Raw genomic sequence first — 120,676 nt, 5'->3', positions numbered from 1 at the left:
TCCTGAGGACGAGGTCCCCCACTTTGAAGAGCTTGGGCTTAACTCTGGCGTTGTAGTATTGGGCCGTTCGCTGTTGGTATCTCGCCATGCGGACCCGGGCGACCTCTCGGAGGGGCGGAGGCATCTGAGAAGGGGAGAAGTAAATGATCGCCGATAAAGTCTATTCTCGTACAAGACATACCGGGGGGCCTGGCGCTTGATTCGGCGAGCCTCCGTCTCGTCGTGAGGTAGGGTTTCGTCCTGAAGGTAGCAGACGAGCCCATCGATCCAGCTTGGCTCGGAGTCGATGCACATGGTGGGCTCGGGTTCCTCCGTGCTGGGGATCTGGAGGTACTCGAGCGTTGTTCCCTTGGGAAGCTCGCTCATGCGGGAAGTTGCCAATTTGGATAGTTGGTCTGCCCTGAGGTTTTCCGCTCTGGGAATGTACTGAATATTGAAAGAATTCAGGGCAGACGTGAGTTCCCGCACCTTTTGGAGATACTTTTGCATGGATGGCTCTTTAGCTTCGAAGTCTCCTCGGATTTGGTTCACCACCAGCTGGGAGTCGCTGAAGGCCATCAGGTCTCCCACTTTTAGTTCTTTCGCCAGCTTGAGCCCGGCGATGAGAGCCTCATACTCGGCCTCATTGTTCGAGGCCGGAAATTCGAGGCGCAAAGCTTGCTCGGCCACCACTCCGTCTGGACTGGTGAGGATAAGTCCGGCCCCGCTGCCCCCCGAGGTCGAAGACCCGTCCGAGTGCAGGACCCATGGCTGCCTCGGGGCCTCCTCCACGGATTCGGGTGGCCGCTCGGGGTCGTCTGGAAGGGTGCACTCCGCGATGAAGTCGGCGAGTATCTGAGCTTTGATAGCCGGCCTGGGCCGATATTCGAGGTCGAATTCTCCGAGCTCGACCGCCCATTTGGCGATCCTCCCTGCACGATCCGACCTCTGCAATATTTGCTTCATAGGCTGGTCGGTCAATATAGCTATCGTGTGGGCTTGGAAGTAAGGCCTGAGTCTCCGAGCCGAGATGATGAGAGCGAAGATGGTCTTCTCAAATTTAGAATATCGGGTCTCAGCATCCCTGAGAATCCGGCTGGTGTAATAGACCGGCTTTTGGAGCTTGTCCTCTTCCCGGACGAGGACTGAGCTCACTGCAGCTGAGGAGACGGCCAGATATAAGTAAAGGATCTCGCCTTTCTGAGGCTTGGTGAGCAGCGGGGGAGAGGCCAGAAGGCTTCGAAGCTCTTCAAAGGCCTGCTGGCATTCTTCTGTCCACCGGAAGTCTTTCGGCCGTTTGAGGCTCTTGAAGAAGGGGAGGCAGCGCTCGGCTGACCGAGAGACAAACCTTCCCAGGGCGGCAACCCGCCCCGCGAGCCGTTGCACCTCCTTAACTGTCTTTGGAGGTGACATCTCTTGCAGTGCCCGAATTTTCTCCGGGTTGGCTTCAATTCCGCGCTGGGTCACTATGAAACCCAGGAACTTGCCCGAGGTGACCCCGAACGCGCACTTCGCCGGGTTAAGCTTCATTTGGTATCTCCTGAGCTTGGCGAATGTCTCGTTGAGATCGGCTATGTGGTGTTCCGCCGCTCGGCTCTTCACCAGCATGTCGTCCACATAGACTTCTATGTTCCGGCCGATCTGGTCTTTAAAAATTTGGCTGACCAGTCTCTGATAGGTGGCCCCAGCGTTTTTCAGGCCAAAGGGCATCACCTTGTAGCAGTAGGTGCCCTTGTCGGTGATGAAGGCCGTCTTTTCCTCGTCTTCTGGCGCCATTCGAATTTGATTGTACCCTGAAAAGGCGTCCATAAAAGTTAGCAGCTGGTGTCCTGAAGTGGAGTCGACGAGCTGGTCGATGCTCGGGAGGGGGAAGCTGTCTTTCGGGCAGGCCTTGTTTAGGTCGGTGTAGTCCACGCACATACGCCACTTCCCGTTGGCCTTCTTTACGAGGACTACGTTGGCGAGCCAATCCGGGTAGGAGACCTCCCGGATGAAGCTGGTCCCGAGGAGTTTGTCCACCTCCTCAGCCGCAGCTCGTTGTCGTTCCGGGGCGGAGCCTCTTTTCTTCTGCTTTACAGGCCTGCTGGTTGGCCTCACCTGGAGTCGGTGGACCATGACCTCAGGGTCAATTCCTGGCACGTCCGCGGGCGACCAGGCGAAGACGTCAGCGTTGTCCCGCAGGAAGCTGACGAGGCGATCCCTCTCGTGGGCACCGAGGCCGGAGCCGACCTGCACGGTTAGCTCGGGAAAATTTTCTTGTAGTGGGATTTGAATAAGGAGCTCACCGGGCTCTACTTGCCTCTTCCAGAGGGTGTCCCTCGCATCGAGGGTTTCTATGGGCAGCGAGGGGCCAGTAGGCTGAATCGTCGCCTCGGCTGGTTGCTTTGCTCCGTGGGCCGCCATGTAGCATTGTTTGGCGACCAGCTGGTCTCCGCGGACCTCGCCTACTCCTTGGCCGGTGGGGAACCGCACGAGCAAATGGCGAGTTGAAACCACGGCTCGAAGGGCGTTTAGCCCAGGGCGCCCAAGGATGGCGTTGTAGACCGAGGGCAGACGGACCACCAGGAAGTCCATCCTCACGGTGCTCTCCCGGGGGGCGAGGCCGACTGTGACAAGGAAGCTAGCCTCACCTTCAACCGGGACCGCATCTCCGGTAAACCCAACCAACGGGGCATTGACTCTCCGGAGATACCCTTCTGTCACTCCCATTTTTTGGTAGGCATGATAATACAAAATGTTGGCTGAGCTTCCATTGTCAACTAGGACACGCTTTACATCAAACCTGTTTACAATCATAGAGATGACCACAGCGTCATCATGGGGGGTTTCGACCCCTTCTAAGTCCTCGTCCGAGAACGAGATGACTTCATCAGTACGTGGGCGCTTCGGGGGTGCTCCCTGGGCGGCTGTTCCTGCCGAGGCCCGCCCAATCATGTTGATGGTACCGACGATGGGCCTGTTGTCGCCCGGATTTTCGGTTGATGCGACATTCTCCGCCGGCCTCCTTTCCTCATGTCGGTTCCTCACGAACCGGTTGAGTACTCTCCGCCGGACGAGCGCTTCTATCTCGTCCCGGAGTTGGAAGCAGTCCTCCGTGTCGTGCCCGCGATCTCGGTGGAAGCGGCAATACTTCCTAGGATTTCGGGGGAATCCCGTGTCTCGCATAGGAGGCGGGGGTCGGAAGAAGTCCCGACCCTCGATTTCCATCAGGATTTCGGCCCGGGGAGCGTTGACGGGTGTATAGCTCTCGTACTTCCCCGGGTACGTCCGAGGCCGTGGTGGGGACCTCGGTAGAGGAGAGGTCCTCTGCCGAGGTCGTCTCTGCTGTCGGGGCGGACTTCTCAGTCTGGGGAGACTCTTCTCTCGGCGGGGAGACCGGCTCCTTTGCCGGCCGCGCTCCTCGCGGCGCTTCTTCTGCTTCTTCGAGGCGGGCTCGATTGCTCCCCGCCTGGAGGCGACTGCCTCCTCGGCCTTGGTATACTTCCGGGCTCGGGCCAACATTTCGGTGAAGTCGGCCGGGAAGCTCTTCTCGATGGAGAAGAGGAATCGATAGGAGCGAACCCCAGTCTTCAGAGCCGACATGGCTATCGACTGGTCTAGCTCGCGAACCTCCCATGTAGCGGCGGTGAAGCGATCCAGGTACTCCTTGAGGGACTCCCCCTCTTTCTGTTTGATGTCGAGGAGGGAGTCTGACGTCCGTCGCTGGCGCCGGCTAGCAGCGAAGTTGGTAGCGAACTGCCTGCCGAGTTGCTCAAAAGAGGACACCGTATTCGGCTTCAGTCCCGAAAACCAAAGCCGAGCGGTCCCTCGGAGGGTTGCCGGGAAGGCCTTGCAGAGTATGGCCTCCGAGGACCCTTGTAGGGCCATGAGGGCCCGATAGCTCTCCAGGTGGTCGAGAGGGTCAGTCGTCCCGCTGTAGGGTTCCACTTGAGGCATTTTGAACCTCGCGGGAACCGGCTCATCCTCGATCTGGCGGGAAAAGGGGGACTTGGTAGTGAACTCAAAGTCTCCCTCTTGTCTTGCCTTCTTGCTGTGGAGCGCCGCAATCTGGCGCTCCAGATACTCAACTTTCCGGTCGAGCTCCCCCATCCGTGGGATTGTCGCTGTGGTTTGCGCCGGCTCACGGTGGTCTGGGGCTGACTCTGCCTCAGAAAGTTGGGGTCTCCGGTCGAAACCTTCTCCCGGTAACTCCCTCCAGGGAGAAGCTCGTTCTCCGTTGTTGGCTCTGGAGGAGCCATGCAAGTTTTGGCTTGGGAAAACCGGGCCGTTGGGGAGACACTCCGGCGGGGCCTGGGCCCGTGGGGGGAGCGTAGGTAAGGCTTCCTCGCGCCGCAGACCCTGAACGGCGGCGGCCAGGGCCTGGACTTGCTGTACCAGGGCGTCGAACTGTTCCGGCTGGACCTGAGGAGCTGGGTCAGCCGGAGTTGGAGAATTCCCGACGGAGTGTCCGGGACTTTGCGAGGGACGCCGGTTGATGTTAAAGGCTCCCTTACTTCTCAACTTCATGACTGCTACTCGGGCCCTTCCTCTAGCGCCAACTGTTGCTAGAAATTGGACCCGGGGGCAATCTTCGGTCGAGGAGAGGGAGCGGCGAGTTCTTCACGGCGGGGCGGCGGTCCGTCGGCGAGCGGCGTCCTCTGTCTGGTGTGATCGGGGAGAAGGAGCAGCTGGTCCTCGTGGCGAGGCGGCGATCCGTCAGCTGGCGGCGTCCTCCGTCTGGGTGCCTGCACACGAACCGGTGGCCGGGTTTTCCGGCGCCGGCCCTCCGACGCTCAAGTCAGGGAGGGGGCGAATAGTGTAAAAGGGGAGATAAATAGTGTCTGTAGAGTGCATCAATCTTCCAATCCCCTCCTGAGAGGCCAAGGCTCCCTTTTATAGGCGGGGGTCGGTTTACCTGCGATGTAACAGGGCGAGGCCGTAGTACGGCTAGGCATGTTGTTCAGGTCGGCGCACGGTCAGGCGAATCATTGCACCGATGTCGGCGGTGAGGGCGTCGTACAACCCGAGTTAGCACGCTACCAGGCGAATTATTGCATTGGTATCGGAGGTATGGCCGAGATCAGAGACTTATCATAGTCGACTAGACTCTGCTGGGCTAATTTGCCGTGGAGAGCTGAGAGTCCGTAGGTGACAGGAGCCATGCGCATTAATTGTGGAGTAAGCCGGAGATCCGCATTTATTGTGGAGTAAGCCGGAGATCCGCATTTATTGTGGAGTAAGCCGGAGATCCGCATTAATTGTTGAGTGAGCCGGAGATCCGCATTAATTGTTGAGTGAGCCGGAGGGTTACAGCGACCATGCGCAATAAATGCCAGAGGGGCGTCAGGGTATGGTCTTCGGCCGGACCTCAGAGGTGCACGGCCGTAGTAGGTGGCTGACAAGAGTAGACCTCGAACATCGGGGCTTTTCTCAAATCGGAGGTCTCGAGGTCGGTCGTCTTGAGGTCGGGCGTCCCGAGGTCGGACGCCGACTTCGGCCGTCCAGGGTCGGAGGTCGTGCGGCTCCTTAGGGACATTTGCGTCATTTGAGGAAAAATCTTGTTCTCCCCAACGGTTATAATTTGGTAGAGAACTTTTGAGTTACAAACCTGACTGCCAACAAAGCAAACCAACTAAACGTGTGATATAGGTTTAAATGTTTGCTGTAATGATTGTGCAATTTCTTTTGTTGTTAGTATGAAATGATGTGGATGTCTGACTTGCTATAAATGACTCCTTGAAACAACGAACTGTTTTCAATCATAATGTCGTTGATATAATGTCTAAAGATGAGGGGTGAAAAGTTGTCCTATCGATAGCTGGTGGTGGGTGGGGGTGGTTGGGTGCGTGCGTGAGCGAGAGAGACCTGGTGGTTAGCTTTGTTTCATCTCCAGTTCCTGCCATGGTGACAGGAGACCTACCAACTTATTAAAAGGCTCATCCAAAACCAGTGCTTGGTCGTGAAAATATAGAAAACAAAATTGTACTCGGAAGAATCGAGGAATGAAGCGGTTGCCGGAAGCTCCAAAGTAGGCTAAAACTTAGTTGGCGCTTGATGTTGAACACACCTGCAGGAACCCTACCAACTTATCAAAAGGCTCATCCAAATCCAGTGCTTGGTCAGGAAAATGTAGAAAGCAAAATTGCAGTTGGAAGAATTGAGGAATTAAACGGTTCTCGGGAAGCTCCAAAGTAGGCTAAAACTTAGTTGAACACGCCTGCTCTTTCCTCTCGGAAGTGTGGTAATAGAATAATTTGGTTGAAGGTTCGTGCTGTTTCTACGACCTTCTGTCGAACAAGTGGTGGGTGACCGGATGGCTAACCATAGGGGGCGTTTGGTAACCCCAACAGGATCACCACGGTGATCCGAATGCTGGGATGATTTGATCCCTAGTGATCTAAGATCAATGTGTTTGGTAGGCCATGGTTCAGTGATTAAAAATCTCCGGATATCCATGAGTAACTTGTTTGGTATGGTACGGAGATCCAAGATCACTGATCACATAATACCACAATTACTCTTGATATATCTTAGATGAATTTTTTATATATTTTTAATTCTCATGAATTAAAAATAGAAGTCAATATACTAATTCTTATAATAACTCCATAATTTTGTCACATATTCTACTTTTAGTAGCCCCTTATCATATATTTATTAATCATATAAAATATATTATAATAAAATATTAATATATTTATCAGTATATTAATTATTAATATATTCTATAACAATATATTTATTACTCCTATAAATTATTTATCTTATAAAAATATGTTATTTTCGTTATAGAATTAATATTTTTATTTATACTTATAATAGATTTTTTTAATACTAATAATTATTTTGATTAAAAAATAAGGTAAATAGAAGTAATATAGTAATATATTAAATATTTTCATTATATAAATATAAAAAATAATAATATATTTCTACTACAATTTAAAATTATCCTTCAATAATAATAGGATAATAATATGATTAGTAATATATGACAATATAATATATATCATTAATATAATATATAATATCAACATAATATATATAGATATACACACACACACACACATATATATATATACACATACACACATACATATATATACATACATACATACATACACATATATACATACATATATATACATACATATATATACATACATACATACATATACATATATACATATATTTATATATATATATATATATATAATATTGATATAATATATTGATGGTATATTGATATATCAATTTTTCTGCTAACTTGAGGGATATTTTTGTCTTTAACTTTCAACCCAGGATCACTGTCCTCGGGTGATCTTGGATTTCCGACCTCAAGGACGAGTATCTAATCACTGAGTTGGGGGGTGATTTGAGGAGTGGAGGTGATTTAAGATCACCACCACGTAGGATCATCGTGGTGCAACCAAACGCGGTGATCTCATCACCTCCACCCACATCACCCTTGATCCTAAGACGATCAGTCCATACCAAACGCCCCCATAGTGTTAGGCCAGCAACGACATTCTGCAGTAGCGAGGATTGGCCGAACCAGGAGCACAGAGGAGACAACCGGACGTGGTCTAGTATGGTGTAGGCATCCTCTGACAACCATTGTGGACAAATCACCAAATCTTCAAGGAGGAGATTGAAAACCTCCAATGGTATTTTGTGGAGGCTTTGAAACTACCAATGGAGTGGGTGGAGACGAAGAGGATGGCATGGAAGATGATGGAGATCGTCGCTCGGAGCCTCGGGCGGAGGGTTCCTGTGGAATGGATAACTAAGGATCTCAAGATCCGGGAGAAGCTAGAGTATGAGGTGGAAGCTTTTCTGATGGCGGAGGACAATTATGTCTTCCGTTCCGGTGTGAAGATGATCGGAATGCAGCCCTGTCGAACAGGCCATGGGTGATGGCCGGCCAATGCCTTGCTATGGAACGGTGGAAGCCAGGTTTCATCGCTAGCATGGCCAAAGTAAAGAAGATGGTGGTTTGGCTCCATCTTCCCTCTCTCCCATTGGAGTACTGGGAGAAGGACTCGATAATGGAGATTGTGGCGGTGGCGGGCCGGCCTTTGGCTCTTATCATGTTTAGTTGAACAAAAACACCAGAGCCTTTGAGGGAAGAGGGAAGAGCCTGAGGATTGTAGCAGACAAGATGCTTATCCATGCAGCAGAGCACACCCAAGTTATGACCGTCGATGGAATTGGGATTGTGAGGGATACCCGGGGCTCCCTTTCAGCTCTTATGGCGCCTCGGGTGATATTTATCACCTGGAAGCCTCCACCCCCGAGCGTTCTCAAGATAATTTCGATGACAATGTGGTGGATGACGGAAGAAGAGGTAGGGTTGGGTTTCTCATCAGAAGCTTCGACTCTAGCTTGATTGCGACAATAGGTTGTCGGCTTTATGACACTTTTGTTCCTGAGGCGGAGATGAGGGCAGCCTGGGAGGGTATTACTTATGCTTGCCTCTTTCTAGGAGTCGATCATATTCAGCTTGAAGGGAATTCGGCGACTATCATCATCTAATGGATTTAGGGCCATGCCAGAGCTGGTGTCGAGCACCCTCTTTTGTATGATATCCATGATTTTCTGTGAGATTGTCCGGATGCCCGTGTTACTCATGTACATCCAAGAGACGAATAGAGTGACTGATTGGGTGGCATCGTCTGTCACCCAGCACTCTGGTGGTTTGCTTTGGGACGGTATAGAGTTCTTATCTTGTTGATTTTTTTTTTCTAATTTTGTTGGATGTATTCCAACTAGAATGATATAAAAATTTTCGTGTTATAAAAAATAAAAAAAAATCCTCGAAGCGACGTTTTCGCTCTCTTTCGACTGATCTGCGTCACAGATAACGTCAGCCGTTTGGTGGCAGGTGGAGACGAGCGACAAGAAAGGGGAGAAAAAATTTGCAACAAAGAGCAGAAGATACAAAGAGTCCAGATTCATTGTATCCAATCAATGATAAAACGAGAAGAGAGAGAGCAACCACCCTCGAACCAACAATCGTTTCGCGCGTAAAGGGAAAGATATGGGCTCTCTAGTGGATCCAGCCTTCGTCCAAGCTCCCGAGCACCGGCCCAAACCCACCGCCCCGGAGGCGGCCGTTGGCATCCCACTCATCGACCTCTCCCCCATCCTCCACTCCCCCATCCCGGCCGCCGGTGGCGCCGCCCCGCCGGCCATCTCCCGTCTTCTGGCGGAGGTGGAGGCGGCGTGCTTGGAGTGGGGGTTCTTCCAGGTGATCAACCACGGGGTTCCTTCAGAGCTCCTCGACAACATCATGGCAGCGTCCAAGGGATTCTTCGCGCTGCCGGCGGAGGAAAAGCGGCAGGTGAGGAGGGATGATGTGAATCCGCTCGGCTACTACGATGTGGAGCACACCAAGAATGTAAGGGACTGGAAGGAGGTGTTCGACTTCGTCGTCGAGGAGCCGGCCGTGTTGCCGGCGTCGGCCGAGCCCGGAGCTGATGAGTTCCTCCCGCTTAGGAACCGGTGGCCAGAATATCCTCCAGGATTTAGGTAACTGCTTCTCCCCTCAATTCTCTCTGCATCGAAAGTTATCATCTTTCTTAATCACTAGTCTGCGCTATTCTAAAATTTCAAAGGATTTAAAGGATTATTTTCTTGTTTGACTGCTATTCTAATCTTCGATGATTCCACTTGAGGATCAACAATCTGGATCAGATCAGTAAAACTTTCGGTTAGATACTGCTGGCCGAGGGATCTAACTTCATATCTCAGCCTAGTTATTGAGTGGATTATTGATCCAACTATATCAAATTTACTCCTAAGAAATTAAGTACTTGACATATACATCATGCCAATTAACTTTCTATGTTTATTTTATTTAAAGTATTTCATAAAGTATATTTTTGTTTAGCTTTCTTGTCATCATTATTTTTGAACTGTCATAATTTTCCATATTATTTTACAAATTAATCATCATGGTATGAACTTGTGAGTAAATTCCAAATTTTCCATCGCAGCTGATATCTCCGCCAAGATCTTAGTTTGTACCAGAGTGAAGGACCCTTGATATAATACATAACATATATATATTGGATATATATATATCTTGATTGATATAAATCAAGAAATCCTAAAATATCAAAATTCAATTTTACTGGCTGATACTTTATAATCACATTTTATCTTCTTTTTTCCTAAAAAAACTTAATCAATATATTTTAAAATCAGTATCGATCCTATATAGTTGCCAGTTTTGGATTTATCATATAAGTCGAGATTTCTCCATTCTAAAATATCTACCAAGATCTCTGCTAAGATCCTCTTTGATATCAGAAAGTTTTTAGAACATCATGCCTATTCCATGTTTCTCCTCTGTGCAGGGAGGCCTGTGAGAAATATGCCAAAGCTGCGAATGAGCTAGCTTTCAAGCTGCTGGAGCTGATTGCACTGACCCTGGGCTTGCCTGCCAATCGATTGAATGGGTTCTTTAAAGATCAATCCAGCTTCATCCGCTTCAACCACTACCCTCCATGCCCCTCCCCTCACCTCGCCCTTGGCGTCGGCCGGCACAAGGATGGCGGAGCCCTCACCATCCTGGCTCAAGATGTTGGTGGCCTTGATGTCAAGAGGCAGTCCGACGGCGAGTGGATCCGTGTCAAGCCAATTCCCAACTCTTATATCATCAACGTTGGCGACATAATTCAGGTGACGACGCACCAAGATTTCAACTTTCTATCGTTTATATCATTCGACGTCGATATCTAATATAGTTTTTTTTCATGGAAAACTAATGTTTTTGACATTGTTTATGATAGGTCTGGAGCAATGATAAGTATCAGAGCGCAGAGCACAGGGTGTCGGTGAACTCGGTGGGGGAGAGGTTCTCCATTCCTTTCTTCTTCAATCCGGCTCTTTATGTGATGGTGCAGCCATTAGAGGAGCTCATAGATGAAGAGAAGAGGCCGGCCAAGTACAATGCGTACAACTGGGGGGAGTTCTTTAAGTCAAGGAAGAACAGCAACTTTAAGAAGCTGGAGATGGAAAACACCCAAATTTATCATTTCAAGAAGGCGGTATGATTGGCTCAGGAGTCTTGCTATGGAGAGGATTGTACAGTAGAGTGTTAAGTGAAATAAAACCTACAGCGTGTTCCATACTACTACTGTCTTGTTCTCACCGTACGTGTCAGACATAAGGCATGTAGAGTATTATGATGCTTTAAGACATGTATGGGTTTGCTCGTCTTCCCAGCATTTGCTTTAGACGCCATATTAATGCATCATTTAGTTTAGTTTATTGCATGCTTGGTTACTTGTAAGAGAGAGAAAGAGATCATTCAATCCAGCATGGGAAAAGAAATACCACCACCCTCTTTGTTGGTTGCTGGATGCGAGAGAAACTTGGCTCGCTAATTTAATAAGTTCCTGGTCATCCATTCATCTTTCTTCGGACTAGTGTCGAAACCAATTCCCTGACCAAACTATCCCTTAAAAGAGGCACGCTAGTTGCTAATGACTCTCTTCTTCTAGTTCTTTTTCTTCCCGGAAAACAAGTCCATCCGGTTTTTCTTCTCCAGCGTCTCCTTGTTTTTTTTTGAAAAAATTCCTAGCATGTTGTGAAAATAAAGGGTCTGAACTTAGTCCCACATCGACTAGATAGCGGAGAGGTTTATTTCTTAAATAGAAGGGCGCTACCCCTTTTCTTTAAAAGCACCCTCTTAGGAGGGACAAAGCCGTGAGGGAGAAATTGTTGTATACAAATCGTACATAGTGTTAAGCACGTGCGTGCTCCCCCAAAGTGGACAATATTAAAGCGGGGACAAGCTCTATCGACTGAGCTACGAAAGCCAGCATGTATCTCTAACTGCAGAGGTGCCTTTTGCGGGATAAAACTGTGTGTTAGGAAGAGACTATGAAACCTCCTTAAAAGTGGACAATATTTTTGAGGAGAAGCAGTCGCTTCCGCTGTCTGAGCCCGGTGGGGACTGAGCTCTAGAGTTCGGGGGATACCTTCCGATCTCATCAATGGTGCTTTCAAATATAATTCACAAGAATGATTTTTTATTATAATTACATAATGTTCCCCTGTCGTGGGATTGCATCACGAGCTTCAACCGCAAGGTAGCTTTATTTTGCTTCTCCTCAGGCAATAAGAACATGATATTAAGCTGCTTTGTTTTCATTCAACACCTCTATATGGCACCAATCTGCATCGAGATACACAAACTGAATAGTTTTCTGTCAGAAGTGACTTTGTATGTATTAAAGAAGTAAATCCACAAACTTGTGGTGGCTCCAGAAATCAGAGGCTGGCATTTTGCAGCTGGAGTCTTGTCCTCGGGCGCTTTACGGTTGTGCGATGTAGTACAAGATGTTCTTCGTGTTCTGTCCACTATGTCCTGCACTAATTATAATCAGATTATTCATGAATATTTTTCTATTTTTTTCTTAGCATCACGCTCAAGGTCTCAATGGAAACCAAGTTTCCTCTGCTGTTTTGTTGCAAGAAATATTGTATGGAAAGCTTACTTTTCTTGAAAATTTAGTTTTTCATTCGTTTGTTTTAACAGAAAATTAAAAAAAAATAAAGAACTTGTTGTTACTACTATAAAATTTTTCTTTTTATGAAAAGCTTTGTTTCTTCTTTTTTTCTCTTTTATAGATTTTCTAGCAATCAAACATGCAGTAAACTGCATTGCAGGCCAAATTATATATTAGGATGAGGATAAAAGACGAGAGAGAGAGAGAGAGAGAGAGAGAGAGAAGTAAATAACAGCTGGAATAAAAAGAACGTCCAAATGGATCAAATACCCAATCTACTATTGAAATAATGCAAGACGGGAAGAAAGAAAGCCCAACCACCACAGACCATCCGAATTTTACTACATAGCAGATATCCAGTAAAGTCTTGGGCATCACCTGCAAATAGCAAATAGCAAGTTTTGTCGAGATTGAGAGTGCCACCTGGTTCAGTTCTTAGTAAGTCATCTGGATTCCGGTCTCATCTTTACTACATTCATAATTTCAAATGAATTTAGCTGAACTTTTCCCGTGTTATTAAAAAAAAAAAACATTAGAATACGATGTTCAATGATCAATTTTACTCATTTAGATTCATAGCACTCCGTCCCTCCTGTTCTTCTCTCCCCACTAGACGAAAAGTTTGAGAATTCTAATAACAGAAAGAAAATCTCAAATAAATAACAAAGACCAATCTTTTTTTAAAAAAAAAAAATGGAACAGTCGTCTGGTCCCAAAACTTTCTCACCACTTCTGCAGGATAATGCTACCACAAGGTTAATTAATAATACAATAGAACATGTACATGGTACAAGCTGTATCCATAAGTTAACCAGGTAGAAGCACTGCAACCCTGTGTAGTCAAGAATGTGGGGTTGCGATGGAACAAATATGAAGCCGGGCGCGGCGAATGCGGAAGACGGGCGCGGAGGAGAAGGAAGCAAGGATAATAATATCATTTCATATTTTCATTTTATTTTTAATTAATAAAAATATGATTTTTTTAACACCGTTAGAACAACCGTTATATTAGGAATATTTGTACAATAATAAAATTTTACGAGGATATACATGCAAATACCAATTTTCAAAGGATATTCACGTAAAATCTGATATTTAGAATGGTATCGCAAAAAAACCCTTCATGTTATTCTGAAAAAAAATATATTTTCTGTTATCCAAAAAAGAAATGTTCGTCACTGATACATATTTACACCACCTCTCTTTCCCCTCCTCTACAAATGACCTTGTGAAGCCCTTATAACTCTGGGTACACACAACAGAAGGCATCTTTTGCGTGGATTCACATATAACAAATCCACACACTTCCAGAATAAGAAGAACAATATATACTTCCTACCACTTGACATCCAATGTTAAAGCCTCAGGGGGTACAACAACAGATGGAAACTGAGTGAATGAAAGATTCGACATCACATTGCTCCAGGCAGTAGAATCAGCTACGATAAAAGGTCTCTTCAGCTTCTTGGTTATCACAGGCTTCAGTCCCCTCTCCCCATCAACTCTAGCCACTATCTCAAACCAATGCCGTTCGACTGTAGGTTTTGTTTTCCACTCTGCAGTCTTTTTCCAGACCCTGTCATTCTTGGTTATGTCTCTTTCGAGCTCCAATCGAAATTTGACCAAAGTTGATGACATGATTTTTGCTTTCAGGAAACGTGTAGACCCGCTCTGGAACACCCCGTCGCCTAGCAAGCTTCCTACTGCTTTATCCAACAGGACCAACCTCTTGCTGATAGAGCAAAATAAACATGAAGAAGCTGGCTTGAAATGTCCATTGTAACACTTCTCAGGCAACAATTCAACCGTATTGGGGGACCTGAATGCAGCTTCAACACGAGCGAGCGAGCTATAGTTCCTAACTGCAATTACCGAAACTGATCCTCCAACAACCACTGAAAGTAATGGAGCACATGAAGAATAACCAAAGGCCCAAAACTGCTTATGCTCTTTCCTTCGAGTGGCTAAACTTCCATTCAGTGACAGACCAATGTCATAAGGGTGAATAAGGGAGACTTCTTGAGCGCCCTCTAGCTTTACTCTGATGCCATTGCCAACAAGTACCCGCCTCAAATGTCTATGTGTGACATTCAACTGTATTAAAATATTGTACGTTCTTCAGAATTCATTATATTATTATAATGAAGAAAAAAAATTACAGCAAACACATGCCTAAATCTGCACAGGTACATACAGGGAAAAGGAGAAACAATTGAAGCTGAACAAAAAAAGTTATAGATGTTGAAACCCAAAAAAGAAAATTCAAAATGTTTAGATTAGCATAGGCAATTCAAGCTAAAACATGCAAAGTTGAGGAGTCAAAAAACCATAAATTATCTGGGATTCTATTAATTTCACTGAGATCCGTATCTACACTCAATACTGTCTTGTACTGGATCATGATATATCTACTAGCATATCCAATCAAACAAAATTAGAAATAGATAGGCATGACAACATTTATCTTAACTACATGAAAGACTGCTGTAAAACACATGAAGAAAGGACAAATGGAAACATTTTCCTAATTGCAATGGGAACAATAATGACCTATAATAGCCAACAGTTTGATAATTTATCTAAAAAATAAAAAATTGGGCGAATAATCATGCCCTTAGAAGCTAGAGTCTTCTATCTACATAACATACCCAGTTGGGAATCTTCCTACCATCTCGCGCCCACACTTATTTTCAACCTAGTTCCTTACTAAATTTGTTTCTAAACTACCCACTTCCCTGCACGGACTCCCGAAGCTAGCAACTAAGATCATGTGCCACAACATAGTGAGTGTAACTAATAATTTGAGATGAACACATGAAGGTTCCAAATACTAGAGCTCCAATGGAGTGTTTCAAAGATCCAAGTCTGAAATGATTTAGAATCCTAACCTGAATCTCCACGGACATATCCATCTTGAGTTTTTACTTAAGAATCCACAAATCTAAATTCTTGAAGTGAATTTCATCAAACTGGTACTACAAAAAACCCAGAATGATTTCTTCTGTTTATCTCTAGAGATATGTGAACCCTCATCAAAATTTACTACAAAATAAGATGGAGATATTGTTCAATAATATGACCCTATTTTTTTTTTCTTTTAAATGTTGATTCAAAACAAAATTTGTGCTTCTAGAGGATGCCCACTGCCTGGAAGGTACACACAAAACTACATTTTTCTGAAGTACACTTGTCTGACTACATTGCTCATACCTTTACCTGTGTCCTGTTGCTCCTGAACTGAGAGCCTGTATCAGATGAAATCCCACATTAGGACAATGAGATTTCTCAACAATCAACAATGGTTTCTTGTTTCCTATTTTTCTGCTAATGAACATTAGTCCATGACAAATAATATTACCAATCAATGAAGGGATATCAACTGCAACTATCATTCGCCCATTTAGAAGTCAAATGTAATGACAAGAACCAGAGAAAGAATAAGAAGAAAGAATAATGAAGGGATATCAACTGCAACTATCGTTCGCCCATTTAGAAGTCGAATGCAATGACAAGAACTAGAGAAAGATTAAGAAGAAAACATAGTTATTACCTTTTTCCAAATGTTAATATTTAATAACAGTCCACTAAATGAAAGTGGGAGCAGATTAAACACATTTGGAATAGTTACCACATTACAGCAGTATAGATCTACCTAATTTCAATTATATCATTTCTTCGATGATTTTTCATGTCAATGAAAATGTTTTGTTGGATGTTTGTTTCACTACATGTTATATCAAGTAACAGATATGCTTAATTCTTGTACTACAGTCAAAGAAAACTGTGTTTATGCATCAAGGAAGATGTTGACGCTCATTAGTTTGCAATGAATAATGACCCAGACCCTCAAAATCAAGTTTTGTTTCACATATAAAGATATAAAGGTTTGTCCCATTACACTGTAGCGAACTATGTAACAACAAGTAAAAAAATCCAAAGAAACCAAGAGAACCAAGAGTATTACAGAGTATTACACACTCCATCATCTTCCCATCCACAAACAAAAGGTGCATCCCATATCAGCTTAAATTCATTTCTTGGGCAAGCTTTTATCAATTAATTAAACCATATAAACAGTAGGCAGTCAGCCTCCTCATTCCCCCAACACAATGCTCTCAGAACATAAACAGTAGGCTGCAGGGCAATCTGTAAATCCTCCTTTCCACGAACATAAACATACAGAGAAGGGAAGTCATCTTCAGGACATTCAACTCCCTTTTAGCTAAACCATGATGGTTTTGCTTTAAGATATATTATACTTTCAACGTCAGCTAGCAAAAGAAGATATCACAAATTAAGCAGTTTGCAGAGTAAAATTCTCCAACAACAAGGCTTGAAAGTGAAGACAAGGTATCTTTCTTTAATCACCATTGAACTTTAGCTAAGTGCAGGAGTACTATGAATCTCATTATGCAAAATAAAAAGGGTTATTCTTACATTTACTAATCAATTCAAATTAGAGAAACAGGTTAGTATATAAATACAAAATGTACTATGAATCTCATGATGAAAAATACGAAGTGTTCTCAAAATAAAGACCTTTCACTATTTCCTGGAGAAACACAGTTGAAAACAAGTGTATTGAGTTACCGTGGTAATTTACACATTTAACAAATGACACTTGGAAAGAAACTTTAGGTGACTTTAAGATATTAGAACTAAGGCATAAACTTCACATTTTTTCAGATAACATACACTTTCTATCTTTTCTGATAACAAGATACATTTTCAAATTAACCATAGAGATAAGTGGAGTTTCTGATTGGAGGATTTAAGAACTGCCAAGATTTGGCTCCATTGTACATTTGCCACAAAAACCTGAATTCATGATTTATGGGAAAAATTTGGACAAGTTAATGTGGTGACTTTTTATGTTAAAGCAGGTGATTTGCTTGGATCTACATGAGCAAGTAGTCCAATTCGTGATCTTGGCATAACCTCAATCTTTGATGCCACAACGGAGGTTGCAAGAGAACTCCAATGATATGGAAGGGATGGATGTGATAATTGTAGTTCCTATGTTCATATAGAAGTTTAAGGTGAAAAGTGATGATGAAGACACTTAACGTCTAGATGTGGACACACAATGAGTCATTCTTAGTTGGATCCTTCCATTGATTGTGAATGAATCCATTTCGATTAGGAAAAGAATATATCTATGTAATTGAACTGTGTCCAGTGGCACCTCTCAAGAATCAAGCTTTTAAATGATCATCCACTCCTCTAAAGTATTAACTACAAAAATTATATAAAAGGGGAATGAATGTGAATGAGAATAGTGTGTTCTTTGAGTTATAAAAGACAACACCTTCTAATGTCATTCTCTCACTTAGACCAATTAGAGATGGTGCCTGTCAAAAGTCCATGGACTGAAGTTGTTTGCAGGAGACATAAAAGGCAAAGATAACAAAGATATTGAGAAATTAAATGCACCTAAGATATGCTTAACAGCGAGGATTGAGAATGTTGGATTGAACAGCCTGTTTTTTTTTGTGACATAACTAACCTTAAGACATATTTCATTTTTTTGGTTTTCTATGATTTCTCCTTCCTAGTTATGCTATCACCTTGAACGGAGAACTTGGAAGCTGTCTCCATTTATGTCCCACTCTGTTCTATTCTCTAGTAAGTTTAATAACTTCAGAAGTGTAGACTTTTTAAGCAAGTGGGGTTTTCCACTGTACTACACTAAAACATGATATTGTCATGGAAGTAAGACACTAAAAACAGAAACAAGCAATTTTAAGAAATCGATTCCGACCTCGATTTACGAACAGCTTACTTAGTATGCCGACACAATAATCAAGTCGACAAGCAGAGCTAAAGAAAATAACAGATAGTGCACAAAACTAATGCCATATATAAAAATATATTAAACCCTGCAATTAGCCTTAAAACGCATAAAAAATGAAATTGATCAATGATCATCCAAAAGAGTGTTAGAACTATAGTAAATTAAAATTAGAAGTTTCAATCTTCTTCTTTTTTCCAAAAAAAAAAAATCACTTACAGCAGGCAAATGAAGCGAGAGCCAATCATCCCCACCACCAGAAACGCGCAAATCGAGCGGGCCTTCCAACTCCAAATCCCTGACGACAGGCATCAATCCCTCCACGGCGGTTCCGGCCGTCAAATCCGGCCCGAACTCCACCGCGCCCGCGCGGCGCGCCTTCCTCCAGGAGAGCACCTCGTCAGAAAGCTTCGACACCACAACCGTCCGACCCACACGAACGTGGAACTCGTACCTCTGGAATCCCCCGACCCTAGCGCCTCCGGCGTCCAGATCCGAAACCCTAACCTCCCCTTCCCACCGCTCCCTCGCCGCGATCGCCTTCACCACGCCCTGCACGACCCCGCGTTGCACTCAGTGTTGCAATTTTAGAGAGAGAGAGAGAGAGAGAAAGGCCGAAGGAGATATACCTGCAGGAACAGAGGGGTTTGCGGCGACGGAGAAGAGGCGAGGCGGGAGGCGTTGGAGGAGGGAAGGGAGAGCACGAGAGTGGCGGAGGAGAAGAGGATGGAAATAAATACGAGAGTCGCTGCCATCGCGTCTGGTCTCCCTACTTTGGCTCAAAGACAACGAGGAGGTAGCGATCGTCGGGGTCCGGTCATGGAAGACCAGGTCGGAATATCGCGTTCCGGCGGAAGGGATAAGCTACCCAGGGAATGGGACGGTCGTATCCGAGGACTGTGGTATAGGGGTTGGACGGCTGCGGATGCAAGCGATGCTTATGCCTTACGTGGACGATAACGCGGTGAGGATTAGAGTTAGATGCGAGGTCTGTGTCGGTTTTACAGTGCCTGGATATCCGAGCCTGCAGGGAGGAAGCGACCAGAATCTAATCTTCTAGTACGGTAAGCGATATTAGGTCGACCAGATCCACAATAGATTTAGACTAAATTTTCTTGTCTTTTCTTTTTATGTATAATCGCAACACGCATTAGAATGATTTCAACCTTCATCCAATAATTTCTCTGGTTAGTGTTCCAAAAAAGGAAGGCTTATTTATAGAGAAAGATCCATTTTTCACTCTCAAGTCTCTAAACATTCCTCCAGTGAAGGTTGCCATGTTTTTAGAGGATTGCCGGTATGATTTATACGTGCAGTGAGATAGCAACCATAAAATTTAATTTCTAGGCCTCTTCCAAATCCCTACTGAATAAGGGTTCAAACTAATTAAGCTAACACTAGTTGGCATCTATTTGCTTGTATATTTGTTTAGCATTTTTTTTTAAGATGGTAAACGAATTGCTAAATTGGGCATTGCATGTCAGATTTTTTTCTTAATTACTGAAGTATTTCTAGAATACAATGGTTTCAGGGATGCGAATGATGTCTACTGATCTGACAGGGCTCATTTCTCACCTAATGCCTATAACTAGGGGTCTACTGGTCTAGGAAAGAAAGTCAACAGTGACCACGTTATGCAGGGTTTGAGAGATTCTACATTGAAGTCCATGTAATCCTCCAGTGCATCCCGCCATCCACCATTTTTTATGGCGGGAGCTATCCGACTCGGATGGGAGTGAGGCGGAAACCTTTACCATAGGAAAAATAGGTTTTTTCGGCTGTGATGCGATCTGCCAATGCAAATAAAAAATAAAAAATATCGGTAATTTAATCACCATGCCAAAAATCATTATGGTGTGCACTTCAGGTATACTCGTATCCAGCTTCCAAATTTTTGAGTTCAACCGTGCGTATCTAGCTTCCAAACTTCTAACTTTGTACATTTTTAATATGAATATATTCAAAAAAAAAAAAAAATCAACATTTCGCAAAGTGCACTAGGTAATTCACCCACAGTCAGCTTCTTTAATTTTTCTGTAAATATATCTATAACTCAACGTTACCTTTCACCATGATTCAGATATTTCATAAGGGATGGTGCCCATCTGTACCATCAAATTGCCCTAAATCTAATTAATTACTGTAGCCGAATCGTCGGTCTAACAAAATTATTCTGGCCCGCAGTATATACTGTGCACATTCCAAACCAGCCGCACGCTGCTCTCAACTCCGTGCGTTCTTTACTCGCAGGCATCCGACACAATATATCGTGCCTCATGCCCATGTCCTGCATTGATGACTTCCCGTTTTCCGGTAAATATTTATCATTTAACTTCGCTACGGGCATCTAGTCATGCAGCCTCAGTTCAAATTCCTGTATTAATTTATAAGAGAAAGGACCCCAAGACCCAGAGAAGAAATAAGTTTCGGCGTGCATTCATTGCAGAGAGACAAAGCAAGAGGCATCTTCAGTCAACAACTGCGTGCTATAAACTTTGGCAATTCTTATAGGGGTAATTAATTCCCCACCCTCCAAAAGACCGCGTTATAACAAATCTGGCTCGTAAAACATGATAAACCAAGGACACAAAGAAGTGGTGGCTGCGCGTCATGAAATATTGAAGGCCTGGAAGTTCCTTCTACCAATTTAAGCAATTTTAGACCCCTCTTGTTTTAGTTTTTTCATTTTATATATATATATATATATATATATGTATATATAACTTCACTGTCAGGCTGTCAGCTTCTTGTAAAATTTTGCAGGTGGAGAATGCGAAGTCCAAGAAGATGACTATGGAACTTGAAGATGAAGTAAAAAGGCTCTCCAGTCAACAGAATCTCCAGCAGTACATTCATCACCATGCTAAAATTAAGGAAGGGTAGAACTTCGAATTATACATTTTCAGATTTTTTTTTTCTTGATGCAATATAATTCACCCAGTGCAACAGGAGGAGAACAGTCTCTTAACATTACAGATTGAAGACCTAAACGCATTTGCAGCGATCAGAGCCGGTCCTTTCACGTGTGAAAGAAGAGCTTGCTCGTTATCGAGCTTCTTGTGGAAAGAACCCACATGCTATAAACATAGACGAGCAGGATCAGCTGGTGAGGAAGAAACTGCAGGTATATTACTTAGCGGACTGAATGAGTTTTTTTTTATTTTTATTTTTTATAAGTCAAGTCACGGAATGCTGCATGGCCATGCAGCGTGATTCTACGAAAACAAGAGGGAGTCTTCACTTTCCAAGTTGCTGATACTTTCGCTTCTGAGGTCTCTTAAGGCTAACGCCAGCTGCTGGCTATAGTACTTACAGGAACAAGATCGATCTCCTGCAACAGCAACTTGGAAACACTCTTAGGTTCCTTTCTTAATTTCCACGTACACCATCAGATGATCGACACGGTGCAATTGCAAACTACTCTTTGCCCTTTTTTCCTAGTGATGTTTCCCCGCCCAACATCCACGTCTTTCACGAATATATGATATATTCACCGTTTCTTCTTCATTCCCCACATAATACGCACCCATGCGGGCTTTCCATTTCCCAACCAGATCCAGCAATCCGGCCCTACTGGAGTTGTGATCAAGGCGATCCCATCTGGTCATGAGCCAAACACACCCTGGAAGTGGATCTCGCCGCCTACCACCGCCTGCATCCAGGGCCTCTCTCGATGTGTCACTCGCACGGCGAGGATCCCCTCACCGAGGACCTAATTTTCGAGACTCAAATGGAAGTCCTTGCCCCTGTTTTTGGTCTTCAGTCGATCCCGTTGCTGCTTCGGTTTCACGTCGCTAGCCCCTGTTTCAGTCATCGCCAGCCCCTATTTCACAGCCTCACAGGGGATACGCGGAGAGAAAGAGGACCGAAGGAGTGCAGCTCCCTTCTCTATCACGTTGGGCCGATTCCCTTCCCTGTTGGAAAAGGATCAGACGGCCGAAGTCTCCAACTCCGACCACCGGGCTGGAGCTTCCATTCCCTGCTGTACATTGGAGGTACCAGGCGGAACCGCCTTGCCGCCATTGTAGGAGCAGGTCGGGCCCAGTCCGGTCCAGTCAGGTCCAGGTGAATCAGGACAATTCCGATCGGCTTGATTTTTCCGGGTCGGGTCGGGTCGGGTCGGATCGTTGGTGGTGGTTCTCAGCGGACCCGGGGCCCGGTTCGCGAGTCCCTATCGGACTCTTCCACGCTTGAGCGCGGCGAGGGGCCAAATGCTGGCCCTCTCTTCGCCTCTCCCTCTCTCCTGGTGCTCTCCTTCCATCTGGGTCTAGGGTTTCAGCCATCAACGTCCAAATCATTCCCAAAAGCATCTTATCTTCGAGAGAAGGTAATCTATTCGCCGCATTTGGAATCTTTTCCAAGATTTCCACCGTTTTGGAACCGTACTCTTTTCTCGACCTCCAATTACCATCTGAGAGTTGGTGTCTCTCTCTTTCTTGCACGGGGAATCCGATACTCCTGCTGCTATATAAGCAATCGGGGCTTGTAGAGGGAGAAACAGAAACAAGAGCTTACAATTTTCATTGTTCAGTCTTTGTTTCTGAGGAAATGAGCTCGGCGGCGCTGGGAGCAGTTTCTGTGGATGTCGGAAGCCTACAAAAGGTCGGTATTGCGAACTGTTTTTTATGGATAAGCAAGGGAAGTGGAAATATTGTTTCTTTAAGTAAAAAGGAATTGATTTTTATTAGCAGAACGAAGTGGGGAGACTGAAAGTAAGGAGACGGAGTGGATTAGTGCTTCGGGTGAGAGCATCCGTGGCTTCGTCGCAGCAAAGCTTGCAGCTTGCAAAGGGCAAGACACAGAAATCAGAGAAAACGGTCCAAATTGGGGTCTTGGGGGCCAGTGGTTATACTGGGGCCGAGGCATACTTCTTTTTTTTTTTAAATCCGTTTTTACTCCTTTTCTATTGGAATTTTTAGCTGGTAACCGATAGAATTTAAATTAGATAATGATTTTGGAAGATTTATTTCAATTGGTTTAAAAATTATGTAGGGAGGAAAGAAGTAGTTGAGTACTTGATTCTCTAAATGCAGCATATACAAATGTGAAGAATAATACCCTTTCTTCTGATTTTCACTTTTCTAAATCATTAATGTTCATGGCTGATCATTAGATTTCCGAATCTGGGTCTCCACTGGCAGTATTTTGCAATATCCTTCCTCTGAAGTTGTTTAGTATTTTTAAAGATCAGTCAGCAGTAGACTCTATTTTGAAGCTTGAGCTATATCTTTCTCTAAAAGATGTATAATTCTTTGGTAAGGACAAGTGGAATAGGCTACGGTAGATGGATGTCCAAGAATCTTGTGTGTTGAGATGTATGAGGTTGGATGATTCCTTTGATGCCTTGGGTGTGCCACGAGAAGATCTAGAATTTAAGGGAGTGCTGAAAACTATATATGTCTTATATAGAGGCTACTTATCTGTATACATAAAGATGACATGTGCAAGAAAAATCATAATTGACGATGCTTTGCTGACAATTTTTTGTAGATATTAGTTATAGAAAATTTTCTTTATTCCTTTATGCTTTTGTTTCATTCTGGATATACAGCTGTTTCTTCTTTTGCTTCATCTTTTGGGTTTCAATCTGCTGGGTTTGTGTCATTATCGCTTGTCGTGCTCCTAGTGTACAATTATTGATAAGCTGATTAATAATGATGCCTTTTACCTATTAAAAGAAGTTTCACAATTCTTTCATGCCAATGTGTTATGTGATTGATCTGTAAGTCCAAGTTATAGGTCCAAACCCAGCTTAACCATCTGATAAGGTAGAAGTAATCAAACTATGCAGGGCATGGCCTTGTAAGAAATTGGGCTCTACCTTATACAACTATACAAGATATAATTTTCTAGTCCTACTGTTATGCTTATCTATAATGCTAGGTGGTGGCTTGTTATAGGTTATTTTCTTTCATTGTTATTGTTTGAACTTTATCAGACTATAACTACTACGCTGTGATTTTCTTATCTGCATGGTTTTCAGTTTTGAGATTTGGGTCTCTCTCTCTCTCTCTCTCTCTCGGAGCATTTCCAGTGACATGCAAGTTCTTCAATTTTGTTTGACAGATTATTCGGCTCCTGGCAAACCATCCTCAGTTTGGCATTATGCTCATGACTGCTGATAGAAAAGCTGGTCAATCAATTGGATCGGTATTTCCTCACTTGATCACACAGGTACATTTCTTATCCTTCTTTTCCCTCCCCTCTTGCTTTGTCTTAAGGTTTCAGTTGCTGGTTTAACCATTAATATGTTCTCAAATGATCTAGTATTGGACCTCAGTAATTGAAAAGGCTATTTGTTCTTGGTATAGTTTACCTTTATATGATAGTATTGAATCCTTGAGCTTGAAAAAACAGCAGATGTACCCATGTTTGCTTTCAGGAATTGACATGGAGACATGAATCTTGGAAGTAAAATAACTTGGGTTGGTTTTTCAGTTTGCAGGATTGCTAAACCAGTTTGGTATTCTTTTTGGCAGTTGTCATATATGATTGATAACCAGTTGCATATTGGAGGAGTTTTGATATATTTTTTATCGTAGAATCTTTTCTTCCTCATGGCTTTATAACACAATGCTGAATGATTCTGGTGGAACAAGTGATAGGCTGATGTCAGATTATCTGTTGATTTGCAGGACTTGCCTGATATGATTGCTGTTAAAGATGCAGATTTTTCTGATGTGGATGCTGTATTTTGTTGTTTGCCACATGGAACAACACAGGTTCTTTTACATTGCTTTTTTAAATGTCTAGGTTGGGACCCTTTTAAGAAATTAGAAAATCTGATGTAGTTTTCTATGAATGTGATAGACAATCTGCTCGTTTCATTTTCTGACATATTATTCTTCTCACAGGAAATCATCAAAGGCCTCCCTAAGGGGCTGAAGATTGTTGATCTCTCTGCAGTATGCTTCGGGTGCACCTTTTAGCAATTTCATATGAATTTTATGAATGCATACTAGATTATCTCTAGATTCATTTCTTGTGAGAGGTCACTACAGTTAGTAAACACTTTTACAGGATTTTCGTCTGCGTGATATTGATGAATATGAAGAATGGTATGGTCTTCCTCATAAAGCACCAGAATTGCAGGTAACTTTGTTACTTTTTTTCGGATTGCATTTTGCTTTCCGTATTACAATTTCACCTTAGTTTTAGTTTGTATTCTTTTGCTTTTGCAATTATTAATGCTCAGTTGTGCTGTTAGTGCTTCCTCTTTGTTATCTATGATGATTTAGTCACTGAAAATGGCAATTAGGGAGAAAAATGTTCCGAGTAACTTGTTATTAATTTTTTGAAAAGTAATGTTGTTATGCATTAAGGTTGCTCTGTTGGATATTGGATTGTAAACTCATGATTGTATATACATGTTACTATTTATGTGACAACAATGAACTCCTGGGTTTATGACAGGAAAGGAAAAATCTGTCGAAAACAGGGTTTTGGAGTGTATTGTTTTCTCTATCAATTTTATCAGTTTGATATTGCGCTTGTGAATATCGCAGTTCATGGAGTTCGATTAGTATTTGATGTCTGGGAAGGATCTCAAGCAGTATTCTGACAACTGACTTGATATTGTTCATATGAGAGTTCCTGTCGTCTTATTAGCTGGCCACCTAAAATAATCATGGTCCATTTTCTATTATCTAAATTTGCAGATAGAGACTCAGGTTCATGTACATTTGCTGTGTTTTCTTACATTATACTTAACTGTATAAGACAAGTATATACATTGGAAGGCCTATGTTTTGCATAAAGTCGCCTTTGGCAAGAAACTCAGCATCGATCAAGATGATTTTTATCAAGTCAAGAGGTAGATCTCATTGGTCACCAGTTTGATCCATAATGACCAACTTCACAGCCAACGAAGCTTGCTGGTAATAGATTTTCCTGTCTTCTTCAACTTGTTCACTGGCTGTATCTGTGACCCAGTGCTTCAGGTGCTTGTACAAGTGACACCTCAGCTGGCTTCTTTTATTTTTCTAGCTTTGGGTCCAAATGACATATTTTGATGATAATACATGATTTGCTATCTTTGTCATGGAGGAATCGAAGCTTGAAAAGGAAAGTGCAGGAAAAGAAATGAGAATGCATGAACTTAGCTATAAAAAATGAACATAATCTGAAGTAGCGAAATTTTCATATATGCATTTCTGTGACTTTTAGGTACTCCTTTCCTTTTTTCTTTCTTCGCAATGTCAAACTTCCTGGTCCTTACTCAAGATCATAGTTGGATCCTCTAATTTATCATTTTGTTCACAGTAACTTTAGTGGAACACTGCAGTAATTGAGGTCCTCGTTTCATTAGTAAAGCAGACTAGTCTATGCTCTTATGAGAATCAATTTGTTTACAATACTGGGCTGTATGAGTATCAATTTCATTAGTGTATTTACATATTTGGAAGGGGATTTATGGTTCACCATTTCATTGCACCATGAGCTTGGCAATCAGGAGGTATATGTGGAAAAAATCCAAGACCTCTTGAAGATATAGTTGTTGGGCTGTTGCTGTTTTTAAATGACTTTTGATAAAACTATGACTGACAGTATTACCTAGTGAAATTATATGCCCTGTACCGAGCATTTGCATGAACAATGGGCAATATTTTTAAGAGTCTAGGTTAGATTTTATCTTAATCGATATTAAGTTCCTTCCCTTGGATGAAATTTAGTAATCTCTTCTGGCCAACCTATATGTGCTGCAGATTGTTGACTCCAATTCTAAATTCAATATGAAAATTGGAAAAAAAGGAGGTCAGCTGTACTGATTAGGTTCTTTCCTTTTGGTTTTTTCCCAAGGTTGCATTTGTATTGCTTTAAGGCAATGTTCAATTCTAAATGTATTTGGCCCGTTGATCTAGTATGAACCTCATCCGTTATTACGTTGTTGCACGATCTTGACCTCCTTGCATACAATGGGTTAACTTCTTTGCTGGTCTGACCTATATATTCTTGGTTCAATATTGTTCTTCACATCTATAGGCAAGTTTTTGTGATTTTCTTGTTTCTGCTTTTCCTTTGTGCAAGATGGATAGTGGTGCTATTTAAGCTTTATCACTGCATATCTTTTGAAATTCTTGCTAATGTTTTTCCTTGTTGATATAGAAAGAGGCCATATATGGGCTGACAGAAGTTTCAAGGGATGAAATCCGAAATGCACGTCTTATTGCAAACCCTGGATGTTATCCAACATCCATCCAACTTCCTCTCATTCCATTGATCAAGGTTTGAACTATATAACATATCATTGTAGTGAACATATATTGGTTTTAATCCAACAGGTAGCAGAATTAGACTCACAGATCTGCAAATAAGAACTGTTAGCTTTCCAACTGCCATTTTGCCCTAGCTTTCAAATAGATTTAAAAAGTAGCACAATAGTTTTCATTGGAACAGAAGATGGAAAGGTATGATAAAAAAAAATCTGTTCCTTAAAATTTGAACTAATACCTATTAGATCTATATAAAAATAAAGTTCTCATTATATCCTTGGACATTCCCCTCTTCCTTACTGCACTCGAGCCCCTTTTCTTACTGGAACCTCCTCAAACATTTTGCACTTGCCCATTTTATTAGGTTTTTGATTATATTTATCTATTAAATGTTACATTATATAAATTTTACTATTAAACATATCCAAAATCTAATTTAGATGAACTTTTATCCAGAACAATTCAAAGTGAATGATTAGATTAACATTAATAAATTTGTAACCGGAGTATCAATCATCGGTTAAGGTTTTTTAATTCTGCATTTGAAATGCTACATTTTTCAGAGGTCTAGGCATTTGATATATTTTTAAATTTTGCTTGATGTACAGGCTCACCTGATAGAACTGACAAATATCATTATTGATGCAAAGTCTGGTGTCAGTGGAGCAGGTTCAAATACATCATGGTTTCTCAAACTTATGTTCTTAAACCAATAAACGAAACTTGTCAGCTGCAAAATGTAGATGTTTCAGCATCATTTTAGCAGAATATAATATTGGATGTCATACAGGACGTGGAGCCAAGGAGGCAAACCTTTACACTGAAATTTCTGAAGGCATTCATTCTTATGGACTTACCAAGCATCGCCATGGTATTTTATTTGCTGTGTTTTTTTCGTATTTGGATTTTTCAGAGCCTTCACTTTGATCATTCTTGTCATGTGCATCATTTATCAATAAATATTTTGTACAAGCAATTTTTTTTTGCCATTTTCTTTGACAGTTTTCCAGTTTTGTCACATCATATGGTGAAAATGATAATTAATTTAACCTATCATCTAATAAATTCCATACATGAAAAAGATGCATATTTTGATGTAATAGATGCACATAGAGAATTATTGTTAATGGATGGAGAACTGAAGGCTTCATTACTAATGATGTAACTATAGAATGGGAAAGTTATGATTAAGGATCTTAGTTACTGAAATTTTGAAATTAGAAAAAGCAAAATGTTGGGAGAAGCTCTCAGATATGCATAAATAAGGACAATTATGAGGCTGCACTGGCTTTAAATTATATCTAAAGTCACTTTTAGAGGTTATTGGCCACGATAATGGAATTTAGCACAAGCGAGCAATTTCCAATAATTATCTTGACCTTATATCAAGGTGTAGCATTAAGTTTTATTTTACTTGTATAGGCAAATATTAAAAATATTTCAAAAGGAGAGTTTTGAAAAAAGATTAGTGTTATTTGCAAATCCAATTTGGATTTTTGAGAGCATAACGGAATGCTAAATTGGTATTGTGAAGGAGCGTTTTTGATTTGGTGCGTGTGCGCGTGCACATTTGGGTGATCGTATGTGCATGCCTGTGTTTGTGTATTGAATAGCTAAGCAAATGGTAATTATAGTTGTTCAAATTGAAATGAACTAATGTTAAATAGCTAGAAGAAGAAGGTTCCACACTTCTTGTATGCAATCTGGTTGCAGCCTATAATCTGTAAAAGCTGCTAGTGCAAAGTTTATAGGTACAATATACATGCTTATGGTAATGACTTAGTAGGTTCCCCCCCTTCTTTCCTTCTTTTATTTTAAAATTTTTTGGCAGCCCTCCTGATTATGAATGGAAAGATCTGAATTTTAATATTCTGGTGTATAAATTTTGCCTTTCTTCATTTGAATCATGGGATTTATGACTTTAAAAGCACCAATGCTGTTTTGCTTTTGCTTTTGGATTTAGATGGGGGTGCCATACTTCTCCTTTTATTATTGCAGTTCCGGAAATCGAACAAGGACTGTCTGATGCTTCACATTCTAAAGTCACAGTTAGCTTCACTCCTCATCTGATGCCTATGGTAAACGTTCAACTCGGTTATTACGTATATTGTTGAAGTCAATCTTAATTTTTATTGTTATACTCCTTTCAATGTCAATATTAGCAAGTTCAGTTGTTGACCTGGCATGTACATCTTCAACAGAGCCGTGGAATGCAGTCAACTATATACGTCCAAATGGCACCTGGGGTGACTATTGAGGACTTGTACCAACAACTGAAGACTACTTATGAGGTATGTCCATCATCATCTGATAGGAATGTGGCTTTTTTACTGTCACTATTTGAATATTCACTCTCAGCCAGTTATTCTTCATGTATGTTTAGAATCATAATCAACTGTATTTTTAATATGTTATATTGCTAGAAGGCCCTGATGTGTAAACATGAGATTTTTAGCTATGATAATATTTATTTTTTAATAGTTAATTTTTTTGAATGGGGATGCCCAACAAAAATCAGGGTGAGAGCATGATGGATCCCAGGTCGCTAGTATCCAATACTGAGTGACTTTACCAATCGACCAGTAGGCACCCTCTTTGGAATGGTCAATTTGATATGCAGTTACCGTATATGTCAACAAAGAATCATACACCATTGTCAAGTATATCACTCTTCATGGGGCATGAAGCCAAACCAACTAGCCTAAGTTTATGAGCAATTGGTTTTTAATAACCATCTTATGGAACATTATTGTAGCTTCTTTTTACCTGGAATAGGAATCATATTTCATCAATCATTGAATATTGACCATCTGATTAGTTATCTCCAAGTCTCTGTAGCAAGAAACTTCTATTGGGGGTGCTGCGCTGGCTTCAAAATATCTGGAAACTTGTATATGAACCCACTTCGTAAGCATTTTCTTAAATCTTTTTGAGAGATCCACTTCCCCATTCTTGCATCAGAATCAGCTCCTGCTGTCGCTTTAGATAACTAAGGTCCAAGTTGGTCAACAGGATGTTTGAATTGTGTTTATAGGGTTGGGTTGATTAGAGATGCATGGAAAGAGGGGTTAAGGTAATAGAGGAAGCAGAATATTGGTGTTATAGGAAGATGAATGGATGACTAGGTTGTTGAAGTTGAAGTCTAGGATGTGAGTGCTCTATAATTAATGACTCAAACATAATGGAGGTGGGTATGTGAGGGAGGATAGTGGCTGAAGTTTTGGCTGGAGATATTTTTTATGATAAGAGAGTAAGATGGTGTTCACACGGGTAGGATATCGAAATGGGAAGGGAGATATGATAAGACTGCTGAGGAATGGGTAACAGACAAACACACTATCATACCTTAGGTATTTGCTCATTCTTATCTAATGCTTCTTAAGGCCCTCTTCTTTATTCTTCCTGGTTTTACCATCTTATTCATGATCATCATATTTGATATTCTATCTTCTATGTGGAGACACTCCTCATTCCTCAACACTTAGATCCGTACATCTGCTGTACTCAAATCCTTATAAAATTTTCCTGTAAGTTTGTGGTTTTTCAATGATTGCAAAATGTTCTAGAGGTCTTTATGCTCTGGTTGTATTTGAGAAAAATTTCAGTGTTTTCTCTTTTTGAGAATACTAGTTGTCAGTCTTTCATAGTTACACAATGTGCAACTGTGGTCATGAAAATGATCTGTTCAAGGAAACTTTAAGCCTCAAACTTTGTGCATCCACCTTAAAAAATATTCATGGTCAACTTGAATATGAGAGAGTTTATTTTGGTCAGTCTAAAATAAAAATGTTTACATTGCAATACTTAATTTCTATATAACATTTATGCATTCGTAGTCTAATGAATGAACACTAGATCTTTGGACTTACAGGATATACTTTCTTTTGATGTATCTCGCATGTATGCAGGAAAGATTTAACTGTGGCGGTTGCGCCATTCTATAATCAAAAGAAAAAACAGATCTTCTATAAATAAACATACTTTTTAGCTTCTTCTTGGTTAACAAAGTAGAGTGAACGTATGACATGTGCAAAAGTAGTAGAAGCTTTTAAATTGACCTCTATAGAAACTTGTTGCTAGAGGAAACTTTCTAGTCTTTTGATAAATAATTAATTTGCTTGCAGTATGCCTAATTCAATTTTTTTCTCATTTGCTACAATATAATAACTCTTGGTAAATAATTATTTAAATTATACTTGAGAAAACTGTGTTTGAAAATTACTGAGTCTTTAAGTTGATATATGTAGGTTTATTCTTGACGAACATTGCATCATACAGTTGTACAAATGTACATATGATGTTTGATACACAGAAATACATCTGTGCATATATTTAAATGCAACAAGAAGATTCTTAGATGTTCTTTCATCTCTCTTTCTAGACAATGTTCTAGAGAGAGAAAAACAGAGGGAAGTGAATTATCCAAACAAGGGAATGAAATTATGATTTTCTTATCTATATGTTCTACCTGTTATAAAAGTGCTTTTCTGGTGGCTACTTAGTCTCAAGAATCTGTCAACTAGTTTAGTGATGGCTGATAAATTGCCTTGCTTATTAGAGAGACAGGTCAAGTGTCTGTGAGACATGATTGTACTTGTTTGCTTGTTCTGTTTTAGGAGCCTACAGAAAACCTATTATGTTTCATTTCAGTTTGATTTTTCTTAAATAGATGGTATATCTTCTTATAAAAAACTGGCTTGGCATGTGTGATGCCCATGCAAGGAAGCATGGACATCTGTGATATAGCATCTAATTAAAATTTTCTTTGTTCCATAATTTATGCTGCTTGATATGTGGACTACCACTTTTGGGAGGTACAGTTCTCTTGCTTCCATCCCCTTGGGTAAGAATTGTAGATAGTGGGGCATATTAGTAAACATGAGAGGCCAGATGACAAGTGCAAGCTTTGATGCTAATATTGGAGATATAGTAGGAATGGCTAGCATCGTTGCCAATAATAACAACTGATTGGTTTGTAATATCTCAACATCTCATGTTGACCACATGTATGATTTTTTTAGTATTCTTGAAAAGTAGTAGCTATATCTTTTTCTTTCCCTCTCATTGCTTGATGATTCTCTCTCTTCCAGGGCGAAGAATTCGTTAAATTGTTGGGGAAGGGTTCTGTCCCTCACACACGTCATGTCCGGGGGTCGAACTACTGTTTCATGAATGTCTTCCAAGATCGAATTCCAGGGAGAGCAATTATAATTTCTGCCGTATGTGCTGTCATCGATCTTCTTGCCTACTACATTTTTAAACAACAAATTGTTTATTAGCCATTTTTTGTAAAAGTTGTGATGCCACATGCACTAAATGCTGTTCTTCACTATGCAGATTGACAACTTAGTAAAAGGAGCATCTGGTCAAGCCATACAGAACCTTAATTTGATGATGGGATTTGCCGAGAACATGGGGCTCCAGTACCAGCCACTGTTTCCTTAATGTAAACAGAGGCAAATCATCGGGCTATTCTATATCTTCGTCCCATAGTTATTTTTGTATTTTAACTAAGTAGAGATTCTGGACCTCAATGCTCAGCTTCACCTATAAACTCATTTTTATTTGAATGACATTGCAGGAGATGGTCAAGGGCTATCAGCCTGGCTTCAAGTTAGGTGCTTGCAAGCCTGCTAACATTGCAGGCAGGTGATAAGCAATGGATTTTCTTGCTGGTGTTGCATCAATTTTGAAGTAATCTTCTTTGCCCGTAGCATGTGATGTAATTTTAAGTTACCAAATGTAACATGGTAAATTAATAACTAGTAAATATGTACCAGCTGAAAAATTGCCATTGGATGAAAGAATAAAATTTGGTTGACTAGTGCAACCAATTATGCTTGCTGTTTTTTCTAGGCTGATGCATTGCCTGTGAAAATTATTGATTGGAGATGCCAAGGTAGAGTGGAGAAGAGCTTCCTGCAATTGTATTTTCAAAATCAATATTTGCAGTTCATAAAAGAAACCGTCGATGCGGGTTGCTTCTCTTTGTTCCCATCCTCTCCAAGCTCCATGGCTTGCAAGGTATTGCGCATTAGTCTATAATTCTTGCACACGCTCGATATCTAATCTTCTATTTCTATTATACAGCAAAAAAAATTTTAAGCTGGCAATGTGAGGCTGGCATCCATTACATAAGCTGGTGGCTCGCATGGACACTTATTTCTGATGTCTTCATCCGATTGTCTGTGAATAAAAGGGCATTAGATTGAGTGTATAGAGTGCTTTTCCTGAGTTTTTTTTGTTCTTTTGGTAGAACATCGAGAATCAACTCAAATATAGTATGGAGCTAACTTTATAATCTAGAGGAAAGAAAAGACTACCTTTATAAGCTACAAGAAAAGTTGTATTCAAATGCAGTTAACTTGAGGACATGAGAAGCAAATGGCAATCCTGCAATCAAAGGACATGAAATGTTATAATCTAGAGTTAACTTTGCCACACGAGCATGACAACTTATCCTTGTCAATACTTCCCAGTGCCACCTCGGCTTAAAATCAATAAATAAACAAAAGTGAGTCGCCCAGTTATATTCACAAAATGGTTACAAGATTCGAAATTAAAACCGGCGATGCATAGTTTTATGAGTGAAATATACAAGTATAGTTGATTTAATTTTATTTCTAGATTATGAATTGCAGCGTTCTTAGAGATGTTACATTCGAATCTATATTTAGATTATGGTTTTACAGTTGGTATTATATTTGTCTGCCTATTTCACAAAATGGTTTCAAAATTCCAAATTAAAATAGGCTATGTATAACTTTTTTGAGTAAAACATACCTAGTATATTTTAATTTAGCTTTATTTCTAGATTGTGAAATGCAGGGTGCCTAGAGATGTTACATTTGAATCTAAATTTACTATGTGGTTTTACGGTTAGTGTTATGTTTGTCTGCCTATTTCTCATTGTCATCAGCTGGAGTCAAAAGAATGTTAGTATAATACTTTGGTCGAACTTAGCTTGAAAAGTACCATTATTATGTTCTTAATCTCTGACAAAGCTTTCTCAACTTAAAGTTATGCTTTTTAAATCCTGTCAAAATGATAACTTCTGATCGTTCTTCTCACTGTTCCATCTTCCCTATTGCTGCTTAGTATTAGAGCAAAAAAAAAAAAAAGGCCTTTCATAAAAAAAAAAGGAGTGCTTTAAGCCACAATTGAGTGTTCTTGCCTTGTGTATGGGTCCACCAAAATGTGGCGCTATTCAGTGGCTACCGTCACCCCTGCGTAACGCTGGGGCCTTCATGGAGACCAAGTGATTGTTGCCCACAAGTTTGAACCTAATCAAGTGATTCATCTTGCACTTGGTTTAGCACATGAGTTTCTCATCAATGTTAAGGACACATCACATTAGAGCCTTTCTTCCTAACCTTTGTGCTCTAAGAGAGTGCTCTCCATCTCTTGAACTCCCCCTCAACCCAATTGTATTAATCTCAACTTTGATAGCTCATCTAAAAGTAATGGCATTGGAGGTGCTAGACATATAATCTGGCACAACAATGAAGTAACAATGAAGTTGAAGCTTGGAATTTACAAGTAAATTGATGCTAATGGCAGAGTTGTTCACAGCATGGTTGGGTGTTAGGAGAGTTGCTACTTTCACTTGGGCTCATAGAATTTGGATGAAGGAGATTCACAAATGATGGAAACACCTCTGCATCTACGGGATCCAAAAGCTAATGTCTTGTTTCCCTTCACATTAGTTTTTTCACATTCTTCGTCAGGAGAATGGTCCAGCTGATTGGGTAGCCAACTTGGGATCAAGATTATTTCGACAGCAGTATTGGATACCAACTTTCTTGGTGAACTTTTGTATTTGATGCATGCCAGTGCAAGGGGATAGGGAGTAATCGTCATCTCCATTTTATTTTTGTTTAGGGGCTCTGCTCCTTATTTTCTTAAAAAAAGAGGAAAAAGTAGGCATAGAAGGTGTCTTTATACCATGGAATAGCTTATAAAAGTTTTTCTTTGGACTAGTTATGCCTGTCGTAAGGAAGTCTGAGTGGTCTATTTATTCTTTATTTATGTCTCCTTCCCAAATGTTGTTTGGCGGGCAGAATTATTCAAAGCTTTATTCCTACTTTATGCCTAAGATAAATATGGCCTAAGTTATTTGGTAAGCACAAGGCTTTACTTTATTATCCCATTAATGTTGCTTAGAGATTTTCTATGATCTTACTTTTACTAAGTTTACTTGATTTATCACCATAAATGCTTTGCTTTATTCTCCCATGGATGCTACTTACAGGTCTTCTATAGAATATCTTTTAGCAAATTACTTGCACTACCACCTTAGTATGAAATAGTTGGTCGCACAAAATGCTCTGATAAGCATAAGACTTAACTTATCTTCACCTATTAGTGCTACTTAGAGATTTTCTATATATTATCCTCCTTTTAGCGAATTTACTTGAATTATCATCTCCATCTAAAATGCTTCGTTGCACGAAATATTGTATGCCTAGTTAATTGACAAGCATTCTTGTGTCTGACCATTGCCAACTCATTGGGCAAGGAGTGAGCAAATTGGTTGCGATTCTATATGTGAGGTGAAGACAAGTGATAAGTACACTCCTTTTTAAGATGTAAGAATTCTTTTAATCTATCTCCCTTCACATTAACTCGAGGCTTGAGTTGTAATCAAAAAAAAAAAAGACCGATAAACTAGATACTTGAGCACATAAATTGAAAACAAAAGTGGACCTATGAATACTTGTTAGATTTGGAATGTAAAACGTGGAAAGTTTTTGCATCATTTTCATGAATAACCACCTAAATGATCAAACTTCTTTCTCCCATGACATCATAGATTTATATATATCGCCCATCTATTTCACTATTCGCCAACTTTCTTCTCTAAATATCATGTATCATTACAAATCAAGATACTGTCCCTGGATCATGGCATGCGGAATGCCAGCGCATCAATGTCATGAATCATGATAGATGTGATGTCACAACCTAGAAATCATCATTCCCATGATCGTTTGTTCCCCCACTTCCATCCATCCATCCATGATGTTATCATTCAACAAGGAATTGGGTAGGATTATTGAAGTGGGAATCCGGGGAATTATTGCAACGCTACAGGACAGCAAGCACTGTGGTGGGACCTCGGTCATCTCCCTCTGGCCCCACCACCCCCTTATATTCTCTCTTGGATCGTAGAGCCAACGACCGCTTTGGATTGCCTTGAAAATTCCCATGCAGGCTGTCGCCACCGGTACGTGTCATATCGCCGTCTCATCAATGTCGACATATCGCCACCTCGGAATCTCTTGTTCTAAGTGTGGACCGTCCTGGGGCTCAATAGCCGTAGGTCGAGCCCGGAACTCTTGAGTCGAACCCGGATCCGCTACGGTATCTCTTTTACGCATGCAGTTGTATGATGCCTGAATAGCTACCACATCATCTAGTTGAAAAGATAGACAGCAATCTTTATATATATCATCATATTGAGATTCTAAGACAGCAATTTATTGAGATAAGCAATAATTGTTCGTCTCATTAGATAAGTGATACGGCTAAGCACCTGCAACTGTGAAACAAATACCTCTTAATCTCATTAGCCCACCCAATATTACGGGCTCAAACACCAAAGGGGATTGGGATGGATGTAATAGAGTGATGGAAAATGAAAAATTAAAATTTTAAGTAAAAGACTCCTCGTGCGTGAGTGATGTTCTCAATTTCAATGATCGTCTTTAATTTGGTTGTTTTATGTTTGTATCTAATTGGAAGGAGTTTCTGTCTCCAACCATATTTCGATGATCTTACTCCCCGAGCAATTGGCACCTACCATCTTTAGTTTCATATTAAGTTGGTTATCCAATGCGCTGGATCTGACTTGTCCTAGTTAAGTGTGCCTTCTTTTGATTTTATATATTGAAAAATGCGGTTTATTCTTTTTTTGCTAAATATTTACTTTTTTTACTTTTTGAGGCTTGCTAAGTTGAACCATATGACACCCTTGACTATAATAAACTTAAGAGAATTTCGACGTTAGTTTACAATATCTGTATTGATTTGAACAAGTTCTTAATTATCTAATTATTCTATGCTTACGGCCACTAGGATCATTGGGTAATGAGACCACCTCGTGGATTATTGGAATTAAGAACATGTTATGCGCGCCATGATGTCACATTCCAGGGAAGATTCTTAATGCTTCTCATTTCTTTTATGGATATAGTTCAGAGAGCCCGAAACTGATTCACACAATCAGAGGAGATGGAAATTAACTGAAGTGGAGCGATTAAACAAATGCTGAACAAGATCTTCATATCGGAGTGGTGTCGTAGCGAGGTTTCTTTGTTCCCTTCTCCAGAAGGACGCCTTTATTAATCTAGCTAGCATCGGTCTCTGTGCTTGGTTTGAAGCACCAATCTCGGTCATGAGGTTCTCTCCGCCAAATCCATCATTGCTCCATCTTCTGCGAGCTGTTTCTTTTCTTGTCCCGGCCAATGGCAGCCCTTGCACATGCCGGCTGTGGCCTGGGGCATGATTTCGCGGCCATCCTGTCAGGAAAACCTCCATTGGAGTCGTCGCCAGTTATCTCTTCTGGCCATCTTGATTGAAGTGGACCCTCACTAGGAGGAGGAGCTCACTAGCCTCCACATTCTTCCTTTCAAGGGGAGCTACCGCCCTGCCAATTTTAGCACAAGGTGTGGGCCACACAGTAATCAACCAATATCATTGTTTTCATATGGAGAGAGAGGAGAGAGAGAGAGAGAGAGAGAGAGAGACTATAAAAGCCATTAGGTCAGGACCATCCAAAAGGAAGGTAACAGTAGGATTCCTCATCAATGGAATGCTATAGTAACTCTAGTTGGTTGGAAGATAAATAACGACGGCTTAGTGATCTGCCGAGCTTTATTAATTGGTAAGAAAATAGCCATAGTGCTGCAAACAATGCCGATCAAGCGAAGCTTTTGGATTGCTCTGGCTTACCTAGTTATAGCAACGTAGAATTCAAAAATAAAACTCGAGTAAACCTCGACAGAATGATCCTAATCGAGCTTGTTGTCGAGCCAAGCCGGAGCTCTTTTTATTTTACAAGACTCTAGTGTGGAGTCTTGGCTCGTTTATGAGAGCTTTGTTTTGTTCCTAATGGAACCAGCTTGTTTTCTTTTGCAGCTATATGAAAAGGCTTCTTCCACCACCCCCGAAGGATGCACCCATCTTAATTTCTCCTCCTTGGACAGGAAATCTTTGCATTGGCACCCTTCCTTTGAACCTTTTCTTTCCTCCTTGAACAAAGGGAAAGCTACGAAAGGATTAAATGATATAGAATATAAGGCCTAAAGAGCTACGGAAGGATTAAATGATGAAGAAGAAAAGGAACTGAAGAGGTACAGCACCAACCCCCAAGGCTCCTCCTCCGTCAACAGTCCACACAAACACCACACTCCCCACCATACATGTGCGTGCGCGGAATGGCTCACAAGCCTAGAAAAGGTGACGTTGCCGGCTGGTCAGGGGGCAAGCTCATGGTGGTCCTGCCCGCTAGAATATGACTTTTTGCGCTTATGCATGGAGATATACATGTTTTCCATGTCATGTCATGTCATCTACGGGCACTGACATGCATGCATTGCCACCATGTCTAGCTAGCCAGCTACGGACCCACATATCCAATCCAAACAACTCAAAATGCTGACGCCTTCACAGCCCTGGTTTAATATAACAAAAAGAGAAGAGAGAGTAGCAGGAGGGAAGGGGGAAGAGAATCTCTGCCTCTGCCTCTGCCTCTCTCCTGATAACAGTGGCATGGAATGGAGAAGGAAAGGAGCAGCTGAGAGAGTCCAAGGGAGCCCAGTTTCCAAGGAGAAGGCCTTTGGCCTTGGCCACCTTCTATCATCTGTTCTTCTATCTCTATCTCCTTCCTTTTCTCTTTTGACGGAGTTGGGGGAGGGGAAGGGGGTCGCCTGGCCTTGTGGGCGAAGACAAACACTGTTACACTGTGGCTGGGCAGAGATACATTAAGGGGTCGTTTTCGATCGGCCCGTGCCGCGCCGGGGCGGACGCTGGCGCGGTCATTGCCTCCGGACGGCACGCGCGCTCAGAGAGAGTGTGGCCGTACGGGTGGGCACAGGTGGGGGCCGGCGTTGGAAACGGACAAGATCTAGTGGGGTGTGGGCCTGCCACGTCTTTGGCTCTTCAGTGGTTGGGGCGTACAGGAGTTGGATTCTGGGTGGAGCCCCCATGAGTTTAATAGTTCAAATTCTGGGTTGACTAGTCAAGGTTTATAAGAATAATGGCTATTTAGAATACAATGGTTTCGGTGGCCCCTTATTGCGTTATGATATTGAAAATAATAGCCTGTTATAACAGCTATTGTTTTACTTCCAGATAATCCAAGTATACGGAGGAACATGAGAAATTTCAAGAAATGATTATTGTTTAGAGGGACGTTTCTTTGATGGTATAAGTTGTAAGCAATGATAAGTGTAATTCCTAACAAATAATCTATGACCATGTGGAGCTAACCCTGGTGGTAATGAGCTTCAACCGGACTGCATCTGTTTAGTTTACAATTTTTATCAAAATCTAAGTTTTGCTGATACAATGTAAACATCCATTCTATATTGCTGATATAAAACAATAGTTGTTATAATTGAAGAGAGGGGTGCGAACTGGCTGACCTTAATTCTGTTAGTGCAAGGACAGTTAGTAAAGCATGAAAATAGCTCTCATTACTCAGTCTTGCTTTAACTCACAAGAAACTATGGGCCACATTACTTCCAAAATCTAAAAGTTCTTGTAACAATCTAGTACCTCATTTGAAAAAGCTAGTTTAAATATATTATTTGAATTTTTTGGACTTGTATAAATACCCAAGATTGTTTAGTGCATAGTCTATGCGGGACTAAGTACATGCGCACATGAGTCCTCATACTTTTGAGAAACAAGGCTACCTCTATTATGTAGGTAACACCTAAAATTATATGGTGGATTTATTTCTCTTCATCAACTACCAAGTCTAATGTCTGCTTGGACTTTCTTTGGTATTTTTTCTTTAACAGCCTTACCATATATATCATCTCCAATTTTCCCGCTATATTAAGTTTGGGCTAGCTTGTGCCTATGTCCATGTTAAACCCACATGGTTCAAGTTCATAATTTGCAATTAATTTACATCATGAAATTGGTTTGATTGGAGTAGGATGAGAAAAAAAAATGATTTTAAAAAAATATCTAATTCACTATTAATTCATTTTGATTGATAGTAAGTATTAGATAAAATGGTTCAGATTTATCAAGTTATATGATGCAAACAATACAATGTCTAGAAGAGATCTAGAAGACAAAAGGACACATTGTAGAACAGCTAGAAATTATTAATCAATCCCTATGTAAAAACCTTGTGCTTGGCTTATCAAACAAAGGGATAGGTTCCACAAGCTTGGTGATTATGACATTTATAGTGACATTTAAATGGATGATTTTGCTACTCTAGACTAAGCTTGACGTACATTAAACTATCCCATATATGATAACTTGTTTCGACACATTATCTTATTTCATCAATTTCATCATTTCTTGTTGTGGTGCTTAATATTTCCAGGCAAAATAGTTGTTGGCTATTTGCTTTACCAACCCAAAGTCCATTTACGAAGCTACCAAACATAAACTACTATGGAAGATTCAAGCAGCCCCTTTCTTTGATTATCAATATCTGACAAAGGATCATAGATCATGAGACCCCAGTGGTAGATTAGACATTAAAAAAATGCACTAAAAGTAGTGTCCACCAGAGGTGGTTTTTAAGTTTCTGGATTTCAGTACTATGTTTGAGCCTTTCAGGAGCTTTCCTATTGACAGCAGAAGCCGACAGCAAGTGGAGGCTATATCTTTGCCGTAAGTTCCGTCAGTGGGATTATGTCCTCTTTAATTATGCACACATTATTATATGAATAGCATATTTAATGTGTTGGATAGACAGAGGAGTTGATAGACGCGTTGGGGACATTCCCCTTTACTCGAATTTCCAAGTGATAAGCCTCCCTTTCCCGGTAGCCATAATCATTGTCTTTGAAGTCTCAAGGACAATAGGGGGGAGAGAGAGAGAGAGAGAGACCTTTTAATTCTAACTCCAATATCCTCTCGTTCCATTCTCGTTATTCCTGCACCCAAGGCTGCTCTTTTATTATATGTTCCTTATCAATCACAATTAACCAGTATATAAGTTCTCTTGAGTTGTAGCTTAGTGATCATGCTGTCTTTACTATAGTAATAGTCTATTGCTAGACGAGTCACGGCGTTCATATCTGTCTCCACTCTCGAGGACTATGAAAAGATGCACATTCTCTCAATATCTTTTCTCCGAGATCCATCTCGTATATTTAGGAATTTCTTAATCTTTCTTTAGGCTTATCCAGCAAGCATAGTCCATGCCCTTTTTCCAATGAATTTATTTTGAGGAAATTTTCCTAGTGTGTTTTGACCACAATAAGATTCAGAACCGCAATTCTAGACTGGCAACCATCTTGGCTTCTCCTAATGGATACCTTCTTTCCCACTTAATCATTTATTCATCTTCATAATTTAGTTTTCCTTCCTAGCTTTTGAGAAGAGAAGATGACATGGTTCATACATCCAAATAGAATTTTTTTTTTCTGGGCATCGGAAATAGAACATAGTTGTTGACATATTGAAGAGATCAAGGTTCAGTGCCCACTTTCTTTTCTTTCTTTCTTTTTCTTTTTTCTTTTTTTTTGATAAAGCGGGAGGCAAAATCCCATCCAATTTATTGAGAAAATAAATTACACCAAGCAGTACTCAACACATAAACATAGAAACCAGCAACATTAACAAATTCATAGTTCCACTAATGTAGTCAAAAGTTGGTTCTCACTTTCTTTTCTTTCTTTCTTTCTTTCTTTCTTTGATAAAAAGGGAGGCAAAAACCCATCCAATTCATTGAGAGAAGGAATTACACCAAGCAGTACTCAACACATAAATACAGAAACCAGCAACATTAACAAATTTCTAGTTTCACTTACATAGCCAAAAGTTAGTGCTCACTTTCTTTTCTTTCTTTCTTTCTTTCTTTTTTTGATAAAAAGGGAGGCAAAAACCCATGCAATTATTGAGAGAATGAATTACACCAAGCAGTACTCAACACATAAACACAGAAATAATAAATTTATACTTTAACTAACATAGCCAAAAGTTAGTACTCACTTTCTTTTCTTTCTTTCTTTCTTTCTTTTTTTGATAAAAAGGGAGGCAAAAACCCATCCAATTTATTGAGAGAATGAATTACACCAAGCAGTACTCAACACATAAACACAGAAATCAGCAATATTAACAAATTTCTAGTTCCACTAATGTAGCCAAAAGTTTCAATGTTTCTATGATCTAACTGCAATAAACCCCAGACACTTAGCAATGAGTCTTTAATCGAAATTGTAGCTGTGATGTGAGAATTCAGAAGCATTCTAGTTCAACCATTTACAAGTGAGATGGGAAGTAGAATCATTTGTAGATGTGGATTCAGCACCCTGACAGATCGTTACGGCATTGGAAGACAAAACCCTAACTATTCCAAATGTTGAAGGTGATGATGACATAACTCATTTACAAAGCACCAAGATGATCCAAATTGCACCGACCATGTGAAATTCATGGCATCTAGCGTTGGTAATCCAAAGGCACCAGTCAATGCATCACCTCATAAATGAGTCAGAGGCCCAGATTTGCTGCAAGGAGTCGTTGTCGATCGCCCAATTGACGACAACTTCTCCGAATCTTTCGATGGCCCAAAACCAGGCAGTTTGACGAATGCTTCTATTACTTCTAGATCATGACAAGAGCATTTTGTCCATAGCCAACCCATGATGCAGTCCATTGACTGCATGATTGAATTCCTTGAAAGCTTGACAAACTTTGTGATCATTCTCCCTCAATTCTGATTGATCGGTGGATGTAATTACATTTCGGTCCTACATACCCTCAACCTGGAACCGCCATTCACTGATGGATTCCATCTAATATGGTTCATTATTTATTTTATGGAAGGCATTGGACCCCATTAAATGGCAGCCTTTAGATTATTGTCATTGCTAACAGAATTGGAGGTCCAACTGCCCATTCTCACTATTCCTTCTCACCCAATATATCTTCTCTTAGTTAGCTGCACTATGATGTGATGATAGTCTCTTATGGCTATGGTTTGAGGTCATTTTGTTGAGCAGATATGCATTAAGATAATTGGATAAGAAGTTAGCACAAATGAGGAGAAGAAGAGAAGGCCATTACTCTGGTGACCTAAGATGTAAAAACTTACCCAGAACTAACCTCCAAAATCACTTTCCAGTTCCCAGAACAGCTTTGGCTAATCAGAGAAAGTGGTTTATTTCTCTCTTTATCTCTCTCTTTTTCCCCTATAAAAAGCTAACCTAACTCCATTCCTCCACTCCTTTACTCCCTACCCAGCATCCCAACAAACACCCAATCAACAAGCCCCACCCCATCTGATAACTCCTCAAAGGCCAGTCCTATTTCCACCTATCCCCACACACCTTAACTACACCAAACGCCCACTTTCCTTGGCCTTTGTCCCCTCTCAGATCTCCCCATCTTTTCTTCTTTTCCTTTGCTGTGCCTCACACTCCCTTTTCTCTTGAGTAATTAGTCCAGATTTTAGGAGGCAAGATAAAAAAATGATTCAAGAGCTGTTGGGTGGAGCAGTGGAGGAGAGGAAGATCTCCATCCCAGGAAGCCTTCTGATTGATCCATCATCTTCCTCCTCTTCCTCAACGTCCATTTCCTCCGCCTCTCTATCTTCCAACTCGTCCTCGCCATCGACCACCTCAGAGCCACAACAGAACCTGAGGTGCCCCCGGTGTGACTCCTCCAACACCAAATTCTGCTACTACAACAACTATAACCTCACCCAGCCCCGCCACTTCTGCAAGACCTGCCGCCGCTACTGGACCAAGGGCGGCGCCCTCCGCAATGTCCCCATTGGCGGTGGATGCCGCAAGGTCAAGGCTGCCCCAGGCATCGCTGCCGCCGGGGGCAGCAAACTGGGTGCTACCAAGGCAAAATCTGCATCAACTGACCTCTTGGCAAGGTCAGGCATTGGTGGAGGGCTTGAACATGAGCTTCCATCGAGCCCGATCCTTTGGGCTTCACCGCACACCTCGCACTTGGTGTCCTTGCTCAGAGCCACCAGTTACCAAAACCCTAACCCTAGCACTCATTCAAGAACCACACTCAATTCTGTGAGAAACGAGGAGGATGGGGCTATGATCGGCACACGCATGGAGGCCGACAAAGTTGGCGTTTTACACTCACCAGGCCTGACCTTGGACCCTTTGGGTCAGCTCCCGATAACGCTGAGCGGCGCCTTGTGGAGGAACGGCAACCAGTATGCATATCAGCAACAGCCACAGCCACAGCAGACGCAACAACATGGCAACATGTTGTTGGGCGAAGCACCGAGCTCCGGGATCCAAGAGCTCTACCAAAGGATCAAATCATCGGCAAATTACTGTAATGATCAGCTGCAGGCAGTCATGAGCAATATGGGTTGTTTGGATTCTTCTACTTCTTCTGCTGGTACTAGTGCAGCCACTTCGATCTTGGAGCCGATTCCTCTCTCTGGAGGTGAATTCAATTACTGGAACCCAGCACTTAATTGGTCTGATCTGCCTACAACTAATGGTGCACTTCCTTAGGGATGGTTCTTCTCATACCTATGTTAGATTAGTTGCTTTTGTTCGTGGGGTTGTTTGGATATTTGGGTTATGAATTATAACACTGAGTGCATGCAGTAGTCCTTGGTCTATATATCTCTGAAGATCTTTTTGTTGTTGGCTGTGTTTTTCACTAGTTATTTGCGTGTTTTCTTTCGTGGAAATGTATTGATCATCAAGATCAATGAAGTTAAAATAGTGTTTTCTACATCGCTCTTTTGAGTGTTTTTGTTTGAGTTAAAAATAAGACATGTAGCATATATATTGCACCTATCTTGCATCAGATATATATTATAGAGAGCGAGAGAGGGAGTAGAGTTTTGTATGGTTTGAGTGAAGAAAAGGGGAGATGATGGGAGGTAGTGCTTGCAGATTCCCCATTGTTGTTGTGCAGTGGGAAAGTGAGGAGCCAAAGGCGGGCAAGCAGCCTTTTGAAGGGGTGTGGCCTAAAACCGCAGGTGGATTCGCTTCTCTTCCTAGCCACAAGCTTAGGCTTATGTGTGTGTGTGTGTGTGAGAGAGAGAGAGAGAGAGAGAGTTTTCTGTCTTCCTCCCATCACTCCATGACTACCTCCTCGAAACTTGCAGCTTATATTCCTTCCACCTCTTAATTCCCAAAGCCCATCTGGCAACATGGCATCAAGAAGTATGCATTGCCGTACGTCCAGGTTCTCAAGACAGGTTGGAATGAAGCTTTGGTGGTAGTGATCACGGATTTTCTCCTCTTTAGTCTCGCTCCTTTTTTTCCCCCCTAATATAAGCCATTTTAATCAGATTACATGTTTGTCATTTTTTTATCATTGGCTTATGCCATCTGAGGATGTATCCTTATAAACTTTTGCTATCTTTCGGAGATTACTATATGTCACAAACGGAGGAGTCTTCTCTGCCCTTTGGTCCACTAATTGAGCACCCAACTCATTGTTAGCCTTGTTTAGGTCTTTTAGCTGACGTTTGGTCCCATTTCTTTTCCTGATTTCTATCTAAAGAAAGTTCTTTTTCCTGATTCAAGGCCAATTTTATTCCATTATACCAATCCACTGCATAAAACCTTCTTATCCGAAAGCAACATAATGGCGATACAACATAAGCATTTGCATGGATGTCTGGAGTTCTAGCCGGACAGAAGTACATGGGAAAATCTTCTGTGCTAGTTTTATTATGCTGAAATAAAGGTCCACATAGAAGCTGATAGAGAAGAACGCAGTGGAACCAAGAAGATGAAACAAGAGATGTTGGGGCCTTTCCTCTACGATAAGTCTGTTAGAGCTGCCTTAGCAATAAGGATATTTTTCTATGGTACGAGCTCTGTAATCAGGTCAGAATGGTAGAACTGACCTGACGAACAGCCTTGTCGGACCAAGAACCTATTGGATGATGACAACCAAGTGTCTGTGCCTCATTTGCACATATAAACAGAAAGAGAGAACACTTCATTAGAGCACCAGCCACTTCAAAGATTTAGATAAACACAAAGGCTCTAACCCAATGCTGACAACCAGGTGTCCTTTGTGCTGGGTTTGAATTGGATTAAAGATCTAGCCTGATACTACTGAGCCATTTGCCATTGCCTGACCCTGGTGCTGCATACATATGCATGATTGTGATCACATGTGCATGTAACATATATTTCAAGCATGGATTTCGATATTTTTCAAAAAAACAAATTTTAGTATATTTTAGAACTTGATCTCCTTTCACATTACAATTAGTGACTACTACTATTACTATAAAAGCGACTAAATGGGGTTCAGCCCAGAAATTTGATGACTAATACTGGAGGTCTGAGGTTTGTCTTCTGATGTTTTGTCCAGAGTTAGATATTTTATATGGCTGCAAAAGCTCTGTAAGAATACTGAAATAACAGGACTTGAAACATGAGCCAAAGATTGGTTGAGTAATGGAGAAGTTTGTCGAGAACAGAAACGAAATTCCCTCTGTAAATATTCCTTTGCTGTATCTCTGTTCCTTGATGCTTACAGAAGTTGTCCGGCTGAAATCATGCACAGAAAGGCTTAGTGCTTGTTGTTTTTCAAACTTGTCCTCTCTGTGCTTGACTCCATTGAGAAGAGCTTTCATTCCTCTCTAAATATTCCTTTGTAATTATTTTCCTCAAATAAAACAGCGTGGCAGTCCTTGCTTCCCTTTTCTTTGAAAAACCAAAAAAAAAAGGAGTAATGGAGAAGTTGGATGTTCAGCTGAAAAAAAAAAAGCAAAAGAAAACGTAAAATTACGGCAACAAAAGTTACAAAACCTACCTAAAAATATATATATTATTGGGTAGTCTTTTTAACCAGTTCAGTTGGGCTCAAAGCTATGAGCCTATTTGGTCGCTTATATTTATATGGCTAAGCTAATTTCAACTCATGACAAAGGTAAGTTGGGGCAGCAAGTGACAGAACATTGAGTAGTGAAGTCCTAGCCCAAAATCAAGTCTGGCCAAGGTATATATCACGCCCCGAACCCAGTACCCGGGTCCGGCACGCGACCGGCCGCATGAGCTCTAGAGCAGTGCCCTAAAGATTATGCAAGGCCTAAGATAAATAAAAATTCCAATAAATTCATAATTAATGTATTTAAACCAAACCAACTAAAATGTACTGAATGATTATATAATTTCACATGTCCATAAGCAAAAGATAGATTAACTTCTATCTATCTAGCAGTCTGACTTCAGATCGATCTCATTTCTCTTTCCACCCGATGGATTCGACAAATCCAGTGCCTCTGAAAAAGAAGGTAAGTGTAGTATGAGCTTCTCCAGCCCAGTAAGAATCCCAACAGCCACACACAATAATAATAATAAAATAATCAAAGTATCAAAATAAATGTCATTTCATCTTTTCAAAGGCTCAACAAACAACAAGTGTATATAATCAGTACATATACACAAATCCTTTTTCACATTATGTGATCCATTTCCGTATTGCTCTGATTCCCAAGTTTTCAGACTTTTCACTTCTGGCTTTGGACTAACCAAGTTCATGACCCAGTCCAAGACTGCACAAATCCCACACATAAGCCCGTGGCAGCTATCCCACGCGTAAGCCCGTGGAGGCTATCCTACGCATAAACTCGTAGAGGCTATCCCACGCGTAAGCCCGTGGAGGCTATCCTACGCATAAGCTCGTAGAGGCTATCCCACGCATAAACTCGTGGCAGCTGTTCTATGCATAAGTTCGTAGAGGCTATCTCATGACAAGGTTAGTCCAACCCATTTTACATGTCTAGTTTTACATGTTTAATCACATTTCAATCACGTCACATATTTTCATAATTTTTCAAAAATATGTTATTCCTTCCCAATTTAATTATTCCAATACTTTCATAATAAACAAAATGCACACCTCATAGTGTCATACAAGCTCAAAAACAAATAGCAACATACCGATAAAATATATCCAACAATAAATCCAATATATGCATAAATAAAAGTGCTCAGATGTAGGGATTCTTACAGAGATTGTAGACTGACTCAAACACGGATCCGAATCACAACCTACACGCTGGGGTGCTGAGTCCCCTGATCAAAATCTCCTGGCACCGCCGACTCTTCCTCTACAACATCAATTATAAATTATAACTAAATTATTTAATATTTAAATATTCTAAACCATAATTCATATCTACTATAGGGTCCATCAACAGGTCCCCAAACATCTCAATCCCTACAAATCTAGGGCAGTCGGGGTGGCCCGACTCCCACCCTTGTACCACCGGCCTATGTCGTCGCCAGCCGTGGCCGCTGCCACGCCGGCGATGATGGCCGGTCCCGGTGAAGAGACCAAAAGAAAGGGATGATCCCTCTCTCTTCATGGTTGGGAATACATCTCCCTCCCTCAAATTCCTTTTTTTTTTGATCCAGGGGCAACAACCATGGTGGCTGTGCCCTCTCCTTCCTCAACCCGACAACACCACTGGCCGAACCATCGCCGGCCGTCTCTGTTGCAGTCGCCAGCGATGGTGGCCGACCAAGAGAGGGAGAGAAGAAGAAGTTTCTTCTCCTTCTTCTTCTTCTTCTTCCCCCAAAAAACGGATGGACTTCCTCCCCCCCCCCCCCCCCCTTCTCCAACATCAACGGAAGGCCACCGTGATGGTGGCTCGGCCTCCCCCCACCCGACGGCAACCAAAGTGGCCCACGACCGCCATCGCTGCCGGTGGCCAACCGACGAGAGGGAGGGAAGGAGAAGATGGGATCACGAGGAAGAAACCTCGGATCCACCACTCCCATCTTCAATTAATCATAGAAAATCCCTCTCCGACCCTCACACAAACCCGACCAACTCCCAATGCCATGGATCCCGACCAATCCCGGCGGCCGGCGACGGCAAGATCTGGAAGAGAAAAGCCGAAACAAGGGTACCCTGTTTCGGACTCTTCTCCGAGGTTCTTACCGGCCAAACCCCAACCAAAGCAGCCCTAAACCTAGCAAATGAATTGCAAGGGACGGAATCACGCTTATCTCGGTCCGATGGGGGTGTTCCGGCGATCTTTCCGGCGAGAAATCGGAGGAAGCGAGCTCGGATCAAACTCCTCTCTTCTCCCGATTTGTGGATGGTCTTCACCGAAGGAAAGGGGGCTTTGGGGCTTCCTCCGCGGCCGGCCGGATCTCGGAACCGTCGCCTCTCCGGCGCTCGGTCTCCTCCGGCGAGTCACCCCCTCTAACTCCGCCGCCCCCTCCCTCCCGTAACCCGTTCTCCCCCGATCGTGCCCTAGGCACGATCGTAATAAGTGGATGGGCCCGGTCTTTTCGGGCCGGCCCGTCCACCACATTTTTTTTTCTGGGTTCTCACAGTATATCCTCTAGATTTGTCTTATGATCTGATCCTGACTGTACTTTGTTTTTTTTTTTATTACTTTTACTTGGCTAATGACTATGCTGCTTGAAGATGAACAACTTACATGATTGCATGTGAATTAGCTCTTTTATTTTTGAAAAAAAAAGGTTTAAATCAGTCAATTTTGAGCAGTAACAGGTCATTTCAACCTTATATTGGTAAAAAGATGAAGATGAAAAACCTCTAATTCAAGCTGGAGCAGCAGAGAGTGAATAGGTATAATTGGAGGCAATCCATTTCGATTCTAAGTCTGGCTCTGAGTGCATCACTACATTGTTTAGTTCAAAACTCTATACGCTATCTGAATTAATTTACCGGTTCATAGACTTTCAATGTTAATATACCAGAATAGTACCAACTATGTTGCTACATTCATGGGCTTCATTTTTCTTTAATGCATTTTCTTGGTTGATAATGCGAAGACCCGTGCGGGCGTGTATTTATTTTCATATTGACTATGCATGAGGTGGATCTTGGATACTTATACAGAGCTAAGAAATGACCACGGGCCAATCGTAGTGCTTATAATTAGATAAATGAATTTGGACCCTTAATTTGATGAGACACCCAGGCTTAAATAGGGGGAACATATAAGGACTCGTGCAAGTATGTATTTAGTCCTACATCGGTTATGCATGAGATGGATCTTGAATACTTATACAAGGCCAAGGAACTCAAATAATACCTTATGATTAGCCTTTTTGAATGAAGTCATGAGTTGTGGCAAATTTGAAGATCCATGCGGACTTATGTTTAGTCCCACATTCATTATGCATAGGGTAGATTTTGAGTACTTATATAGGGCCAAGGAACCCAAATAATATCTTCTGATTAGCTTTTTGGATGAGATCCTGAATTATTAAATAATCCTTATGGACTGGGAGACACTCCAACACATGCCCAATTAAGTTGGCCACGGGCTAATTGTGGTATTTGTGATTGGATTTGTGGTACTTGACATTGGATCTACATTGAATTTCATTCTTAGCCTAGTGAGGATGCTAAAGCTTAAATGGAGAAAGTATGTGTGGATGTATGTTTAGTCACACATCAGCTATATATGGAGTAGATTTTGAATACTTATATAGGGCTAAGGAACCCAAATAATACCTTCTAATAAGCTCTTTTGGGTGAGATTCTGGGTTGTTGCAGATAATAACAATAAACCTTGTGGTATCATATTTAACAGACCACATTCTTTGTCTTATGGCAGGTAGGTTTGTTTCCCCTTCATATGTGGAACAAACATATATGTACTACTAGAAAATATTTTGGTGGATGCCCACTCAACACTGGAGGGGCAAATTGGTGCACTAAACTAAACTTATAACCAAAAAAAGAAAATCAAGAAAGGGTCCGACATTAAGACCTATGAATCAAGCAATTCAGAGTCCTTGGATGGCATCTCTTACAATTTTTGAACAGTGCATAGTTTGTATTTCAAATCCGGAGGATTACAGTATATAGGATATCTTAGAAATGTTTACAAGTTGTTATATGTTAACCTTGTGACTTCAGCAGGGCTCAAGTTCAAGCATAAAGATAATGAAAATATTAGCACCTTCTCTCTTTCTCCCCCATCTACTGCCATTTTCTTCTCCCCCTTAATGTCTTACCTAATCAAGTCATCTCCATATACTTTTAAGTTGTTCAAGGAGTGGTTTGTCATATCTCAAAAAATAAATTTCATTGACTGGTGCCATCATGAATTTGACTTGAAGAACGTATTCAGCAAACCATTGATGTAGTACTCGGTTTGACTACTCGTAAACCTCATGATTGCTACAAGCTATAAAATGTAGACAAAGTGGACTCACATGACAAACTATAATCTCAGTTTCTCTAGTTCTCAAAATAAATTGAATGAAACTTTTGCAAGAGCTCTCCTAATATGTCCTTATTTACATTACTAACAGTAATCTGTTCAAAAAGTAGGAAGAAATTTTCTCAACCGGTTTAACTCGATTCTTGTGAGAAAATTTAGAAAAAGTAAAAATATTACCGTCTAAATTCTTTTTTCTTCTATTGATGAATAAGAAACTGAAATACATAACTCTTATTTATACTAGCGAGATCTGTCGTTGCACAATGTTGATTGAATTTCACTTCTAGTTAAAAGAGAACATAGCTTTCTCCAAATAAATATAACTAGTAAAAATAATGATGAAAAAGCTAAAATTCTATAGGAGGTAGATTTTAACTTTTACATTTTTATAAAAAAGATGAAATTTGACTCCGATCACTTTTACAACTTTCTATATATATTTTTCTACCAGATGTTCAAGATGGCTGGGGCGTTTGGCAAAGAAGTTGACTTCAAAATCTGATTTCTTAAACCACCACCTTTATGATGCAAAAGTTTGCAGTGGGAAACTTGGGTTTTGAAGCATCCAAAGAAGTTTTGAAAGATTTGGAGCTAGCATTGCCTTTGGATGGGAATGGGGATCTCACAGAGCTGGTTGATCCACTCTGTGAGAATAGGATGGTTGGAAATTCAGCATTGTAGTGCTTCGTCGATAGTTCTTAGGTAAATCTTAGAGAAATAATCGGGATGCAAGTGAGATACTAGTTAATGGTATTCAGGAGAAGAGTTTGATCAGAGGTCATTAAGTTACCGGTTCCAGAGAGCAGGCTGGGCCAAGGCTATAACCGGACCCAAACAGAAATCAAACCTCGGATTTCAAGCCCAAGCCCAACCAAGTTCCTTTCAAGCCGGACCCAAAGCCCGACCCAAAGCTATAGTATGGTATTATTTTAATTATGATATTACTGTAATATATACTTGTTACGGGGGGTTCCCCGAATTTAGTCCCACATCGGCTAATCAGCGGAAAGGTCTGTGCCTTAAATGGGGGGCTCAATAACCTCTTCTCACCGAGGCGCCGTCAGAACGCGGACCCCCGGGAGCGGTCACGATCCCCGATCCCCAAAGCGGACAATACCTCGGTGAGGACGCGGTCGCTTTCCCTGCTCGGCTGGTGTGTGGGCTGTGCTGGTGACGGGGTGCAAATCCCGCATCAGATAGCGCTAGAAGGAGGGCCTGGCCCTCCGCCTATCCAGCAAGGAGCCGACCCGGGCACAGGACCTTCCCGCTGGGAGGGCTGTGTTACGAGGGGTTCCGCGAATTTAGTCCCACATCGGCTAATCAGCGGAAAGGTCTGTGCCTTAAATGGGGGGCTCAATAACCTCTTCTCACCGAGGCGCCTTTTGAAGGGCAAACCTGTGAGGGGTGGAATGGGTGGTTCCACCCGGGGCACCGTCAGAGCGCGGACCCCCGGGAGCGGTCACAATCCCCGATCCCCAAAGCGGACAATACCTCGGTGAGGACGCGGTCGCTTTCCCTGCTCGGCTGGTGTGTGGGGTGCTGGTGACGGGGTACAAATCCCGCATCAATACTATTTTATGTTTTTATCTTTTTTATTTAATTTATTTTTCACCACCATCTCTTGGCCCTTTTTGTCATCATCTCTCCTTATTGTCCCACCACCGGCCGTCGTACATTTTATTATATTATATGTTTTTAGCTTTAATTTATTGGCCTTTTGTTTTTTTACTTTAATTTATGTTTTTAGCTTCTTTATGTTTGTTATTTTATGTTTTTATTATGATATTATATATATTTTTTATCGTTTTTCTCAAAAGGCTTTGTCTCACTACTCTATTCCTAGCTCGGTGCACTTGCTGTAAGAATGGCCCTGATCGACGCAAGTATATCTTCTATGTTTCGCACCAATCTCCAACTGTTATAGAATGCTGTTACACTGAAATATTTTTGTTGTGTTTGGGCTTACTCTGTTCTCGCAAACTCTCTCTCTCTCTACTCTCGAGCTTGATCCTATTTGCACCCAATCAAAACTCCATTCATGGAGCAAACGAGTCTTAAAAAGTTAAAGCTATCCTAGACCCTGCATGATTCGTTGATGGATAGAGAGAATTCGGATCAAATGATAGGTTTGATCCCCCCTAATGGCCCAGGTTTGGATTGGACGGTACTCTAGCTTTCTTTATGAATAAACCAATGATTTGTTGATTTTTAAAAATGTTGCTTGTTTTGATGGGCCGCCCCACTTTTGTTCTCTCTTTTTGGACAGCCAGTAAGACAACCCAAAAGGATCCTCTATGGTGTGACTTTTGCAGAATACAGTGGTATTATGAATAACTGCTACATCATCTATCTCAAAGACAAACAACGATGCGAAATTTGCCCTGCAGAATGCAATACTGTTATTCATAGCTGTCATATCATCCAACTCAAAAACAAATGTCTCTCCTTCATCTCCATACATGCCATATATCGTACTGAAAAATATTTGAAAATGTTCTCGATGTAAATGAGAACTGTCCATCTAGAAGATAGATAAGATGATAGCTATCCACAACGGTACAGAATTCTGCATGACAAAATTGGCACTGCAGATGACGATTCCGAGAGAAAACACAAAAAAATATCATATAATTTTTCCATATAATAATTATGGATATGGAAATGGATCCCCATCTATAGTCTGAACGTGGCTACCTTTTTTATTAGCCAGCATCTGGAAATTTCTAAGTTGATGCGGTATCGAAGGTATTTCCTCCTGGCGCATAGCTCTTTTCTTTCTAGGTTTTGGTCAGCTGATGTAACTTCTTACCATCCATGAATATGCCTTGGAGATGAGAGGGAATATGTTTGGACCCGCCTCTTGAGAACTTTCCACCTTGGCTTCCATCAGATAAAGACCTTTGTATACCGGTCAAGGTTTCACATCATGTCGGAACCTCACATCAGATAAATTTTATATATTATAGTATTTATAATAAAACAATAATTATTATTTTTTATATTTTTTTAAATGATATTATGATGAAAAATAATAGAAAATAATGTTTTTGGATTTTAAAAAACATATTATTATTAGTATTATTATTTTGAGAAATATGGAGGGGGATGCAACTATTACGGTTTACCTAATTGTATATTAAAATTATCGCTGTCTCGAACTTTGGCATGACCAAACTGACCTTGAAGATATTGGACCAATGTGACTCTACCGCCTGTATGTTCGCCTCCATTATTTATTTCGTTTGCTCTTCACGGATCCTTTTATATATATATATAATTATTTCAAACAATTTGATTTCAAAAACTTGCCTTGCTAATGAACCTTGCGGATACTAAATAAAAAAAATAAAAAAAAAAAACACAAAGAAAGTGGATTGATCTCCGAAGGCCATTAATTAACCAATTTTGTCATACTGCTATGCCATAATGGGGGCCAACCTATGTTGTTTTGATCCCTAACATCCAAGAGCTATCTAGGATTATAAGGCTATCTTTGCTGCATAATATTGTATTATAAGGCTATCTTTGCTGCATAATATTGCTCACAGAGGGTTGGATAATTCTTTGTTGATAAAGTGTTAGCTAGTATTTTTTCGGTCATTTTTATAATGCCTCGGAACCTCCGCTTTGATTGTATTTCTTTTTACTGAAATAAATGATTTATCTAATTCTAGTACTGATACATCCAAAAAAAATCAAAAGACAATAAATTCCAAAGCGCACTAGGCAACTTTTTCTTTCCAATCCAAAGATATCTTCGGTTAGCCACGTACGAGACCACCCAGTCTGCAGCTCCGTTGGCCTCTCTGCACACGTGCTTAGCTTAGAAGGCCACACGCCACGGATCATAGCCTGAATGTCTCGAAGCAAGAGGTGATACCCACTCATATCGCCAACGCCTTTCTAAATCCAGCCAATAACCATAGCTGAATCATCCTCAAGCAATACAACTTTAACCTGCAACACACACCGAGCATGATCCAATCCAGCCTATGCCGTTCTCAGCTCAGCCTCTAAAACTGATACGTCGAAGATTTGGCAACTACCGATCATAAATATCTTGAAATTCAGGTCCTAGAGATGAACCATAGCTGCGATGAACCATGGCTGCAGTTGTTGCTCGGGTACAAGTATGGGATTCGAATCCACAGGAGAAGGGACCCCAAAGAGGGTTATCCGATCGGCGGGGAATCCTCTCAACTACTGCCCGTAATGGGACATAAACAGAGGCCTCATTCAAAGCCTTGGGGCCCTGAGACTCCCTCCCATGCCCAGCAAACCTACCCTCCATATATAATGTCGAATGCTGATGTCAATGTTGATGTTCTCACAAGTATTTGTGCAGGTGGCAGCAGATCAAATCATTCAAATCCCATTTGCAAGATGACACGCACAGGCTTCAAAGGAAGTTTATTGGCAATTAATGCAATTTCTGTAGCACATTGGGATGGCCCATAATAATTTATGACTGCAGCTGTTGATACTAATGAAAAAGATAAAGATAAATCATGCAATTCTTTTGCAATCTTCAGCTTGTTCATGCGCGTGCGTGCGTGTGCGTGTGCGTGTGCGTGTGTTTGAATATGAATGGGTTGGATGGCCGTTGAGAAGAGCAGGTATGTGATCCCAGAAACACTCGAGGATTGGTTGATAGATTCCTGAGACGTGACGGTGCCGACTTCTGTACCATTATTTTGCTGAGCATGGAGATCCATTGGACGTGTCGGTGCCGACTTCTGCACCCTTATTTAGAAATATCCATGCTTTTATTATACTTTACTTGCTAAGCTATTCATGCTTATTATATCATACTTACCACGTGATCTGGTGCGAAGATTCCGACCCTTCATGGTACTTGTGTCCCATTTAATATCAACTGCATTTCCACTGCTGCCCTTAGGGTATATTTGGTGAGAAAGCTGAACTTTGGAATAGAAATGAAAACAAGTTACTCCATTCCAACCATTAAATTTGAAGGAGTCCCATTTCGTTTCTATTTCAGAAAAAAAAAGAGAAATATAGCGATTTTTTTGAAACTAAATTCCGACTTTATTTTAGTATTCAAATTTGATTCCGATTCCAACCACGAATCAAATGCATTAGGAAATATGGCTATTCTAATTTTCATTCTAACACACGTTAATTTTGGTCGCGAACCAGATGCATCTTTAACTCTCTGTTTCAAAAAATTACTAAACTATTTTGTAGCGTATAACAGGACTTGCGATTGAGCCAACAAGGAAACATCTGGACTTGGATGCTCAAACACTAGTACTTCTACTTGTTTTCACATGAGATACTATAATTAATGTAGAAGGAGCAAGTTATATAAAGATTAGAAGGCAGTGATGATATCTTGAAGGTTTGGAAACCGCTAACCAACAAGCACTTTTGATTACTTCTTTCTTCTTCAAGGGAAAAAGTATATAATAAATATCAAATAAAGACTTGAGCTTCACTTGGGTTACGTATGAATCTTGTAAAGTTAGACCTATGCCCAAGAAACTAAAACGAAATCTCCTTACATTTATGAAAAGCCTAATGCTGCTTAATGCAGCATTAAGGGGACCTTCATGAGACATTTCGGGCCCCTTGACTCCAACATACTCATAGCAGTCTCTTCTCACTTTCCTATTTTATCTTTGTTCTTTTTTATAGTTTTACTTCTTTTAAAAGTAAAGGTGGCAGATCTCGATCCAATCAACATGATTCAGGGACGCATGAAACGATGTATGGAGGATAGCTTACATCTTCACATTGGTTTATATATATATTAGCACCTATAGATTGTAGCTTTGGGTTTGATTTATAGTTTCTTAAACAACACATCATGAAATATGATGCAGTACTCTGCGAAATCCTCTCATAATACTGTATATTATTGATATAGATTAGGATTATTTGTCTTTCTCAAATTGGAAAATGAATCAAGAGAAATATAAGCAAACTAATAAATTCATCTAAGCGAGAAAAGATAAGTGAGTGATGCTAGGTGTTTATTTTGTATACATGAAAAATTCATCTTGCATTATGTTCAAATAGTAAGGACCCATTTGGTTAGAGATAATTTAGTATAAAAAAATAAATTTCATATCAAATTATCATATTTGGAATAAAAAGTGGATGATTGAGATAGTAAAATAAATGGCATGCTTGATATCTATTTTTCTGAAATAAAAGGTAAAACAAATACCATCAGAAAATGATATTTACTTTTCCATACTGGATTATCGAGTGAAAGTAATCTAAAAATATCATATATCGACAAAAGTACCATCACATATTATATTAATTTTATTATATAAGTAATATTAATTATATTAAATGATTAAAAATACTTATACATAATAAGATATTATTGATAAATATTAAGTATCAAAAATCCAACATGGGGTTTATTAATAATTAATATTTTGATCTATATACTATAATTTATTTATAATAAGAAATATATATTCTAATATATAATTAACTTAAAAATATTTATTAACTCATGCAAATATTTGGAGATTTAAGAATATTATTACTTAAATTGTTTATTCAAAGATATTGTTGAAAATCTGACAATATTTTCATATAATATTATCTCTAATCAAATATAGTAATTTTTTTCTAACACCATTTTCAAAATAATTTTTTCACCAATCAAATATGATAAAATTTATTTTCCTCCATAATTATTTTTTAAATAAATAATTTTTAGAAATTATGAAATTACAACCTACTCAAATCAAATAAACCCTAACCGTTCATAAAGAGGCGTAAAATAAAAAGAACAATAGGAAACAGTGGTTCCCAGGAGGGAGGGAGGGAGGGAGAGAGAGAGAGGTGTTAGCGGATCCGGTTCCAGTGGTTTCGGCTCGGATGCAGGCCCAATATCCGGTACTAAGAAGCAGGGCATCCTTGTAAATACATGCATCAACACCACCCCAGGCTCGGGTGGTTCTATATACACCCCCCCTATTGCTCAGGACACCCCCCCAAAAATTAAAAAAAAATTAAATACTCTCTACACCCCCCATTTGCTAAGGACACCCCTAAAAAATTAAAAATTCCTAAATTACCCCCCACCCTTCCCACCCCCTCACCTAAATTGCTCTCTACACCCCCCAAACCCCCCCCCACCCCGCTCTTCCCCTCCAAAACACCCGCCGGCTTCTCCCTTCCGCCCAAAAAACCTCGCCTCAAGCACCTCCCCGGCCATCTTCCGAGCAACGAGCACCTCGCCGGCGGAGGAGGAGGGGGGAGGCGGAGGAGGAGGACGGGGAGGCGGGGGGAGGCGGAGGGGGAGGTGGGGGATGGGGAGGAGGAGGAAGGAGGACGGGGAGGTGGCGGAAGAGGAGTGAGAGGAGGTGGCGGAGGAGGAGGGGGGAGGCGGAGGAGGAGGACGGGGAGGTGGAGGGGAGGTGGAGGGGGAGGACGGGGAGGAGGGGGGGAGGTGGGGGATGGGGAGGAGGAGGAAGGAGGACAGGGAGGTGGGGGATGGGGAGGAGGAGGAAGCGGGCGCAGGGGGGAGGGGGGAGGAAGACGAGGCGGAGGGGTGATGGGGGAGGCGGAGGAGGAGGAGGAGGAGGAGGCGGCAGTGAGGAGGAGGGGGAGGGGAGGAGGCTGCAGTGAGGAGGAAGGGGGTGTACTGAGAAAATTTCAAGGGCAATATGGTAATTACACTAAAGGTTAGTTTGGGTATTTTTTTTTTGGTTTTTGGGGGTGTCCTTAGCAATAGGGGGGGTGTATATAGAACTACCCCACGCCCACCAATCTCGAGGATATACACCCTCTCTCTCCTCCCCTCGCCCCGGGGGATTCTCCCTCCTCTGCTTTGCCCGTACACTTTTCTTTTCGCGAAAAGCCTTGGAAAACCCCTCTCTAAGTTTTATCAAAATAATAAAAAAAATTTTAGTTTTTTGTTGCTGTTGTTGAAAAATCTAAAAGTTTTTATCTAAATAAGATATTAAAAAATCACGGTCTTTTCTTTTACTGAAAAATCTGCAAGTTTTTATCCACTGTTTTCTTTGAGATGAATCTCTCTGCCGCTGTTTTGTCCTCTTCTCACTTCTCTCTCCAAACTGCACTATCACTCCTAATAAAGAAAAAAGATAAAAGAAGCGGAAAAAGATTAGCGGAGTGGTAGAAGAAGCTTGGAGAAGATCATAGAAGAAGAAGAAAGATGGTGGAGACTAACCCCCCGACCCCCGGCCAGGTCCCGCCGCCCCCCCAAGCCCCGCCGCTGTTCCATCCACCGGTGGTGGGCAGCGGCGCCGTCCATCCGCCCAACGAGCAGCTTCCCCACCTCCAGTTCTGCGTCCATTCCAACCCCTCTTGGGGTGAGCTCTTTCGTCTCCTATTAGCTTCCTCTGTTTCTGTCTTTCCGCTCTGTTCTTTTGATGGATCTACCTTTCCACTCGGCTAGTTTCCTGGCCTTTAGATTTGGTTTCTGGCGTTGAGGTGGATCCGTTGAAGTGCTCAAAATTTGTTTTTCTTTTGGTAGTCGGTGGGTTGTTATTGTTCGAATTTTTTATTCTTTTTGCTCTTAAGATCAAAAAGTTTGGAGCTTTGGGTTTGATTTGGAGTTCTTTAAGTATGCTGGGCATCTTTAAGTTTTTGCGTTTTAAATATTGGCTTCGAGGTACTTTATCCAGTAACAGGTCGAATAGATTTTCTTTTTCACTCAGAAAAATTGTTGTGGCCTGTGTATAGTTATTTAACCATGTGAATTTATAATTGTTCATCCTTTCAATCATATAAGTAGTTCTGTACAACTCAAATCTGTGATAAGAATGTAACTTTTAGTCTCACATCTTCTTGCAAAACTTTTTTGATAATTTCCTTGCCAAATTTCATTATTTGTTCATTATAATCTCTTTTTCCTGCGGCCTAATTACCATAAAAATAAGAGTAGCCATCAAACTGTAACTCAATTATTAGGGACCACTCCTATCAAGGCTAGCATGCTATCAATGCAAGTTCTTTAGAGTTCTTCCATCCATATCGTATTACCTTTCCCCCTTCTCTTTCTGACACTTTGACCCAAAGCCAAGACATTCTCCTTATTGGAGAATCCTTAGATATCCGGTGCACATTTTTATTTTCTTACCATCTGAAGTTAATTCTTGGTTTCTTACTTTTAAATGGTGCTGTTGGTGTTATTCTTATGCTTTCTTGGATTTACTTACGTTTCATCCTGCTCGTCCTGATTTTACCCGCCTGAGCATTCTGGTAGCTTGATCAGATGGTTGGTGGTTTATGCTAAATTTCTCGCTTAACAAATGGTTGGCGATTCACAGGGGAAGCGCTAATACTTGCATTCCAACACTACATCGTGATGTTGGGAACAATTGTTATGCTGGCTACTCTTCTTGTTCCTCTAATGGGCGGAAACAATGTAAGCTACATTCACCTTATTATATTCCCATTGATACATTGGTGTTTGACTTTTTCTTACATAAAATTAAAATTGTCTTCTTCGGTTAATTTTCAAATAGGGGGATAAGGCACGGATTATTCAGACTTTTCTATTTATGAGTGGAATAAATACACTTCTCCAAACCTTGATCGGAACTCGGCTTCCAACAGTGATGAATGCTTCCTTTGCATTTGTCATCCCAGTAACGTCAATAATCAACGACTTTTCCTCACGGGAATATGATGATGAACATGAGGTAATAGGCACTGAATTTCTTCATTTCATACTTCATATGGTTCCTATTCTCATAGTTTTCTATCAGAAGTTTTATGCAGACTATGAATCAGGAAAAGGCAACTTTTGCCCTTGAGAAATCTTTGTTGTTCCTTTTTTTTTTTTTTTGCCTTGTTTTGCAGAAGGGGAGAAAAGGAAAAGGGGGTTGGGTATTGCTATTTGCTATAACCCTCCAAGTATTGTTGTCTAGGTTTTGGCTGTAGACAACTTTAGTTTAAAAAGTTGCAGATGTGGTAATTCTTGCTAGCTGGTGCCCTCTTGAGGTTTCCCTTTACCTCATTGTTGCATAAACACGGACATGAATAGGGCAATTCAAAAGTATCCAAGCATCCTCCTCAGCAAGAGGAAAAAAAAGGAGTGATGGGGAACATAGAAAAGAATAAGTACATTATACTTTTTCTTTAAATATTTTATATAAAAGAGAACATCGAAAATTATTTCCGTAGGTCTTCCAAGATACATGTTAGATATAGGTCCAAACGGGAAGACTTGCTTATGTGTAGCTAGATTTGAAGGGCTTGAAAAGTAGGGTTTAAATCAAAAATCACATTGATGTCCTGCTACGGGAAGCAGGATACAAAGCATGTTTTTTGGTGATTATAAAGCTAAAAGGGCAAAATATTGTGCTTTATATTTTTTAGATGAGGTATAGGTCCAAAGAACAAGCTCTACTTGAAGCTTGTCAGTTCACGGAGGTCCATCGTAGTCCAGCAACAGAATTTAGACTACTCATTTTATATTTATGTGGCAAGTAAGATAAGATGAGTTTTGGCGAAGCCAAACAGGGATGATAGCAGCAGAGCTCAAAGATAATAAAAAAGAGATGAAGAAGAGGGAGAACAGCCAAACCTGGTCAAAGAAACCCTATATTTCTTCTCAAAGTAAACCATGTAAATTTATTTTATCCAGCCTTAAATAGGCCTTTTTATAGACTCTTCATGATTCTCTTACAAGGAAACTAGGACTCTTAAAATTGGGAGTAAATATCCTAGAGAAATTAGCAACCGACCCATGAAATTGACTCTGACCAAGTTTCTCCTTAAAATTTGGACCTAAACCATATCTTAGCAATCACTTATTTACATAATTTCAGTTCCTGAAAGGAATAAAAGAGAAAACGCTTTGGGTGCTGGTCATTGTTAATGGCACTGTAGCACAATGTCATGAACAGTGATCTCATTAAATAGGATTTTTAACTTCAAAATAAAACTTCCTACAGTATGAGGAATTGGTTAGACCATGGAATGCCGTACCGGTCCGGTCCTAGACCGGTACCGGAACGGATAAAAAACCGGTATTTCCCGGTTTTTTATCCGAACCGGCCGGTTCGGGCCCGTACCGGCCGGTTCGGAGCCCGTACCGGTGCGAACCGGCCGGTTCGCACCGGTACGATTTTTTTTTTTAGAACCACAGCGCCGCGCGCTGTGGTTTTTGAAACCACCGGTACCGGCCGGTACGGACCGGACCGGTACCGTACCGGTCCGGCCGGCCACCGGTACGCCGACCGGTACCGGTACGGCGGACCTTGGGTTAGACATCAAAAGGACTCAAAATAGTGGGCAATAATTAATGGTGTAGCCTTGAGACTATATCCAATGAGAGTCCTATGCCGTGGAAACAAGCCCACAAAAGTTCCCATTTTAAAATTTCTTATTTAGACTTCCTAATTAGCCTAAGGACACCAGAAAAATTACATTTCATAGTCATTTTCGTACCTTTATCCTAGACTGAACCATAAAATAACAAATGTTCACTTTTAGCCTCATCATGCTTTGGCGAACGCTTTGCAAGAGTCTAACTCTACCAATCTTAAAGCTACATATCTGGCATGGATTCTTGCAGCCGAAGGCAAGTTTCTAGGTATTGCAGCCTTTTGCTTTGCTTGAAGTTGATGCTTCTTGAACGCCTTTTTCTAAGAAATTCACAGACTATATATTTTCTGATTTGTTAACAAAACTATACAGCTGCAAGCTTGTCGGAAAGAATAAATAGCTTTTATGGATTTTGCAGTTAAGTAAGTTCATTTTATCATCTTATCATTTTACTGATCCTTTCTCAGGGTGATTGCAGAGATTTGTCCACACTATAAGAGCCATTCAAGGGGCCTTGATTGTGTCTTCCTTTCTTAATATCATTATTGGATACAGCAAGGCATGGGGAAATTTCTCGAGGTAGAGACTCATTATCTTCGAAGCAAGTCCTAACATTTACCTAATTTTACCTGCTAAAATTTTGATTATCACAATTTTCCATATGATCAATCGCAATTTGAGTTTTCCAGGTTTTTCAGTCCTGTAGTTATTGTGCCTGTAGTGTGTGTTGTGGGTCTTGGGTTGTTTGAGCGAGGATTCCCTCAGGTGTGGCTCTATGAAGTTTTAACAATATCAGAAAATGACTCATATTACATCAAGAGTGTGAACATTTTTCATGTTGCCTTGATCTGCGTAGGTTGGAAAATGTGTGGAGATTGGACTGCCAATGCTAATTTTATTGGTTTTCCTCCAACAAGTAACGTGTTCATAAAGCAATGTCATATATCAGATAGATTTTGTATCACAAAAACAGTCGATCTGACTTCTTGAAATTCTTCCTACAGTACATGAAGCACATCCATCACAGGACATACTTCTGGTTTGAGAGGTTTGCATTGCTTTTATGCATCGTAGTCATCTGGGCTTTTGCTGCCATTCTTACAGCTGGTGGTGCATACAACCATGTTTCTGTGAAGACTAAGCAAAATTGCCGCACCGATAGGTCTCACCTTATGTCATCTGCACCATGGTAGATGCCAAAAACTAACAAGCCTTATTTGCATTAATGTAACTTCTGCCATCAGAGCTAACTTTCCATTCACTACCATTTTGCGTTATCTTATTTCAGGATTAGAATTCCATATCCATTTCAGTGGGGTGCTCCAATATTTACTGCAAGTCATGTGTTTGGAATGATGGGTGCAGTACTTGTTTCAGCTGTTGAGGTAAGAAATGATGACTGAAGTAGCTCTATCCTGCAGTGATTTTGTTTCACAAATTCTTCCACTGTTTATATACTTGCCAATTTACACCTAATGCAGTCTACTGGAGCACATTATGCGGCTGCACGCCTAGCAGGTGCTACACCACCTCCTGCACATGTGCTTAGTCGAAGCATTGGCCTTCAGGTTTGTTTAAATAATAAGCCTATGAAGGAATAAGATTTCTATGGAGCCGAAGTGGTTTTATGTGGCTCAGAAGTTTGGAATTTATGATACAATAGTAGGTTCCAGGACACAATTTTAGTGTAAGGTTAGATTTATGGAGTTCAAAAATTACAAGTACATATTACTCATGTTGAAGCTAGAAGGAAAAAAAGGGGCTTCACCTTATTAGTTGCACTTGTGAAGAGAATACATCATGCACTTCTCCTTTTAACCAATTCAGAAGATAAGGATAGGATTTTAATATTTAATGGAAAAACATTTTTCTGTGATGCACTACTTCATGCTGGAAACTGCTGAAAAGTTTTTCTTCGAGTTTCAGACTGGGATATTCACTATGTTAAGTTGCATTTAGCCTGTTGCCGAACTCTAAGAATAGTTTATAAAGTTCCTGATTGACTCCTTTATGGCTTTTCATTTCTAACGTAAATCTTTTTATGATTACAGGGTATAGGGATGCTGCTTGAAGGTATATTTGGGGCTGCAGCTGGTTCATCTGCATCAATGTAAGAAAATTTTCCGTGTGCTCTTTTTTTTCCGGGCCCTTCTTTTCCTGCTTTATCACTGTTCTCCTCTTACAAACAACAGATTCTACCTCCTTTAATTTTTTATTTCCCCATTGCTGATCTTGTAGCAACTAGAACATAATGGTCATGGCAAAGTTTCATTCGAATTCATGAATGTTTCAGTTACAATATTATGATCAGGATAAAAAGTTGCTTTTTCTTCTTTAAAATGTTGTGCAGATTTATCTGGGTTTCCAACATGATTGTCTTATCCTTTTTCCAATTTTTAGATATGGTTCGGGGGTTGGTTTGGGTGAGTTGGGTGGGTTTGACTAAGTTCAAGCCAGTTGTGGGGTTATGCAGGTCAGGTTGGGATTGTCGGGGCTTGAACAAGACCTTTTGGCAGGCTAGCAGGGGTGTTAGCCAAGCCTATTATCCCATTGTGTTGGATATTTACTCCCATTGCTACCATCAGTTTAGGGATCCAATAACAAGTCATGATACAATGACTATGGACACTGAATGATGGTACGACGACTGTTGAATCAGGTGGGAGCATTGTTTGAATGATTCCACGATAAGACCTACACAGATTGAAATCATAAGAAAATTAGTGGACGAAAAAAAAAGCCTAAACTAATTAGTAGGGACTTGAGAGAATAACTGACTTCCTGGTGATGGTGATTTGAAGCTTGACTCCTGTTTAAGAATATAATTAGGCTTTGGTGGTACTAGAGTTGTTTTTTAATAAAAATATTGAGGGACAATTAAATTTAGGGAACTAGACATTGTTTCCGAGGACATAGATTGTACTTGTAAATGAAGACTGGTCACAATAAAGATCCAGGTCATTCATAAAGAAAAGGCATTATTATTCTTCTAGAATCAATTGCCTGCTATGTAATCTTCGACCTCTTGTGCTCTTAGAACCTAAGGTCAAGAGATATCCTAGGAAGCCACTACTCGATGAAAGTGCAACCAAGAAGGTCATCATCATCTAATGTGCAAGAGAAGATGACCAAAGGTGCGATAACTATGAAAATGAACGATTGAGCATGTCAACAAATGGGTTTCATTGCCAACAACTGTATGATCAGAAGAAAGATTCAAGAACTCTAGTAAAGCTGATGCAACTATGAGAGTGTTATTATAGGCTTTTCTTTTATTCTATATTATTTTTGTTTTTTTTTCTTTAGTTTGTTTTGGTCATAACACTGGTTATATTCACAATAGTTATTTTATTTTCTTTCCTATCAAAAGAAGTTAGTTTCACCAGCTTGTTCGAGGTATAGTTTCCAAATGGAACTGATTAGCATTTGCAAGTAATTGAGCTACTTATGATTGAGGTCTTGAATCCTCCATCATTGTTATCCATTTTTCAATTGAATTTCTGTAACTCTCTCTTCTTTATTCTCATGGGTTGTTTTAAAGTTGTCATTGATTCTGGCAATTTTTCAAGAATGAGCCATTGCAGTTGCATGTGTTGGTCAACAACGTACTGCTTTTGGTTAAAAAAGCATTCTAATAAGGATAAGATGCATATATTAATTTAATTCAATAGCTTTCTGTAGTAATATCATTATTAGGTATGGAGAGCTGCACTGTGTGCATAAATAGTCTCTAAACAGAGTGACTGAAATGGTGATGCAGTGAAAATGTTGGACTCCTTGGATTGACACGAGTAGGAAGTCGGAGAGTTGTGGAGATATCAACTGGTTTTATGATTTTCTTCTCCATCTTTGGTATGTCCTGATGTCTAAATGCTGCTTAGAACAAGTTCTACATGATAACCTGAAATTTTGAATATATGTCTTGATTCGCAGGAAAGTTTGGGGCATTCTTTGCATCAATCCCGTTCCCAATATTTGCAGCCATGTACTGTGTTCTCTTTGGAATTGTTGGTGAGTTCATGAACATATATCTTCATCAGGTTATCCCTGATCATTATACCTACCAATGCTACTTATATTGTAATTTTCTACATGTTGTAGCTGCTGTTGGTATCTCATTCATTCAGTTCGCTAACAACAACTCCATGAGGAACCTCTACATACTGGGCCTTGCACTTTTCCTTGGTATATCCATTCCTCAGTATTTCAGTGAATTCAGAACTTCTGCAGGGCATGGACCTGCGAACACAAATGCTGGATGGGTAAGTGATAAGCTGTTATGTAACAAAAAAAGGCATCCTTTTCGTTGTTATAGATCACAAGATATGATTTACGAAAAGAATGTTCTCATGCAATTGACTTTGCCATTGAGAGCTTAGTCAATAGGAGACTAGGAATCCTGGAAAAAGACTTTCTGTCATTCATGTTCATAAGACCCTCCCAGAATGAGCTATTGTTCATTCAACGTGTTCCAATTTATGGTTTGGCCGAGAGCGGTTGATTATGAAATGTTCAGTCTCTTTCTCCACCCACCCTCCACTTGGGATTGTACCCAGGACCATTTCTTTGGATGATGGAATAAATATTTCTTATTTGATAGACAGTCATCTTTAGAAACGGAGATGAAAGCAATACCAAGAAACTGGTTAAACAAAGGCATGTCTGATTATCTTTATACTTCTGATCATCTTATATGTTGTGTGTTGCAGTTCAATGATATATTGAATTCATTCTTCTCGTCGGCTCCATTTGTGGCAATGGTAGTTGGGACATTGCTGGATAACACGCTGGAGGCCAGGAACACAGCTGAAAGAGGCCTCCCCTGGTGGGTTCCCTTCCAGAACAGAAAAGGTGATGTGAGGAATGACGAATTCTATGGTTTCCCGATCAGAGTACACGAAATGATCCCAACTCGATACCTCCGATAAACTGTGCCTAACTTCAGGTGCATGTAAATTCGCTTTCGTACAGTTCATCCAATGCACTACTTCAACAATGCATGTGAAATGTTGTGCTTGCTTGGCCCTTCCTCAGATTATGAAAGTTTCTGTATCGATCAGGTTTTGAATCTTACTATCAAGAAGAGCCGGTTAGTCTTTAGCTGCGTAGCTTTTTGGTCTGCTTGGTTCTGTATAATTTTGAATTGGCTTGTGTGAATTACTTTGCTGTATTGATTGTGTCATGCCTAGATTGGTTATGTTTTCTGCAATAATCTTATTTTCATGATAAACAATATGCCAATAGACTGCAAACACTCGTGGTTGGCGCTTTGGATGTCATGCAAGTCAGCAACATATTATTTCCTTTGTATCACTCGTAAGATTTTTAAAATCCCAGGAAGCTAGCTTTTGTTTGACATCTGCTCTTTGAGGCATGCTGCTGTCAGCTAATACACCGAGCACTCCAATGCAAGGTATTCTGTTCCTCAATGAAGTCATGCTGGACTACTAAGGATAGCTCTGATAAGCACAGTGTTTGTTGCCGCTATCATTGCTCATGTTTGTTTCTGGCTGTGTTGTTTTTATGGTATATAGTAATTATGGAGTCCTCATTTTGTTCTTCAGCAAGGTTTTCATCTCCATCTTTCGTGGGTAAAATGTGCTAGAATTTGAGTTCATAACATGCACACGTGGTAAAATGTTTATTGGGCGATCTAGAAAATAATCCTAGCTAGTATGGAAAAGCACCACGAAAAAACTCATTGTTAATTTGAGGAGTTTTTGTAGTAAAAAGTTGCTTTATGTTTGCATGAGGAAATGATCTGCTTTGTATTTTAACAGCGCCATTTTATCTCCCTCGTCTTAATTGAATGCAAACATTTATCTTAGTTTATGCTTGCATGCATGCATATGCACGTGCATGACATACACGTGCTTGCATTCGTGCACGAGCACACGCAAGTGCACTTGATGTATAATCCACACACAAGTGCACTTTTAGAGTAGGTGTATGATAATTCAATAAAGTTTAATAATAAATTCGATTGTTTATCCTAAAAATCCCTTGATCTGAAGGCAAAGCAAATGATTTTTTTTTCATGTTGTTTACAAATATGAAGGTAAGCGCAAAAATTAATGAGAAACAAGGGAAAATTATTAACTCAATTGCATGAAATTAAAGAAAAGTACTTTCTTTTAGATTGGTTAGTGTGTAACCTAACTTTTAGGAGATTAATGTTTTATTTAACCATTCGAAATCTATTTAATTTAGAAATTTAGGTGGCTTTTTCTTTGGAGAACTATGTAGAAGGGATTAAGGTGCAGCAATCTTGGTTGTATCAATCATCCTTAGAGCATCCCTCCGTTAAAAATTCTAGAGATCTTGTCCTGAATCTACATGCTCTTTCACATTTTTCTTTTCAGTTTGTATCTACAAATAATTTTAAAATTTGTCTTAGGCTATGATAATAATGTAACAAATATTCGACTATTGGATGATAGCCTTGTAGTCATAGTGTGGACATCGTTCACACACGTAGATGCTATGAGTGTGAACCCGCTGCCGAGTAGTCCGTAGCTGAACCATGACTTTGAGAATGAATGGGGTTGCAATTGTTGACTCAATAAAATGGAAGAAAACCATGCGTTGGCTTTTGTGGCAATCTTTGTTTTTTTTGTTGTTGTTTTTTGTTTTTGATATAACGTTTGTGACAAATCTGATGGCCACTTGGCAACCCCACTCCAAAAGGGCACTATCCAAAGAAGATTTGGTGCTCTCTTCTGCTGTGATTGTCTATAAATTATCCCTCCATGACAAGAGCTCGTAAACTAAGCGCAGGCTTTGTTCCAAATCCGGCCTCACTCGAGTCTGAGACCAAGTGAGACCTTCCAAGAGTCTAAAGTTGCAAACTAACACTTGAATATCTTTCTTTACTCTTTCTGCCCCATAAAATGGATTAAATCTCCTTCTTCGATGGATGCAAAACAATCAAAATAGGAAATAGGGAAGCCTCTTCGAACTATGTAAATTAGTTTAACAAAAAGATGTAGTTCTCTCAAAATATATTGTTGAAGTGGATGATTTATATAATTCTAATACGGATACATTCAAAAAGATCAAAAGACAACATATTCTAGAGCGCACTAGACAGCTTCTTCTCTCCAATCCAAAGAGTGTCTCCGGAGTGGTTGGCCACGTACGAGGCCACCCAGTATGCAATCTCGTTGGACTTTTTGTAGATGTGCTTAACCTGAAAATTTTTGACCTATTGGAAGAGAGTTCTTACTGTATTTCAAGAAATATTAAACATTCTTTGTTCCTTGGACATATGCTCTTCAAGTCCAAGGAAAAGTATTGTGGCCTAAGTTGGCCTGTCTCGTTTCGTGTGAAAAGGTCTGAGCTGATTCATTCAACTAGAACGTTGGTGAGTTTGAAACGCCACGATCCAATCACGCCATCTGGTAGCTCCAATCGCAACCAAGAGAAACCCAGAAGTAAAGGTTTATTAATTAATGATGGTTTTCTTGTTTCAGTGGGTAGGGTCTTCGGTCCTTTCTGAGTTAATAGACTAAAGTCGAAGTTGAAAGTTGAAAGTCTTTTGTGATAGACATAATACCTACATGAATATATGATAATGTTTAATTTTAATGGAACACGATAGATTATTTCCAAGCATAGAGAAGCTCCATGGAAACAATATTTGATGGTCCAAGTCACCTGCTCTCAAGACTCTTTTATACCACTCTTCCACCTTACATGTATAAGCTTTACTTGAGCCTTCAAAATTCATGTTCTTCATTTCTCTCATTCTCTCTTTCGCAACCTCTAGTTTTGCAATGACCCTGCGTTTGATGTGGCGGCGGAGGCAAAGAATATTATATATATATATATATATAGAGAGAGAGAGAGAGAGACTCGTACGGTTAAGCATTGGTAATGCACCTAGTTCCTTTATAATTCTGCAGTTAAGCATATTTGAACGAAAGTAAGTTCATACGATTTTGTCCGCATAAAGACCTTGGCTCAAGAGAGTACATATAATAAAACACAGTGGGATCTTTTTGCTAATCTTTGTCAAGTAAATTTTTTGAGTTTCCTTCTTGCTTTTCTGTTCAATCATAGAGCATGATCTTTAATAGATACCATTGTTGACCATTCACTTAATCACGAAGTTTTAAAATTTGAAGTATGTTTATCAATATTTCGATGCCTATAAGTAATGAACCATCTTTACCAGATAAGAGAGGTGTGTGTCTCTTTATACCAGATTGGCTTCTATACTCTGAAGACTGATAATGATCTGAACTATAGGTTGTTGCAGAGTGCAAAGGGCTTCCTCTGGCTCTTATTAAAGTGATTGGTGTTTCTTTACGAGGTCAGCCTCCGAAAAGAATTTGGGCAAGTGCCAAAAGTAGGCTATCTCGAGGAGAGACCATATCCAACGCCCATAAGAACAAATTGCTCGAACGGATGGCATCAAGCATTCTGTCAGGCAAAGTTAGGGAGTGTTTTGAAGACAAAAGGATCCCCTTAGATGTGCCTCATCAACATGTCGATGGAGATGCATGACCTTGATGAAGAAGATATTATAGTGGAGCTTTCAAATAAAAGTCTTCTAACTCTGGTGAAAGATGCACAGTATGATGTAATGTGAGATCCCTTCCATCAGCAGTATGAAATAAATTGTTATGGTCTTAGTTATTGCTCAGAACTTGTTATTATTTTGAGCTACTGATCATGCTTCAAGTAAAATAGCCTCACCTTCAATCATCATGACTTCTCTAGGAATAGAGCTGGAGATATTTATAGCAGTTATCAGTGAGCTTTCTGTTAGTCAACATAATGTGTTGAGGGAGCTGGCTCTCCACATGAGCAATCGTGAGTCCTTGATCAGTAGTAAGAGATTGATCATGCCTAGGAAAAAAGATAGATTCCAAGGGATTGGGAGACAAACAAGGATCAACCTTTTGAGGCATAGATTAATTGTTTCAATTCATACAGGTAACAACATAACCATTTACATGGCTGATTTCTCTCTTCCCAAACACCCATATATTTTTGCTAAACGCAATGTTTTCCCTCCAAATAAACTACGGTTTGCCTTTGTTCTTTGTATGAGACACCAGCACACAGGCCATGAACTTGATATTGAAACCTTATCATCTAATATTGAGTATAGTGCAAAGCACAACTATTACAGACCCTTACCATCCTGGCCCTTCATTAGGTCATCAGATTCTTGAATAAAGATTGATGTCTCATCGATAAGAGGAACTCATTGTACCTGACTGGCTTGTGGAGTAAATATCCTACCCAAGCCCTTGAGAATGGCTTCCTGTATGCTATGTACATATTGTTACCACAATAAATAGCTACGAATATATGAAAAAAGAGGTCAGAATTGAAGACACGCATTGCTGCCTTGACAAAAGAAAGAGGTGTGATCACAGGGGGGGGGAGGGAAAAAAATAGAATGGAGTCGTGATCACTGGGGAAAAAACATGACACTAGATTTGAGCAAATAAAATGGGGCGTATATTTTGCTTCAGCTTCCTAACAGTACAAGTGGTTGATTTAGAGAATTCTTAAGCTTCCTAATGTTGAGAATTCTTGCATAAAATCATACAATGAATTTACAAACAGCGAGAAAATTTTTACATAATGCAACTACCGTAAGTTTACAATTTTCTTTAAAAGTACGATTGCAGAGAGATGAGTTTTAAAGCAGCATAAAACCCAGCAATAGGTGATTACATACTTTGTTTACCACAAGAAACTGCAAGGCAAGCATGATAAGTACCAACTGTTAATTATAACAACAAGAAGCAGGGGAATAAATAAACAGAGCCAGCAGAGAGAGGACATTCTCCAAACCTGCAGACATGACACGCATACAGCATCAAGGTTGTGTACTCTAGTTAAATACATGCCCCCTTAAGTCTGAGGAAGGATAGAAGTGGAATTGACTCTCTAGTCTGCCAAACAGCCATATCAGGATTCATCTTATGCTGAAGATAGCAGCCCATCAACCAGGCCAACCACACACTCACATTGCATAGACTATCTCCCCGCTGCTGTCCACATCAAGCTCCGGATCAGAGTCAAGATCCTCCATGTCATCATCAAGGTCTAGGCTGCCAGTCAAATATTGGTTCAGCCCACGGGTGCCTGCTGCAGGGACGGTTGCCTCCATTATAATCTGCATTATCTCATCAATGCTCTGCATGGGTTGGTCAGGCTCCTCATATTGTTTGCTCATGGTGTTATCCATCAGATCAGCTGGAAGGTTCTTCAAGAACCACTCATGGTTTTGTATCTCAGGGATTGTTATCCTCTGCACATTTACATGTTAGCAAATTAACAAGATTACTTTCTATGAAAAAAAAGGAAGTAAAACATCAACTATGTCAAAATGATCACAATGCTACAGCATTGGCCTGCATGGTAGCAGTGAGTTTTGCAACGTATTTCATGCACTTTTAACAAGTAACAACAATGAGAAAAAATGAGTCCGAGGGTAGGAATGCCATTAGGAGCTAACTGGCATTACATGTCATTCTCTCTAATGGAACTGAAAACTGCTTCATAATTCAGTGAACTTCATGTCATTCAAAAGCATCAACTATAGATGCAAATATTTTTATAATGCAAAAGGAATGAGAATAAACCAAATCTGCAGATGATTATATGCCAAAAGGGTAGAGGTTGATATTTGACAGTGAAGTGATACAAAAAAAAAATGTAATTAGGCAGTGATAAGCAGAGTAGGAAACCCATTAATTGAATGACTGCACAATGACACAATTTGTCGCATGTCTTAATTCTTTTCACGATTTCTATGTTTTTCTTATGTCGCCCAACTCTTCCATGCCCTTCAACACAACCCAAGTTACCTCCCATGAGAAAGCAACAGCAGTTTTTACTTGCAGAAGCCCATATAATCCAAGTCAATCTCCATCACCCCCTAGGGGCAACTCCTAAGTTGTCTCTAATATTTTTCATTTTAAAGATCTCACCATGATCTTTGTAACTAAAAAATAAGCTACTTGCTTTTGAGTCAAAATGCCATCACTGCTAATAATTACCCACATTTAATATCATATGAGCATTTAAAATAAACATATGAGATAATTCAGTTCTGAGCCACTCCCTACACAATAGCGTATAAATAGTAGCTCAAATTTGAGCGCTTCCAGGGTCTGACAAACTCATCCCGATAAAAATAAGTATTTTCAAAAAGGATGGAGTACTTACCATAGCAGGATTGGCAACAAAAATCCTTGAGATCAGTTGTCGGCACTCAGGAGATATGTGGACATAGTCTGGAATTGAATACTGAACTCCTAAGATACGCTGCAATAGGAATTCATTAGGTCAGATGATATTATGAATAACCATATGATAAAGCGGTTAGGAACTACAACTATACCAGAAGGGTAATTTAAAAATCATATAGAAAAATTATACCTGTATTGTCTTTCGGAAGTTTTTAGGCTCTTCTGGATCCTCAAAAGGATATGCTCCCACTAACATCACATATAAAGTCACTCCACAAGACCACACATCAGCAATCTGCAATGGTGTTAAAAAGGCTCGAGATTATAAGGGGAAAATGCAATAATAGTGACATGAATTTTACAGTTTACCAATACAAGCAATTATCCACCAATACTTCATCAAAAAATTATATGCTACAGCAAGCACATGATCAATGTAAGTGACAATCTCTATTAGACCTGGGTAAAACATAAATAATAACATGGAAATATTTAGGACATTCAACTACGCATGCTCATATGGTCAACTAGATACCCTTGCACTGCCACCCAACCATCATCTATGCTTACCTTATTGAAGTCGACCACCATCTGCTCCCCATCTACTAACTCAACTAAGCCTTAATCCCCAAAACTAGTCAGGGTCAGTTCTATGGATCCTTTTCTTTCATTCCATTCTATTTAGGATCACACTTTCATAAAGATGTAGAGATACAACTCCTTTATTACTACTTGATCTCATGTGTTTTTGGTCTACCTCTACCCCTCATTCTTCTAATGTATCAAATTACATTTTCATACTGATGTATTTCTCGGCCTACATTTTGCATGTCCAAATCATCTAAGTTGTCCTTAATTTGTCCTCAATTGGTGCTACCCCTATCTTTTTACAAATGACTTCGTTTTTTTTTTCAATTTTTTATTATATTATCACGCATATACCTCAACATTCTCATTTCAGCCACACTCATCATGTGCATATGTTGTTTTCCAATTGCCTAGCATTCTATACCACAAAATATAGCTGGTTGCATGATTGTGCTATAAAATTTTCCTTTCAACTTGCCAGGTATTCTAACATCACATAATATTCCAGTTGCACTTTATTTTATCCAACCTACTTTAATAACATACTCTTCAATCTCTCCTTTCTTGTGAATAGTTGATCCTAAATACCAAAAATGATCACTCTTCGAAACTTTAAGATCCTTAATTTTCACGCCACCATCTTTATTTCTATTTTTACTAAAACTACATTCCATATATTTCGTCTTGGTTCTACTTAACCTAAAACCCTAAGATTCTAATGCCCTTCCCCATAATTCTAGCTCATGATCAACCCCGATCTTAGTTCCAATCACTAATACTATATCATCAGCAAATAGTATGCACCAAAGAATATTGATAAGAATCATTCTATCCTATAGCCATTAAATGAGGTATTAACTTCCTCCTAAGAAACATATTCCAACTCCATACTTGTAGCCACTTACAGAAGTTTTGGTGTCATCTTGTGCTTTATGCTGGCTCGTACTGGCATGCAGCAGTGGTTGGCACAGCACCAATTAAGTGTTTTTTTTACTAAGTTCTTTTTTATCTTAAAAAACAAAAATGGCAAGGCATAGCATGTGTCAGCACAACACTATATAGCATCTCCCACTAGCACAAGCACATAAATCCTTGCTACTTATTATGTTAAAAAACATTAAAAGGTTCCTCATTATTAGCGTGCTTGCTGTACACAGACATGCTATCATGATTCTATAATACTTTTAATAATCTTCCCCAATTCAACTAAATCGATGAGGGGAAGAAAGAAGACGGGGATAGATAGAATAGACAAGCAGAAGTATAGGAATCCACCAAAAAAGTTAATCAACTACTTAATTGTACACAAATCTTAGGGTGACTTAGCACGTACAGCACATACATATGTGATTGCAATATACTTTAACCAGTGAGAAATGTAAGTAAATCTGAAGCTCTAATTTAAGTCCATAGAAAGCTTTTTTACCAGAATTTACATAAGGTATTCTTATGCTATTTTGACATTATCATAACTTATCATAAGGCATCTAATCCTAACCAACAATAAAAGAAATTTCTTCTGCTTGCCTCAATAACTTTCCCAGTTGAAGAATATTCTAAGAGAGAAACTCCAAGGCATGCTGAAGTTGCATAAAAACAGTACTATCATATTCTTAACTCTTGTTGTATTCTTTACTCCTGCATCTTGATCCTGAGCTTATCCTACACTCAAGAGAAAATGGTCTAAAACCAAAAACCACTTTGATGAAACTAAAACTATTCTAGTTTAATTATTATGATTGCATTTTTAGGGTCAAACTGGTCTAATATGCTATATATACATCTTTACCCCACAAAGCATTTGCAAATAATGCACTCGAGACAATCTATTCTCCAATGCAAGATTTCTCTTTCATTGGAGCAGCACTGCTTTACAATGCAGCACATACTGTCGCATATGCACCTGTAAATGCACATGAAAAGTCCCTTGACCACACCGCCTTGCCTATATACAGTTACCATGCCCAGTAATACTGCAAATGGACCCAAAAAAGGGACCACTTAGCATTGTGGAGCCGCATATACAGCTTGCTTAGTATTATATGGCTAATATGTGAGCCTGCTTAGGATTCCGAATCACATGCACAACCCACACTTATGTAGGTCTGAGCAGGGGAAGTGGGTTCTAGCTGATGGTTAGGTTTGATATGGGTTTTAAGTGGGCCTAATATGGGTATTAGTAAATGTTAGAATGTTATTCATTTTATAGTTATTGCTATTAGGTATTAGTTGCTAAGAATTAAGCATAATTGTTAGTTACTATTCTTATTGATATTGTCATTATCCATCAAAAAATATTACTATCATTATTATTGTTATTGTTATACTTAATGTATTGTGTTTATTTTTAAATAGTTAAAAAGATAACCGTATATGCACCCACATATGCAGTTCCATACTGCAATATGCACAATGCAGTCCTTCAACTACCCCCTGCTACAACCACCTTTTAGAACACTGTGAGTAGCTAGAAGTTGTATTTCTAAACATAGGACATTTGAAAACCATCACAAAACCTATAAGAGTTGGCTTCAAACAAAGGTGTGCTTACATTGAAGGAGGAACAAATGAGGCTTTAATAAATAATTGCATTGATCTCAAGATGGGGATATATATTGTTGAATTGATCTTCTTCACTAGGTTCAACCTTGATCTATTCTTAAGAAAAGCTCTGGGGGAAAAGGAAGGAGAAGGGAGGGGGGGGGGGTGTTGGGGGGGTTGTTCAACATCTGACTATTGAAGGTTCTCACTTCCTGTGTTCATTTCGGAGGATTGTCCAGGATGCAAAATTGAGCCATAAAAGGAAGAACTTAATTCATGCATTGAACAATTTTCTTGACACTGTTTTTCATCACTGGTTTTGGCGAGAGCCGACAATCTTCCTTCTTGGATAGCCTAGAAGATCAAGATTATCGTAACAATTCACATTCACCATTTCAATAACTAATTTGCCAGGGAACCACAATAGCGTAAGCATTCACATGGCCATATAAACTTGGAAAAAGAGGAGGAAGAAGAACCAGGTAACATGAAACCCATAAAGGAGAACTTCTGGTCCAAACAGCAAAAAATTGTGTTTTAATACTTTTTGATGATGGACTGGTATGCGCACATAAAAGACCAGCTTACTTCCATCCTTAGAAACATAATTAGCATGGTCTAATATAATTGACAAAATCTTATTATTAAAAGCAATCTGAAAATATGCAGCAGTATAGCACAAAACTCAATTTACACATATAATATCCCAGGCTAAGGGTTTTCTTTTATTAGAAGGAAACACGGTCCAATGATACTCTTAACTTTTTTATATACCATAGGTGATGCTAGGGGCCAAGCAAAAAAGGAGAAAAAGATCAAGATAAAGAGAAAGTAAAAAGAAAAAAGAGATCACAAATGGAATCCACCACTAAATCCAAAGATATTTTAACACAAATTTCATTCCAAATTCTTTACTCTCTCTCCCTACCATAAACATAGACACAAGATGACCTTACAAATGTCATTGCATTAATGCTTCAACTTTCTAAACAATAAATAAATAAATACTTTTACAAACTCTAAAAGCACCATATACAAACCATAGATAATAAGCCTAGAAATGTTAAGAGACACATTCAATGTCAATAAGACATAATTAAAACATACTAACCACTTGGAATAGCATAATTAATATTTGACTTTGATTTCTTAACTAAATTATAGGAAAATCCAGAATGGGAAAAACCAACATGGGCTGACCAAACATAGTTGGTGCAGCACTCCTACATCAATAGAAAACTTTGTACAAAAGCTCTTGAATATAAGCATAAAGGCTGTCATCAGATTGCAGTTTTTTTAAGTATTGACCAGTCAGGAGCTGTCATTTTATTGGACAATTAGATAGCTGTGCTGAACTAATGGTCTTCCCAAAAACTGTGGATGTTAAACAAGGGCAGAGATACTTTCAATATATGAGATAGAAGAAAGGAGGTAGGGATAAACTATAGCATCTTAATCATAATAAATAAACCTAATCCTAGGTGCATCAGGTTAGCTCATAAATCCAACTCTGACAAGGCTGCCTCCTTCAAAACAATATATTAAACAAAGCAACCTATAAATAAAATGAAGTAAATGTCCTGGTCTACAAACCAATTAAAGAAGAAAGTCCTTTTTTCAAATTGCCAGTCTGAAGATGCATGCCATATAGAATGTATTTACACAAAGTGGTTCTGCAACCCTCATATAAATTGCTTGTCTTTTGCAAGTTGTAAAGAATTTAATGTAGAAAAAATAAAATAACAATAAGACAATAGTGATGGTGATGATGAAAATAAAATGCCAACAAAACAACAATGATGATGATAATGAAAATAAAATGACAGTAAAACAATAGTAGTGATGATGATCATGATAAGCCCCAAATCATGCAATATCAGAATTTCTCCTCAAGGCATCTTTGAATTTGGCCAAATATAGTAGGAGGCATAGTTGAAAAATGAAGTGAATTTGAAGGAAAGACTGGATTCTAGTTCAGCCAAAAGGGGATAAAATTGGAGGACAGGTGCATTAGATGATCTCAACAATGGTTCATTCTGATGTAGGCCCATCCGTAATTGGATTCAACACGTACTTATGAAGTGGTAAAATCTAAAGTCACACCAGTTGCACCAGTATCACCAGCATCACCAGCAAAAACAATAAGAGATTAGATGATCACACTATTTCACCTCCAAACTATCAGTTATTGGATTTGACTAAATTAAATTACTAGGTTCTAATGAAATTGTTGTAATTTGTGCATCAATAGGTCCAAAAATTGATTAACTCAAAGAGGTACTAAGTAGAATTACATAATTAAGGAACACATTATGAAACATTAATTTACCTTGCCATCATATTCCTTCTTGAGTAGCACTTCAGGGGCAATGTATGCAGGAGTTCCAACAGTTGATTTTGGTTGTGAATGCAGAACAGATGACTGAGAATTAATTAAGTCAAGGTTATGCAGAGCTAAAAATCCAGAGAGTGCAAACTCAAATAAAAGCATAAATATAATGATGTGAGCAGCAGTTCTATCAGAACCAATCTTCATGCTAAATTGACATGTAATTATGTACGTGCAAGTCATGAGCACACTATTTGTGAATCAATGCTAAGAATGGACAATGGACTTTAAAATACGATTAAAGGTACAATCTCAGTCAGTAATCCATGTATTTCCCGGTGGCCTAAGAACATGTACCTTGGAATACCCAAAATCACATATCTTCAGACGAGGAGCCACGCTTCCATCCAACAAGGTGTTCTCCAATTTTAAATCGCGGTGACATACTTGCTTGACAATAAGGAAACCCGGAAAGAAAATTTAATCATATGTGATAATCTGGAAGAGACCAACACAAAATGGAAATATTTCACATTAAATACCATAGAGTGGCAATAGCTAACTCCAGATATAAGCTGCTGGAAGAAAAAGCGAGCCTGCAAGGAAAAGAGAAATAGTAAAGCAACTTAAGAAACATGTAAGAGAAGGAAAGGAAAATCAAGTATCAGTTAAACTTAAACCTCATCCTCACTGAAGCGGCCAGCATTGCAAATGCGCTCAAAAAGCTCACCACCAGAAGCATATTCCATAACAATGGCCAAATGGGTTGGAGTTAGAATAACCTACAGGTTTTCAGCAGGGTAAGGCAAAATGAGTTTTTCCCCTCCTTGTCCTTTCCAGAAAAATGCAAATGAAACTTCAAACTTAAAAACACACCTCTTTGAACCTAATAATATTAGGGTGCCTCAAAGACCTGTGGTTAATTATCTCTCGCTGAACATTTTCATCTATCTGTACAAAAAAAAAAATACAGCACCATATTAGGACAGTATAAATGGTGCAGCTGTAGCAGATTTAAACATTCATATACTGAATCTAAGTTCATCAGAATATATCTGAAATCGACACCATTAGTAAATCAAATCATCAGCACAAGCAAACTCCAGAATGTTAGCAAATCAATGATGCCCTTGGCTCATGCAGCAGTGTGATGTCTCTTTCTGCTTACTGTATTAGTTGTGCCCTTGTGGGTGGGCCAAGAATGTGAAGGCTTTCTTAATTAGAAAATTAAAAAAATCAACACTAGTCAATGATTTTCAATAACCTCTATTCAATTTATTAAGAGAAAGTTAGTAGCGAAAAGCTCATGCCACAATTCATAGTTTTTGGTACTTGGAACAGCAGGACACGGATTTTTTACAAAATAATGGAGAACTTCCAAACAACAGCTGTCAGTTCACAGTCCCAAAAAATGCTTTCAACACAAAAAGAGGCAGATCCTAGTAAATTATGTGAACTTCAACAGTTTCAGAATCTCACGCCAGTGATACATGGTAGGATCCCATCAATCCATCTAATCACAGAGGAGGAAGAACAGAAGCAAAGCAGATAAACCCTCGGTAGGAATAAATTCTGAAATTTACTGACAAGGTATAATAAAATTAAATTTACACCACGGAAAAGTTTGTTACTTATTTTGCAAGATTAGCTAGTTTTCTCAGAACCAGGATACTACTTGGCTTTCCAGAGAATTTAAGGAAACAAAGCAAAGGGTACTAAGACAAAGTGACAAATAGTTTCAGCAACAGATAAGACTACCTAAATGGAAAAATCATTGCACATGATGCTCGATCTTACTGTTCATTTTGAATGTAAACTGATCAAGTCATATCTCCTTGTTATTATGACTAACCCAAAACTATCAGCACCTAGTTTCAGCTTTTTAAAGGAAGAATATAGCTCCTACTCGAGGCAGAATCACAATATAGAGGCTCAAAACAAAAGGAAAACTTCTATCCTCCACCAATTGGTCCACAGTTCCAAAGATGCTTTTTTGTAGATACGATACACCTGCCATGATGAATAATGTCAAACTTTAACGATATCAGCAGCTCACACTGTAGATAAACAGTAAAATCCCGTAAATTCAATATCTCCTGCCAAAGTATGAGAAAAACCCTGCAAATCCCCAAACACTTGACCTGGATAAAATCTCATAATAAGCACAAGTTCAGCTGGTTCCTGGAACTGGAAACAAAATCCACCCTTTCTTTTACTTGTTTGACAAAAAGTTCTCAAAGTCAAAAGTCCATGAATTTTAGTGAAGAAAACCCAAGAAAATAAACGAAGGGGCCAGAGCTAATTATGAAGCAACTTCACTAAAACAGCATGAAAGATTCAAACTTTATGCAGTAAAAGCTAGCCAAAGACGGAAAAACAGCAAACCATAAACGAAACGAATCAGCTCTTCAAACCGTGTGCCCAACCGACCTTCTCGCCCCGCTCGATGTATTTCACCGCCACCAGCTCCCGGGTCTTCTTATCCCTCATCAGCCTTGCGATCCCGAAGTTCCCGGACCCGATGTCCCTCACTAGCTCGTACCGGTCGCTGTCGTGCATTATCGGCAGATCCATCGCCGGCCCGACCGTCAGCGCCGCGCGATCCATGATCCCCCAATCCTTTCCCGGCTCTCACATCACCAACCCCCGCTCCCCGGCGCTCAAATACCCCCCAGCGGACCTGCCCCGCCCCCCCGATAGCTCAAAATCGTGGCGCCGCGCCGGCCGCTCGATCAGATCGGGCCGGTGGATCAGAAAGCCGAGGGTGGGTGGCCGACAGAGACGGCCCGTGAGCTCCGACCTCGTGACGCCCCTCACCCTCTCCTCTCTCTCTTTCCCCCCCTTTCCCCTCCGTCCTCCGCCTCGCCCTCGGCCTTAGATCTCTCTCGCTTCCTCCTCCTTTTTATCTCCTTTATCTCGGGTTAGGGTTTTGGGAGGAGCTTCGGCGACGGCGACGGCGACGGCGACGGCGATGGCGATAGCTCCCCCGTGACCTCTTACTTTCTCACTGCGACCCCCCCAGAGATAGAGAGAGAGAGAGAGCGGGAGACGGCGATGCCGAGCGATCTTATCCGGCCCTCCGCCGACGAATTAAATTAATATCTCCAGAAAGACCCACCGGAATTACTAAATTGCCCTTCATCTAATCATTCCCCACGCAAGCATTGCACCGTATGATGTAAATCGTACGGTAAAGAAGAGTTGACCCCGCCTGGGGAATTTGGTCTCAGTTGGACGAGCGGAGCGCGGTTCGGATCGCACGGCTGTGTTTTTTTTAACCGTTTTTAATGCAGCATGCCGTTTGAGAGCTCCGGTGAGGTCACCTCGCTTCGCTTGCCGCTTTGTTTATACTGGTGAGCTGACCGGGGTAGGGGCGGCGAACGGAAGCTTGCATGCACCGGGAATGAGGGGAAACGGTTGGGACTGGTGCCGGAGATGGCGTGATGAGGGTGTTTTGGTAATTTCAAAGGTTCGGCGGCTGTAGGGAAACGCGGGGAGCCTGTCAGGGCGTGGGAACACAGCGAGCGGTTCTCCGACCCCACCATTGGGTTGGCTCATATGGTCTGATCCAAATGACGGAAATGCCCTCCACATGGTTCGATTGCCGAGTATCGGAAAACGGCCATGATCGGTGCCCAAAGGAGTCGCGGCCGCCACGTCATTGGAGGCACGTGAAATGGTCCGAGATTCACGTGACGTGTTCGATGGACGGCAACGGTTTCGAACGCGTGAACCCGGCATAGTGGGGTTTGGTCGAAGATTAAACGGGTAATTTGAAGGCGGGAAGTTTTTTTTTTTTTATGTATACAACGGTAGACACGCGTGAGCATCCTAAGAAGATCGTTAAAAAAAAAAAAAATGACAAAGGAGAACGGAAGAGACTTGAGACACTTCCAAAGAAACTTTTTCGAATAGTACTTAGCATAGAAGGCAATTCAGCCAGCTGCACTGTTTACCTTTCAATAAATATGAGTGGCCTGGATGGAAACAAATCCTCCAACGAGTCTGCAGATATTCCGAAGCAACGGGTGATAGTCACCATAGTTATACTGACTCTGAATTCAGTTAATTACCATGATCGAATCATCTTCAAGGTACAAAGGTGCGAAGTTGATAATATACGACGAGGAGAAGCTGCATCTATTAACGAAAGGGGACATCAAAATGTGAATCGTCCTAAGCGAAAATGATATGATAGTTTGACAAGGTGATGCCGCAGAAGGATCTGGGAGGCTCTTGTGGATGGGTTACAATTGGAAGGTTTTTTAAGGAGACTCGCTGGTTCACCAGAAAAAAAAAAACACCAAAAAATTAAAAAAAATATTTTTTGTGTGATTGGAGTTTAAAAAAAAATAACAAAGTAGTATTTTCATAGAAGCATGATTCTCATGTTTTATAAAATAAAAAAAAAATCATGAGGGACATAAAAAAACTACTTTCCTACCGTTTGGGAATTGAAATATTTTTTTTTCAAAATTATCTTTTAAGCCATCAAAATTCAAAAATAAGATAAAACCTTTTATTAAAAGGTATAATAAATATTTTATCCAACTTTTTTAGAAAAGTAAATGCTCAACGAAATATAAGCCACCCTGCAATATACTATTTTTCTATGGTTAATCAAATATGCCAAAATTATTTTTTCATGCATCATGATTTTAGAAATTAGCTATACAGAAAAAATATTTCGGTGAGAAAAAAAAATTCTGTCTTTTTTGATTACTTTGCGATGTATATAGGTTACGATAAAAATAGAACAAAGGCTTTTCCACCACCAGATATTCTTGGGAACTAACCTTTACATGTAGAAGAGGAAAGGTTATTAATCCAGCTTATAACTGCAGTTGAATCACCCTCATGCCTGATCTGCTCCTCATGAAAATGGAGTCCTGGCTCTCAAATCTCAGCCCAAGGCCCCCATAAGCTCAAGCATTGGCACTGTGTATGGTCTTGCGCTTTCGATGTTGTAATAGGCAGCACAAGAGGATGAGATGGAACCCGTTAGACGAGGTGAAGAGAGAGGAGAATACTAGTTGAAACTCATTATGGAAGAGATTGGTAGTCTAAGTGCATAATCGAAATGAAATATAACATTTCTCCGTCCGTTGCTCCTTAATCTCTTCCATCTGTTAAAAAGCTCCATCTCTTCCATTCTGCCAAAACGATGAACAGATTGGCTTTTAATCTTTTAGCAAAATGGTGGAGAGGGGCATCACAATCTCCGGCCATCCTTAGACAGTTTTAATTCCACGTAAAAACTCTAAGTTATCTATAATAAGAAGTATCCTCCAATTGCATGTAAAAACTCTAAGTTATCTGTAATAAGAAAGACCCACAAATTTTCCATCTTATTAAGGTGGTGGCATGGAGTTGGGCCGGGAAAGATAGAAGGGAGGGAAAAGAAATATAAGACGATTTTAATTGGAATTAGAATCAGAATGGATTGCAGTGGAAATAAGAACAACGACATATTTAGTTCATGATTGCAATTTCAAAAAATCAACTAAATAGAAGGGTGCTTGTAGAAAATCAATTAAATAGAGGGATATTTTTGAAAAATCAATTTTTAGAGTAAATTTGACAAAATAGGCTTAAATAATAAGGAGAATGCCTCAATGCCATGATTGGGTTTTGGAAAATTATGACATTTCCATTTTAAGAAATGGGAATGGAAATGGAACTCCTCGTCAACCAAATAGTTAGAATAAAAGTCACTCATTTTTATTGTCATTTCAGACCTATCAAATTCTCGCAATATCTTGTACGAACTAATGATAGTTATTCATTTTTTATATTTATTAAAATATGATATGTACGCCCGACCCTTGTTGCCATTTGATGAGAGATGGTCAAGTCATGACATGCCAAGCAGTGCCACTTAGCATTTTTCTTGGCTCCAAATATCATCTAATGAATTTTAAGAACTGAATGTGACAATAGGTTAGTGATTGTTGTTTAGTTTTCAACCATTGTAGTTGGGCAACCATGGTTCTAAAAAAATTGGTCGATTTCATGAGGGGCACAATGTATGAAATATGGGTGGTTTTGTTCTAACTATCATTTTCAGCAATCAAGTGAATTAATAGATATAATTGTGAGGATCTATACGGGCGTATGTTTAGTCCCATATCGGTTATTCATTGGGTAGATCTTGAGTACTTATACAGAATCAAATAATCCAAATAATATCTTCTGGCTAGCTTTTTTGAGTAAGATATTGAGAACCCACAAATTTTCTACCTTATTAAATGAGAGATAACAAATCGATCTTGAGATAACTATGAGCTTTTTAGTTTCTTTATCACGATTAGAGCCGCAGTTCTTCCATAGCCAAAAGTATTAGTGTGCTTAAATTTTGACATTTTTGTTTCCATTTTTTTGGATTGTGATGATCAGATCAAAGATGTTTGCATTAACTAGACAATGTGTTTTATCTCTGGAATTATCAATTAGTAAATTAAAATCTCCTAAATCGCAGCACAAGTATTTCTTATTCCGGCATGGTTACTAGTATTTGACGCGATCTTAACATGACCTTTAGTAACCCCTCCCATATTTCACAAGGAGGGATAGCAATGCTCTTGCTAAACCAGTAGTTGAAGAAATGTGATGAGCCACAGACAATATTTTTATCTTTTTTTTGGGGGGGGGGGTAAGTTATCTAGCAATAAGAAAATGTTTGATTACATAAAACTTTGTACAAATATTTCATGATTGTGATCTATTTTGAAGGTTTTTAGTGCCATACTCCATAACAACCATACAGGTTGTTTTCTCTTTTAATACTATCTGTTCATTTCAATGAGGACGGTTTGGAACTTAGGATATCATGGTGAATGACCGAGGAAGGCCGGTTTCAGCCCTAGTATATAAAGGCAAGTGCAGTACTTTTGAAGATCGTGGAGGCAAGAGTACTTAAATGGTAATAAAAAGATCAACAAGGTGTTGTCATTTTTGTAAACAATAAAAAAATCATGAAAGAGTACGTGAAGACTCGTGCGGACATGTGTTTAGTCCCACATTGGTTATTTGCTTGGTAAATGTTGGGTATTTATATAGGATCAAGGAACTCAAATAATATCTTTCGGCTAGCCATTTTGGATGAGATCTGGGTTGTTACAAATAGTATCAGAGTGGATCCGGCCCATAATCTATGTGGACTAGGGGACAGTGCAACACAGATTCATTGGGGCTGACTACAGACCAATCATCGTGCTTGTGATTAGATTTGAATGGATTTAAATAAGGAATATAAATAATACCTTCCAGCTAGCCATTTTAGGTGAGGTCATGGGTTGTTACAAGAATTATTTAGATATTTATGCAAGAAAAAATATTGGACCTTTGAGAGCCTATCAATTTGTAGAAAGAAAAAAAAAAGATTCATTGAGATTTTTTTTTTCTTCTCGCAGGATTTTGACAAAAAAGGATGTTATATTGCTATTGGTCATGCTGAAATAGACTTTCTACTCTATAAATTTAACAGGAAATTCAATCCAAATTTTGCTGGATTACCCAGGCAGTAAGTTGTAACAACCCAGGACCTCACCCAAAATGGCTAGCCAGAAGTTATTGTTTGGGTTCCTTGATCCTGTATAAGTACCAAAGATCTACCCAGCGAATAACCGATGTGGGACTAAACACATGTCCGTACGGATCCTCACATACTTCCTCGATTAGGAGGTTAGCTCGGCAGGGCGCCCTGAGCCCGGCTCGAGGGGCGTCATTGTGGATACATGTGGTCGACGGGGCCTCTTCGGGGGCCATTACTTGCTCGGGGGTTGTTCGGCTCTGGGTTTGCTTGGCAGGAATTGGGTGGTTCCACGCTAGAGCAGGACGATCCATTTTGCCTCCCATCATTTACTTGCGGTCAAGCTCGGGCCTGGGATGCCATTACTTGCTCGGAGGTTGTTCGGCTCTGGGGTCTGCTCGGTAGGAATTGGGTGGTTCCACACTAGAGCAGGATGATCCATTTTGCCTCCCATCAATTATGTATTACCATGATCTATGGTGTGTATATAAAGTGTAAGGTAGTATCAACAAAATAATAAATGTGTATCTAAAAGTTGCTAGATGTGTATCAACATATTGGGAAAGCGCATATATGTACTAATTCGATATGCATTACTAATAAGAAAATTGATGATTTAAACAATATATAATCTTGTCTAGAGATGTGTATCAACAAAAACATGCGATACGTATCGCCGATATGGTAGGTATGAATTAACCAATTATTAGTTCATCATCTGGTTGGTCGCTGACTAGGATGTTGATGCTTGGGTCTCTCTCCTCTGGTGGAGCTCAAGTATTAAAGTTTTCCTTCGAACCATCACCCTGCATGTTGATGCGAAGAATAGAATCAAGATCACTTTATATCTCCTAAGATATGGATATGATTGAATAGAATTGTTTGAGTCGGATCTTACCTAACAAGGAGGTGGCAGATCAAAAAGAAAAGTTATGAGATTTCACCTAGATCTAGAAATTTGAGACATTTGTCCGGTGATGGAAGAGGAGAGTGAATATTTAGGCTAAGGGTAGGGAAGGGGTGGAAGATTGAAGGAGAGAGTGAGGACGATGATGGTGGGACCACTTATATTCTCTTTCTCATTTTCTTTTTTTTATTAGATTTTTTTTTCATGAATACTCTTCTAAATATCGAATTTTACATGAATATTTTTTTCAAAATGATATTTGCACGTATACTCTCGTAAAATACTTGTTTTACTATTTTACCCTTTTTTTTATTCTTATTTTTGCATATGTACCCATGCTATCTAACGCCGTTAAAAATTAACGCTTTCAAATTAAAATGACTAAAATACCTTTAGATGTGCAGAAGCAAACATTTATAAGGCGATCTTGATGGAGGACAAAACGTAATTTCAAAATTTTATTTTATTTTTCATTAAAATAAATATGGTTTTTATTAACGATGTTAGGAAAACCGTTTTATCAGGAGCATTTGTACAAGATAGTGTTTTATGAAGGTATAGAAATAAATATAAATTTAAGAGGGTATTCATGCAAATTTAAATTTTTAGAAGAATATTTATTTATTTATTTATTTTGATCTTCCTCCATTTGAATTAGTAAGTCTGTTTTATAATTTTAAATTTCTCTTATATGTGCTTTAGGATCCGTGACAGGATGCATGGCATGCCAAAAAATTCTTCCCAACATACATCATCTCTTAGAGAATTTCCATCCGGCCTGTTCGGGGTTGTATCTTTCACGCAAAGAAGGATTCACCTTCCTTCGCATGAATCCACCGTTGGATTACTCACCTTACAGATCTCAAAGTGCTCCAAACGCATCTGCCTTGATCTCAAAGCGATCATTAGATGCTCCAACGGTGGATTCACGGGAAGGAAGATGAAACCTCCTTTCACAAAAGACACAACCTCGCGTCCCCCCAACCCTACCCAAAAGCCAACCGCATCATGCGATCAAATCCATTTCCTCCCCTGTCAACGCCCGCCCATAAAAGCCACCACTCGCAGGTAAAAGAGCGCATAAAAAAGGGGAGAAAAGGCCCACAGAGGCAAGGCCGCAAATCTAGAGTAGAGCCAAATACCAAAGAGGAAAGAAAAGGAGGGAGAGAGAGGGCGGCGATGGTGTCGGACTCGGAGCTCGTGGAGCGGCTCCGGGAGTTCCTCCGGGCCTCCGACCTCTCCACCACCACCACGGCCATCGTCCGCCGGAAGCTCGAGGAGGACTTCGGCGTCGATCTCTCCAGCAAGAAGGCCTTCATCAGGGAGCAGGTCGATCTTTTCCTCCACAGCGAGCTCAACGACAACAAGGAGGTGGAAGAGGACGACGGCTTGGGAAGGGAGGAAGGCGAAAGGGACCGAGAGGAAGGCAGGGGGGAGGCGGACGAGGAGGAGGATGATGAGCAAGAGGACGACGAGGAGGAAGAAGACGAGGGCGGGAGCAGCAGGAAGAGGCGGTTAGATTCTATCGCTACTCGTTTTCCATTTCTTTTCTCCGGGTCTCTATTTTTGGTGTGTTCTCGTGGTCGCATTTGGGAAGTTTGGGCTAATTAGGGTTTTGTTGTTCTTGATCAGGTTAAAGGTGACGCCTTTCGTTCTTTGCAGTTCTGGAGTCGTTGATTATTTGGATTTTGGAGTTTAGATTATCAGTTACTTACATCATCTTAGATTGGGTTTTTGCTTAATTGCTCAATGTTTACCCTAAAAATCGATTTTTTGAAAATTTTTGTTGGGCGATAGGAGGATGTGGCGGAAGTCTTTCTGGTCTTCATTGAAATGTTTTCTTAATCATGGTCATGGAGGAGGATTAGCAATGTTCCGCTGCTTTTGATAGAGAGTCTGCTCCTTCCGTTTTGCCGTAGTTTTTTTTTTTTTTTTTTTGAATAAAGCAGTGCAAGTCAGTTTGGCTTCTTAAATCATATGTGCTACTAGTACTCAGGATACTGGGTCTGTTATCTCTAGGGGTTGTTGTTGGACTTGAGGTTGAGTATTTTTTAAGGTTGCTTCTCATGTTGAAATTGGGGCGATGAAACTCTACAATTGTTTACAATATGGGAGTTTAGGGGCAATGAAGGAAATGAAATGAAATTTTAGGTTCAAATATGGGTAATCTTGGCATGCCTAGATCTTATAGACTTTTTCTCTTTACTTTCTAAATATCCAAAGAGAACCTTAAGGATTACAGTGGTTTGAAAGGAATCAAACCACTGTGGTTTGATGCCCATAGTGGTTTGAAAGGATTACCTTAAGTATGGAAGCATGTCATGTGCTTGAGAAAGATCTTGTTCGTGCTGTCAGAGGATGCTTGGACCCTACATATATGGGCATCATGGTGCTTGAGATTGATATTTGCCGCCACTAGGAATCTTTCTGGAGTTACCCTGTCTCATGTACCAGTCAATTAGTGAAACCAATATGTTGTAGTTGGCATCCTATGACATGCCCCAATTATACAGATCCGGTGAATTTTAGGGTTGGAAATCAATAAGGAATGAAGTTTTAATATGTATCCTTGTATATATAAAGGGTCTATATTGTGCCAACAGGGCGGTGATATGCAAGACAATTTAATGCTTTAGGTCATGAATTTTACTTTAATATCATTCAAAGAAAATGCGCTCATCTAGGACCTCCATGCATTACTTTGCATAGGTCAACATCCCTCTTGAGTTTTTTAAGTAGGAAGGCATGATATGGAACTAAAGATCTTTGCTGAGTAGAAACTTAAGGAGGCTATGTAGTGATTATCTGTAAAAAGTTAAGACTACTTTAAACAAGTAACATCACCATAGTATGTTCTGAAGGCGAACTTCTTTCTTGTGAATCTTTATCTGTCCCTGTTAAATTGCATGGAAATCTGCATCTTCACACACACACACACACATATTTAAAGCTAATTGTTACTTTCGCCTTTGACTGTGAGTATATTAAGCATACTTTTGACTTTCTTCTAGTGATTGCTACTTCTTGTTCGATATTTCATGCAATTACATGTTTATCATGCAAGTCAGAGAGAGATGCATCAATTCATATCACTGCTAATAGATGGCAAGAAACTTGCACTAAGAGAGCAAGTACAGATAAAATATCTAGTTTTGCTTTTAGATAGAATTATTTATTCTAAGATTTCTTATAGATTTAAGACATACTAGCATGTGAGCATGTGCAATAGACATTGAACTAAAAATCATAAAATTGATTATTTTAGTATAAGATCAGTTCATATATAGAGAAAAATACTTGGGAAAACTTAATGCAATATTATAATAATAGAAAAGAAAACTGGTGAAACAAAAACTTTTGAGAACATCATTTTTATACGCAGTAAAAAGTATGAATAAAAAAAAAATTACTTACAAAGTAAAAAAAAATGAACAAAAATAAATTACTTATAAAGTAAACATGTCTTTTCTGGACAAGCTTCAAGTGATCCCAAACCTTTTAATACTGCATCTAACATTGATGTTGCATTGATGTAGCTCTCAAATCATGTTTCTACACATCCTCTACACTCTATAGATGACTTCCATGGTGTGTAAGTGTACCTTTCAATGTCTCCGATCATATTTTTGTCCATCCTCTCTACTTAAATGTGCAATCAGGCTAGGCTTGGGACTAGGCATGGATTTTCAAAATTTTAAATGACGCTCACCCAATTACATGGCTTGACCCAGACAATGTAGCCACTAGCTGGTGCATTTGCATTTCTACTCTATGATATTACCCACTTCATGATTGAGCGGTCTTGTTAAAAGGGAAGGACAAACTCAAGTGCTTTCAAACTTAGAAAATAGCTTCTCTTATCCTCTTGTTATATAGGGAAAGTTAGATATTCCGAAAGATTTCTACTCTTTTATTGTGATTCTTCATCATGTTCACCCCCTCCCCTCCCCCCCCCCCCCCCCCCCCCCCCCCCCCCCCCAAAAAAAAAGGAAAAAGAAGGGACACACATGAAGAGATAGAATTTAAAAGGTTCAGGACAGAGTGGGGCCTTCGGGGTGTTATGATTTAGAAGTAATAGGAGAGGGAAGAGGCTGAAAATTAATAAAGTTGCAACATTATATTAGGTTTCAATATAAATCTATATTGGATCTTTATTTTTTTTTAAAAAGGAGGCTTTCATATTTTAAAACAGCAACAAGAGTTCTGATTGGAAGAGAATGCGAGAGTCATGGGATAAAAGGAGAGGTAGGTTGGGAGAAACATAGTGGAGTCCGGGGTACTTTGAGAACAAAAATTGACTGAGCTATCCCTGAAATTTGGTTTGGTAAAAACCAAGAGTCAAAAGAGGTGGGATTAGTCGGATTGGAAATTGGAAGAGAAATAGGTTGAAGATGATAATCACGTGACTAGGTTGAAGATAGTAATCACATGATTAGGTGAGATATCCAGATTTAGTGGATACTAATTTTTTTTAATGGAGGCATTGCTAATTCCATATTAACAACAATAGACTTTGGCTGGAAAAAAAATTAGAAAGTCATGGGATAAAGGAGAGGTAGACTGGAAAGAGAATGGTCGAGTCAAGGGCATTTTGACATCAGAGACTGATTAAGAAAATATTCCTAAAACTTGAACCTATTTCTTTTTAATACAATATAGATGAGTGAAACACCGAAGAAATATAAAGTGTATTTATTACTATCAGGTGCCTCTTTATTGCTATTAGATAGCAGTGGATTAGGTTGAGCTAACCTCTACTATGAAGCTTTACTGCCTTAACTCAAAACCAAACTGGCCTGCTCGCTGGTCAGAGAAGGCTGACCTGAACTTGTTGGTGGGCTAGCTAAGTCCTTCAGGAGCTAAACTATTCACCAAAATCAGGGGGTGAAAGGGAAGAGCAGGAAACAAAGGAAAGGGAGGAGAGGGGATGTGATGCGATATGATGGGGCTGGATGACAGTGATGAGGTGGTAAAATTATGGTGCAATGACAATTGAGTGTTGGTGGTAGGGGTGGCAATCGGGTCGGGTCGGACATAAACGGATCGGGTCAGATGTTAAACAGGTCCGAAAAGTAGAAACCTGAATCCGACCTGTTTAATAAACAGGTCAGAAATTACAACCTGAACCCGACCTGTTTATTAAACAGGTAACCCGACCCGACCCGTTTAACCTGTTTAATAAACAGGTCGATTAAACAGGTCGGGTTTACTGTTCTGACCCGTTTAACCAAATGGAGAGAGAGAGAGGGATGGGAGGGTGGCTCCGTGGACCGTGGATGGGACGCTGGGTGGGGTTGCTTCCGGTGAGAGAGAGAGAGGTGGGGGGTTCAACGGAGAGAGAGAGAGAAGTCTCTCTGATGTTTAGAAATCGGAGTCCGAAGATCTGATGAGGTTTGGGAGGGGCCGATGGCTTCTCTCCCGGACCTCATCGCGGCGGTTCCACCTGCGACCAAGTCACGACCTCAGTAGAGGAGGGAGGAGGAGGAATACACTCGGGATGGCGAAGAAAAGAGAATCGACTTTGCCTTAGTTGCCTACCCATAGCAGGGGAAGGAAAAGAACCCCTCAGAGGAGGGAAGGAAGAATCCTAGCACGGCCGTCAACAACTGTGGCCACGACGGCGATCAAACGCGGCGTCGGATCCACAGTCAGAGACCCTAGGTAGTCAGGTAGGTCCCTTCCCCCTTCTTCTTCCTCTTCTTCTTTTTTTTTTATTTTGTTATCATGGGGTAAAAGGAAACAGGGGTTAGGGTTTACGGTTTACCTCGCTTCGGGAAGAAGCTGCAGCTACTCTCTCCGGTGGCACCAGTTGTGGGTTCTGAAAACCCTAGCTGAGAAGGAAGAAGGACGGGTGCGTCGATGTAGCCGCGATGATCTCGTCCTAGGTGAGAATGGGATCGGCCGATCGGGGGCATGATGTAGCCGCGGTCGCCGACTTGCCGTCGACGGTGAGGCAGAAATAGTCGGCAAGGGGGAGCCGGGGAGGAGAGGGCGGAGGCGGAGGAGAGGAGAGGGGAGACGAGAGAGTAGAGAGCTAGGGCAGTCGGGCGGCGCTTGACAAACCCTATCCCCCCAAATGGCCAAATCGTGGCTGAGCGGTGAAAAATGAAAGGGAAAACCAAATCGGGCTAAGGCGGAGAAATCGGCCCGAGGGGAGTTGGGCCGGCTGTGGGCCTCGTGGATTGTGGCCTTTATCTTCTATCAGCCCAATAGTTAAATGGGTTAAACAGGTTAAACGGGTCAGATGTCTAAAACCCGTATCCGACCCAATTAATAAACAGGTTAAACGGGTCAACCTGTTTACGATCCAAACCTCTTTAGGCTAAACCCAAACCTGTTTATAGCGGGTCGAACACGGGTTGGATTGGCGGGTCGGGTCATAGTTTGCCACCCCTAGTTGGTGGGGCTCGACCATAGTGCTGATGTGGTGACAAGGTAGAACAATGGTGATGACAGTTGCCCATCTGTATGAGATGAGAAGAGGGTTGAAGAGAAGGAGAAAGGGAGGAGAGGAAAGGAGATGGTGGGGCGACGGTGGCTATCGAGTGCCCCAATGGCAGGTTATGAAGGTTTCTGTTCTCTGCTTTACTAGGTGGTTGTTGGGCGCCATGATAGCAATACAGAAGGGATTAGGTGTCTGGATGGCAAGTGGAGAGGAGGATGAGGAGGGGAAAGGAGGTAATGTGGGAGATGAGGAGAAGATCGATATCGGGGTATTAGGTTTATGAATTAGCCCAAATAGGGTCTATTCTCTCTTTCTCTCTCTCTATCTCTCTTAGAGATAAAAAATCTAGACCATGGAATTTCTACAATTATATGTAATATTTCAAGAAGTAAAAGCTTATTTAATTAATTTTAAGCCAGGCTGGGTATACCCTGACCTGACTGGTAATAGCACATTAAGTTAAATCCAGTCATACTTACTGGTAGGTCAATCATTCTTGACCTGTATCTGACCCATGGAAGGAACTAGTCATGTTAGGTGGGCTTTGTTCTGGTTGGGTGTAGTCTCTTTAACAAGGTTTGTGCCAAAATTGACTGCCCTAATGTCTATTATTTTGTCTTTCCAGATAGATAACATAATTTCCATTTATACCTTAATCTAATTGTCCATAATACAAAGTGTACATTAACTATCACACTGTATCATCTGAACAAAAACAAAAGTACCACTTAATCCAAGATAGAAATGTGCAAAACTAAGGATCCTTAAAGGATCAAAAAATACACCGAGGTGCTCACTTTGTTGATGAATAGGACAACCTGATATTGTTATTTTTCACTTCCAATATATAGTCCATTGATTGCTGGATTATATGTCTTTCCTTATGGAAGATGGAAAGACTTCCTGGTTCAGTTTTAGAAAATGACATTTCTCAGATGCTTCACCTTTTTGCATTCATTGCTATTTTAAGGAGCACGAGAGGAAGTTGAGGTCCTGTCTTTTCATTTTTCCTTGCTATTTACCTAGTAAATGTAGCACTGCTTTGACTTGTATTGTTGGTTCACACTTGGAGAATTGATTCACTTAATGTGAGATTCCATTCTAGCTCGCCAATATCCTTTAAACTTGCCTCTTGATATTTGAGCTTGCTGAACTCCAGCAAGCCACATTGTGCAATTGAAGTTAACTTTCTGATTTTTCTTATATAATATATATGATGTTTTATTTTAGAGCATGCAAGGAACATAGCATAACTTTACTGATGCCGTATGGACAGGAGAAAGCTTGTTTGATTGTTTGCATGATGCTAGTTAAATAAAGGTTACAACTGCATGTTTATGTTAGTAATGCTTCAATTGTATGCTGCATGCTCCTAAACTCACTTAAACTGAGAGTTTGATGTTTCCTTTTTTTATATTAAAATCCCTGAGACATTCTACAGGGCCTTCCTCTTTTTGTTCACTTATTTCCTTCATGTACGAACTGCTTCTGTAATTTCCTTAAATGTCTCTTCTTTATTATATTATGTTAGATTGACCAAGCTCAATAAGGAGGTCAAGAAAAGGGGTGGCGGATTTACTAAGCTGTGCAGTCTTTCTCCAGCACTGCAACAATTTGTTGGCGAATCTGAGTTAGCCAGAACTGAAGTAATGCTCATAAAATATACAGTCTTTTAATACTACATTTTCTCATCAATTCAATTGAAAAAGTGAGGAGCTTTCGGGACCTTACGCTTCTATATTTCGTGTTTTGCTTACATGGTTTCAGGTTGTGAAGAAATTATGGGCTTATATTCGTCAGAACAATTTGCAAGACCCAAACAATAAGAAAAAGATAATATGTGATGAAAGACTGCAAAGCATTTTTAATGTCAGCACCATTGACATGTTTCAAATGAACAAAGCTTTATCAAAGCATATTTGGCCTTTAAATTCTGAAGGTGGTAATTCTGAACTGACTTTGCATCTCTGCTTAGCTAATAGTTTGTCTGATTAATTTACTCGAATATTATAATTTTGCTTTCTTTTTTTTAAAGAAAATTTTGTGGGTGCATGCATACCCAATACGAACACATCTGCTATAGAGGCTTAATGCCTCAAGGTAATACATGGAGTTTATGCCTCAGGGCTTGGGCTTTCTTTTGGCCTCATCAAGAGACTAAATGGCTAACTTTTATGCATCCAGTTTTTAAACATTGGTTTACCTTGGATATATTGCTTGACTTATATTTGTTATACTATTTCTGATGTTTAGGTGGCCCATCGACCATAGTGAAGTCAGAACCCAAGGATAAACAACATAAAAAGGAAAGAGAAGGTTGGGGAATAGTGTTCTCATGTTATATTAGTGCCATCAACAAAGCGTAGAACTATATCACTTATTCCACTTATCAAATTCTAATGGGATGCTATGGACAGGAAAGCGGCAAAAAGGAGGTTCTTCTGGTCTTCTTGCACCCCTTCCACTTTCAGATGATCTGGTGAAGTTTATTGGTACTGGTGAAAATGCATTATCTCGGTCTGATGTCGTGAAAAGGATGTGGGAGTACATAAAACAAAACAATCTGCAGGTATTCTGGTGTACCGGTTCTTTATCTATTGTATAGTTGCTAGTTAGATAATTAATTGCATGAGACATACAACTTTGTCCTCTGTTGTATTGCTTATTCGATATAAGAATAGCTCTTGGCATTATTGCATGTCTATAAGTTGCCGATGGAACATATAGTCTTCATGTGTGGACTTTACTCCATTTCACTCACAAACCTAAGTGTTAAATCGACAAAGAAAGAAAGAAACTAGAGTTATGTATGCATCACAACAATAGTAAGACAAGACCAAAGTTTGCCGTACCGGCCGATACTGTATTGTTCCGGATGTACTGTACCATACTAGTTCTAAATTAGTATGCCGTCTCGTACCGTACTGATACTCGGTACGCCTCTCTATCTCATACCGTACTACATATCGATACTGTAATAGGATGGTATTGGTACGGGGTCCAGTATCGAGACAATGAATCTTAAGTGAGACAGTAGTAATGTCTTTAAACTCAAGCTGACCATATACTAGGAGTTAGCATAGCAGAATGCCCATATTGCCTTCAATTCAAAGTATGCATGAACAAAACTACTATATCACAATACCAATAGTTGTTTCAACATAGTCAATATGATATGGTATATTCTTGGTCAGCTTAAAAGTTGTTACTGAAATAACTATAGACATCTAATAATATAACCTGGATTTCTCATTAAGATAAGAAGATTATTGTCTTCAGAATGTGTGACTATCCATATCAGTGCAGATGGTATATCCATTTCTGGTATCAGTATCCAGGATGCCTGTATATCAGGCTAATTTCAGTTTCGAATTGGGTACAATCAAATTGTATTGGGATAATTCATTCATTTCATAATTTTTCACCATATAGCTGATGACATCTCACTACCCAACTGCTGCCACAAGCCAAAGTGAGAAGTTGGTCCACTCCTACGTAGGGCCAACGTTTCACTTTGTCTAAGGTCTCTGTCTGTGATGACGTTAGAGCCTCACCAATATGGTATATAAGATTGTCTTGGCCCTTATTACCTTGACCGATAAAAGATAACAAATCTCAGTACTATCTGTTGATAGGATATGAATATATTGTCTGGTTTTTCCAATCACTTCTTTACTTAAATAACTGTTTTGATTAATTCCAATATCAATGCCGTAGTACTTTTGCTGATTCTTGGTCCTAAAATTTTGCCAGAGATCTCAGAAGATGTTGGGTCTTTCCAACTTTTTTTACCTTCCATCTTGGCTGAGATAAACTGAGATCTCAGTTCATCTTGATGTCGGTCATCTGCTAAGATCTCTGAGATCTCGGCTTTTAAGAACTTTGGATAGGGCTTGCAAGCCGCATGTCAAGTCGACAAGCTATCTTTGGTTCACTTGTTCCCGTTCAACATGTCCAAATTCATGTCACTGCTTGAAGTAAATGTTTAGAATCACTTGTATAAATCCTTGTTAACCAACACTTGCACATGCAAAGCCTGCATATAAGGTCCTTGCACTTCTCAAGCTGGTACATGTAGTACCCTTCACCTGAGGCTTAGACATGCAGCACCCACATGGAATCTACAGAACTTGTATATCTTGCATGCTTGTATGTTCAAGCTCTACTGGCCAAACCAAGACATAAATAGCCACCCTTGCAAATGCATGAATGCTTTGCACATTCACCTACATGTGCACACAACCAACATTTAGAAATTTTAGAGTTGATTCACCAGAAACTTCGTCACTAGCCAATTTTGACAACTAGAGCCAAATGAAAACAAGTCAAGCCCATACCAGCTTAAATTGCATAGTACCCAATGCTCCACTTAAGTTGTATTGTAGTTGCCCCATGGTCATTCTCCATTTCATGTCATGGTGTCTCCTATGTCGCGTCACTGCAAATTTCATGCCCTCCAAAGTAGGAGTTGACAGGACAAATGTGTGGACTGCAATATGATCTTAAAGCACCTATCTTGTCCTTTGCTCGCAACTTCCTTAAACATGCATGCAGAAGAGGTGCCAAACTAAGGATGAGTTTTGAACTCAAAGTCATGCCTCTGGAAGACAAAAGTCTTGCCAATGCATCCTCCTGTGCAAATCTTTCTTCATGAAACAAAGAAGACTAATATTGTCTCTAAATTTCAATATGATCTGTGAGCTTATCCGAGTAAATATTTGGTATGTGTGATGGAGATCACAGATATACTTATTTTGCATAGTTACTTTGCTAAGCTTTCATTTGAAATTCCAAAGAGGCATTAATACCCATGAAGACAAACATAGAGGGAGATAATTGTAAATAGAGTTAGTAATCTGATTCGTACTCTTAGATACCTCAGTAGTATGCATGTAGAGACATTGTACATGCAGCATTACCAACTTTGCCTGCTTGAGATTTGAATAACATCTTAATTTGTTACTTTGGCCAACTTAATGCAATAGTTTTCTTGGAAACAAAGGATGTCTGCAGTGTGCACGCTATTATAATGATGACTTGAAAGTATTAACTAAAGATATTTAGTTGGATTGTTATGTCGTTATATACGAGGGAATCATGCTTTACTTACAGAAATTTTTTTCAAGGGAAGTGAATGTGGAGTTAGATGGCTCAAACTAATGTGTATAATGGGAACATCTGTTTAAAAATGACTGGTTGGCATTCTTGTCACTATGATTCTTTTTTAATGGGGATGGTGCACTCTGTAATCTGATATAGGTGTAGCCAATTTAGAATAGAGATAGAAGGTACCATTATATAGTGACCGTTAACAGACTGAATTGTCCTTGTTATTGGTAAGACATTGTGAATAGTCTGGTGGAATAACCTCCAATTGATCTTAGGTGAGACCCTTAGTGACCACTGATACCTGCAGCTGATAGGGTTCGTCTGGTGACTGGAAAAACCCAGGGTTCCACAGGCATCGACTCATTGCAGAATTTTGGCTGTTAATCAGGACTTTGAAAATAACTGCAGAGAACCTGATGGATCACCATGAACAGGCAAGGCTAAGTAGCCACAGTGACTGCAACTGGGCAAATCACTTGCATGACTACCATGTTTCCAGCGACCAGCAGAAAGGGCTAGTCTCTCTGCGATCTGTTGGGACTGCAAGTTTCTTGTAAGTCCTTTTCGGTAACTAGAAAATGTTTTCATAGTGATTTCTCCATAACTATGAGAGAGATAACCAAAAACACCCTGTGAACTGTTCCGACTTGGCTTTGATTTGGTACAGGCCAAACCATCCCATTCGGGTCGGTTCAGCAAACTATGATTGGAACCAAACCTAACCCATTTCCATTCTGGTTGGATTGAATCTGGTTTAATAATTATTTTATCAATTCATCAAGTTTTTGGGTCAAATCACAATCCAATTACATATCATAATTAGCATGTATAATTGATTACCTGATTATATCATAAAGATGTTATGCAATAAAATAATAATAAGCAATATGTAGACATTATCAACAATCTATTTTACATAAGATCTGATTGATAACTACATAAAATATAATCAACAATACAAATGACCAAATTACATTAATCTTATTACTAATCTTGTCAGTTTTGGATTGGTTCAGGTTTGGCTTCCGATCTTAGTGATCCAATCCAAACTTTATTCAAAATATAATTTTCAGTCCAAGTTTAATCCAAACAACTTCCAAGCCTAATCCAAATAACTTAGATTTGGATTAAACTTGATTAATTTCATTACATTCCAGATGAGAAGCAGGTCAATCCAATCCACATGCAGCCCAAAATACTGGCTTTTCATAAAAAATACATTTTTAACTAAAGTACTGACTTCTCTTAAACTATATTTGCATCACTAAGGAACCTAGAAAATGTATTAGTAGATTTAAATGCTGAAGAACTTATGCCTCTATTAATGAAAAACTTTATAATTTGGCAACCATATCATTTGTATGTCTTCTCTGCTGGTTTGGGTTTCCCATGTACTGATTTGCTCTAGTGGAAACATTATCGGCATTTTGAGTGACAAGCTAATAGTTTTGAAGTCTGCCTAATATATACCTGTGAATCTTACTAAAGCTATTGATTAGCTTTTATACAGAATCTTCTCTAGCTTTCTAAATAAGGAATTTGTTCTGAAGTGAAAAAATAAAAATTAATAAGAGAAAACATCTATACATGAATGCCATGGTGTCAATCCACATCTTAGACGATTTTTTTTATTGACAGGAAAAATATTCAACCTAAAATTCATATATTTTCGGTACGTCTAATGTTTGCACGGAACATCTTGTCAACTGTGTGCACTATTTGCTAGCATTCCATGTCTGCTTATGTAGTTTGTGCAGCTAATTTTTTCGTTGTTGGCAAATTATAGTCTTTTGTTGTACTTCTTGATAGTCCACGTAAAGCTTCTTGACTCAATGCTTTTTTTTTTCCAATTAACTTTTTCCATCATCTGTGGAAGGATCCTGCTGATAAGAGGAATATTATATGTGACAAGAAGCTAAAGGAACTGTTAAAGGTTGATTCTTTTAGAGGCTTCACAGTTTCCAAGTTGCTGGTGGCTCATTTCATCAAGACAAAATAGTGAGATGCCCCTTTTGCTATCTCTGTTGAACCCAAGGAGATGGGCAATTTTGTTTGCAATATAGTTTTAGATTATTTTTATATTTATGTATATATATAATTGTACTTGTTTTGGACTATCCTGGAGAATGGCAACGAATGGAAGTGAAATCATTTGTTCATCTCTTTATATTATATATATAAATAGTAAAGTTTCTGTCATCTGCATTTTTAGTATCAAATTATTGCACTAGGTTTTCATTACATCTATTCTTTAAGAAATGAAGAAAGCAAGAGAAAAGAGAGCGGGAATCATGCTATTTGGTGTTTGACTATTAAAAAAAACATAAAGAGAGAGAAACAAGGAGTAGAGGTTGAATCTTTCTCTAGGGTTCAGAAATCTTTCTTCTGCTTCAAGTAGTCATTTGATAGCATAACAAAAAGCAAGCAGGTAAGAATAACTCACCCACGTCCTAAATACTTTCTTTACAAGATTCTCTGCAAATTTCTGTTTAATCAACAAAAAAATTCTCCCCCTTTCTCCATTGCTTTTCCTTGAATTATCTTCTTTTGTTTCATTTTCTCAGCAACCGAGCAGAATTTAAAATTCTTGCTGTTAATGAAAATGAAAATAGAGAAGGAAATCTAAGAATGGGACTTGTCATCATAATTAATACGATGCAGGAAGAAAACTCTGCGTGTGCTATGGTCAGAATGACTTGTTGCCCCGACATTGTGTGTTTGGTTACTTTGGTTTGTCCAGTTTCAATTCATCATATACTGATGAGCTAAATTCATCATTTACCAGTCTATTATTGTTTACCCTGAACAAAAAAAGAGTAGCACTGATATTTCTTTTCTGACAGATTGCAATAAGTTTCTACCTGAAATAATTTACAACTTTTCAGCTTTTCAGCTATAATTTCCAATGGCTTCATTTTTCTACGCAGACAGAACTCTTGAAGTCAAGGTGAGTGGAAGAAGACAAAGTGATACCTGTTCTAACTTTTTGTAATGGGGGTATGGACACTGTTCTTCATGCCTGCTCGGTCCTTGAATATACGCTGTCATTTTGTGCTGCACTTCTGGACAGGCACCTTGTTAAACTAGAGCTAGACCTGTAAATAAAACTTACATCATATGAAACAAAAGATTTTTGTATTAAATCTTGAACCTGGTGCTTTTAGGTAGCTCTGGATGATTTGTATCTTCCTACCTAGTGTTGAGCTAAACAGTAAAAGGTAGAACCATTAAACATATGCCGTATTGAAAGTTGACCCTGGAGATCAATCAATATACAATATGAAGAACATACATGTAAAGATCATAAAAATCTGCTACTAAAGGTTCTTATCTTCCATTAAGTTGTGCATGGCTGTATGCAATTTGAGCCTCTTTTACACCGCCGAAATGAAGAACCTAGGTGTTAAGATTGTGGATTGGGTACTAAAGGTTTCATCTTACATTAAGATGTGCAATGGGAAATTAGTGAATTATCTATTTTCCTTTGATGATATGTTTTATATAATAAGTTTATTCTGTGGGATTGGGATATATTTTTGGGCTTGGATATTGTGCAAAGCCTCATTTCATAATTTCTCCCTTTAACGGCATTTTAGGGACCTTTTTAAATATTTACAGATTCTAGATATCTACAAACCAAAATAAAAGTTTGGTTCTCAGTCCTAACTTTTATCACATTCAGTGCTATAGCACCATGAATAATTACCAGGTAATCCACAATGGACGAAAAAGCTAAGGGCTTAATTTTGAGACTTGTCGATTCATTTAATTTAAGCATGGCAAGTTCTTAAATGCCTTTCTCCTTTGTATCTTTCATTGATTTAGTTGACGAAACCATTGCTCTCTCAGTGCATAGAAAACTTATGGTATTTTATCATGTTCTTAGGAGTTTGTATGCCATATTTAGATTTTTGCCGTCCATGTTGATATGTCCATCAACTGGTTAAGCTAGAGATCAGCTTGGTTGCTTATATTGTGCGCAAAGCCAACTTGGTTTTTGGACAGCCATCTGAGTCTTTATTCTGTACTTCATCTTTTATCATACGATTACCGTAGCTTATAATTGAATTCCACAATTATCAATATTCTGTTATTCCCTGTTAATTAATATGCAGTACATCTCTTGTAGTTGCCTAAGTTCCTTGCTTTCATATTTTGATGCATTACAGTATGTGATTCCATCTGCCAAGAATCTGGAACTATAATTATTCTATTGTCGGCCTGTAAATCATAAGCTCGCATGCTCTTATAACTCGACTTCCCAACTATGAGTTTAGTTGTGTCCCTTCAGCAGGAAATGGCAGACTGTTTTTGCTGTAAAGATTTTCCTCAATCAGACTCCAATGACACCCTCTTCTTATTGTCATTTCCTCGGATCGCTGAAGCCCTAGACTCTTTGATTCCATAGCTAACAGCTCTAAACCTGAGCTTTCCTCTCTTTGTGAAGTATAAAGCTTCAGCTGTGAAAGAACTAAAGGGATGTGAGGTTGCAAATTCAGAGTTCCAAGGGAGGCTTTGTCGAAAGTAGATATGGCAGGGAAAAGGATCCAGGATTAGTAGGCTACATAAGACAAATGATAATGCTAAATTGTTGGCAAAATTTCTGGTATCCAAAGGAGGAAAAGCTAAACCCATGGTAGTCAATTGTAACAACTGCAGTTTTGGAGCCGTGGTGGAAGACTCACCTTCAAGAGGTTTGGATGATTTTGATGTGCTGAGGTTGGAATACGTGAACTTATGACCACCAATAACCTTTGCTTGGTTGTGCTGTCCCAAGACTTAAAAAAAGGGGTTTCTTATTTTTTTCAAGAATAATTTAAATCATTTTGTAAGTTTTGTTAGAAATTTGTTGGTAGTTTCCTTTTGATGATAAGTTTGTTCCTTGGCTGTGTGGCTGGTTGGTAGGGTTGAATTGGAGCATGTTTTAAATCCTCTTCATATACCATCATCATTTATGAACAAAAGTTTTAGAGTAAATTGCAATCCCGCCCCCAACTCTGGTCCCTACTCGGATATTTAGGGGTAAATTACGTTTAACTCAATAATTTGAAAAACCTACTCTTACTCTTTAAATTTATTTTTATCTAACATTTTAACTCATAATTTAACAAAATATTAGCCAAATTGTTAACCTTAGGATCTAAATATTACATCAGAAAAAAAAAAGCCAGAATAAACTTTAATGATGTAGCAAGCATATAAGGAAATAAAAAAACATTTGCATCCTCCTTTCCACCAAAAAGCAATTTCTACCTTTCACAAAAGGTCAACCATTTTATTAATGCTGTTAATTTAACTGGGTATAAATGTAGGTCTCACAAACTATTTAGTGTAAATATGATAAATAAAAATCTCAAGAGGATTCTAGTAATTTACTTAATATTTTAATACAAGAAGCTGGGGCAAGGGAGAATCTCTCGTATCGCTTAATCTGCGGAACAATGAGAACGGTGTCAAACTTCCAGGTGTTACTGGTGGAAGTATGCTCCCATTGGATGGTTTGATGAACTAGAACAACATAGCTCGAAATGGTTTTGGCTTTCCACTGTGTATTTCTTCAGGCTAGATCTTTTAAGACTCTTTATTGTAAAATCTTTCAGCAAAAGAAATGATAAGCAGTAGAAGCTCCCATTTCTTGCCATCAAAGGAGTTAAAAGCCATTCTTTCAGAGAGACTAATAATGGAGTTGTGGAATTTTTCTTATTTGTTTCCTGTTTTCAATTGTAGCAGGGTTAATATTCTCTTGGCACCAGATCCTGTGATATTTTTGTTGCTGACACCTTCATTTGATAATTTCTACCATCTAGGAAACATGGTTAAACTTCACCATTTTTATCATCTCCTTTTTTTCCCCATATATTTATCTTTTTTTTTTGATGTATTTACTTATCCTTCTCATATCCTGTATGTGTTCTCAGCATTCCCTTGGTCCTCCCCTTGTGAAGATGATGAGGAATATCACTTCAATTCCAATATTCCTAGCTCTACCTGTGACCTCCATCACAGAAAATTGCCTTCTGCCACAGAGGGTGTCTTTGGACACTGAATGTTTAGTTTTTGATATCTAGTTTTCCATATGGCTGTATGGCATATCAAAACTCTTAACAAAAAAAAAAATCTATTGAATCCTTTACTGAACTCCTCCAAAATTCAGAATGCTTAATTCTTTTCTCCATCAGTCCATCATTTGAAGGCAGCCTTCTCTCCAGAATTATCAACATGTGAAATGGTGCGAATCTTTTCACTAGAAAAAGGACATTTTTGATAGCACAGCATGATGAATAAGTTAAAACATTAGAATTGAATTGTAAGCATGGTGGAGTATGTAGATCAATATCCTTTTCTCTCACAGGTCCATGATTCTCTGCAGCCAAGGTCATATGCTTGTCCCTTTGTAATGTCGATATCATGGCGAGGGATCGCCGACAAACTCTTGTGGCCCTCCTCTTCATTATCCAAAAATAATTGGAAGATCTAAATCGAGATATGCAAATCAAATGCAGATGAACTGCTTAAATTGATTTATTTGGGTTGCTATATTAACCCCAATCATGTGATACAGAGGAGGAATCATTTAGACTCTAGCCCATGTGAAGTGGGCCATGGAAGGAATCCAAGAAAAGAATGTAGAGAAATTAAAGGGTAATTCTCCACAGCCAAATCAAACAGACAGCTCTCAGAATATAAAGGAAATAAGAGCAATAACATCCCTTTCAGATTACAATAGCTTACAGCTACTTCAGGAGTCTCACTTTGATGCCTAGATAGATTCCAACCAACATGTCCATTTGTGTATACCCTTGAGATCTAGTGGATCATGTGTATGCTAAGATGTGCCGGTTGGAGCCGTCCGGATGAGCGTAAACCTGGCAGTTTGATCATAATTTGGATCTTGAAGTGGTCTCAACCATCAAATGGTAATTGATGTTGGTCCCTTGCCTCTCTGATCTTTCATTCAAATTAGCCATGTGTGTGTTTTATGCGACTTAATGGTCACTCTTACCATGAAGATACTCTAAGGCATCACATTAGTTAGGAAACTCTACTGATCAAACCATAGTTAGTGGAAATGGTCTGCGAAAAAGGATATTTTGGATCCTGCATGTATCTACCATTTCACTCCAGATGAATTAGCATTCGAAAAATTCAATCAAAATAAGCATTTCTCATCTGCGCCGCTTGCAGAGCTTCCGAATTCATTTTCCACCAAGGAAGCTACGGATCATCACAACCACTGGCCCTGAGTTGAAACTTGCGAGGATGATAGGCTGGATCAAGATTTATATCAATGTACTTTCTCTAAGATACCGAGTAATTCATTGGAATAACATAAATATTGTTCTATTTTCATAGATCACCATCTATTTATGGAATATTTCAGCCCTAGTAAATTTTATCTTAAGGTCGAGTCTTCTTGCATATAAAGAGCATTATCGTATTCAATCGATCGTAAAGCTTTGAGAAATTGGTTATGGGAAATCCATTTCACCTCAAATAATAGATATCAAATTCATTTTGAATCATCTTAGCTAGAAAACTAAGTTCATGATCACCCCACCAGAATATGGTCTTATACCTGAGTCAAGAAATCCACTTCTCCTGATATAATACACTTATAGGCGTGATCTTATGTTGGATCTTGTTGTATCTACTAAATACAATGTAATAAATCTCGAGATATCAGCCATATAATTGACCAACATAATTCATATTCTTTTTGACAATTTTTCCATATAATTTACTAAATACTGGAATAAAGGATTAAGTTCCTTGAGAGAAAACAAATGCTTAAATTTTAATCTTCCCATCAATCAAGAATTATCCAGTCCCTGATAAATTACTTAGAGCCTTTCATCTTGACCAAGCGTATGAAAGGCTTGAACCAGATTCAGAGGGGGAGTGTTGCTTAAGAACTCATCAGCATGAGAAGTCTAATTTGAACTTCTACACCTACTTCACTTCTCGAAGAAAACTAGCTAGACACAAGATTATCATTAGAACAAATCAAATTTTTTTTAATATTAAAACTTATCTACTTGGGGTGGTGATTCGGGAGTTGGAGCTGGGGAAGATTCTGGGAACCACAAGAAGGAAGAAGTCAATGAGATCTTTATTCGGGATAAGGTTCAGGCTAACGCTGGTCTAAAGAATTGATGGCGTTTAGTTGCTCCAAAAGCCAAACAGTACTTCAAAAAAGTCAAAAGTGAAAACCAAACGGTAAGTCCAAGACCATACTCAAAAATCGTGAGTCAAGGACAAAGTCGCCTATATTTATCATAATCTCTCTCTCTCTGTGTGCGTGCGTGCGTGCGTGTGTGTGTGTGTGTGTGTGTGAGAGAGAGAGAGAGAGAGAGGTGATTACATATCTAAATATGTTCTTTAATTATATTACATCCATGTATACTTTGCACTAATTCAGAGAGAGATGATTAGGAACATACAAGTTTGCAACTAATTCAGAGAGAGATGATTATTAAGTACTCACCTAGAATTTGCAACTTTATTTAGGAAGGCCCACATTTGGCTAATCAATATCTAATTTGCTGCAACTAACTTAAAAGGAATTTTTGAAATATTATGAAAGGGGAAAAAAATTCTACTCTGTCATAATATTTTTGAATTCTTAAAATATCACAGTAAATTCAGTTTCATGATATTGTACTTTTAAACATTTTATAGTCTACTTTTATGAGTCATCGTGAAATGGTAAGCTTTGATCTAGACGTGGCTAACTATATCTTGATTAATGTCGACATGGAATTCATGGTGCTCCAAAGTCCATCCTTATCCATGCATAATGCTATAGTTAGGCATCATTTGGATATGATGCTCTTCGCGAGTAGATAAGATTACTCATAAGGACAATTTGGTTGGCAAATGATATAAAAATGGACAAGATGAAAATTATGGATATTATCACTGCATATTTAAAGGTAATCTTATTACCTATAGAACAAGCTCGTCTTGGTACCTACAGTGAGAGATTAGGGTGACAGAAGCCATGACTATGGTGCCGATAGTTTAGGATGTGCAAAACAATATAGGGAGCCATAAAATGAGGAATTGGGAACTCTAATTTTCGTAACCTTTTGATCAAAGAGGATATCTTTTGGATAATTAATTTTCTCTTCGTATTCTCTCTATTAGAAAGAGAACATCTTAGTAAAACAAATCTTAATTTTCTTTTTCTCTCCATGAAGCCACTAAACACCTACTGGGAAAAGGCCAAAAACCCATATGAACAGAGTGGGATCAGTTTAATCAGTCAATAGGAGAGTTATCAGTGCCCTGCATGATATAGTGGGTTTTGGACTATGCACAGAGGTGACACATATTAGGTGAGGAAATGGACTGGCATGACAGAGTTATTCTGCTATAATTACATTCCAAAAGTCCAACAAAAAAGAAAAGAAGCTTATATTCCAAAGAAAGTATGGTTTTGGATTCTCTTGATTGGGATGTGGACAACCATGGGGCTCCTGTTACAAAAATGATACCATGGTCCTTAGCAGTACTCTGTACCAAATATTCTTGGATTTGAGCCTTTTGGGCAGACATGAAAATGCCCAACTACTGCTCGCCCACTTCAAAAGCCTGTCTGCAAAGTGGATGTGAACCTTGTATGGCTCCAACTTCTCTCTAAAAGCAGAGGATTTTTGTATAAGAGGGGGGTGTTGAACAATTAATTGCAGAATAACCAATCCCATCCTTTACATGGAATATCTATTACTATGATCAAAATCTAGCAAGCTATTTGTAGATTATCTATGAGGCGCATGGGATTTAACTGGTCCTGAAATACTTAGGAGCAATAATAACCTCAGTTTGTGGACAGGGTCCCTTTCTGTCATCTTGGGGGTATTGCATCTGGTTTCTGGGGATAGTGGGATGGGGAATTCCTTAACCCATATCTAAGTGCCTCGCTTACTTCAGAATCCATCCCCTACAAAAATGATAAGATATCCCATGATATTGTAGGATTCCCTCTTGTTGGAAGACACCCATCCTGTACTCAACTAGACCACACTTTAAGCATGTCCTTATCTTCTAGGACAGGTTAAATATTCCACCTTGGATAAGAGGAACCAGTACATAGAATCCCCCATTTTTCTCAATTAGTAGTAATGGACTCGCATCAACCTATCCTTTTAATATCCATATTCTGTTCATGAGGAGATCAGTAAAATGGAACTTGTCCTCTCTTCAGTCATATCAGCTTATCCTCCCAAATCCATTCATTAGGACATCTTACATTCTCATAGACTTGGAAATCTATAGTTTGGGTTCCATCAAGTGTGACCTTACAATTAAAAAGAAAAAAAAAGGTTTCTGCCCATGGAAAAGAAGGCCATTAACATCAGTTTGTTAGATCAAAAAACTGATATTATTGTGGTCTCAAATAATTAATAATCAGTCACCATAAGGTTTATTGGTACATCTTATTTTGTCATGGACTTGGGTAAAAGTTTGGATTCCATCAAGTGTGGCCTCCAAACAAAAAGATAAAGTTTCTGCCCATGAAAAAAAGAAGGTCATTGATATCAATTAGTTACATCAGAAACTGATATTATTGTGGTGTCAAATAATTATTAATTAATCACCAAAGTTTTGTACCGTCGGCACCATCTCATATAAAACCAATATTTAGAGTGTAATAAAAAAAATAATACCATACCATTGGCCGGCCTACTTAATTTCTCATGTCCGACCAGAACTAACTAGATAAATATTCGCATAATTAATTAATATGCATACAATAGATATTACTGAGATGACCTACTAATAAAATGACATCTAGTTTCGCAATGCAGAATATAGCTGCAGCATAATTACTCTACTTTATAACTAAAAAAAATGATTGATATGAAGTAGGTTCTTAGAATAATAATTGGCAATGCAGATATGACTATGGCCAAATGGTTATATTCTCCTCTATTTTGGCGGAAATTTTAGGTTTAAAACTTGGAAAGTTTTCCTTGGGAGTTTGGCCTAGATCCTTAACGAAAAAAGAAAAAGATTATATCAATATTATTCCTACCATTATTTTCTATGCATGCATACAAGATCATGCAAACAATTTGCAGCACAATATATGTTAACCAATTTGAGAAAGATTGATCTACAATTAAACAAGTATGTGATCCATTATCGCAACTCAATCATAGACACATAGGAGATCTGGGGTAACTACAAATTCCATCTACTATGTAGCTGTCTGCTTTCTCTCGTTCTTATTCTTGATTCTTGGATTTAGGATGCTTATCATCAGCGAACTAAGAAACTTTTCATTAAAACTTACACGAATGTTTGATATTATTTCTTATTAGATATTTATTTGTCAGTTATTAATGGTAGGATTCACTTTGATTTGTAGCAAGGATCATACCTCTAGTCATTAACAATTTTTTTTAATAAAAAGATCACTCTGCTCATGATTAGTTTCTTACACCATTAACAATTTTAATTTGCTCCCATGAACATCAAATGACCACAATAGACGCACATGACACATAAAATAAAGGCCGGATCCTTTCGAATTCTTATCAGACAGGTGAGGAGATTTAATACCATTATATTATAAGAAGTTGAATGAATAGCAGAAGCAACTTGATTAAAAAACTTAAGTTATCAAATTAAATCTAATCATCTATATCAAATTCTCTCTCCTCTACTAATTATTTTATATGAAACTAACTATTTCATCTGATACTCGACAATGAGATTTGTACACCCCATCCCATAAAAATCATTTATTTTTAGTTTGATTTATGAATGATGGGATCGTGACATGCGATAGAGCTTACAAGCTAGAAACAAATGGAGGCCATTAGAAGGGATTGTCCCGTAAATATCATCGAATCATGAGGGCAATTCCTCACAAGTTCTTGCAGCGGAGATGCGACAAAGATCTTTTTGGGGGTGATGTCGGCGTCGGGGTGAGAGAGAGTAAAAAAGTAAAAATAATAAATAAAAAAATTGCGGAAAAAGGGAAGAAGAGAGGAATGGGGAAAAGGGTGGGCCCACCATAAAGCTAACGGGGAGGGAATCCCGGAAGAAGGTGGAGCCCACCACAATCAAATCACTTACCGTCAGGCGCGCCGTGCGCTCGCCAAGTTTTTTTTTTTTTTTTTTTTTTTAAATTTATGCGGCGAACCGATTCTTGCCGCAGACACCACCACGTGGCCTCACCGACTCCCGTCGGACGAGCTTGTCTTCTCTCCAAATGGGATAATCTTCTTTCGAAACTATACCCTAATATTTAAAACCACTTCAAATATTTTTTTTATTTTTATTTTTTACAATGCCCCTCCCGCACATACAAGGTACATGAGTGGCCGGCAAAATTAAAAAAAAAAATTGGCGAAAAGAATAAGATGCATCCGCTTGATTCTCTCATTGAAAATTTCTAAAATAATGAGCTAAAAAAAGGTCACCTAATCAGTCGCACTGTTCACCTCCCTATAAACATGAGAGATTCGGAAGAAGCCATAATCTCTTCCTAGTCTCTAAATATTATGGAGCAGCGTGCCAACCTCGAATCCACTTGATCACCATAGCCGAGTTTTCTTTGAGGCGAATACAAACCACATTCAAAGCATGCCTCACATAGGAGATGTTCTCCAATGCAGCTCTGAGCTCAGCTCTAATGACAGAGGTGTCGAAAATCGGCTGATCTTCGATCGCAACAAATCTAGAGTTGTGGTTCCTATGCCCCTGCTATCTCCTCATTCAGCAATATTGTCGTACAAATTCACCTTAAGAAAGTTCGAAAATAAGGGCTTTCATGAGACAAAAGCAATCCTATACTAGGCTCATGCATGGAATTTCCTCTTTTTTTTTCTGTACTCATGCATTTTCTTGATTTCATCCTCGATTTATCAATTAGATGCAGGCATGCGTCAAAACTTCTTGGATTGCCTTAATAGCTAACCCCACCCCAATACACTCTGAGCTCAGCTCTAATGACAGAGGTGTCGAAAATCGGCCGATCTTCAATCGCAACAAATCTAGAGTTGTGGTTCCTATGCCCTTGCTATCTCCTCATTCAGCAATATTGTCGTACAAATTCACCTTAAGAAAGTTCGAAAATAAGGGCTTTCATGAGACAAAAGCAATCCTATACTAGGCTCATGCATGGAATTTCCTTTTTTTTTTTCTGTACTCATGCATTTTCTTGATTTCATCCTCGATTTATCAATTAGATGCAGGCATGCGTCAAAACTTCTTGGATTGCCTTAATAGCTAACCCCACCCCAATACACTCTGAGCTCAGCTCTAATGACAGAGGTGTCGAAAATCGGCCGATCTTCAATCGCAACAAATCTAGAGTTGTGGTTCCTATGCCCTTGCTATCTCCTCATTCAGCAATATTGTCGTACAAATTCACCTTAAGAAAGTTCGAAAATAAGGGCTTTCATGAGACAAAAGCAATCCTAAACTAGGCTCATGCATGGAATTTCCTTTTTTTTTTTTTTCTGTACTCATGCATTTTCTTGATTTCATCCTCGATTTATCAATTAGACGCCGGCATGCGTCAAAACTTCTTGGATTGCCTTAATAGCTAACCCCACCCCAATACACTAGTTTCACCCAATTATGGGCTTTCTCCTTACTGATTTATTATATACTTTGATATATTTTTTCGACTTCTGAGGTTGCACTGGATAATCATGCGCTCCGAGCCTTCAAGTCTGAAAGGGTGGATGGATTCTAGCATCTCTCGCAATCTTTTCACCGACGATTATTTATTGGTGGTCAGGGCAACTATAAAGGACTGCTCATTGGTCCTTTCTGGTCAACCAATCAACGCAGCTAGCTAGCTTTAATTATTTGGTTGACAAGGTGAATGACAAAATTGGAGGCTGGCAATGGAAAGCTCCATCCTTTGCAGGAGAGCAACCTTAATTTAGTCCGTTTTATCTTTATCTTTTATTCATACCATGTCTTGCGTGCACCTCCCCATTTCTGGATGCAAGCAACCTGAGAAAGGATGTACGTAGACAGCAAGTAGTTGGTATCCAAACCACATTCATTATGGGTCCAAGTTTTGCTTCCTAAATTCAGATTTAATGGCCAATGGTCTCATTATCAAAAACCTCAAAGATGCTTCTCTATATGGCTCCAGATATCCTCTTCGAAACCTCTCATGTGCAATATGAGTTCATATAAAACCTTGGTGATGGATTTCGGGTAAATCTTTTACAAGACCCTTGGTGCTCCATTACCCCTCTCAATGCATGGCCTACTTATCTAAACATGGATTGGGATCCGATGAATGTGTAGGTGGCGGCTTATCTTTTACCCGACCAATAATGAAACTATGATGCATTAGCTTCATACTGCACTTGTGCTCCGAAAAGAAAATCAAGTCTCTTGACTCAGTAGGCAGTGCTCATGCGAGACTAGTGTGAGCTGCCGGTGTACCAAAAAAAAAAATAAATCAAGTAGCAGTCTGAATAGTAAAACATGCACTCGTGGGGGATTTTGAGCCGGACTCTCAGACCCAATTCCACCAGCTCCGGGCCTCTTGGTTTACTTGTTTATTAGTGCAAGCAATTCAAGGTTTCAACAAAGAAAAGAGTATCAAGGGGAATAAGATAAGGTAACCTTGGTTTTCTTTATTATAGTTAAGAGAGAGAGGAGGGAAGAGGGGGTTGTTAAAGTCAATCAAGCTTTTCGGATGGGCCACAGCCAGATTGTAACCACTTGGCTTGGAACCGTATTATATGCAAGTGTTCATTATTTTAGGCGCTAACCGTGTGCGAAATCTATCTTAGATCTGGGGATTGGAGAGACAATTAATGAGAATCTTGCTGAGAGGGATGGAAAGAATATTGAGATAGAGTCCGGAAAAGTCTTGCTTTTGGATGCAGACATGAACTCTTTTTTTTCCTTTTTTTTTTTTACCTGAAGGTTGATTGATATGGCTTCCACATAGTTTTAAATTATGTTTTTGCCTCTGTATCGACGTGTCATGCCTAGATGTCCCTTTGTATGAAAGCTAGAAAAGTTATCTTGCAAGAAAACCAGAAAATGATAGATCCAAGAGTCCCTATATATATATATATATATATATATATATATATATATGTGCACATGTGTGGAGCTGAGTCAACTCCAATGATTTGTAGAGTAACAACAAATTAGGCTTGACAAGTTGGTGATAAAAACCCTATGTTTTGTTTTATCATCTTAACAATAATTCCTTTTATTCTACTATAGTTTTCCATTAATATGTCATTTCTTCATCAACTCGAGCTTGCTTTCGCAGTGATTATGACATAAGTAAAACATGACAAAAGAGTTGTGGAAAATGTTGGTTGGGCTTTTCTTTGCAAATATTTCTTCAATATCATCCTACAATTTTGGGTGGCCCTTTCTTTGACGTGCACAAATTTTGCACTTTGATGAAGAGGTAGCTAGCAATTTTTGATTAGCAAGTCGTAGTTTTTTGATGCCTGGCTTGTTATAAGCCATTTTAGGTTTGCCGACTAGAATAAATCCGGAACATGACAAATTACAAGAAGTTTCAATGATATCGTAGCTAATGTTTTTCATGAACATGTGACATCGATCTCTCTCAAAAGATAATAAACTTGCACACCAACAAAACCTCGAACAGAAAATTGCTTCTAGCCTTTATCTAGTCGTGTTTGCGTAAAAAGTTTGTATGCATTACTCTAACTTTTTTTTTTCCTTTTCTTCTGCACAAAATCAGTAGTCCTTGCACCTTTCTTGCATGCTAATATTTTGACATGGTCGCATGCTTTCTTTTCAGAAAAAGCTGAGAACTTGTGGAAGAAGGATCGTAATGGACCAAGAAGACTGATCTTCCACTTTGTCATGGTTGAACAGTAGATAAAGAAAGCTGTTCAAGTTAGATATGCCCATTCTTGACTTCTTTGTTTTAGAAAGGGACACATATCCATCATTCTAAAGTCAGAAAGGTAAGTGCTCACCCCATATATTGCTAGTGGGGAGTCCAAGTCGACATGATGTATTAGTTTACATGAGAAATGTTTTTGTATGGTATGTAGTCGGTGCAATATACTACACATGCACCATGCTTAGGTTGACGATGATAATTATGTAAATTCGGAAGGTTTCTTGCCATAGTACCGTAGCCCGATTTGATCTTAAAAACTCGCCTTAATCTATTTTTTAAGCAGAATAACCTATTGCATCATTTCACATCTCTACGCCAATAAGACACCTCAAAACTTGCTCCTCTCTCTCTCTCTCTCTCTTTATCGATAGTTGTACAATACTCGGCAATTTATTTGCCGGCCTAGATTGTTGATGGAATGCTAAGAGCCCCCATTCCAAATATTTCATTTTTTTCTTTTCCTTCTTGCGCCTCATCATTCTCCACAAACTATTCCGTTATAAACAAGTGCTTATTACAATTAACTATGTATCGACATTATCAAAGCATCAAATTAATTCGATGTAACTTAATTAAATTTCTTTTTACTATTTAACTACGAGTAACTAAAATGACAATTTATAATTAATCATTAGATCTAGCTCTCATGGTTTAAGCACCATGTGTAAACCCTTATTTTATATCAATTTTTACCTTTGAATTGTTTTGTACTTTAACCATAAGCTACACGGTTATCCACGTGCGTATGAGGTATACGTGACATATCACACATATATTTTATTGAAGCAATCAAAAGATTCCATTTAAACAAAATCATCGAAAGCAGAATCTATGTCGATTTTTCTCATTCATATATGTGACACACATTTCAATCGACTTCATATGTAACTTCATCTTGATCTTTCAAAATGCCTCCAACAATCACATGTGTCACGCCTTCTAGATTCTTGTGTGATCGATATCTTTGGTTGGAAGGATTCCAATAGAATAGATTCCAACCTTCATCAAGATACAAGGGAGGAAGATGATGCCAAGGGCCCACTTCATCAAAGTTCTTACAGCCCTTTCCGATGGCATTTATATTTCCTTCGGTCCATTAGGCTATAAAGACTTGCAATTTTATGAGTCTATATATATCAGGCTCATAATTCTTTACCATCCAATGGAACAGTATATTTATGAAGGCTTTGTAGCTGAAGTTTAATCCAATGGCTAGGAACTGTGGTCCATCGTGGGCCCAGCTTCTAGCTGTGGGCCCATGGTTACATCTGGACCACATGGACGCGACAAACAAACAACTACAGATTCTTGCACCTTGCGGTGGTTGGGTCATGGGTGGGTCTTTATTTTTATTTTGGTTCGTTCCTTGCATCTTTCCAGCCAGTGGTTTAGATTTGTGGGGAAAGAATCTAAGAATCCAATGCCAATAATAAATGGCCCAAGGCTGTATGATGGAACCATGTTTTGTCCCTTCTCTATGTGAGAAAAGAAACTTTCATTGAACCAGGGTTTGAGGATATCGCCAAGAAGGGTTTTAGGGGCTGACAATATCATCATGGAAGGGAACTTTGCTACGGTGATTGAGTGGATTTGGGATGTAGAGTGGCGGAGCGATGGCCACCCATTGACCAGAGATATCCAAAGATTAGCGAGAGATTGTGGCTCATTTCACGCTACTCATGTGTATCGGAAGGCGAATAGGATGACAGATTGGATCGCCTCGTTCGCTGCTTATCATTCTGAAGAGATCCTTTGGACATGGTCTAACGTAGGATCGATTTGAGTGGCTATGATTTTGGACATAGTAGTGATGGGAAAGGAGGGCATAGAAAATTCAAGAAAAGATTTGACATGGAATTTGATTTCCTCATCACTTTCCACCTTTTGATCTTTGTGGAATTCTGTGGGTAGTATCAGATGGATGGATTCTGTGGTTGAGCCCCAACTGCATAGGATGCCTAAAGCTAATTGATGGTATAGAACTTAATAGTTCTAAGATTAGAACCACCTAACAAGGGTCTAGTTCCTTTGATTAACTTTGTTGTGCTTTTAATACCCTATTAAGCCTAACAAGCTATAATTCAAAAGTTTATACTTTAATACGATTTCCATGAAGTATAAGTCATGCTTTATTGACAAAAATTACAATTACAATCATATTGAGCAACTATGACTTAGTTTGATGTAATCTAAATCACATTATAGAAAATTGCATATATTTGCCACACGTAGTTTGTCATGGATAACATTTTTGTATCTTTAAAGTGGCTGGTGTAATGGATCAACCACTCCAATCATAGACTTCATATCTATTTTTTAAGGAAGAGGACCAAAAACATTGCTTCGAATTAAAGCATTATTCATTCTTTCTTTCAAGAAAACAAAACAAGGAATTTAAATTCAAGGAAAAAATTATTCATTTACTCAAAAATATAATAATTGTTTCATCACAATTGAATGCTCTTTGCAGCATAAATTGTGATAATAAAGGAAATTATGCAATCGATCGATGTCAATGCCTTGTAGATATGGTGTAGATCTTTCTCCAAGCACATTGTTTGGTTTCTTTGGATGCTTGGGTCTTATGCTTCATCATTAGGCATATGGTTGTTTAGCAAACCAGTCAGTCAAAATGAGTTAGGCACAAGCTGAGCCGACCGACTCAATATAGCAAAAAATGAGTCAGCTTGGACCGGGTCAAGTTTCTAATGTGCACCCACTTCATATATTCTCATTTCCTTTTTTGCTCCTTAGTCGACACCTTAATGAAAGCTTTAGACATTTGGTGGTTTGATTCCTTCCAGTCTTGAATCATGGCAAGATTCAAAGTCTTCCCTCTTTCACATTAAATTTGCTCTTGAGATAGGGGTTTTGTTGGTCTTCGCGCCACCTGGCTCGCCCTCTAATTTTTAACCCTAAGTTGTGATGCCTTGGATTCGGCCAAAAGAATCTCCGCACGGAATCAAATCTTCATACCTATTTGGATTAGACAAGGAAATCCTTGCGTGAGCAAATGGTCTTTCATGTCCCCTTGGGTTATCAACAAATTAAGCTAAAGCCAGCAAATTATGCCTGTTATATAATTCAAACAATGCCCTATTCAAACTCATAGACGTACCGAGCTTTAAGCTCAAAAAAAGTTGCAGGCGAGGGTGAAGGCTTTGACACGTTACATTTCCCAGCCCAAGAAGTCATAGAAATACAGAAAAAAGAGTTCCATGCTGTTAGCAAAAAAAAAAAAAGGTACAGAGAATGCATTGGGCAAGGTTTTGGTAACAGTACCATCTCACTATGACTAGTCCCATCCATTGTGATTGAAAACCTAATAATTTGGAATAAAATAATAATATTATGATGGTATTTTTTTTAGAACAAAAAATTTCAACTAGATAATTGCAAAACAAAAAATAGTATTGAGATGACCATTAAATGTATGATTTAATTGAAGCCTCTAAAGTTGTTAAGATGGTGACAGTCATTATTTCAAAGCATAATAGAATTCTTAGATATCTTTAAAAAAATGTAAAACTTCTATTACAAGCATTGCTATGACCATTTTATAATCATGATTTTCCAAAGCATGGCTATGTTATAGTTTAAAATTTTAAAAAAAAATACTTCAAAAATAATGCCTGCACAACTTATTTGGATAATTATCTCTCCAAACAAACTAGTGAATGTCAAAGTGTTTTGTCATAGCACATATAAATAAATAAATAAATAAAATATGAATTATGATAATCTTTTGATATGATTCCTTGGATAACGTAATGCAACTCTTTATAAATGGGATGCAAGAAAATTCCATGAAATAAATTGTTGGTTATGCTCACATAAATCTCTTGCAAGGCCTATCATTTCCGAAAGGGGCATAATTTTATCTTGTTGGTGATTACATATATATTGGTCACGCATATACGTTGCGTGAGCTAATGAATTTATCCAATAACTCTATTAAAATTATAATGTCTTGAGTTAGTTAGCAGAAGTAGAGTATTGAGATGATCAAAAAGGCTTTTTGATATAATCCATGGTTGATATTAATTGCGTGAAGCTATAATAACTGTTGATATAGGTATAAGGCCATAATTATAATTGGATGTGTTCCATTTTTTTTATTTTTTATTTTTGGCATCAATGCAAGATACTTACGTATGAACTCTATTCTTTCAATAACAAATCGGGCACATGTAACCCAATCCATTTAAAACAATTGGATTAGCGCAAAAGCATGTACGACATTATAATTTTTTTAAAAATCCACTCACTTTTTTCTATTGGATTTTAGTTTCAAATGGGGGAATCTGGTTGCTGCAAGAGTTTGGCATTTAGCTTCCCAAAAGCTACTTTTTTCTTGTAGCAAAAAAAAAAAAAAGGCTACTTTTTTCCCCTTCCGTCCCCCGAACGAAATCCCGCGGGATATCGCCACATGGCCCACCCTCACCTCAAATCCTTGTCCCGAAATCTAAATAAAATAATAATTTTAAATCCTCTTCTCCCATCCTTATCCTCGTTGTAGCCGTTTGGTTCATGAGAAAAAAATTTTCTTTCCAAAATATTTTTTTAAAAAAATTAATATCCCAATCTATAATATCTAAAAAAATAATTTTTCTAAAATAATAGCTTATGTTTGATCGTATATCTATTTATTTAAAAAATATATAAAATACTTATTATATCTTTAATAAAGTAAAATATCTTATTTATTCTATCTAAAAATTGAAGTGTATTTTTGAAAAAAAAATATCTTAATTTCTAACCAATAAATATTATTTTTTTATTTCATATTTATTTTTTTATAAAATATATTTTTTATTTTTTATTTTTTTCTGCTGACTATAATATTCCATCTCCCCATCCTCATGAACAAAACGAGTCTTCTATATATATAAAATATATTTAAAGATCAAGATGCCTTCCCACGTGGTGGACAACGACCAGCAGCCAAGAGAGAATCCCATCTTTACAAATTCCGTATACTAT

At 39.4% G+C, this 120,676-nt stretch overlaps 7 protein-coding genes across 12 annotated transcripts; 5 read left to right on the top strand and 2 right to left on the bottom strand.

Annotated features, from left to right (window-relative positions):
- Positions 1-8,891: 8,891 nt before the first annotated feature.
- Positions 8,892-11,235, top strand: LOC103709237 (protein LATERAL BRANCHING OXIDOREDUCTASE 1-like). Its single transcript, XM_008794484.6, has 3 exons — positions 8,892-9,489; positions 10,320-10,644; positions 10,755-11,235. Exons 1-3 carry the CDS (start codon positions 8,999-9,001, stop codon positions 11,016-11,018), a joined length of 1,080 nt encoding a protein of 359 aa, XP_008792706.4. The 5' UTR covers positions 8,892-8,998; the 3' UTR covers positions 11,019-11,235.
- Positions 11,236-13,605: 2,370 nt separating this feature from the next.
- LOC103709235 (signal peptidase I) lies at positions 13,606-19,313 on the bottom strand. Its single transcript, XM_008794483.5, has 3 exons — positions 18,900-19,313; positions 18,490-18,822; positions 13,606-14,573 (listed from the first exon to the last, which is right to left on the bottom strand). The coding sequence occupies exons 1-3, from the start codon at positions 19,023-19,025 to the stop codon at positions 13,815-13,817; spliced, it is 1,218 nt and encodes a 405-aa protein (XP_008792705.4). The 5' UTR covers positions 19,026-19,313; the 3' UTR covers positions 13,606-13,814.
- Positions 19,314-22,443: 3,130 nt separating this feature from the next.
- LOC103709234 (Putative N-acetyl-gamma-glutamyl-phosphate reductase) lies at positions 22,444-33,326 on the top strand. Its single transcript, XM_089925227.1, has 15 exons — positions 22,444-22,597; positions 22,744-22,872; positions 22,959-23,132; positions 24,337-24,444; positions 24,906-24,992; positions 25,125-25,175; positions 25,291-25,362; positions 27,376-27,495; positions 28,091-28,151; positions 28,273-28,353; positions 29,481-29,560; positions 29,684-29,773; positions 32,573-32,701; positions 32,820-32,928; positions 33,064-33,326. The coding sequence occupies exons 2-14, from the start codon at positions 22,819-22,821 to the stop codon at positions 32,925-32,927; spliced, it is 1,215 nt and encodes a 404-aa protein (XP_089781353.1). The 5' UTR covers positions 22,444-22,597; positions 22,744-22,818; the 3' UTR covers position 32,928; positions 33,064-33,326.
- A 9,348-nt stretch (positions 33,327-42,674) lies between these two features.
- On the top strand, positions 42,675-45,398 carry LOC103709233 (uncharacterized). The gene has a single exon (XM_039115742.3). The coding sequence runs from the start codon at positions 44,153-44,155 to the stop codon at positions 45,170-45,172; it is 1,020 nt and encodes a 339-aa protein (XP_038971670.1). The 5' UTR covers positions 42,675-44,152; the 3' UTR covers positions 45,173-45,398.
- Positions 45,399-59,614: 14,216 nt separating this feature from the next.
- PDE135 (Xanthine/uracil permease family protein) lies at positions 59,615-68,371 on the top strand. The gene is made up of 14 exons (XM_008794475.6): positions 59,615-60,176; positions 61,137-61,234; positions 61,335-61,511; positions 63,620-63,720; positions 63,831-63,906; positions 63,998-64,057; positions 64,146-64,330; positions 64,430-64,526; positions 64,623-64,709; positions 65,193-65,251; positions 66,902-66,993; positions 67,075-67,152; positions 67,243-67,403; positions 67,851-68,371. The coding sequence occupies exons 1-14, from the start codon at positions 60,020-60,022 to the stop codon at positions 68,067-68,069; spliced, it is 1,647 nt and encodes a 548-aa protein (XP_008792697.3). The 5' UTR covers positions 59,615-60,019; the 3' UTR covers positions 68,070-68,371.
- A 4,426-nt stretch (positions 68,372-72,797) lies between these two features.
- LOC103709232 (serine/threonine-protein kinase SAPK10) lies at positions 72,798-83,130 on the bottom strand. Of its 2 annotated transcripts, none has more exons than XM_008794478.5 (9): positions 82,246-83,130; positions 80,692-80,766; positions 80,496-80,597; positions 80,358-80,411; positions 80,173-80,265; positions 79,816-79,908; positions 74,548-74,652; positions 74,335-74,433; positions 72,798-73,414 (listed from the first exon to the last, which is right to left on the bottom strand). In XM_008794478.5, exons 1-9 carry the CDS (start codon positions 82,420-82,422, stop codon positions 73,127-73,129), a joined length of 1,086 nt encoding a protein of 361 aa, XP_008792700.1. In that variant the 5' UTR covers positions 82,423-83,130; the 3' UTR covers positions 72,798-73,126. The 2 variants fall into 2 exon arrangements, with proteins under 2 accessions (XP_008792700.1, XP_088560127.1); XM_088704001.2 differs by lacking the exon at positions 82,246-83,130 and adding an exon at positions 81,574-81,825.
- Positions 83,131-89,303: 6,173 nt separating this feature from the next.
- On the top strand, positions 89,304-102,950 carry LOC103709229 (uncharacterized). 5 transcript variants are annotated; one of them, XM_088704000.2, is made up of 7 exons: positions 89,304-89,767; positions 96,230-96,344; positions 96,466-96,637; positions 96,952-97,014; positions 97,116-97,267; positions 101,684-101,805; positions 102,693-102,950. In XM_088704000.2, the coding sequence occupies exons 1-7, from the start codon at positions 89,433-89,435 to the stop codon at positions 102,745-102,747; spliced, it is 1,014 nt and encodes a 337-aa protein (XP_088560126.2). In that variant the 5' UTR covers positions 89,304-89,432; the 3' UTR covers positions 102,748-102,950. The 5 variants fall into 5 exon arrangements, with proteins under 5 accessions (XP_088560126.2, XP_026661272.2, XP_026661271.2 ...); XM_026805470.4 differs by having other exon boundaries at positions 89,305-89,767; positions 102,739-102,950; XM_008794474.6 differs by having other exon boundaries at positions 89,305-89,767; positions 102,735-102,950.
- Positions 102,951-120,676: the final 17,726 nt, after the last annotated feature.

Source organism: Phoenix dactylifera, chromosome 9 (assembly GCF_051530095.1).
Source record: "Phoenix dactylifera cultivar Ajwa chromosome 9, Ajwa_hap1_PhDact_Kaust_v1.1, whole genome shotgun sequence".
Lineage (NCBI taxonomy): Eukaryota > Viridiplantae > Streptophyta > Magnoliopsida > Arecales > Arecaceae > Phoenix > Phoenix dactylifera.
Note: the sequence above shows the minus strand (reverse complement) of the source record. Positions and strands in the feature narration are given on the sequence as shown.

What these genes read in the sequence shown, in the direction of transcription:
- LOC103709229 (XM_088704000.2), top strand. Translation starts at nt 89,433, where the DNA reads ATGGTGTCGGACTCGGAGCTCGTGGAGCGGCTCCGGGAGTTCCTCCGG. An exon ending in ACATAAAAAGGAAAGAGAAG is followed by an intron (nt 97,015 to 97,115) that starts GTTGGGGAATAG and finishes TGCTATGGACAG; the next exon opens with GAAAGCGGCAAAAAGGAGGT. An exon ending in TAAAACAAAACAATCTGCAG is followed by an intron (nt 97,268 to 101,683) that starts GTATTCTGGTGT and finishes CATCTGTGGAAG; the next exon opens with GATCCTGCTGATAAGAGGAA.
- LOC103709233 (XM_039115742.3), top strand. Translation starts at nt 44,153, where the DNA reads ATGATTCAAGAGCTGTTGGGTGGAGCAGTGGAGGAGAGGAAGATCTCC.
- LOC103709232 (XM_008794478.5), bottom strand. Translation starts at nt 82,422, where the DNA reads ATGGATCGCGCGGCGCTGACGGTCGGGCCGGCGATGGATCTGCCGATA. An exon ending in AGAAGGAATATGATGGCAAG is followed by an intron (nt 74,653 to 79,815) that starts GTAAATTAATGT and finishes ACACCATTGCAG; the next exon opens with ATTGCTGATGTGTGGTCTTG. An exon ending in ACTTCCGAAAGACAATACAG is followed by an intron (nt 74,434 to 74,547) that starts GTATAATTTTTC and finishes TTCCTATTGCAG; the next exon opens with CGTATCTTAGGAGTTCAGTA.
- LOC103709234 (XM_089925227.1), top strand. Translation starts at nt 22,819, where the DNA reads ATGAGCTCGGCGGCGCTGGGAGCAGTTTCTGTGGATGTCGGAAGCCTA. An exon ending in TGCCACATGGAACAACACAG is followed by an intron (nt 24,993 to 25,124) that starts GTTCTTTTACAT and finishes TTCTTCTCACAG; the next exon opens with GAAATCATCAAAGGCCTCCC. An exon ending in ATAAAGCACCAGAATTGCAG is followed by an intron (nt 25,363 to 27,375) that starts GTAACTTTGTTA and finishes TTGTTGATATAG; the next exon opens with AAAGAGGCCATATATGGGCT.
- LOC103709235 (XM_008794483.5), bottom strand. Translation starts at nt 19,025, where the DNA reads ATGGCAGCGACTCTCGTATTTATTTCCATCCTCTTCTCCTCCGCCACT. An exon ending in AAACCCCTCTGTTCCTGCAG is followed by an intron (nt 18,823 to 18,899) that starts GTATATCTCCTT and finishes GGGGTCGTGCAG; the next exon opens with GGCGTGGTGAAGGCGATCGC. An exon ending in TCTCGCTTCATTTGCCTGCT is followed by an intron (nt 14,574 to 18,489) that starts GTAAGTGATTTT and finishes ATTTTAATACAG; the next exon opens with TTGAATGTCACACATAGACA.
- LOC103709237 (XM_008794484.6), top strand. Translation starts at nt 8,999, where the DNA reads ATGGGCTCTCTAGTGGATCCAGCCTTCGTCCAAGCTCCCGAGCACCGG. An exon ending in GAATATCCTCCAGGATTTAG is followed by an intron (nt 9,490 to 10,319) that starts GTAACTGCTTCT and finishes TCCTCTGTGCAG; the next exon opens with GGAGGCCTGTGAGAAATATG. An exon ending in ACGTTGGCGACATAATTCAG is followed by an intron (nt 10,645 to 10,754) that starts GTGACGACGCAC and finishes TGTTTATGATAG; the next exon opens with GTCTGGAGCAATGATAAGTA.
- PDE135 (XM_008794475.6), top strand. Translation starts at nt 60,020, where the DNA reads ATGGTGGAGACTAACCCCCCGACCCCCGGCCAGGTCCCGCCGCCCCCC. An exon ending in AATATGATGATGAACATGAG is followed by an intron (nt 61,512 to 63,619) that starts GTAATAGGCACT and finishes GGGTGATTGCAG; the next exon opens with AGATTTGTCCACACTATAAG. An exon ending in GCTGGTTCATCTGCATCAAT is followed by an intron (nt 65,252 to 66,901) that starts GTAAGAAAATTT and finishes ATGGTGATGCAG; the next exon opens with TGAAAATGTTGGACTCCTTG.